This window comes from Scyliorhinus canicula, chromosome 15 (genome assembly GCF_902713615.1).
Source record: "Scyliorhinus canicula chromosome 15, sScyCan1.1, whole genome shotgun sequence".
Classification (NCBI taxonomy): domain Eukaryota; kingdom Metazoa; phylum Chordata; class Chondrichthyes; order Carcharhiniformes; family Scyliorhinidae; genus Scyliorhinus; species Scyliorhinus canicula.
Window position 1 is genome coordinate 143496270 of NC_052160.1, and position 144179 is coordinate 143640448.

General features: G+C 46.7%; 2 protein-coding genes across 2 annotated transcripts in view; one reads left to right on the top strand and one right to left on the bottom strand.

Moving 5' to 3' along the window:
- Positions 1-9039: 9039 nt before the first annotated feature.
- On the top strand, positions 9040-65558 carry LOC119978191 (chitinase-3-like protein 1). Its single transcript, XM_038819620.1, has 9 exons — positions 9040-9461; positions 17545-17601; positions 21008-21173; positions 28955-29079; positions 39823-39946; positions 40072-40254; positions 47592-47708; positions 51580-51719; positions 65281-65558. The coding sequence occupies exons 1-8, from the start codon at positions 9040-9042 to the stop codon at positions 51712-51714; spliced, it is 1329 nt and encodes a 442-aa protein (XP_038675548.1). The 3' UTR covers positions 51715-51719; positions 65281-65558.
- A 30371-nt stretch (positions 65559-95929) lies between these two features.
- Positions 95930-144179, bottom strand: part of LOC119978192 (chitotriosidase-1-like) — a 58712-nt gene continuing 10462 nt past the window's right edge. Inside the window, exons 3-8 of the mRNA XM_038819621.1 lie at positions 134012-134068; positions 128717-128882; positions 119093-119217; positions 102819-102942; positions 102497-102679; positions 95930-96052 (exon numbers count right to left, since the gene is read on the bottom strand). Coding sequence (XP_038675549.1) covers positions 95930-96052; positions 102497-102679; positions 102819-102942; positions 119093-119217; positions 128717-128882; positions 134012-134068 — 778 coding nt within the window. The remainder of the gene's footprint in view (positions 96053-102496; positions 102680-102818; positions 102943-119092; positions 119218-128716; positions 128883-134011; positions 134069-144179) is intronic.

Genomic DNA, 144179 nt, shown 5'->3' on the forward strand with positions numbered 1-144179 from the left:
TGGAAATCAGGAATAGTAAGGCGAAAAAGGTCACTGATAGGAGTAGTCTATCGGCCACCAAATAGTAACATTATAGTGGGGCAGGCAATAAACAAAGAAATAACTGATGCATGTAGAAATGGTACAGCAGTTATCATGGGGGATTTTAATCTACATGTCGATTGGTTTAACCAGGTCGGTCAAGGTCACCTTGAGGAAGAGTTTATATAATGTATCCGCGATAGTTTCCTAGAACAGTATTTAATGGAACCTACGAGGGAACAAGCGGTCCTAGATCTAGTCCTGTGTAATGAGACAGGATTGATTAATCATCTCATAGTTAGGGATCCTCTCGGAAAGAGCGATTACAATATGGTGGAATTTAAAATACAGATGGAGGGTGAGAAGGTAAAATGAATCACCAGTGTTTTGTGCTTAAACAAAGGAGATCACAATGGGATGAGAGAAGAACTAGCTAAGGTAGACTGGGAGCAAAGACTTTATGGTGAAACAGTTGAGGAACAGTGGAGAACCTTCCAAGCAATTTTTCACAGTGCTCAGCAAAGGAGAGGGACAAGATGGATGTTGAGGCTAGGGATGGATGTTTAAATACTCTCGGTCAAGTTTTCATACGGAAGGGGGAGGTTTTGGGTATTCTGAAAGACATTAAGATGGACAAGTCCCCAGGACCGGATGGGACCTATCCCAGGTTACTGAGGGAAATGAGGGTCGAAATAGCTGGGGCCTTAACAGATATCTTTGCAGCATCCTTGAGCACGGGTGAGGTCCCGGAGGACTGGAGAATTGCTAATGTTGTCCCTTTGTTTAAGAAGGGTAGCAGGGATAATCCAGGGAATTATAGACCTGTGAGCTTGACGTCAGTGGGAGGCAAACTGTTGGAGAAGATACTGAGGGATAGGATCTATTCACATCTGGAAGAAAATAGACTTATCAGTGATAGGCAGCATGGTTTTGTGCAGGGAAGGTCATGTCTTACAAACCTAATAGAATTCTTTGAGGAAGTGACAAAGTTAATTGATGAGGGAAGGGCTGTAGATGTCGTATACATGGACTTTAGTAAGGCGTTTGATAAGGTTTCCCATGGCAGGTTGATGGAAAAAGTGAAGTCGTATGGGGTTCAGGGTGTACTAGCTAGATGGATAAAGAACTGGCTGGGCAACAGGAGTCAGAGAGTAGTGGTGGAAGGGAGTGTCTCAAAATGGAGAAGGGTGACTAGTGGTGTTCCACAGGGATCCGTGCTCGGACCACTGATGTTTGTGATCTACATAAATGACCTGGAGGAAGGTATAGGTGGTCTGATTAGCAAGTTTGCAGATGATACTAAGATTGGTGGAGTTGCAGATAGCGAGGAGGACTGTCAGAGAATACAAAAAAATATAGATAGATTGGAAAGTTGGGCAAAGAAATGGCAGATGGAGTTCAATCCAGGCAAATGCGAGGTGATGCATTTTGGAAGGTCAAATTCAAGAGCGGACTATATGGTCAATGGAAGGGTTTTGGGGAAAATTGATGTGCAGTGAGATCTGGGAGTTCAGGTCCATTGTACCCTGAAGGTGGCAACGCAGGTTGATAGAGTGGTCAAGAAGGCATACAGCATGCTTGCCTTCATCGGACGGGGTAATGAGTACAAGAGTTGGCAGGTCATGTTACAGTTGTATAGGACTTTGGTTCGGCCACAGTTGGAATACTGCGTGCAGTTCTGGTCGCCACATTACCAAAAGGATGTGGATGCTTTAGAGAGGGTGCAGAGGAGGTTCACCAGGATATTGCCTGGTATGGAGGGTGCTAGCTATGAAGAAAGGTTGAGTAGATTGTTTTCGTTGGAAAGACGGAGGGTGAGGGGGGACCTGATTGAAGTCTATAAAATTCTGAGAGGTATGGACAGGGTGGATAGCAACAAGCTTTTCCCAAGAGTGGGTGTGTCAGTTACAAGGGGTCACGATTTCAAGGTGAGAGGGGGAAAGTTTAAGGGAGATGTGCGTGGAAAGTTTTTTACGCAGAGGGTGGTGGGTGCCTGGAACGCTTTACCAGCGGAGGTGGTAGAGGCGGGCACGATAGCATCATTTAAAAAGCATCTAGACAGGTATATGAATGGGCGGGAACAGAGGAAAGTAGACCTTGGAAAATAGGAGACAGGTTTAGATAAAGGATCTGGATCGGCGCAGGCTGGGAGGGCCGAAGGGCCTGTTCCTGTGCTGTAATTTTCTTTGTTCTTTGTTCTTTGTTTATACCAACAAATAGGAAGGATGGTAGAAAGAGGGAAAATCGACCGTGGATATCTAAGGAAATAAGGGAGAGTATCAAATTGAAGGAAAATGTGGGAAAGATCAGTGGGAGACTAGAGGACTGGGAAATCTTTAGGGGGCACCAGAAAGCTACTAAAAAAGCTCGAAAGAAGAGAAAGATAGATTATGAGAGTAAACTTGCTCAGAATATATAAACAGATAGTAAAAGTTTCTACAAATATATAAAACAAAAAAGAGCGGCTGAGGTAAATATTGGTATTTAGAGGATGAAAAGGGAGATTTAATAATGGGAGATGAGGAAATGGCTGAGGAACTGAACAGGTTTTTTGGGTCGGTCTTCACAGTGGAAGACACAAATAACATGTCAGTTACTGATGGAAATGAGGCTATGACAGATGAGGACCTTGAGATGATTGTTATCACTAAGGAGGTAGTAATGGGCAAACTAATGGGGCTAATGGTAGACAAGTCTCCTGGCCCTGATGGAATGCATCCCAGAGTGCTAAAAGGGATGGCTAGGAAAATTGCAAATACGCTGGTGATAATTTACCAAGATTCACGAGACTCTGGAGTTGTCCTGGCGGATTGAAAATGAGGAAACGTGACACCACTGTTTAAAAAATGAGGAGGGCAGAGCAGGTAATTATAGGCCAGTGAGCTTAACTTCGGTAGTAGGGAAAATGCTGGAATCTATCATCAAGGAAGAAGTAACGAGGCATCTGGATAGAAATTGACACATTGGGCAGCCGCAGAATGGGTTCATAAAGGGCAGGTCGTGCCTAACAAATTTAGTGGAATTTTTTGAGGACATTACCAGTGTGGTAGATAACGGGGAGTCAATGGATGTGGTATTTCTGGATTTCCAGAAAGCCTTTGACAAGGTGCCACACAAAAGGTTGCTGCATAAGATAAAGATGCATGACATTAAGGGATGGATAGAGGATTGGTTAATTAATAGAAAGCAAAGAGTGGGGATTAATGGGTGTTTCTCTGGTTGGCAATCAGTAGCTAGTGTGTCCCTCAGGGATCAGTGTTGGGCCCACAATTGTTCACAATTTATATAGATGATTTGGAGTTGGGGACCAAGGGCAATGTGTCCAAGTTTGAAGATGACACTAAGATGTGTGGTAAAGTGAAAAGTGCAGAGGATACTGGACGTCTGCAGAGGGATTTGGATAGGTTAAGTGAATGGGCTAGGGTCTGGCAGATGGAATACAATGTTGACAAATGAGAGGTTCTCCATTTTGGTAGGAATAACAGCAAAGGGGTTATTATTTAAATGGCAAAATATTAAAACATGCTGCTGAGCAGAGACCTGGGTGTGCTCGTGCATGAGTCGCAGAAAGTTGGTTGATAGGTGCACAAGGTGATTAAGAAGGCAAATGGAATTTTGTCCTTCATTGCTCGAGGGATGGAGTTTAAGACTCGGGAGATTATGTTGCAATTGTATAAGGTGTTAGTGAGGCTACACCTGGAGTATTGTGTTCAATTTTGCTCTCCTTACCTGAGAAAGGACGTACTGGCGCTGGAGGGTGTGCAGAGGAGATTCACTAAATTAACCCCAGAGTTGAAGGGGTTGGATTACGAGGAGAGGTTGAGTAGACTGGGACTGTACTCATTGGAATTTAGAAGGATGAGGGGGGATTTTATTGAAACATATAAAATTATGAAGGGAATAGATAGGATAGATGTGGGCAGGTTGTTTCCACTGGCGGGTGACAGCAGAACTAGGGGACATAGCCTCAAAATAAGGGGAAGTAGATTTAGGACTGAGTTTAGGAGGAACTTCTTCACCCAAAGGGTTGTGAATCTATGGAATTCCTTGCCCAGTGAAGCAGTTGAGGCTCCTCCATTAAATGTTTTTAAGATAAAGGTAGATAGTTTTTTGAAGAATAAAGGGATTAAGGGTTATGGTGTTCGGGCCAGAAAGTGGAGCTGAGTCCACAAAAGATCAGCCATGATCTCATTGAATGGCGGAGCAGACTCGAGGGGCCATATGGCCTACTCCTGCTCCTAATTCTTATGTTCTTAAATCTTTCTCTTTGGTGAATACTGATGCAAAATACTCATTCAGTGCCTCTCCCATTTCCTTTGGTTCCACACATAGATTCCCCCCCTGCCCTTGAGGGCCAACCCTTTCCCTGAATACCCTCTTACACTTTATATACGCGTAAAAAGCCTTGGGATTTTTCTTCATCCTGTTTGTCAATGACTTTTCGTGACCCCATTTTGCTGATGATTGCACAATGTTCAGCACCATTCATAACTCCTCAGACACTGAAGCAGCCATGTGCTCATGCAGCAAGATCTGGACAATATCCAGGTTTGATATGACAAGTGGCAAGTTATATTGGCACCACACATGTGTCAGACAGTGACTATCTTCAATAATAATAATAATATTAATGTCTTTATTGTCACAAGTAGGCTGACATTAACACAGCAATGAAATTACTGTGAAAAGCCCCTAGTCGCCACATTCCGATGCCTGTTCGAGTACCCAGAGGAAGAAGTCAGATTGTCCAATTCACCCAACAGCACACGTCTTTCACGACTTGTGGTAGGAAACCGGAGCACCTGGAGGAAGCTCATGGAGACACGGAGAATGTGCAGACTCCGCACAGACAGTGACCCAAGCCGGGAATGGAACCTGGGACCCTGGCGCTGTGAAGCAACTGTGCTATCCACCCTTGACAATCAATGATGTGGAGATGGCAGTGATGGACTGGGGTGAGCACAGTAAGAAGTCTCACAACACCAGGTTAAAGCCCAACAGGTTTCTTTGAAATCACATGCTTTCAGATGAAGCAGCAGCGCTCCGAAGGCTTGTGATTTTAAATAAACCTGTTGGACTTTAACATGGTTTTCACATTCAGTGGTATCACCATCACTGAATACCCCACTATCAACATCCGAGGTTATCATTGATTAGAAAGCGAACTGGACTAACCATTTTAAAACTGCGGTACAAGAGCGGATCAGAGGCTCAGAATGTAGCACCATCCAAACCCACGACCATCACCGTCTAGAAGGACAAGGGCAGCAGGTAGCTGAGAATGCCAGCACCTGGAAGTTCCCCTCTAGTCCTGACTTGGAAATGAAATGAAAAAATGAAATGAAATTAAATGAAAATGAAAAATGAAAATCGCTTATTGTCACGAGTAGGCTTCAATGAAGTTACTGTGAAAAGCCCCTAGTCGCCACATTCCGGCGCCTGTCCGGGGAGGCTGGTATGGGAATCGAACCGTGCTGCTGGCCTGCTCGGTCTGCTTTAAAAGCCAGTGATTTAGCCCAGTGAGCTAAACCAGCCCATTCCTTCACTGTCACCGGGTCAAAATTCTGTAACTCTCTCCCTCGCCATACTGTGGGTGCACCGATACAACACGGACTGCAGTGGTTCAAGAAGGCAGCTCACCACGACCTTCTCAACTGCACTTAGAGATGGCAGCAAATGCTGGCCTAGCCAGTGAAGCCCACATCCTGTAAAAATAAATAAATTGTTTACATCCAGATTGACTGGTGTTATGGACCAGTTAGAGAACACCAACATGTACCATGGAGTTCACCATTCACCTGACGCGGTGCTATGTCTTTTCGTCCGACGTCATTTCGTCCAACGACACTTCGTCCACGTCTTTTGGTCCAACGTCTTTTTGTCCGCTCGTCTTTTGGTCCAACGTCATTTTGTCCGGTGATTTTTTTCGTCAAAGAATTTTTGTGACTTTTTACGTGTTTTTGCCGGATGATTTTCTTGGTCAAAGAATTTTTGTGACTTTTTGAGTGTTTTTGTCGAATGATTTTTTTTGTCAAAGAATTTTTGTGACTTTTTACGTGTTTTTGTCGGATGATTTTTTTTGTCAAAGACTTTTTTAGTAGCATAGTAATTTAGCATGACCAAACTTGCTTAGTAGCACTCCACTCCACTTTAACTTTTGTAAATAGAAATCTTCTCAAATGCACATAATATACAATAAAGGATCTTTATTACCAGCCTCTTTCCTTTAACGAGCCTCGTTAAAGGATAGTTATTATCGTTCTCTCCCCTTTAACGAGCCTCGTTAAAGGATAGATATTATCGGTCTCTTTCCTAATCCCGAATTCGCCCATCCAGAAATGGCAAAGTTCAAGGAAGGGCTAATAATAGGCAAAAAGGCTCAAATTCTTCGGGGAGATCAGTCGACGTCATGTACGCGATACAAGAAAATAACTGAACGCCTCAAAAGATTGGTCGTTGACTATGTTCCTACAGCGAAAATTGATTTCTTGAGGAATGTTGCTCACAATTTACATCAATTTTAAGTAATTTCGGGAATTCATCCTTAGTAAACTTTTAGATCTTTTTAAATGCATTTTTAGATTTTTTAACTTTTTAACTGCATTTTTCAGCTTGCATTTTACTTGCATTTCATAAATTAGTTGAAGGGCCAAATGGCCTCCTACTGTGCCTTAACGACCCTATAACTACAAAATTGTTTTAATTTTGCGGGTAAGCTCCTAGTGAGAAGAGTTTCTCTCGCTGATTGGCACAATGAACTACTTTTGAATTACAGCGAATTATTTTAAAGGTAAATGCGGTAGCCATTTTTCATGCAGAAATATTCCATGAGCAGGTCACTGTTCTTCAAACACTGTAATTTGGTTAATTTTGGTTAATTGGACGAAGTGACGTTGGACCAAAAGACGGGCGGACAAAAAGACGTTGGACCAAAAGACGTGGACGAAGTGTCGTTGGACGAAATGACGTCGGACGAAAAGACGCGACACGACCTGACGCACAACTTTTAATAGATTTTGGTTATGGGGAGCACAAGGGCCCACTTTCCAAGTGTGATGCAACAGAGAACCAAAAGTGTTTTTAAACAAAAACAATTTAATCTATGAATCCAGTTAACATTTTATGAACACACAGTAAACAGATTATCAAATACCCACCTTGACAACTAACCCAAAAGATACAGTACTCTATAGATCACCCTTAATAACTTCCCAAACAACATCCATAAGTTTTTTTAAAATTTAGAGTACCCAATTCATTTTTTCCAATTGAGAGGCAATTTAGTGTGGCCAATCCACCTGGCTTGCACATTTTTGGGTTGTTGGGGCGAAGTCCACACAAACACAGGGAGAATGCGCAAACTCCACATGGACAGTGACCCAGAGCCGGGATCGAATCTGGGACCTCAGCGCCGTGAGGGCCAGTGCTAAACCACTGCCCCACCGTGCTGCCCTCCAAGATCCATAAGTTAAACCCATTTAAATAAAGACAGCAGGTTTAAATTCTCTACAGAAACAGGTAAAACTTTGAAATCATCAAGTGATTTGGAGACATTCTTTAGATTGCAGAGAGAGAGATCATAACATCTTCTTGCTGTGACTGCAGCTCTCCACTCTGAAAAGGAACTAAACACACTGCAGCTGCCAGCTCAAAACTAAAGTAAAAGGCAGACTGACAGCCCAGCTCCGCCCACACACTGACATCACTGCAGCTATTTGATAAACACCCATTTCTTAAAGGTACATCCACCTGACACTGAATTTTCACAGACTGTTAACCTACTTCATGTGTTCACTCCCTGGGCTTGATTTATCTGAAAATGAAATCATCATCAAAGACATAGAAGATTAAACAGAACAGAAATTAATTTACAACATTGATGTTAGAATATCCTTTACACCGAGAATAATCAAATTAAAATATTAATTTAGTTAAGTTTGTAATGGATCCTGTAAAATGCAAGTTTGCCAAATGTGATATGAAATGAAAATGTGTATTTATTTTTATTTTAGTGAGTTTGGTCTTCTTAAAGTACGTATCATTGGGTAAGTTTTTGTATGTTTCTATTTTATGTAAATTGGTCAGTTTCATTGTTCCTGGGAAAGGTAATGTCGGGTGGAATTTAATAGCCCCATCCGGCAGCAGGTTTGGAGGTGGGAGGGGTTTAATTGGGTGGAGAGTGTGGAGTGGGGATCCCGCTTCCTTCGCTCCTCTGCCCCATTGAGTCCAGAATTGGTTAGGATTATGGACGGAATCCCTATCCTGATGTTAACTGAGGCCATAAGTCCCAAAAGATGTGCTTGGTAGGTGAATAGGACATTCTGAATTCTCCCTCAGTGAACCCGAACAGGCTCCAGAATGTAGAGACCAGGGGATCTTCACAGTAATTTCATTGCAGTGTTAATGTGAGCCGACTTGTGACACTAATAAAGATTATTTTATTAAGTGGGCAAACACTTTTTTAAAACATTTCCAATTAAGGACAATTTAGCATGGCCAATCTACCTGTCATGCACATCTTTGGGTTGTGAGGGAGGGAGATCTACTCAGACAAGGGGTGAATATGCAAACTCCACATGGACAGTGACCCAGGGTCGGGATCGAACCCACGTCCTCAGTGCCGCGAGGCAGCGTGCTAACCACTGCACCAACGTGCTGTGTCAAAGTGGGCAATTACTGACCATTGAAGGCTCACCTTCCACCATAATTAAGTGTGTGCAGTGGGAGAGGTGATTGAGTGATACGGTGAGAAGGTTTGAAGATCAGGTTGACTACTATAAAAGTGTCAGGTTTATACAGCCAGGAGACTTTTCCACTTCCTAAACGTGATTGTTTTCCTCACCGTCAGCTCCTGGGATTTCCACCTCCCATCCTGCAAGATGTTCGCAGCTTCTCCTGTTTCTGTCTGTTAGTCAGGCTCCTCGAAACATGGTTTGGGTTAAATATCTGCCTCCAGTGCAAATTAAACCGTGCAAATTAATATAAATTGCTCAAATTTGTGAGGGACGTGAATCCAAAATGCGCACAGCTCTCCGGCAGGACACTGGAGACAAATTATTTACTTTGAAGAAAAATGCAAACGTTTCCCTGGGAACAAAAGTCAAAGTTCCCTCAGAACCTCAGCAAATGTTTATTCCCGTCAGGCCCAAGGATTCAGAAAAGTCTGTCACGTGTTTCTTTTTTCAGTTTTTTCACCTTATTGTCTTTAATGTTTCAAATAACTACAATCTTTTCTTCATCACTTTAGTCCCGTCCTACGTACTGCTCTGTTACTACGTTAAAACATCTAAAAGAATATTACCAAACATTGACTTCATCCCAGAAAAGATTGACCCTTCCCTCTGCACACACCTGGTTTATGCGAATTTCAGAAATTCTCCCAACCTGACTGAGTGGAATGATGATGATATGTACAAGAGATTTAATAATCTGAAAAAGAAGTAAGTGATATCATTTTCTCTGAATTGTATTAGTTAGAAATTTCAAATCCATTTTACAGTTATTTTTGTTTTTGCACATTAACTTGCGAAAAGAATTCTGTAACCAGGTCCGGAATCTACTGCTCCCGAATGCAGTACGGAAGCCTGGATGGTGCGGAACCTAATTTGGTGGGAAGCAAAATAATCAATTTCCTGACGGCAGAATTAACTTTTGCAGATAGGGTTTGGAGTTTATAAAGGCGAGCGAGCTTCCCATCGTTGTCGGAAATCTCTATTTCATGCATTTCCATGACGCGCATGCTCATTGACAGGTCAGCTTGCCACCATTTGCTGACCCTCCAAATTATTTTCTCAGCCAATCAGAAATTAGAACGTTTATATTTCTGATGACCCATAACTGTCATCCATATGTCGAGTTTGACTTCTTCCTGGACTTTAAAGTGAGTAGCGAGGAGACAAAGCAGTGCAAAGTCTAGACAGGGGGCAGAGGAGAAGCGTGGAGAGGAGACTAGACAGGACAGGGAGTGTGAGAAAGAGTTAATGTTCCTGAGTACTGAAGTATGAATTGGAGTTTAGAATGTTGAATAGACGGCACCAGTATATAAAGGGAATACAGGTGGCATTGTTTGGTTGTGGAGAAGTGATACTGAACCAAAAGAAATTTGGAGTAGAAGAAATCAAGACTTGCTTCCTAGTTCTTGTCATAGATTTACCATTGGAGCTTAACAATAGTAAGAGAGGATGGTTTCTCCCTGTCAGAAAAAAGAACGCAAACTAAGGTGTTTTCAGACGATAGACGATCTTCTCAATTCTAAAGTGAAGAGTGATTTAGAGCAACTTGAAAAAAGACTGTCCTTTCCTGTTCAGGGCAGCACGGTAGCACTGTGGTTAGCACAATTGCATCACAGCTCCAGGGTCCCAGGTTCGATTCCCGGCTTGGGGCACTGTCTGTGTGGAGTCTGCACGTTCTCTCCGTGTGTGCGTGGGTTTCCTCCGAGTGCTCCGGTTTCCTCCCACAGTCCAAAGATGTGCAGGTTAGGTGGATTGGCCATGATAAATTGCCCTTAGTGTCCAATATTGCCTTTAGATTTGGGTGGGGTTAGTGTGTTATGGGGATAGGGTGGAGGAGTGGGGTTGGGTGGCGTGCTCTTTCCAAGAGCCGGTGCAGACTCGATGGGCAAAATGGCCTCCTTCTGCACTGTAAATTCTATGAAATCTATGAATGGCTGTCGGATGCCAGGGTATGACCGTTGTTTTCTGAGCATCAACCCGATGGAGGAATGAAATTGACATGTGGGTTACATCCTTACCCAAGAAAAATCCGGGCATGGCCTGATCACTTTCATTCTCGTACAAAAGAAAAATAAGGAGCAAGCTATTTTTGAAATTGGCATTTTGGACTTAGATAAAGGTTTGCATACATTATAAACTTTCAGAGATCAGGGGCGGGATTCTCCCCTACCCGGCAGGACAGGGGGTCCCGGTGTAGCGGAGGGGCGCCAACCACTCCGGCGTCAGGCCTCCCCAAAGGTGCAGAATTCGCCGCACCTTTGGGGGCTAGGCCCGCGCCACCCCGACTGGCGCCAAAACCGGCGCCAACTGCCTTTGACTTCCGCCGGCCGGCGTCAGGGCTGGCCGAAAGGCCTTCGCCGGTTCGCGCATGCGCCGGTGCGTCAGCTTCCGCTGACATCACCACCGGCGCATGCACGGTAGGGGGGGTTCTCTTCTGCCTCCGCCATGGTGGAGGCCGTGGCGGCGGCGGAAGAAAAAGAGTGCCCCCATGTCACTGGCCCACCCGCCGATCAGTGGGCCCCGATCGCGGGCCTGGCCACCGTGGGGGCACCCCCCAGGGTCCGATCGCTCCGCGCCTCCCCCCGCCCAGGACCCCGGGAAGCAGGGAAGCTTTAGTGGATCCCACTATCTCGAATGGCAGGGTAGCCTTTAATGAACGGTGCGACACTACAAGCTGGCAAGAGCCACTGGCAGCAATGGCATTGCCATTATTGTCCAAAAGCTGGCAGGTGGATGGCAGGATGGTAGGCTTAACATGGAGGCTTTCGAGGTCAGACCGCGCAATGAGGTTGGCTGAAGCGCCGGTGTCTAGCCGAAATCGGATTCGGGATCGGTTGACCGTGAGGGTGGCACACCGCTCGTCATCCAGATCAATGCTGAGTACTGGGAGAGACTTGGCTTTTGTCTTCTGGAGCACCTTCTGTTTGGTGATGATGCCCACCCGGAATGGTTCTTTGGGATCCTCGGTGTCAAGGTCCGGAATCATGTCGGAGTCGGAATTGGTGACCGGTGGCTGGATGGTTCATCCATCCCTGCATGGCTGGTGGGAGCGATGAGAGGTAGTAGATTGAGCAGACCTGCATAGGGCTGCATAGTGGCCAAGCTTGCCACACTGGAGACAGCGTCGGGATTTTGCAGGACATTGCCGCTTTAAGTGGGCGGAGCCACGGTTGTTGCACGTTGTGATGTCAGCACGTTCGGTGCACCACCGTGCATGCGTGGTGCGGTCGTACGTAGTGCACGCCTGCACAGTGCGGTCTTCAGCCTCACCGTCCCCTCGGTCTGTGCGCGCATGCGTGGGAGCCCGTGAAAAGCACGCAAAATAGCTGCCCTCATCCAGGCTGAGGCCCTGGAGCTGTTTAATGACTGCACCCGCTCTGCCTCATGGGGGCCTTGCCGCGCCGTTTCAGCCGCTTGAATGTGCGAGTATCGGTCAGTGGCGTGCTCGTGCAGAACGCAGGTCTCAATGGCTATAGCGAGGGTGAGCTGTTTAACCTCGAGGAGGGGTACGTGCTGGCGTAGAGGGTCCGACTGGACACCGAAAACAATCTGGTCACGGATCATCGAATTGGAGGTGGAGCCGTAATTGAAGGACTGCACGAGGATGCAAAGGTGGGTGAAGAAAGATTGAAAAGGTTCATCCTTACCCTGCAGACGCTGTGAAAGACGTAGCGCTCAAAACTTTCATTTACCTCGATGTCACAGTGACTGTCGAATTTGAGCAGGACTGTCTTGAACTTGGACTTCTCTTCACCTTCAGCAAATGTGAGGGAGTTGAAGATGTGGATGGCGTGGCACTCGGCCGTGGAGAGGAAGAGAGAAATCTTCCTGGTGTCTGAAGCAGCTTCCAGGTCTGTAGCTTCGAGGTACAGCTGAAATCTTTGTTTAAAGATTTTCCAGTTGGCACCGAGGTTGCCGGTGATGCGGAGCGGCGGGGGAGGGCGGACGCTGTCCATACTACCGGATGGCTGATTGCTGGTCAAAGCCAGATCACTTGAAGGTAGGTCTATTAAACTCTAACATCACATCCTGGTACCATGATGTGTTGGGTACTCTGGATCTGTGGAGACTGCGTTTACCTTAGCAGTAACATAGACAGGCTACCAACACTTGCAATAGTACAACACTATTTTATTTAACTAAGAGCTGTTCAACATAGTTGCATTGTGGGTCAACACTATGTTAGATTAACTGAAGACCTATGTCTAACCTGACCAGCCTATACTGCTAGCACATGGTAGATGTTTGTGCTACTGACTGCGGGCTCTGTCTGCCTCAGAGGCTGCATCCCGAATGAGCGGGAAAACTAGTGCCCTCTGGCTTTATAGTGAGCGTGCCCTATCTGGTGATTGGCTGCTGTGTTGTGTGTGTTGATTGGTCTTGCAGTGTGTCAGTCAGTGTGTGTCTGCACCATCATATACTGATGTGTATATTATGACAGCGTCAGAACTTGGCCGTGGGATCGGTGAATCCCAGCACTTGCCTCTGACAATGGTCCTTGCTTCCCCAGCTGGGAGTGGACACAAGTTGCAGAAAGTTATAATTTTAACCATATAACACCGTGCTCATTGTGCCCCAAACCCAATGAAAAAGCTGAGAAAAACGTAGGAATAGTTAAGAAGCTATTCAGCAAAGCACTGGATGACAACAAAGATTTATCTTTGGCACTGTTGACATACAGGGTTACTCCATTGTCATCAGGTTTGTTGTCTGTCCAGATGTTGATGGGAAGAAAAATCTGTACCACGTTACCAGAAATCACGATTCAGAATATGGATGAACAAGAACTACATAACCGACTGAGGTTACAAAAAAATACAAAAAGATTACTACAACAGGCACACAAAACCTTTAACGCCGTTACAAGAAGACTATGACAATACAAAATCCTGATGTTGCTAGGGCATAGGGCAGCATGGTAGCACACGTGGCTCGCACTGTGGCTTCACAGCTCCAGGGTCCCAGGTTTGATTCCCCCTGGGTCACTATCTGTTCGGAGTCTGCACGTTCTCCCCGTGTCTGCGTGGGTTTCCTCCGGGTGCTCCGGTTTCCTTCCACAGTCCAAAGACGTGCAGGTGAGGTGGATTGGCCATGCTAAATTGCCCTTAGTGTCCAAACGGTTGGGAGGGGTTATGGGGATAGGATACATGTGAGGGCTTAAGTGGATCGGTGCCGACTCATTAGGCCGAATGGCCTCCTTCTGCACGGTATGTTCTATGTATGTATTATGACAAATAGCACCAAGGTCATATTTGGTACAAACTGAAAAAGGCACAGTATTTAGAAGAAATAGAAGAGCATTACTGAAGATAAAGAACTATGTTCCACTTCAAACTCTGAATATTATCGTTCAGGATGCCATTGACTTTCCAAGTCCTTCCTTATTGACAACAAATCAAGACAACTTGGAAGACAACTTGAATATTTCGACAAGAACACTGAGAAGATCAACGAAAACGAGAAAACCACCGAATAGACTGAATTTGGAATGACATATTAATAACCATATATCTGTAATCATGACTGTGATATGACATTTATTTTGCAACTGAACCTAAAACAAGATAATGATGCATGCTCGCTAATGTAATATTCAAAAAAAGTTACAGTTTATAACCATTTTTTCCAAAGAAAGGGATGTGACATTATGATAAATATACAGAACTGTAAGGGTTGATGTTATGTCCAAATCAACCATGAGAGGGAGCTAGATGCAGAACTATATAAAGCATCAATGATAAGCCTTCTGAGAGTGTGTTGAGGGGAAGGCTAGAAGACAGACTGTAGGAAAGCTAGTGTGAGTGAGAGCAGATCATAGTTATTGTGTTGATGTCGAGATTAATAGCAGATAAGTGTAGACTGCATGTTTATTATCAACTGTTTATTATTGTAGGAGTAAGTGTTGAATCCAATTAAGTAGTGTAAATAAATCTTTAGCTTTGTTTTATATAAAAGCTAGTTGTGGTCTTTGTGAACACTTTGCCAACAATCCTAAGATCAGAACTACAAATATGATCACAAGTGTGAGAGTGAGAGAGTTAGCGTGAGAGTGAGTGTCAGTGTGAGAGAGAGTATGGTGTGTGAGTGAGAGAGAGTATGTGTGAGAGTGCGAGAGTGTGAGAGAGTGTCAGTGTGAGAGTGAGAGAGAGAGTGAGTCTGTGTCACAGAGTGTCATTGTGAGAGTGAGAGAGAGTCAGTGTGAGAGTGAGAGTGAAAGAGAATTTCAGTGTGAGAGTGAGAAAGTGTCAGTGTGAGATCGAGAGAGAGAGATGGAAACAGATTGTTAGTGTGTTTTCTCAGACTTTTGTATCTCCTGCCCGATGGTAGATGTTGGAAGAGTGAGTAAGCTGGATGGGAGGGGTCTTTGATTATGCTGCCCACTTTCCCCAGGCAGCGGGAGATGTACACAGAGACAATGGATGGGAGGCGGATTTGTGTGATGGACTGGGCTGTGTTCACAACTCGTTATAGTTTCTTGCGGTCCTGGGCCGAGCAGTTGCCATACCAGGCTGTGATGCAGCCAGATAGGATGCTTTCTATGGTGCATCTGTAAAGGTTGGTAAGAGTCAAAGTGGACATGCAAAATCTCCTTAGTTTTCTGAGGAAGTATAGACGCTGTTGTAGAACATAGAACATAGAACGGTACAGCACAGAACAGGCCCTTCGGCCCTCAATGTTGTGCCGAGCCATGATCACCCTACTCAAACCCACGTATCCACCCTATACCCGTAACCGAACAACCCCACCCCCCCTTAACCTTACTTTTATTAGGACACTATGGGCAATTTAGCATGGCCAATCCACCTAACCCACACATCTTTGGACTGTGGGAGGAAACCGGAGCACCCGGAGGAAACCCACGCACACACGGGGAGGACGTGCAGACTCCGCACAGACAGTGACCCAAGCCGGGAATCGAACCTGGGACCCTGGAGCGGTGAAGCATTTATGCTAACCACCATGCTACCCTGCTGCCCCAATGTGGGTGAACAAGGACAGACTTTTGGTGATGTGCACACCTAGGAATTTGAAGCTGTCAACCATCTCCACCTCGGCACCATTGATGCAAACAGGGGTGTGTACAGTACTTTGCTTCCTGAAGACAATGATCAGTCCTTTAGTTTTGCTGACATTGAGGGAGAGATTGTTGTAATTACACCACTCCACTAGGTTCTCTATCTCCCTCTTGTATTCTGACTCATCGTTGTTCGAGATCCGACCCACTATGGTTGTGTCGCTAGCAAACCTGGAGATAGAATTGGAGCCAAATATTGCCACGCAGTTGTGTGTGTATAGAGTACAGTAGGGGGTTATGTATGCAGCCTTGCAGGGCCCTGGTATTGAGGACTATTATGGAGGAGATGGTGTTGTTTATCTTTACTGATTGTGGTGTGCAGTCAGAAAATCAAAGATCCAGTTGCAGAGTGAGTAGCCAAGTCCTAGGATTTGGAGCTTTGATATGAACTTGGCTGGGATTATGGTGTTCAAGGCAAAGCTGTAGTCAATAAATAGGAATCTGATGTAGGAGTCCTTGTTGTTGAGATGCTCCATGGATGGGTGTAGGGCCAGGAAGAAACCTTCTGCTGTGGACCATTTATGGAAGTATGCAAATTGCAGTGAATCTAGGCATCCTGGGAATTTGGAGTCTGGGTTTGGGATATACTGCTTGATGTTGAATTCTGCACAGCTGCCAGACAGATGTTCCTGGTGTGCACAAGGTGAATGTCCATCGTGGGGGCCTTTAAACATGGTGCCAGGGCCTTCAACCCCATGAGGGAATGGCAGGGGCAATGACTTACTGCTCACTTAGCTGTCAGTTTCACTGGCCGGTATTCTCCCAGCCCCGAGCCGGGCCGGAGAATCGCCGCAACCGTGCCACGCCACCCCGACGCCGGCGCGTGATTCTCTGAGGTGTGGAGAATCAGCGCCATTTGCACCAGCGCGTTTGGCGCGGCGCCGGTTGAGGGCCGCTGTACGCAGCGGGGCCGCCAATTCTCTGGCCCGTATGGGCCGAGCGGCCGCGCGGAAAATGCAGAGTCCCGCCGGCGGGAACTCTGCACGAAGGGTCAGAGGGCAGCCTGTGATGTGGGGGAGGAAGGCTCTATCCCCGGGGGCGGCCTCCGATGGGATCTGGCCCGCAATGGGGCTCACCGATCGGCGGGCTGGCCTCTCCCCCCCAGGCTTACTTTGTTCCGCTTCTGGTCCCAGAACCCCCCACACCATGTTGCGTCGGGTCGGAGCGTTCTGTGAGTCCACCACGCATGTGTGGGTTGGCGCTTCACCACTGTGCATGCGTGGGTTGGCACGCCCCCAGTCCATGCCAGGATGTAAGGCTGGAGAGGCGTGAACCGCTCCAGCGCCATGCTGGCCCTCTATGGGGGCCAGAATCGCTACTGCTCATGCCCGTTTCGCGCCATCGTGAAATGCGATGGCGTTCACGACGGCGTAGACACTTAGTCTCGCAATTGGTGAATCGCGCCCACTGTGTTTCCTGCACATACATTTGTAATGAGCTGAACAGCGAGGGATTGCTCAGGAACTGCCATCCCACTCACCCCACAGCAGCCCACAACCCAATGGAAATCATTCCAACATCCACTCCCAACACCAACCTATCAATGCAGAATGGAAGATATCGCCCCCCCCCCCCCCCCCCCCCCACCCCAGGTATCATTGAGAGAATCGGTGTGTATCATTTATATGGGTGGAGAAATGAAATGTTGCTGTTGTAGTCTCCAACCTTATTCACTGTTATACTGACGCTTGTGGTTTCTGTCATTTTTCTGATCAGAAATAAGAAGCTGAAAACGCTTTTAGGATTTGGAGGTTGGAATTCTAGACCCTACAGGTAAAATTTATAATTTCCCAAAATTATTTAACTCCAAAGTTCAGTGAGCCAATTGTAAATAACATTGTCAGCATTTTGTGATTCTTTTGGGAAAATTAAATTGGTAATTTTCAATGATGCAAAAGAACAATGGCAGCAGACACTGGGCTTAGACAGTTCCAGGTTTCTTGTTAGATTTCCCATTAGATGCTCAGAAGTGTAGATTATCCTGGCAGACAGACAATAGCAGCCTTCTGGAGAGAGATGGCAACAGCTTTCTGGAGAGAAGTACCTTTTATGTATGTGCTACCGAAATCAAAACTAAAACCTTCAGGTTCCTGAGAAGCATTTCAGGAGGAAAGATCCAATCACCTCCTGTTACCGAGCCAAGTACAATCCTTTGGGCCAATTCATTGGCCAACTACCAAATCAACAAAGCGAGTCCCAGCCCATCTCTGGGCATTGTACTTTGTCATTTATAACCATCTAAGATAGCCACCTGCAAAGGACCATGGGAATTATGGCCAACCCAGGACTCAGGCAGATACAGAGCCTACGTGTATATGAAACATAGGTGACCAGACCTGATCGAAACCCCTGCTCGTTTGCATTTTAATGGCCCATTTTCCCAGGACAATAGAACTCCAATCAAGCAACCGGTACAGCCAGACAATGATCGGTGCCAGACTGATCAGAAAGCCCAACTGCCAAGGTCAATGACCGCTAAGGACCCGCCCAGCCACCAAGGTACCTGGCCCTTTATTGACCAAAATTGATGACAGTGACCAGAGCCCTGCTGAACTATTGGGTCCACGCTTAAGGAACACCGCAAAGAGCGCGAAATCCCAGAGGTATAAAAGAGAGCACTCTTTTGGATCCGGCCTGTGCCAACCCAATTGTAGCAGGAACAGCCAACCAAGTTCAAGACCAACGATCGCTACCTGACGGATGAGCCCAGCAGAGACAGAGCCACATTCTTTGAACCAGCCAAGTGAAATGCAGATAAAGGCCTTATCCATTTGCACAGTGCCGGTCACCCTGAAGATAAGGAAAGGTTATTTTAGCTGATAGGTGTAGTTTAACTCGTAGTAGATATTGGGCGCGATTCTCCGCTCCTCAGGCCAGGTGGGAGAATCGCGGGAGGGCTGCTCTGGTGCCCCCCGTGATTCTCCCACCCCCCCAAAATGGCCCGTTGCTTTTTGCGACACGCCGCTCGGAGAATCGCGGGTCGCTGTGAAAAACGGCGACTCGCGATTCTCCGGCCGGGATGGACCGAGCGGCCTGCTTTTCCCGACCTGTTCACACCGGCGGCAACCACACCTGGTCGCCGCCGGCATGAACATAGCGCGAAAGGTGAGTTTGGGGCCTGTGGGGGGCGGAGAGGGGATCGAGCACCACGGCCGTGCTCAGGAGGGGGCTGGCCCGCGATCGGTGCCCACCGATCGTCGGGCCGGCGTCTCCAAGAGACGCACTCTTTCCCATCCCGCAAGGTCAAGCCGCCACGTCTTGCGGGGCAGCGGAGGGGAAGACGGCAACCGCGGATGCGCGGGTTGGCGCCGGCCAACCTGCGCATGCGTGACTGACGTCACGTAGGCGTCGCCGGCCGGGTCATTATCGGCGCATCGCCTTGACGCCAGCATCAAGGCCAGGCGGCCGAGTTACACAAAACGCCGCTCCTTGCCCCCCCCCCGGGGGGCAGGGTGAGGGGGGGGGTGTGGAGCGGCCTCCGACGCCGTCGTGAAACACTCCGGCGCATTGTTGACAGCCAGTCTAGAACTCCAGTTTAAACCAGTACAGATGAACAAAGTGATGCCTCTCACTGCTGAATTCTTCTCCATGAATTAAAGATACAGGGTGTCTTAAACACACGTCCAATAATCATCCATGGATCAAAAATGCATAGATATTAAGGGGGAAATCAGGAAAATATGGCGCACAGCCAAGGATTAGGAGTGTTCTCCTCGGGCAGTGTGCCATTGCTACCTTTATAAGGGGGTGATAGTTGCTTATCTAGTTAGGCAATAGTCCAGCCACACCATGTGGAAGCCATCAATTTTCAATGTTCATGCACCAAAGGTGAAATGGCGAGCAGCAATCTGTGGCACTCTGACACATAAGTGCTGCTTGAGTGGGCAAAATTTCTCAACAAGTTTGACTCCAAACATGTCAATTGAGCTCAATCTGAGCAGTCACAGCTGGAACAGCACATGATCATTGAAATATTTTCCATTAGCCTGTCCTTTCTCAACACCTTGCCTCATCCCCCTGCCGTTCCTTGTGATTGCCTGCCCGTGCCCCCGGCTTCTCTTCCCTTCACTCTAGGCAGCTCTTCCAAGAAGCCGGGAGCCTGGCACAACATATACTTGAAAACTGCATTCTTCAGACTTGCCTGTGAGCCCCCTGACCCACCCCACATTCAGTCCCTCCACCCCCCCATCTCCACTGACTCACCCCCTACACGACCATCCCACCCAACTCAACCCTTTTGAAAATAGTCATACATCATGCCGTTCTGACACCACACCATCGTGGATGCTTCATTTGAGGTGGAAATATGATTCTGGCACATGGGCCCGATGTTGATATGCTAATATTGTATAATAAGGTTCCTGACATTGAACAGTGGGAATTGCGGTCCAGCACGATGGAGAGGGGACAATCATATCCTGTGTTTACATTGATAGGAAATGCAACTGAAGGCTTACGAGCAATATTTCCTGTTCTTGCCGCTAAGCCTGCTCATCGTGAACAACAGCGGTAAATCACGGTCAACATGTCAGAATGAAGGGGCGTTGTTGCTTTGTGAACAATTAACACACACAATACTCTGTGCTCATTATTTTTCAATATATATGCAGGTATTAAAATATTAGAGTGGCATTTAGAATGTTTTTAAAATAAAATTAGAGGACCCAATTATTTTTTTCCAATTAAGGGGCAATTTAGCATGGCCAATCCACCTACCCTGCACATCTTTGGGTTGTGGGGATGAAACCCACGCAGAAACGGGAAGAATGTGCAAACTCCACACGGACAGTGACCCAGAGCCGCGATCGAACCTGGGACCTCAGCCCCGTAAGGCAGTTATGCTAACCACTGCGCCACCATGCTGCCCTCGAATGTTTTATTTTACATAAATTTAGAGCACCCAATTCTTATTTTTTCCAATTGGGGGCAATTTAATGTGGCCAATTCACCTAGGCCCCACATCCTTTTGTGTTGTGGGAGTGAGACCCATGCAAACACGGGGCGAATGTGCAAACTCCACTCGGACAGTGACCTGGGGCCATGATTGAACCCTGGTCCTCGGTGTCGTGAGTACAATGAGCATGTTAAGTGTTCAAAGAAACAATACTGGCAGGAAAAAATGGCCTGATTCTGAAAAATCTATTTTTAACACTTTCTGTTTCAATCTTCCCACCATCAGATATGTCATTGTTTCCGCCACACGGAAGAGGCGAACAGCTTTCATCAACACTGCAATCCACTTCCTGCGGAGACACAAATTCGACGGTTTAGACCTGGACTGGAGGTTTCCGCACAGAGAAAGAAAGCACGCCAAATATAAACAATATTTTACACTCTTGGTCAAGGTGAAAGATCTAAGGTTATAATCTTCAATGTGACATCTTGTAAAGACATTTAGATATGATATAAATCCAATATTGCATCCCCAATATCAGTGGAGGCCACACGTTCATAAAAACGACTGCTGGAGGAGCAGTAAAAAGGAACAAGCATGTTTGGTTTCATCAGTATCACGGTATCAGCTGACAGGTTTGGAGGTTCCAGTGCCTTATTTAAATACTAGTCCAACACACTCGTACCATTCTCTCCAACTCAACTGTCTTCACCAGAATGTGCAAGATTTCAGAAACCCATACGGTAAAGGTTAACAGCCTCAGGATGTCTGTCCCTCAGTTCAATCACCCTCCCACCAAGTCCATGCCCCACTTTGACCTCCCTCCACCACATCTGGAGTCTTCATCCATTCCATTCCAGTAAATGATGTGACATCACTTTGACCCTTTTGTTTGTGAGCTTTTCGTGCGGCCTTTTCAGCGTCCGGCTTCCCTCCCCTCAGTCTTCCCTCTGCCTCCCACTTGTCCTCATCAGGCCACTGATCCCTACCCTCTTCCCTACCCCCAGCCTCACATCGAACTCCACCCCTTGTCGTACCTCGGACCTTTGCTGGGTTGGCTCCAGGATCCCCCCAGCAAAGAGCTATTTAGACAGACTCTGGTCTGTGATACCAGGGTGAAGAAGACCCCTGTACTCCCCAACCCAAAGCGCAGTACTGATCTGACTTGGGGACACAGGAAGGTCCATGGGTCCAGGAGCACGGTGCTCACCATGAGGACCAGCTCAGCATGGAGCTGAAGGACATGAACCTGGCAGAGCGTGAACAGCGCATCAGGAACAGTGCAGCTTTATGGCAGAAAGGTTGTTGAACTCATGTCAAAGTCTCTTATCAGCTGAGGACTGCCTTGTGCACGTCATTCTTTATCAATCGGGTTTTAGTCCAAAATAATTTAATGATACAATTTTATTGTCACAAGTGTGAAGTTACTGTGAAAAGCCCCTAGTCGCCACATTCCAGCACCTGTTCGTGTAAGCTGGTACGGGAATTGCACCCACGCTGCTGGCTTTGTTCTGCATCACAAACCAGCTGTGTAGCCCACTGAGCTAAACCAGCCAATAAGCTGAATGTTAAAGTCTGAGCCAGCCAAGAGTCGAACCTGGAATCTCCTGATTCGTAGTCAGGCGCGTTATCAATTGTGCCACTGACCGTAACACAAGATTGGAAGGCTGACAGAATGTCAGTGGGCAGCTGCTTTACATAGAAATTAGAAGCAGAAGGAGGTCACTCGGCCCTTCGGGCCTGCGCCACAATTCATTATGGTCAAGTTCAAAACTCTGATCCTGCCTTTGCTCCCATATCCCATCATCCCTTAAGGCTCAAGAGCGATTTCTGATTCCTTCTTGAAATTACACATTTTAGCCTCAACTTTTAAAAAATATAATCTTTTATTGTCACAAGTAGGCTTACATTGCAATGAAGTTACTTTGAAAAGCCCCTAGTCAAGACATTCCGGCGTCTGTTCGGGTACACAGAGGGAGAATTCAGAATGTCCAAATGACCTAACAGCACGTCTTTCGGGACTTGTGGGAGGAAACCGGAGCACCCGGAGGAAACCCACGCAGACACGGGGAGAACGTGCAGACTCCGCACAGACAGTGACCCAGAGGGGAATCGAACCTGGGTCTCTGGCGCTGTGAAGCCACGGTGCTAACCACTGTGCTACCGTGCTGCCCTGTTTTCTCTGGCAGTGAATTCCACAGATTCACCACTCTTTGGGTGAAGAAATTTCTCCTCACATCAGTCCTGAAAGGTTTACCCCTTATCCTCAAACTATGGAATCTCCCACCATCAGGAACATTCTTTCTGAATCTACTTGTCTAATCCTGTTAGAATTTTAGAAGCTTCGATGAGATCCCCCGATCCCCCCCCCCCCCCCCCCCCCCCCCCCCCACCCGCCCGCCCGCACTGTTCATTTTTTAGTTTTTAGAGTCCCAATTCTTTTTTCCAATGAAGGGGCAATTTAGTGCGGCTAATTCACCTGCTTTGCACGACTTTTTGGGTTGTGGGGGTGAGACCCATACAGACACGGGGAGACTGTGCAAACTCCACACAGAAGGTGACTCTGGGCTGGGATCAAACCCGGGTCCTCGGCACTGTGAGGTAGCGTCACTGTCCTGCCTTCTTCACTCTTCTAAATTCCAATGAATATAATCCTAAACATCTTAGCCTCTCCTCATTCGCCAGTCCCGCCATCCCAGGAATCGTTCACTCCCTCCAGAGCAAGAACATCCTTCCTCAGATAAGGACACCAAAACTGCACACAGCATTCCAGGTGTGGCCTCACCAATGTCCGATACAATTGCAGCAAAACATCCCGATTCCTATACTCAAATCCTCTCACTGTGAAGGCCAACATGCCATTTGCCTTCTTTACTGGCTGCTGTACCTGTGCGCTTACTTTCAACGACTGGTATAGAGGACACCAAGGTCTCGCTGAGTATTCACCTCTCTCATTTTACACACCAATAATAATCTGCCTTCCTATTTTTGCTGCTGAAGCGGGCAACCCCACATTTCTCCGCATTATACTGCATCTGCCATGCATATACTCACTCACTCTGCCTGTCAAAATTCCACTGAAGCATCTACCTGAAGCATCTCTGCATCCTCCTTGCTGCTCACCCTCCTACACAACTCTATATTATCTGCAAATTTGGAGATAATGGAGTACTGCATGCAGTTCTGGTCACCACATTATAAGAAGGATGTGGAAGCTTTGGAAAGGGTTCAGAGGGGATTTACTAGGATGTTGCCTGGTATGGAGGGAAGGTCTTACGAGGAAAGGCTCAGGGACTTGAGGTTGTTTTCGTTAGAGAGGAGAAGGCTGAGAGGTGACTTAATAGAGACATATAAGATAGTCAGAGGGTTAGATAGGGTGGACAGTGAGAGTCTCTTTCCTCGGATGGTGATGACCAACACGAGGGGTCATAGCTTTAAATTGAGGGGTAGTAGATGTAAGACAGATGTCAGAGGCAGTTTCTTTACTCAGAGAGTAGTAGGGGTGTGGAACGTCCTGCCTGCAACAGTAGTAGACTCGCCAACTTTAAGGGCATTTAAGTGGTCACTGGATAGACATATGGATGAAAATGGAATAGCGTAGGTCAGATAGGCTTCAGATGGTTTCACAGGTCGGCGCAACATCGAGGGCCGAAGGGCCCGTACTGCGCTGTAATGTTCTATGTTCTGTAATACATTTAGTTCCCTCGTCCAAATCATTAATATATAGTGTGAACAGTTGGGATCCTAGCACCGATCCCTGTGGTACCCCACTAGGCACTGCCTGCCAATCAAAAGAAGACCCATTTATTCCAACTTTTTGATTCCCGTCTACCAACCAGATTTCTATCCATCTCAAAACACTACCCACAATCCCATGTGCATTAACTTTACGTAGGTCTCTACTATGTGAGACCATGTCGAAAGACTTCTGAAAGTCTAAATAAACCACATTGTCCCTAGTCAACTCTACTAGTTACATCTTCAAAGAATTCTAGAAGATTTTTCAAGCATGATTTCCCTTTCGTAATTCCATGCTGACTTTTGTTTGATTGTACCACTGCTTTCCAAATGCTGTGCTATGAAATCCTTGATAATTGACTCCAGCAACTTCCTTGCTATCAACTATTACTATTAGTCTCACTGGTCTATAGTTCCCTGTTTCTCTCTAACCTCCCTTATTGAATAGCAGGATTAACCTGGTGTTGTAAGACTTCTTACTTAATAAAGATCACTATGATGGTGTGAGGCGTGAGCTGGCAATGACAGACTGGGGAACATTACTGAAAGGAAGGACAGTGGGCAGGCAATGGCAGTATTGAAGGAATAAACAACATTCCAGGTGTGGCCTCACCAATGTCCGATACAATTGCAGCAAAACATCCCTATTCCTATACTCAAATCCTCTCGCTATGAAGGCCAACATACCATTTGCCTTCTTTACTGGTTGCTGTACCTGTGCGCTAACCTCCAACCTGCAGGAACCATTCCAGAATCCAGAATCCAAAGAATTTTGGAAAAAATCCACCAACGGACTCAACTCTTTCTCGGGCCACTTCCTTAAGTACTCAGGAATGAAGATTATCAGGTCCTGGGATTATCCACCTTCAATCCCATTAATTTCCCCAAAGCCATTTCTTTACTTTCTAGTAATTCCCTTCAGCTCCTCACTAAAACCTGTGTTTCTCAGAACGTTCGGTACATTATTCATGTCTTCCTTTGTGAAGACAGAAACAAAGTACGAATTTAGTTCCTCAGCCATTTTTTTGTTCCCTGTTATGAATTCCCCCGTTTCTGATTGTAAGGAGTTTACATTCGTTTTTATCAATCTTTTTCTTTTTACATACCGATAGAAGTCTTTACAGTCAGTTTGCATGTTCCCTCCGAGTTTACTTTCAAATTATACTTTCCTCTTCTTAATCAATCCCTTGGTCTGCCTTTGCTGAATTTTAAACTTTTCCCAATTCTCAGGTCAATTGCTCTTTCTTGCAAATTTATCTGCCCCTTTTTCTAACCTAATACTAGCTGTAATTTCCCTTGTAAACCATGGTTTGGCCGCAGTTCCCTTTCTACTCTTGTGCCAAAAAGGAATAAACAACTTTTGGAGTTCACCTGTTCATTCCTTCAATGCTGCCATTGCCTGTCCATTGTCCTTCCTTTCAGTAATGTTCCCCAGTCTGTCATTGCCAGCTCACGCCTCACACCATCATAGTGATCTTTATTAAGTAAGAAGTCTTACAACACCAGGTTAAAGTCCAACAGGTTTGTTTCAAACACTAGCTTTCGGAGCACTGCTCCTTCCTCAGGTGAATGAAGAGGTGGGTTCCAGAAACATTTATACAGACAAAATCAAAGATGCACGATGATACTTTGAATGCGAGCATTTGCAGATAATTAAGTCTTTACAGATCCAGAGATAGGGGTAACCCCAGGTTAAAGAGGTGTGAATTGTCTCAAGCCAGGACAGTTGGTAGGATTTCGCAAGCCCAGGCCAGATGGTGGGGGGTGAATGTAATGCGACATGAATCCCAGGTCCTGGTTGAGTCCGCACTCATGTGTGCGGAACTTGACGATAGGTTTCTGCTCAGCGATACTACGTTGTCGTGCATCCTGAAGGCCACCTTGGAGAACGCTTACCCGGAGATCAGAGGCTGAATTCCCTCGACTGCTGAAGTGTTTCGCGACTGGAAGAGAACATTTCTGCCTGGTGATTGCAATGCGATGTCCCTTCATCCATTGTCGCAGTGTCTGCATGGTCTCACCAATGTACCACGCTTCGGGACATCCTTTCCTGCAGCGTATGAGGTAGACAACGCTGGCCGAGTTGTACAAGAATGTATCGCGTACCTGGTGGGTGCTGTTGAACCAACCATGCAGATGCTGTGACAACGGATGAACAGACATTGCGCTACAATCGCCAGGCAGGAATGTTCCCTTCCAGTCGGGGAACACTTCAGCAGTTGAGAGCATTCAGCCTCTGATCTCTGAGTAAGCGTTCTCCAAGGCGGCCTTCAGGACGCGCGACAACGCAGAATCGCAGAGCAGAAACTTATAGCCAAGTTCCGCACACATGAGTACGGCCTCAACCGGGACCTTGGATTCATGTCGCATTACATTCACCCCCCACCACCTGGCCTGGGCTTGTGAAATCCGACCAACTGTCCTGGCTTGAGACAATTCACATCTCTTTAACCTGGGGTTACCCCTATCTCTGGATCTGTAAAGACTTAATTACCTGCAAATGCTCGTATTCAAAGTATCGTCTTTCATCTTTGACTTTGTCTATATAAATATTTATGGAAGCTACCTCTCCATTCACCTGAGGAAGGAGCAGTGCTCCGAAAGCTAGTGCTTGAAACAAACATGTTGGACATTAAACTGGTGTTGTAAAACTTCTTACTGTGCTCACCCCAGTCCAACACCGGCATCTCCACATCATGACCTTTATTAAGGTTCAGGACTCTGGTCTCAGAATCAACTATCACATTATTCACCTTGATAAAGAATTCTACCATATTATGGTCACTAATCCCCAAGGGTTCTTTCACAACTAGATTGCCAACTAATCGTTTCTCATTGCACAACACCCAGTCCAAGATGGCCTGTTCCCTTGTTGGTTCCTCAGAATATTGGTCCAGAAAACCATCCCTTACACACCAGAAATTCCTCCTCTATTTTACTGTGACTAACTTTAGTCACCCAATCTATATGCAGATTAAGGCCACCCATAATCATAGATAGAACATAGAACATAGAACATTACAGCGCAGTACAGGCCCTTCGGCCCACGATCTTGCACCGTCCTGTGAAACCCTTCTAAAGTCCCTCTACACTATTCCCTTATCGTCCATTTGTCTATCCAATGACCATTTGAATGTGTTTAGTGTTGGCGAGTCCAATACTGTTCCAGGTAGGGCATTCCACGCCCTTACTACTCTCTGAGTAAAGAACCTACCTCTGGCATCTGTCCTATATCTATCTCCCCTCAATTTAAAGCTATGTCCCCTCGAGCTGGACATCACCATCCAAGGAAAAAGGCTCTCGATGTCCACCCTATCTAATCCTCTGATCATCTTTATGCCTCAATTAAGTTCCCTCTTAACCTTCTTCTCTCTAATGAAAACAGCCTCAAGTCCCTCAGCCTTTCCTCATAAGATCTTCCCTCCATACCAGGCAACATTCTTGTAAATCTCCTCTGTACCCTTTCCAATGCTTCCACATCCTTCCTATAATGCGGCGACCAGAACTGCACACAATACTCCAAATGCGGCCGCACTACAGTTTTGTACAACTGCAACATGACCTCATGGCTCCGAAACTCAATTCCTCTACCAATAAAAGCTAACACACCGTACGCCTTCTTAACAACCCTCTCAACCTGGGTGGCAACTTTCAGGGATCTATGGACATGGACACACTGAGAATGATGTTCCATTATCACACGCATCTCTGATTTCCTGCCTAATGCTCTTCCCGACATTACCACTGCAGTTTGGTGGTCTGCGTGCCGTCCCTATGAATGATTTTGCCTCTTCGTGTTTTGATGAGCATTCATGAGATGAATGCCAATGGCACACCAGCAGCCAATTCATTGATTCAACATTAACTTGCCATTGGGGGAATTTCAATGTGGTTTCAGACTGTCATAATATCCACTTATGTATATTATGAGATGCAGCCAGGCAGTGATTGACACACAGGATGACCAATGAACACACAACACAGAACAACCAATCACCAGACAGGACAGCACCACTATAAAGCCCACAGGGCATTAAGACTCTCCCTCTCTCAGGACCCAGCTACTGAGACAGTCAGAGTGCACAAGTTAGTGAGCACTATCACCGTGCGGTAGCTAGTAAGTCTGGTCAAGCCAGTAAGAGGGCATCAGTTAGATTAGTAGAGTGTCAACCCACAGCTGAACATGTGCAGCAGTCCACTAGTTAAATAAAAGTGTTGGATCATCTCCTGTGTCAAACGTTTGTTTCTAGCTTCCCTGCATCCAGTTGCAGTCAACATCGAACCAGCCTGTCTAACACATCACAGACAGGCGGCTTTCTGACTTTTGGACAACCCTCTCACACACCACCGTGCCGCAGCCACACTGAGAGAATTCAATTAGTCCAATAACAGTTCTTTAAGAGAGACAGAATGCCCATGAGGGGAGACGATCAACTGGAACTGTAACTGCATAAATTATGTTTATCATTATTAACATTTGCTCATTCTTTGTAGGAATTTATGAGGGCCTTTACGACAGAGGCATTGTGTTCTGGGAAGGACAGACTCCTGCTGACAACTGCAGTGACTGCTAATAACGTTCTTGCAAATTTAAGATACGAGATATCTGAGGTTTCCCAGTGAGTACAGGAAGATTGAATTGTATAACTTTAGAAAAAAACTCTCGGGATTCGCTGTCAGGAATTCTCCATTCGCCGGCAGCGCACCCACACCTGGGAATTTCCCCAGGAAACCCCATTGGCTGGCTGGTGGGACAGGGACTCCCGCCCCTCATTTTGCTTCATTTGCTGGAACTCACCTGCTATTCTCTAAAACAGCTCCATTGGAGGTCAGGCAGGGCTTTGATGAAGAGTTTATCTAAATGATGAGTCCCTGACAATGCAGCACTCCCTCAGTAATGCAGTGAGGAGTCTTGTGTAGCTCTCAAACCCAACACCTTCCGACCAAGAGGAAACTCCTGTTCTCTGAGGAATTGGGAAGGTTTCTGTAATCCGGGTAATTATAGTCAACACTCAATTATCACCATTTCAACTTTGCTTCAATGATCCTGCACAAATGTGGTAAAATTCAGCACATCACCAGCATATCATCCTCTTCCATCTGCAACATTCACAATCAGCAAACTAATGGCTACAAATGGAGGTTACAAAACACAAGTGAATGATTTTTATTCTGCAAAACCTCTGAATGTTTTGAATATTGTTCACTTTGAATGAGTACACCCAATCATGTTCCAAGCAGCCATTTCAAATCTTAATTCTTCCTCGCCCAATGTTCCTCACTGTGCGGGGTGGCACAGTAGCGCAGTGGTTAGCACTGCTACCTCATGGCGCCGAGGACCTGGGTTCAATCCCGGCTCTGGGTCACTGTCCGTGTGGAGTTTGCACATTCTCCCCGTGCCTGCGTGTGTTTCGCCCCCACAACCCAAAGATGAGCAGGGTAGGTGGATTGGCCACGCTAAATTGCCCCTTAATTGGGGAAAAAATAATTGGGTACTCTAAATTTATAAATAACAAAAAAATGTTCCTCACCGAGCACCATTAAACTATCGCGGGTTCAGGCCTGGGGCCTGTTTTAATGACACTTCCTCCTGTACTGTTTAGCTGGCAACAAACACCACCAGGGAAACGTCTCTGAATGAAAATTCACACAAATAAGCCATTTTGTCCATGTCGCAGAATGATGTTTGTTATTTTTATTCTGGTTCAGTTTTAGTCTTTCTGCTCAGCTTCCTGGACCTCCAGCTTCCAGCTTTAGTTGGAACTGCTGCTGGGACTGGGGGTGGGGGGGGGCTGGCATTGACCCTGGAGGATGAGGCCTCTCGACATTTCCCAATATCTGGGATATGATTCTCCAATCCAGTCAACACTGCCACCTGGTGGCCTCACTGAGAAATAAAGAAACTCTGCCTCGCGACACTCGGAAACGCGAATCGTGATCGGGCGGAGAATCGGGCATCCGGCAAAAATCGAGGTTTACACCCGGGGCCGACTAAGGCACCGTGTTCCAGTCCCTCCCAGGCGGCGGAAACGAGGTTTGCGTCCCGTGCCGATGGGCGCATGCAAAACAGGCATTTCCATTTATTTAAATGTACTTGGCGCATTAGACCCAGTGTGATCGGCGCTTCCGTGATGCCCCACTCCTCTCAGGCTGAAGTCCAGAGGGAGCTGTTTACTACAGGTATTTACAAACCTGGATTTGGCACCGTGGCTGCTGAGGGGGCGAGGGAAGGTAAGTAAAGTTTGAAAAAAGTGTTTATAATTGTTCCGCTTGCTGGGGGGTTGCTGTCAGGGCTGGGGGAGTAGCAGGGAGCAATTTGCTGACAGCTCCGTGGATCCGGGGTGACCCCCTCGGGATCCGGGGTGGCCTGGCTCGGACCGCCATTGCTGCAGGATTTATTTTAAACTCACCCATTCGGTACAAGTTCCAGGCCCCTGGCTGCTCACTCTGCTGACTGCTTACTGTGTCCTGTAAATGTTCACAGAGCCTCTGGTCCTTTGGGAGCCCACCCAGGCCAACCCTCTGGAATCCCTCAGACCCCAGCTGACCCATCACCGGGATGGCCGTGGCCACTCCTCAGTTCACTCATCAGAAGCTCAGCCCCACTGCAGGGGAAGCAGGGGAATAGCAGGGCCCACCCCAAACACAGGACACATGGCCGTATCCTTGGCACTTTACCTGGCACAGAGACCTCACCAGTGACACTCTCAGCTAGCCCACCCCTCAGGACCATCATCAACCTCCAAGCCCTGCCGGCCCACAATGCTTCTGATCCCATTCATTCTGTCACCGGTCAGGTTATCACAGCCTGTGTGCCACACCCAGTACCCACATCACACTGCAGCTAAGTACCCAGCAGACACACACTTCCCTCGCTCACCTCCATCTGTCGCACCTGTCTACACACCAGCCTCTCAGCATGAAGGCGATTGGTAGCACGCCGTGATCCTCTCCATCGCACACACAGGTGCCACCCTGCTGGCAAGATCACACACGACCCACCCAGTGAGGGAATCCAGATTAGAACCCACTGGGGAAACAGGACAGGAGCTGACATGGCCACTGGTACCCCTATTTACAGGGACGGGTGGTGAGGATAGACACTCCCCACTTCACAGGCCCAGTGACACTCACTGCGAGAGATTGGGGGACACTGTAGAAGGTAACATAGTGATGGGTGGTGTTGAACTCAGGGCCACCATGTAGCCTGTTGGATTTGGATGGGTAACGGAATATTCATCTTGCTGACATGTCTTCATTTTTCCCCCCCTGTAGAGAATTAATTTCGGAGTACAGCCAGGAATGCTCACTATCTACCTGGTTGCAGCTTCCATTGAGGATGCATGGCAGCGGGAGGCACAGTACCTGCTCCGGAGGGATCTGCACAAGAGGAGCCTGCCCCAGAAGCCCAGGAGACAGTTGGTGAGACTCGAGTGCCGGCCATCCAACAGGCTGAGGAAGTGATGTAAAGGACAGGCCACATGTATACCATCGGCGCCTGTTGTACAAGGAGATGCAGGACTGCGTATGCCAGTGCAGACATTGGCTAACCAGGGAGATTGTGTGCCACCTGTGCCAGATTATGTTGCACTAGGCACCACAGAAATGAACCTTTATGTCTGTGGGTATTTCCAGGAGCTAAGCGGGGACCTGTCTGGGATTCTCTCTGGTATCCAAATACAGGTGCACCCATGGTGACAGATGCTCTAAATGCCCGGGCAGTGGACTATATAAGTTTGACCAGTTTGGACCATACACACCAGGCTGCCTGGGCAGCAGGATTTGCCGCCATCACTGGCCGAGGTCCTGGAGGTGTTCGATGGCATGTATGTCCTCCTAACTGCTCACCAGAAGGTGTCCTTCATCAAACGAAAGGACTTCCACTGCCTCAATGTGCAGTTGGTGCGTGACCAACAGATGCACATCATACACGTTTGTGCCCGATATACAGCATGAATGATGCATACGTGCTGGTGTACACATCAGTTCCCAGCACCTTCAAGGCTTCTGATGTCTGGGCCGGTCTGGTGGAGCACTCCAATATAGCCCTCGGAGGGTCTCTAACATCGTGCTGACCTTCTGCATCCAGCAGAATGTTGTGTAGCAGAGGGGAACATGCTGGAGGGGGAGGAAAAACACCAGGCTTCATCTGATGAGGAGGGAGAGAGCCCGGAGCCCGGACTGACAAGGCAGGCCACCCAACGTGTGCTCCAGGGCCACCGCACATGGGACAACCTCATCGCCACCCAATTTGCCAACTAGCTATTGACAGCTCCATTACTCTGTTCTACCTCCCCATACTGCCCCCAACCCCTTCCCTATTCTGCTCACTGCCCATGAGATGATCAAGTGTCAGGTGGGGGAGATTCAGAAGCGATAGGATGTCCCAGCACCTCCCCAGTCGGAGGCACCAGCATGGAGCTCCTCACGTCCTCTTACCTCGTGTTGCTTTATGTCTCCCGAGATACTCTGTGGCATTGAGGTGAGACAGAAGTGAGCTCCGGAGGCTCCACCAGCTGCTTCCAGACCTGGAGGCCCACACTCATCTGAACCAGGGTTCCAATGCCCTCAACCGTGAAGCACTGAGATTGGGCCACGCCCTCAGTGAGTGAGTCATGTCCCTCACTACCTCGGTCATGTCAATCTGGGACTCTGGTCACGTCCCTCAGTGACTGACCCAGGTCAACCAGAGCCAGGCCAATACTCAGCCATTGACCGCATGGTGTGTTCCAAGCCATGGACATCTTGTCGCCACTCGTTCAGTGTTGGCCTTATTGGCTTCCTCTCCTGACTCCCAGGAGACCACCTCGGAGGAGAGCTCCGAGGATGCCACCATAATAGTCGCTGCACAGCTGTCATTTCTGCCTCCTCCAATGCAGACACACGCGTCTCGGTGGGACATGTTAGTGGTCAGGCTCCTGGGGCACAATCTGGTGAGCACCACACTGTTGCTGATGTACATTAGGTGAGGACAGGGACCCCCAGACGAGACAGCAGTCAGAGGGCTGCTGGATCCCAGGACCCAGCTGGATCCCAGCCTGATGCTGAGCCTCCGGAACAGGGCTACCCGGAGCTGATGGAGACGATAGGGAGCGACCGGGACATTTGCTAGAGTGACACTGACATCGACCAGGGAGATGGTCCATAGCCACTTGGAGGAGTCCCAGAGGCTATGGATGCAGTAGATGGTGCTGCCAATGAGTGGCACTGAGGCCAACACTGTTAGGGTGGCGACGGCAGTGGAGAGCATGGTATATGACGTTGGCACCATGAGTGAAGGTGTCAAAAAGGTCACCCGGTCGGTGACAGCCATGATTGAGGGTCTCAGCAGAAAGTCTGCCTCGTTGCGGATGTGACCCAGAATCAGGCTGAACTCGATGAGGTTCTGTGGGACATATCCCGCTCTCAGATGGGCATGGCGGAGGCATTGCGGAACTTGTCACTGTCACAGGTGGGCATTGCTGAGGCGCTGCAGAGCATGGCTCAGTCACTGAGGAGCATCTCTGAAGGCATCGACACGATAGTGCAGACCATGGGGGGCCGCCAGGGCTGGCACAGCCAGACAAAGCAGAGGCAGCCGGGGATCAAACCAGCTGCCTCTCCATCCCAAGGTTAACCCCAGGGCCCTATGGGCACCGACCGGGAGGAGGGGTGGCTGAGTGGCGACACGGACCCATCCAATGGAATGGCAGCGGTGGTCACCAGCATTCCCAACTTCAAAAATGGTTTCATTTTTCATCTTTTCACTTGCCCATTCCTAACCCTTGCCAATTAACGTACATTTTAGAACATTAAAATAGGCAAACATTTCCAATTATACGATCCATTTTAGTTCTTTGTCTTCCACCATTGAATCTGTTTCTCTACATCACATTGGTGATAAAGCATCGGCTGTCACGTTTTCTCATCCTGCCACATGTCTAAGTTTTAAATTAAATGGCTACAATAATAAACAACATCGAAACAGTCGGGCATTTTTATTCTTGAATTTCTCCAAAAACATCAATGGATTATGATCAGTATATATAATTGTTTCAGACGAATTGCTGATGACAGAAATGTTAAAGTGTTGCAAAGCCAGCACCAAGTTCAAAATCTCCTTTTCAATTGTTGAATGCTTCCTCTGGTTATAGAATAGAGCACATAGAACAGTACAGCACAGAACAGGCCCTTCGGCCCTCGATGTTGTGCCGAGCAATGATCACCCTACTCAAACCCACGTATCCACCCTATATCCGTAACCCAACAACCCCCCCCTTAACCTTACTTTTTAGGACACTACGTGCAATTTAGCATGGCCAATCGACCTAACCCGCACATCTTTGGACTGTGGGAGGAAACCGGAGCACCCGGAGGAAACCCACGCACACACGGGGAGGACGTGCAGACTCCGCACAGACAGTGACCCAGCCGGGAATCGAACCTGGGACCCTGGAGCTGTGAAGCATTTATGCTAACCACCATGCTACCGTGCTGCCCCCTATTTTAGCAACGTATTTATCATTTAAATTTTTGGAAAAATATCTAATCGGCTGCTCTATTCCTGCGTCGTCTTCTTGCAAGTGCACAGCACCAACGCCCATATCACTCGCATCCATAGTCATCTTAACTGTTTTTGTGTAATTTGGCGTGGCCAACACAGGAGCAGTGGTTAACACAGCCTACAAGCTGTCAAATGCCTGTCAATTTCCTCTGTCCATTGGAATTTGCTACGCTTCTTCAGCAAGTCCATCAGGGGAGCAGCCACGTTGCTAAAATCCGGCACAAATTTACGGTAAAAAATACTCATGCCAAGAAATCACATTATTTCCCTTTGTGTCGAGGGTATTGGAAACTCCCCAATAATTTTTGTTTTTCTATCCCTTGAGACCATTTGTCCCTGTCCAATTGTATAGCCAAGGAATCTGACTTCAGCTTTCCCAAACTCACTTTTGGCGAGGCTTACCACCAAACCGTCTCCTGAAGTCAATCGAATAACTCCATCAGATGCTTCAAATGTTCTTTCCATGTCTGACAAAAAAAATCACCAGATTGTCTATATACGCTGCACAATTGGGTAATCCTGAAATTACTTTGTCAGTAAACGTTGAAATGTGGCTGGGGCATTTTTCATGCCAAATGGCATAACATTGAATTGGTACATACCATTTGGAATCACAAAAGCTGAAATCTCCTTTGCCCTTTCGGATAAAGGTAACTGCCAGTAACTTTTAAGTAAATCCAGTTTGGAGATAAAAGCTGATTGTCCCACCTGCTCAATTCAGTCCTCCAAGCGTGGGATAGGATAAGAGTCCGTTCTTGTAACTGCATTAACCTTTCTATACTCTACACACAATCATTGGGTACCGTCCGGTTTCAGTACCAAAGGGTCATCTGGACTCGAAACGTTAGCTCTCTTCTCTCCCTACAGATGTTGCCAGACCTGCTGAGGTTTTCCAGCATTTTCTCTTTGGTTTCCAATCTCATGATCTAGTCGCAACACCTCCTTTCTGTACCCTACTGGCAATACCACTTGATGAACTTCTGCCTACTTTTCATCCGCCTGCATATGTAAAGGTCTCCATTTTCTCATTAAAAAATCATTTTTAAGGTAATAACATTCCATTATACACTCAGATTCTTCTTCTGTGCATGCTTTCTAATACATCCATTTTAGCATTCTTTTGTAACTCCGCCAATTTTCCAGAACTAAAAATATCCGCCTCATTCTCCACCTGTTCTTGTTCTTTTCCAACCATCTGATCAAAAATCGTTTCTGATAATTGAACTTCAACTTTATCTTCACTCTTTTAGTTATCCTCTTGTCTTAACCCCTGACCTTGTTACTACACAATCAGGAAAAATCCCAGGATATTGGTCATTCAACTATTCAGTTGTTTGATTATCCATTGGCTTATCAACCACAGTAGGCATCACTCCCACATGCGATCCAGCTATATCTTTACCCAAGATAAACTGTATTCTTGGACAAGATAGTTTTTCTATTACTCCTACTACCACTTCACCACCCTTAATCTTATATAATGGAACACTATTCTTCTCACTCTGAATTCCACATATTACCATTTTTTCTGGCAATATTCCTCCCAAACTACATAACTCGTCATCTCTTACCATCAAGGATTGAGTAGCTCCCGTATCTCTTAAAATTTTGACTTATTTACCTACTTCTCCTGATACACATGAGTAAACTTTATCCACACAAGTAAATTCTTTAAAGAGATCTGGCACCTTCTTATCAATCACCTCTTGATCAAGGCTGTACAATCTGTTGCACCTCCTTTGCTTCCCTTGGGCTTTCCTTTACCACTTTAACAAATCCCACTGGCTTATCCTGTTTTACCACATCAGCCTTCCCAGTGCCTTTCTTCAACCCCCAACACTGTGACATTACATGGCCTCATTTATTACAGTAAAAACATCTTAAACTTTAAATTCTCTTCCACCCTCCCAGATTTCTTTTTTAATCTGAGGTACACTATCCTTATTATCTCCCATCAGATCCTCTTTCCCTTTACCACTTGAGTATTTCTCTTTTCCAATGGTTCTATCCCTCACAAACTGAAACTGATGTCAGAAACCAAACTGATTTATGAACTAATTGATAATCACCTGCCATTTCTGCTGCTAATCTCGCAGTTTTAACCCTCTGCTCTTCCACAAGAGTTCTCACTACATCAGGAATTGAATTTTCAAACTTCTCCAAAAGTATAATTTCTCAAAGAGCTTAATACGTTTGGTCTATTTTCAAAGCCCTTATCCAGCTATCAAAGTTACTCTGTTTGACCCTTTCAAACTCCATGTACGTTTGACCAAGTTCTTTCCTTAAATTTCTAAACCTTGTCTCTAGGCTTCGGGCATATGCACCCAAGGTGGATTTTTTCATCTCCTCCCAGATTCCTCCTCTGATAGTGATACAAACACTTGGCTCGCTCTACCTACCTACTTTGTTTGAATCGGTAAAACCAACATGCCCTGTGGCCATTTCATTTGTTTCGCCACCATCTCAAATGAAATGAAAAAGGTTTCAACATCCTTCTCATCAAACCTTGGCAATGCTTGGACATATTTAAATAGATCCCCACCAAGCATTCGACTATGATGCTCTTGCGCTTTCTCAAAATCCTCATTACTATCCTCAGACCTTATGTTTCTCTTTATCTCCGGCAATTTTAACTGACGTTCATGTTTCATGACCAGTTTCTGAAGTTCAAAGTCTCTCTTTTTTTCTTTTTCCTCTCTCTCTTTTTCTTTTTCCCTGATCTGTACCTCCCTTTCTCTCGCATTTTGTTCTATAAAGGCTATTCATTCTTTTCTCCCTTCCTCTCTCTCCTTTTCTTTTTCCATGATCTACACCTCCCTTTTTCTCACTTTTTGTTCTGCTTGGATCCCTTTCTTTTTCCTTCATTTCAAATTCAAGCTGCTTTAATTCATTTTCATTTTCAAGCTGCTTGATCTGTAATTGAATTCTTGCCACTTCCAATAATTCCGACTGTGTCTCTGACAATTTTAAATGTTCAGCTACTGCCGAATTACCTCTTCATTTCATATTTTATCAGGCAATGTTAACTGCAACGTTTTTGCCAAATCTAAAAGCCTTTTTTCAGTCTCCGTTTGTAAGGTACTGACCTTCTCCATCCCCAAAAATGTCTGAGCCTCTGAAAGAGCCATTGTCCACAGCACACTCCCTATTTAAACTTGAATACAACACCTGAAAAGCAAAAACAAATATTCTCACCCCTCACTGTCGAAAAGTTCACTAAGCCAACCCAACCACGAAAGACAGACGTTTATCCAACGAGCCCCCAATTTTGTTATGTGCCAGGGTTTAAAATCTCCAGAGTGTATTATGGAGTTCACCCGACATATAACGTTTTGTTGAATTTGGCTAGGATGAGCACAAGAGCCTTCACTTGACATGTAATTCAATTGTCTTCCTAGACACTTTAATCGAAATAAGCTTTATTCTCAGAACTTGTTAACATTTGCATAAGCAAACAGCAAGAATATTTATCAATTATAGAACATAGAACATAGAACAGTACAGCACAGAACAGGCCCTTCGGCCCTCGATGTTGTGCCGAGCAATGATCACCCTACTCAAACCCACGTATCCACCCTATACCCGTAACCCAACAACACCCCCTTTAACCTTACTTTTTAGGACACTATGGGCAATTTAGCATGGCCAATCCTCCTAACCCGCACATCTTTGGACTGTGGGAGGAAACCGGAGCACCCGGAGGAAACCCACGCAGACACGGGGAGGACGTGCAGACTCCGCACAGACAGTGACCCAGCCGGGAATCGAACCTGGGACCCTGGAGCTGTGAAGCATTTATGCTAACCACCATGCTACCGTGCTGCCCCAAAGAGCCTATAAACATGAAGATACCCCACAGCTACAGTAATCTATGTACAACACTTAATGAATCCCACCTTAGCTGTTCCAATTTAAAACCAAAATCTCAAAAAACCGTTTTCAAGGCGGTGGCCCAGCACTCTGCATTCTCACTTGAATAGGACTGGCTTTCCTGAGATTCTGACCCCATATTTCCAGCTGGTTTAACTCCTTCCAGAAAGCAAACCATATCTTTTGAGTTGCTAAAGCAGGTAGCTAAATCGATGTATTTTTTTTCCTGGAACATCTCTTTGAAAATGAAAACATGGAAAGAGAGGAACAAGGGTTGCCCCCTCGCTCCTATGGAGGCCCACCCCTGTGGAGTGTCCCCCCCCCCGCCCCCGCTGCCCCCCGCCCCCCGCACCCCCCCTCCCCCGCCCTTCTGAGGATGGTGCAGCAAGCCCAGCACCCCTGTGCTCTTTGCCTGTGAGCAAAGCTGACTACCTATCTCCTCGGCTTCCCACGGAAAGCCTTCTGCCTGGTTCACGTCGGTTCACTAATGGGCGCCGGCGTGACCACTTGCTGGGGAAGCTGATTAATGACGAAAGGCTGTTGGATATGGAGCCGCTCTCGTTAATTGTGTGGAAATTAGGATTAAGTGGTGAGGGTTGGTTTCTGGCCATGCTATGGCTAGATCCTGATTTGTCCTACGGGAGTGGGCCAGTTTCATCGCAAACTGTTTGGTGCCCAGCGCAAATCTTGTTTTTTTCCCTCTCTTGCTATTCCCCGGCCTCGTTACGCTTGAGCTCACGTGTAACAAGGCCGGAAGATCACGCCCATGGTCTCCTAAATGGAGAATCCTGCCCTCCGTCTTCAAGCATTGTTCTGGCTCCAAACGTCAAAGATAGGATGCAAAGTTGGAACTCTGACTGGGAATCAGCAAACCATTCACAATTAGATATAATTGACTATTAGAAATATCTTTGGATTGCAATGCTTCATTTTGTGTTTCCTTAAACAGATATGTGGACTTTATCTCTGTGTTGTCATTTAATCTTCGAGGTGTGTGGGATGGTTTCACTGGGCACCATAGTCCCCTGTATGCTGACTCCAAGGAACATCTCCCATACATGCATTTTAATATTGTAAGTATGTATGCTCAAAGTATTATTTATATTTTCGCTTTAATTTTTTTTACCAATATAATACAGAAAATAGTTTTTAGCTATGTAAAACCTCAAGAAAGGTACCAAGCTATATTAATTTGCAGAATTTCCTTTTGAAATACTGGAGGGCCCAAAGTGCATCAACAGAAAAACTACTTGTTGGATTTCCAACATTTGGAGTGAGCTTCACCCTTCAAACTTCCAACACAGGTCTCACTGCTCCAATTGCTGGAAGAGGTTACCCTGGTCCAAACATGCAGAGATCTGGAATCTTGGCGTATTATGAGGTAATTATGTTGAAAATGTTATTCGGTTTCATATGATAACGTTTCTCAGATCGATTTCTATAAGAACATAAGAACTAGGAGCAGGAGTAGGCCATCTGACCCCTCGAGCCTGCTCCACCATTCAATGAGATCATGGCTGATCTTTTGTGGACTCAGCTCCACTTTCCAGCCCGAACACCATAACCCTTAATCCCTTTTTTCTTTAAAAAAACTATCTATCTTTACCTTAAAACCATTTAATGAAGGAGCCTCAACTGCTTCACTGGGCAAGGAATTCCATAGATTCACAACCCTTTGGGTGAAGAAGTTCCTCCTAAACTCAGTCCCAAATCTACTTCCCCTTATTTTGAGGCTATACCCCCTAGTTCTGCTGTCACCCACCAGTGGAAACAACCTGCCAGCATCTATCCTATCTATTCCCTTCATAATTTTAAATGTTTCTATAAGATCCCCCCTCATCCTTCTAAATTCCAACGAGTACAGTCCCAGTCTACTCAACGTCTCCTCGTAATCCAACCCCTTCAGCTCTGGGTTTTTCATGTGGAAAGTGGTCGGGAGGAAATTGTTTCACGGCATTGTGGTGTCGTTTCCTTGCTGGTTCTGTTAAAAATTATAATTATGCTTTGTTTCTGCAAAAACATTTGTATGTACTGATAAATATTTATACATGTGTCTAGAATCAGATTGAAATAGGGAAAGGAACAGGCCAGTGGTGTGAGTGTAACGTTCCTGGAAACTCTGTAAGGTTTTGGTTCTCCAGAAACAAATCAGTGAAATTATTATTTTTGGTCGTTGACAGCTTCATCCCCGGGTCAGAGAAGAACTCTGCAGTATCATAGAATATACAGTGGAGGGAGGCCGTTCGGTCCATCGAGTCTGTATCGGCTCTTGGAAAAAGCACCCACTTAAGCCCACGCCTCCACCCTATTCCCGTAACCCAGTAACGCCACTTAACTTTTTTGGGCACGAAAAGTAGTGGGCAAACAACTGGTGGTTACTGACGCCAAACATCATATGAAGCTGAATTGGACTTTTTATTTAACCTTGCTTAATTAGTATGTGAATGGAGAATGGAAGGTACCTGAGTGAAGAACACCCATTAGTTTGATAAACTATTAGAAACTTTTAGACTGGATGACTTCAACCCAACTTTAAGCCAAAGAGCTCAACATTTGATGAGGTACAGGGAGTCCTTACTGAAAGTGTTGGTAGTGGTGGTTGCGTTCCTGAAAATTGCTACTTCCAGTGAAACACCATTCAGTGAAGCATGGGCCAGAACTCTCCAGTCATTGCAATTCAATTTTCCTGCCGGGCGTACAGCCCCACCTGTGGGTTTCGGGGCGGTGTGCGATGGTTGCAATAGAAAATCCCTCTGACAATCAGCAGGAAGATGGAATCCCACCGCCAGTGAAGGGCGGGCAGCTGGAAAACAGACGGCTGAAGGACTGGAGAATCCCTTCCACGGTTTCCTATTGGTATAAATGTTAAAACCAGAGTTAGGCTTCTGAGAATGTTTGCCCAGAAAAATCAATGTAAAAATTGAAACACTCTAACATTACAGTCTGAAATACTCCACAATACAGGAAGTGACTCTAAAATTGCTGCTGTGCTTGGAGGCTTCATTCTGTAACAGGTTCTTCAAACACACATTGTGTACAGTAAAGTGCAGAGCTGTACCTTTGTACAGCAAAGAACTCTTTTAGTCAGGTATGTGCTGCACCAGCAGCAAAGCAATTTGAAAAACAAAGTTTGTGGAACCGTGCTGTACCTGTCGGATACAGCACAGTGGAGAATTATTTCAAAAACAAGTCCAGAGTTCCTCAACTCGCTCTGGGTGCAGCAAAAAACGTTTGAAAATAAAGCTTAGTTTAGTACGGGGGGGGGGGACTTAAATGTCCAGCGAAACAAAAGCTCTCGAATGCATAGAAAGAACCAAATGGTCAGAACCCAGGATGCACACAGGGATCACTGGGCTCAGTCGCACTCTGGTGACACCGTGTCGAGATTGATCACATTTCTCACACACCCTAAAACAGGGAACGTTGCAATTTAGTTGGAACTGGACATAAAAATAAAGCCCTTTAAATGAAGCCATTTTAATAGGGTGACACTTAAAATGGGGATTTACTGTTTCTAAAATCGAGTAAATCTTTATATGTTGATTGGCACCAGCTGACTCTTTTGCCGTACAACCTGTGAGTTATATTCTGTCTCAGACACCGATTAAACTCAACATAGCCACCATTTCAGTTGCATTGATGCTGATTAATCAGATCATCATCAAATCACTATGGTTCCCTGAACTCTCATTGCAACTTCAAAAGAAACTCGCACTGAAATTACACATTAAACATTTCTACAGTTTTTTTACAATCTTTATTGTCTCAGGTAGGCTTGCATTAACACTGCAATGAGGTTACTGTGAAAAGCCCCTGGTCGCCATACTCCGGCGCCTGTTCGGGTACACAGAGGGGAAATTTAGAATGTCTAAATTACCTAACAGCACGTCTTTCGGGACTTTTGGGAGGAAACCGGAGCACCCGGACGAAACCCACGCAGACACGGGGAGAAAGTGCAGACTCCACACAGACAGTGACCCAAGCCGGGAATCGAACCTGGGACCCTGGAGCTGTGAAACAACCACTGTGCGACCATGCCGTCCATAGTTCCTCCAGTAATCTTGTAAATCATCCACTAATGCTATGAGTGGAGATGAGGGACACCTTCAGGGAAATTCCAGGTTTTGATCTCACTTTATAACAGGTCACAGAGACATCACAATGTGCTTCAAATACAGTGAAGAATCCCAGAAATACCAATGACATGAATATCCATGTAATCAATTCCAATGATGTTGTTCACAGGAATGTTGAGATGAACTTAATGTTCTGAAAATGCAGATAAGGATTTATTTTCACATCTCATTTGAGGGTAGGACTGCTAACAACATGGCGGCCTCTCAGTAAATCAAGAGTTTCAGCCTTCATCAGGTGCTGCATTTGACATGGAACCCACAGCCTCTGGCCTCAGAGTGTTGCTAACGGAGCCAAACCTGACGGGTTATAAATGTCATGAAAAGAAATGCATAAAATAATGTAAAATTCCTCAATGACACAATGGGCTGTGTAGTAATCCACGGGAGGCAGGAGTTCCGTCACCACACCAATATTTATTTGCAATAACGATATTACGTTACAGGAGCAGCTACAAACAGTGCTGCTAGCAGTCCAGTCAACTAAAGACTGGATCACAAAGCCTACACAGGTGATTATATGGGCCCCCTCAATGAGCTATCATTGAGGGAGCTCATACTCCAATTGGCCAACCAATAAAGCCAATTGGAGTTCATTACAGGCTGCTTTTCCTAAGTGAATTGATGGACCATCATTGGGAGCAGGGTCACTATTCTTCAATCTCCTCATGGAGTTCACCAGGTGTGTGGAAGCAGAAAATGTGTCAAATTATCACCATGCATTCAGATAAATAGCAAATGCGACATTTCAGTGCTTCCCATATCGTCCCACTGTGCTATCATAATCTCCAGCACAGGTGATAAAGTAATATTGTAAAGTTGTGATCCCGATCCAGATTCCAACAGTTGCGAGGTTACTGGACAGATACCCAAATATTTAATTTAATTTACAGGACTGTGAGCACTCCAGTAGTAATTTCACACACATATAGGGATAGGGTTGATTAAAACAAACTTTATTACTAACATGGTATTACTAACTTTAACATCATAAAGACAAATAGCTTTCATTTGCCAGTTAACCAAGGCTTAACAGTACAGTGAAACAATACCCTTAACCACTATCTTTAACTCCACTCGAACAACACCCATCTCAGGTCAAAATCCACTTGGGAGGGAAAGAGATTGGAGGCATTTATGGGTGGCTACTGGGAACTAATACGGCGCCGATGGAAGAAATAAGGAAGAAATGGCAGGAAGAGTTGGGAATCCACTTGGAGGGGAGGGATCTGGAGTGAGATCATGCACCGAATTAACTCAACTTCATCCTGTGCGAGGATAATCCTCATCCAGTTCAAGGTAGCACACAGGACTCACATGAAGATGGCCTGGATGAGCAGATTTTTCCCGGAGGTAGAAGCTGAGTGTGAAAAGTGTGAGCAGATCAGAAAACCATTGGCATCTGTTCTGCTGTGTCTGCATCTCCAACAGTGATGGCACTATTCCTTCCAGGAGGGTGAGACCAATCTGGAATGCAGCCAGTCCCTAATGTCGGACTGTCCTCCAGCTGTCGCTCCCCCAGGAGTTACTCCACACGAGGTACCGTAGCATGTGCCCACAAGATGGTGACCCATTTTGAATGGGGAGCCTTTGGGGGTGGGTTGAGGATTAAGGGATGGGGGTGATGCAAAGGGCAGGGAGGTTATGACTTATCACAGCTGCCCGAAGGACGTCGTTCATCAACGTTTGATATTGCAGGTCGGTTCTCACCGTGGGGCTCACGGTGCTCACCACCCGTGCCACCTTTGCCCAGGCCTGGTTCACTTCCGCTGGCGGTAGCCTCCTGCCCATCCTGGGGAATAGGCTATCCCGCCTTTCCTCCACAGCGTCTAGCATTGTCTCCAGCATTGCATCAGTAAATATTGGGGCCGCTGTCCTTGGTGCCATCTTCCTGTCTACATTGAGTGTGTGTGGGGAATGGTGTGTGTCTGCAGTTCCAACTTGTCAAGCTCTCCAGTGCCATTTCTGGCCCCAGTAAATCCCATGTTGGTGCCATTTGGAATTGCTCTAGTTTCACTTGGGTGTAGTGCTGGTCCATTAACATGCCCTGAATGGCTCCGGGACCAGCATTCCCAATGGGGAACACTCCCAGTTCCATCCTGGCATCGACACTTATCTCTGTTTCTCAGCAGGGTGCCGTCACTGGCAGTGGAATTTTCCGTTCTGCCTCTGACCAATGGGATTTCCCATTGTCACAACCCCGCGCTGCCAGGTCAACTGCCGGAAGAACGGAGAATCCTGCCGGCGGAGAATTCACCCCTTAATGTCCGAAACGGATAATCTTGCCCTATGTTCTCCCACCGGGGATGAATCAACTGTGATTTGCACTTACGCTGGGAAAGGGAACCCACACGTAATTCACCATCACTTTGCATGCAAGTTTATGCAGAGCGGGGTTTACGTTGAGTGGACTGCCTGACGGCCCAAAGGCTGGCAACCTCCCACACCGCAACACAACACCGACCCCCAAATCCCACCGCCTCATGCCCTCCCTCCTCCCCCCATCCCCCCCCCCCCACCAACCCACCAACAGTGACCCCCATTGCAGCCGCCCCCAGCAGAAACCATCCTTATAAGAGAGACCCCCACCAGTCGGGAGGGGGGCATCGGGATAGCGCCAATCTAGTTTATTGCGCTACATCGGGTATTCCGCTACTGACAGTGAGTGGCAGAGAATCCAGCCCTATATCTGTGTGTGCATATATATATATCTGCATGATATCTATTACAGAAAGTGAAAAAATTATTTTCATACTATACGGAGCTGAGCTCATTCATAAAGCCCAATTCATCGGCCTCGTTACACTCTCGCTCAAGAGAAATGAGGCCAGTGAATAGCGGGAGAAGGCAAAAACAAGGACTGCGCCAGGCGCCAAATAGTTTGTGAGGCAAATGGCCTGCTCCCTTCAGGCAAAATCGGGATCTCTACGTCGTGACGCAATAAACCAATTAGCACCACTTAAGCCCAATTTCCGTACAATTTACAGGAGCCACCCCATATCCAAAGCTCCTGTCATTTGCAGCTTCCCCGGCGAGTGCTCACGGTGGCGCCGATTATTACTCCTTTTGAAAAAAGTGAATCTGGCAGAAGGGCTGCTATGGGGAGCCGAGGAGGTGAGTAGCCGTCTTTGCTCACAGGCAAAGAGCCGGAGGGTGCTGCGATTGCCACCTTAACTGCTCGGTGGGGGCTGAGGAACCCTCGGATCGGGGTGAGGGGAGATTCCGCAGGGGTGGGCTGTCATAGGAGAGTTGGGGGGGGGTGCAGGGGAAGCAACGGCTCGCGGTGCCACCATGCCAGCCTTGGATCATTTACCCATTCCGAGGGCATCCCTTGACCCTGCCCATCTGCCTCACCAACCACCTATAAAACAACTGGCGCGTCCTCTGGCTGTGTGGCTGAAGGCTATTGCCGACAGGGACTTGGCAATCGTGGTTAAGTGAGCACTTCACATAATCCAAGTGGATTCCCATGGGTAGGTGCACCATTGCCCAGCATCCCAATCACACCTAGATGCCTGGACACTCTGCCTAAACACTGTGGGAGGCAACACCAAACAAACAACAACCAATATCCGAACACACAGGGGATGGGACATGGCTGGAGGGTGTGTGACTGCACGAGGAGGGGGAGATGCCTGGAGAGATGGGCCAAGGATTCGGAGGTCAGCCCACATTGCAGAAGAAAGTGACAGGCATCATACTCATTGTGCAAAGAGGTGGTTAATGTGTTTCACAATTTCCCACTTTCCGAACAGTGCCAAACCCCTCCACCCTCTCCCTCCCCTCTCCCGGGGCCCTCAGTAATCCTACGGGCTTTGCTGCCCCTGCCGGGGATCGTTTGGGGGCTCTGAGGCCAGAGGTGCCCAACACATTTGTCGGCAGCACATCTCGGAACTTTCCTAGGCCAGCGTCTCCGAATATTTGGGTTGGTCTCGTCGGCACCATTATTGCGAGCTGGCTGGGGTTGGCTGAGCAAGTGCAGCTGAAGTGCTGCTCGACCTTGTTAGCGGGGGCCTGACGAGCACGGTGCCGGTGAATCAGCTGGCGAGCCTTCATTTTCGGCAAGAAGCCCATTGGGTTCTCATTAAGAGAACCAATTAGCGTTGAATTGCGTTGTTGGCCTCAGTGAGCCGAGCGGCGGGAAGCTCGTGGCAATTCTCGCTCACTACCACATCTGGAAATATTTCCAGAGATGTGCGCCCATAAAGTCTACAGTTTGTGCCTTTGGAAAGGAATTGCTGGGAGGATAACTGTTCCCTTCCTTTGTGATTAATAGGAAGATGGGAACATAGGAATTCGGAGCAGAAGTTGACAATTCAGCCCCTCCTGTCTGCTCCGTCATCCAATCAGATCATGCCTGATCTCTTCCTGATCCTCACTGTCAACGTAGAAAAGATAATTCCACACACATTTCAGACTCAGTAGCAATTTGGCGCAGGCTATCATTTGACAATTTGACATTCTTCTCCTTCTATGATTAGAAATTGTATTTTGTTTTTTATGGATAGAATTGGATTAAAATATCAAAGTGATTGAACCTATGGGAGAACTGCATTAATTTGTACTTATTGGTTTTGATTGACAGGTCTGTCCATTTTTGAAAAATGCCACCATTAAATACATTGTGGATCAGAAGGTTCGTTATGCATCCAAGGGTAATCAATGGGTCGGATTTGATGATCGTGAGAGCTACAAAACCAAAGTATGATTTTTGAATTTATCTCTATAATTTCACACATATTCTCTAAGTATCCAGTTCACAGTTCATTAATAGCATCAGAGATGTGTAGGGGCATAGTGGTATTGTCACGGGAATAGTAATACAGAGACCCAGGGACATGTTCAAATCCCACCAGGGCAGATGGTAAAATTTGATTTCAATAAAACTCTGAAATCAAAAAGTCCAATGATAACTATGAAACCATTGGTGATTGTCGGAAAAATTCATCTGGCTCACTCATGTCTTTTAGGGACATAAATCCGTTGTCCTTACCAGGTCTGGCCGACATGTAACTCAATCCACACCAATGTCCTTGGGGATGGGCAATACATGTTAGCCCTGCGTGAATGAATAAAAAATTGTCACAGTTCAATAATTTCAATGGAGTTTTTATCAATCATCAGCTTAGAGTGGTTCTGTTCACTGCCAAGAAAACACTGATCGTGATGTATCATTTTGGTACAAAGTAAAGAACAAGGCTAATTTTTCCCAGCTGCAGCAGAGGCTGAAGAAAATCATTTTTTTCTGGTGAAAGGGATTGTCCCGTGATGATTCTCTCATTTCTGAATGTGACATCAATATTACAACAAAGGGACATCCAGCAGTTGGTCACTCTTGTCGTTCTCCACATTCATTTCATGTTGTATGACCCATTCCACACTCCATGTGATGTGATAGACCAGTTCCATATTTCATTGTCTGCAATGACCACATTTGTATTTTGCTTTGGATACAAAAATAAACTTTGCAGATTGTTATTGTAATAAGCTGTGGGCAACGGCAGCACAGGGTTAGCACAGTTGCTTCACGGCACCAGGTTCGATTCCCGGCTTGGGTCACTGTCTGTGCGGAGTCTGCACGTTCTCCCCGTGTCTGCGTTGGTTTCCTCCCGGTGCTCTGGAGCCCTGCGGACCCTGAAGGCAAATTGATGAGTCTCCATCCTCCCGTTTGCACGGGGCACGAACCTTGATGCCACCACCAACGGGCGACTGGGACATCGGAAACAATCTGTTTCCTCCCCGACACTGGATTCTCCACCATATCGAGAACTTTGCTACTGGTGGCGGGTGATGGGCGGTGGAGTTTCTGGCCCGTGGTTTTCGCTTTCTATGAAGTTACCACTGTCTCTGCCTGAGGCATCAGCTGCAAGGGACAGGTGAACTTTGAAGGAGTGATTTTAGAGATCATAGGACCATATGATGTGTTCAGTTGCTTCTTAATCATAAAGGTGCACATAGAACACAAAGATATGATTGCTACAAGGATTTATTCTTGTTGGTAACCATGCATTTCTGCGTACAAATAAATCCATCTACGTCACTGTGAACTCTTGGAAGGAGATGCTTGTCCTCTTGTTCGTCCTACCACCAAGTGGCCGCCTCTTCCTGCTAGTCATAACTCTCCCCACATGGATTGGTCAGTGGCTGTTATTATATACAAACATATACATTGGTATAACTATGATCAATTATACTCAGATATGCCTATCCGCATATCACAACACCATAGAATTCCGACAGTGTAGAAGAACGCCCTACAGCCCATTGAGTCCGCACTGACCCTCTGAAAGAGCAGTCCATCCAGGTCTACTGCCCCACTACCCCACCAAAACCTTTGCCCATGAAGGAGCAATTGATCATGACCTATCCACCTAACTTGCTGATCGGGAAGATCGGAGGAAACCCAGAACATGCAAACTCCACACAGACAGTCACCCAAGGCCAGAATCGAACCCATATCCTTGGAGCTGTGAGGCAGCAGTGCTAAGCACTTTGCCACTGTGCCGGGAGAACATATGCCAGAATTCTCTGGTTAGTGCAATTCATTGTCCCCACCGGCATCGCACTCGCTTCTGTGGGTTTCCGGGTGGAGTGGGATGGTCACAATGGGAAATCCCATTGATAACCAGTGTGCAGAGTGTTTCCCGCTGGTGGTAAATGGTGCGCGGCAAAGAAACACACGGCTTTGCCCATAATCCCCAAACGGAGAATTCTGCTCAATACAATTTCTGATCGAATTCATCTCTCGATGTTAGAGCTCGAGCTGAAGATGGAACCTCCCGATGTTGAACTCAGGAGCTGCAGGTTCCAACCTGGAGAGATGCCACCTGCAGTTCCTGCTCCAACATCGCGAGACTCCGCCAGCAGCTCCAGGTGTCCGTGCCAGTAAATCCTGATTTAATCTGGAACAGAGTGCAATCCTATTGGTGCCAGATTGACTAGAAATTCAAAATGACTCTCTGACATTCTCTGGGCCGATGCTGACCCACCATTATCCAGCAGGATGGTCGGGAAGGCAGGTTTCCCAGGTCCCCTCAACACAAACCCAGTTATTCAATGATATCTCACCGCTGCGGTGTTTAGAACCAGGGGACACAGACTCAGAGAAAGTGGCAGGTCATTTAGCACTGGGATGAGGATGAATTTCTTCACTCAGAGAGTAATTAATCTTTGGTGTCCTCTCCTCCAGCTTTCTCTCCTCCAATTTACTCTCCTGCAGTGTTCTCTCCTCCTGTGGGCTCTCCTCCAGTGTAACATGCTGAGGGGGAGGACAAGACATCCATGGCTGATGAGGGATGGCAAGGAGAGTATAATGGCTAAGTAAAAAAACATACAAAATGGCAAAGATTAGCGGGAAACCAAAGGATTGGGAAGCCTTTAAAAGCGAGGGGGCTGCAGAAGGACGTGAACAAGCGAGGAGAGTGGGCAATGAAGTGGCATTACTTTGGAAGGAGGAATGGAGGCATAGATTAATTTCTAAATGGGGAAATGCTTCGGAAAGCAGAAGCACAAAGGGATTTGGGAGTCCTTGTTCACAATTCTCTTCAGGTTAACGTGCAGGTTCAGTCTGCAGTTAAGAGGCAAATGCAATGCTTGCATTCATGTCGAGAGGGCTAGAATACAAGACCTGGGATGTACTTCTGAGGCTGTGGAAGGCTCTGGTCAGACCCCATTTTGAGTATTGTGAGCAGTTTTGGGCCCCATATCTAAGGAAGGATGTGCTGGCCTTGGAAAGGGTCCAGAGGAGGTTCACAAGAATGATCCCTGGAATTAAGAACTTGTCGTATGAGGAACGTTTGAGCACTGTACTCGTTGGAGTTTAGAAGAATGAGAAGGGATCTTATTGAAACATACAAGATACCGTGAGGCCTGGATAGAGTGGACATGCAGAGGATTCTTCCACTTGTAGGAAAAATTAGAACCAGAGGACACCATCTCAGATCAAAGGGACGATCTTTTAAAACAGATGAGGGTTTTTTCAGCCAGAGGGTGGTGAATCTGTGGAACTCTTCGCCGCAGAAGGCATTGGAGGCCAATTCACTGAGCGTCTTTAAGACAGAGATAGATATGTTCTTGATTAATAAGGGGATCAGGGGTTATGGGGAGAAGATAGGAGAATGGGGATGTGAAAATATCAGCCATGTTTGAATGGCGGAGCAGACTCGATGGGCCAAGTGGCCTAAATCTCCTTCTATGTCTTATGGTCTTATGGTTCTCCTCCAGTGAACTCTCCTCAAGTGGGCACTCCTCCAGTGGACTCTCCTCCCCTGGGCACTCCTCCAGTGGGCTGTGCAGGCTCAGTTGTTGAGCAAGTTCAAGAGTGAGATCAGTCGATTCCTACACATTGAAAACATCAACAGATACAGGAATAGTGCAAGAAAATGGTGTTGAAGTGGAAGATCAGCCATGATCTCCTCAATATTCTGGAGAGGACTCGAGGGGCAATTTCTGCCCCCAGTTCTTATGTTTATTTATATCACCCATTTTACCTTTTGAAGGAAAAGGACTAAATCTTCAAGAAAAAACTTTGTTTGACACTTTCTGGTTATACTTTTATGTCTATCTATCTGTAGGCTGAGTGGGTGAAGAAGAACAGATTTGGAGGTGCCATGTTGTGGGCCTTGGATCTGGATGATTACAATGGAACTTACTGTAATGAAGGATTGTTTCCTTTGGCCAATACATTGAAGACTGTTCTTGGCATCTGATTCTGGTAAATTATTACATGTTCCCAAACTGAACATGAACTGATTTCTATTGCTGTAGTGTATAATATTTTAACAAAACGTTGGCGCGATTTAATGGCCTTGTCGCGCCTGACTTAGTGATGTGACAAGGCCATTGAATCTCGCGAGATTCACAATGCTCAAAACGCCCTCGTGAGACTTAACTGAATCTCACGAGACATCATGATTTGTATCTTGCCCTCACTGGGCAAGATCCAGATTAACATATTTAAGTGAACCATGAGGCTCACATAATGTCTGAGCCGTATTCCCTTGACGCCTGGGAACTGATTTCCGCAAGCGTGTACCAGGCATAATGGCACCTGGGGGGAGGATGGCTCTCCCAGGCCATTGGAGACCATTGGGTGGTCAGGCTCTTGGTAGGGTGGTACCTCAAACACCCCTGTTGACAACCGGGTACCGGAGTGACCCTGGCGGAACCCAAACTGAGTGTCTGTGAGCAGGTTATTGCTGAGTAAGTGCTGCTTGATTGAACTGTTGATGCCTCCTTCCATCACTTTGCTGATGATGGAGAGTAGACTGATCGGGCGGTAATTGGCTGGGTTAGAATGTTCTGTTTCTTGTGCACTGGGTACACCTGGGCAATTGTCCACATTGCCGAGTAAATGCCAGTGTTACAGCTGTATCGGAACAGCTTGGTTAGTGGTGTGGCAAGTTCTGGAGCTCAAGTCTTCAGTACTATTGCCGGAATATTGTCATGTTCTGCCTTTGCAGTATCCACTGCCTTGAGCCGCTTCTTGTTATATACTTTTTAATTAATTTACAGGATGTGTGTGTCGCTGGTTAGGCCAGCTCATACTGCCCACACCCAGAAGGTGGTGGTAATTTGCCTTCTTGAACCACTTCAGTCATTGAGCTGTAGGTACACACACTGTGCTGATTGGGAGGGATTTCAGGATGTTGCCCCAGCGACCGTGAAGGAACAGCAATATATTTCCAAGTCAGGATTGTCATGTGAGAGTACCTTTAAGAAATGGGTGTTTATAAATGGGTATGTATATAAATATCTGGAGTGAGAGTACCTTTAAGAAATGGGTGTTTACTACTGCAGTGATGTCAGAGAGTGGGTGGAGCTGGGCTGTCTGTCAGCTTTTTACTTTCATTTTTGAATGGGCTGCAGGGTGTGTTTTAGTTTCGTTTTCAGTGTTGGAGTTGAAGCCAGACAAAGCAGGTGTACTGCTGTTCTCTCTGCCATCAAAAGACCATCTCTTGATCATTTGGTGAATTCAGAATTAGAAAATGTTTTCAGTAGTGACTTTAACCTGATGTGCTTCTGATAAAGGTTATGTTTTTAACTCGTATGGATGTTAAAAAGTAAAGCTTAAAGGTTTAATTAGTGTTGTAGTCTTTGGGGGTTGTATTTGAATGTTGCCAAGATGTTCACTGTATGTTTTAAAAAGGTTACATTGACTTCATAGAATAAACATTGTTTTGCTTTCAAAAATACTTTTCCATTTCTGCTGTACCACACCGGTAGAGTGGGCCGTGTGCTCCCCATACCACAATCTATTAAACGTTGTGGGTCAGGTGAACTCCATGATACACTTTGGGGTTCTCTAAACCCTGGCCTATAACAGGGTTGTGAATGACTTGGAGGGGAAACTCCAGGTGGTGGGGTTCCCAAGCATCTGCTGCTCATGTCCTGCTAGATGGTAGTGGTTGTGGGTTTGGAAGGTGCTGTCGAAAGGACCTTTGTGAGTTACTGCAGTGCAACTTGCAGATGATACATATGGCTGCCAGTGTTCGGCGTTGGTAGGAATTTGAACGATTGTGGAAGGGGAAGCAATCAAGCAAGCTGCTTTGTCCTAGATGGTGATGAACTTCTTGACTGTTCTTGAAATCAGACAGAGTGAATTGTATTGGCTGAAGACTGACATCTGTGCTGCTGAGGACCTCTGGAAAAGACTGAGATGGATCATCCACTAGACTCCTGACTGAAGATTGTTGTAAATGGCTCAGCCCTGTCTTTTGAAAAAACTATTTATTACTTGCTGCTCATGCTGTTTGGCACACACGTAATCCTGTGTTGTAGCTTCACCAGGTTGACACCACATTTTCAGGTATGCCTGGTGTTGCTCCTGGCATGCTCTCCTGCTCTCTTCATTGAACCAGGGTTGGTCCCCAGGCTGGGTGGGAATGGTAGAGTGGGGGATATGCCGGGCCATGATGTAACAAAAATATGGTTGGTACAATTCTGCTGCTACAGATGGCCCACAGTGCCTCATGGATGCCTCGTCTTGAGTTGCGAGATCTGTTCAAAGTCTATCCCATTTAGCACGGTGGCAGTGCCACACAGCACGATGGAGGGTATCCTCAATGTGAAGACTTAATGTTGAGGACTCACAAGGTAACTCGCTCCTGACTGTATACCATTGTGCCGCCACCTCTGTTGGGTCTGTCCTGCTGGTGAGACAGGACATACCCAGGAATGAGGATAGTGGGGTCTGGGACATTGTCTGTAAGGAATGATTCTGTGAGCATGACTATGTCAGGCTGTTGCTTGACTAGTCTGTGAAACAGCTCTCCCAACTTTGGCACAAGTCCCCAGGTATTAGTGAGGAGGACTTTGCAGGGTAGACAGGGCTGGGTTTCCTATTGTCGTTGCCTGGTTCGAAGTTGGGTGGTGGGGGTGGTCCATCCGGCTTAATTTCTTCTTCGTATTTTTGTAGCAGTGGAATACAACTGCATGGCTTGTTAGCCCACAGCAGAGGGCATTTGAGAGCCTAACACATTGCTGTGGGTCTGGAGTCACATGTAGATCAGACCAGATAAGGACGGCAGATCTCCTTCCCTAAAAGACATTAGTGAACCAGATGGGTTTCTGAGATAATTTCTAATAGTTTCATCATCATCATTAGACTTTAAATTACAGATACTTTATTGAGTTTAAAATCCACCACCTGCCATGCCTCCGCCTCCCCCGAATTACCCATCTCAATAACCCAGTTCCTGCCTAAATGTGTGGGGTGCGATTTGCCAGCCTCATCGCGCCCAAAGCAGTGTCGCAACAAGGCCGATGATTCTGGCTGACGCCTCTCACAGGATTCAACCAAACCTCACGAGACGTCAGGATCTGGATGTCGCCTGCATTGGGTGAGATCCAGCTCAGCACATTTAAATGAAGCATGGCATTCTCCCGCTGCCTGGGAGCTAACTGCCCTCCCTGCACAGCCTTGAGTTGGCACTGATTAGCCAAGTGCAACAGCACCCGAGGGGTTTCCCAGGCCAGTGGAGACTCCTGGATGGTCAGGGACAGGGCAGGGTGGCACCCTAACTCTCCCTCTGGCACCTGGGCAACTTGGCCCTGCCACCTTGGCACTTCCAGGCTGGTGGATGGAATTTGTCTGGCAAGGACACAGTCAGGGTGGCGGTGGCAGGTTGCCTGTATGCCAGGGTGGTACTGCTGGGGTTGGGGCCTGAGGGCGCCATGCCCATGAAAGTGGGGGTGAGCGGAGGTATGGAGGGCAGAAATTCCATGGCTGAATCATGCCTTGGTATGTGCCAAGCCATGGGAGGGTGAGTTTTCTGGAAAGCTACTGATCCTAGGTGGCTGGTCAGCTCCTTCCACACTCCCCTATAGCTCTTCATCTAAGTGAGGCATTTAACTCACTGACTCATCACCTGCTTGGGAATCTCCCAAATATCCATTTAAATTTCTAAAGAAGGTGTCTCATGACCAGATTCCTGGTTCACTTCTTTCATCTTATTTCAAGACTTCAACCTCTGCAGTGGGAAATGATAACCTCTGAAAACCTCTGATAACACTACTGGCCCGGTGTCAGTGCTTTAACTTCATTGGATTCGAGCCTCGTTCTGGCCTCTGACAGTTAAACTGGACCTTCCTTGGCCACCTCAACCCTCACACGTTGTATGGCCCACTGCAGGGTTTCTAAACCATTAGCTTTCTGTCCCCTGCAGAATCCAGCACGTTTTCTGCAATATTTACAGCAACTTTGGACGGTCCTTGAGTCTTGAGGGCTCCGAACCTGAAAGCTGCAGATAGCTAAATGTCTGCTCCTTTGCAAGGATAAGTTTGGGATCACACCAGATGTTATCAGTCTTGGAGCAAACTCACTTTGCAAATAAATTCGAACCAGTGGCACCTCCACGCTCCCTCTAATGATTCTCTTGTTTAATACTCTAATTCACTGTATTTCTGCTCTCAGGTGGCATTTCTTTAATGTCCCGCTCTTGTAATGTTTGCTCCAATTCTTGTTATTAAATTGGAACAGTTAAAGGGGGAATTCATTAAGGGTTATACATAAATTACTGGAGGTGAGTCATAGAATTTACAGTGCTGAAGGAGGCCATTCGGCCCATCGAGTCTGCACCAGCCCTTACAAGAGCACCCTACTCAAGCCCACGTACCTATCCTATTCCCGTAACGCAGTAACCCACACTTAACTTTTTTGGACACTAAGGGCAATTTAGCATGGCTAATCCACCTAACTCGCACATCTTTGGACTGTGGGAGGAAACCGGAGCACCCGGAGGAAACCCACGCAGACACGGGGAGAACATGCAGACTCCACACAGACAGTGACCCAAGCTGGGAATCGAACCTGGGACCCTGGAGCTATGAAGCAACTGTACTAACCACTGTGCTGCCCTGTGTGGGGTCTTTATGATTGTAGTTGATAAAAATGCTTACTGTGTGAGTGTATACAAATGTTAACTAAATTCGTCGAATAAAGTTTGATTTTTTGATTAAAAGCGCCGAAGACCTCTTTTGAATAACATCTGAGAGGTAGGCTCTTGTGCTCACCGTAACCAAAATCAATAAACAGTTGCAGAACAGGAAAACTCTATGATATACTTTGGAGTTTTCTAAACCCTGGCCCATAACAAATTGGGGGCTCGTCCGGGAGAAAAGTCTATCTTTCGCGATTGGGTGGCTTAGTGAATTTAAAGACAGTGAGGGGTGAGCATATTTGTGTTTGATTTTCAGGTGTTGTTTTCAAGTTTAAATAGGGAGGGAGTTGTGGACAATGGCTCTTTCAGAGGCTCAGAAGTTTTTGGGGGCGGATAAGGTCACACACAGTGCCTTATAAACAGAGAATAAAAAAAGGCTCAGATTTGGCAAAAACATTGCAGTTAACAGTGCCTGATAAAATATGAAAAGAAGAGGTAATTGAGGCGGTATCTAAGCATTTAAAATTGCCTGAGACACAGTCAGAATCATTGGAAATGGCAAGAATTCAATCACAGATTAAGCGGCTTGAACATGAAAAAGTATTAAAGCAGCTTGAATATGAAATGAGGGAAAAAGAAAGAAGAACCCTCACAGAACAAAAAGAGAGAGAAAGAGAGGTACAGATCAGGGAAAAAGAAAAAGAGAGAGACTTTGAACTTCAGAAACTGGCCATGAAATGTAAAAGCCAGTTAACATCGGCAAAGGTAACGAGAAATATACAGTCTGAGGAAAGTGATGAGGATAGTGAGCAAGACGTCATTGTCAGAGGCTTGGGGGGATCTATGTAAATATTTCCAAGCATTTCCAAGGTTTCATGAGAAGGATGTAGAAGCCTTTTTCATTTAATTTGAGAAGGTAGCTAAACAAATAAAATGACCACAGGAGATGTGGGTATTTCTGATTCAAACAAAGTTGGTAGGTAGAGCTAATAAAGTGCATCACTATCAGAGGAGGTATCCGGGGCGTATGAGGAGGTGAAAAAAATCATCTTCGGTTTAAATGAACTAGTGCCTGAAACCTACAGACAAAGGTTTAGAAATTTAAGTAAAGAATCTGGTCAAACGTACATAGAGTTTGAAAGGATCAAACAGAGTAATTTTGATAGGTGGATAAGCGCTTTGAAAATAGACCCGAAAATATGAAGCTCTTAAAGAAATGATTATTTTGGAAGAGTTTAAAAATTCAATTCTTGATGTTGTGAGAACTCATGTGGAAGAGCAAAGGGTTAAAACTACGAGATTAGCAGCAGAAATGGCAGATGATTAGAATTAGTTCATAAATCAAAATTTGGTTTCCGACATCAGTTTCAGTCTGTGAGGGATAGAAACTGGGGAAAAGAGAAATACTCAGCTGTTAAAGGTAAAGTGGATATGATGGGAGATAATAAGGATAGTGTACCTCAGATTAAAAAAGAAATCTGGGAGGGTGGAAGAGAAATGAAAAGTTTCAAATGTTTTTACTGTAATAAATGAGGCCATGTAATGTCACAGTGTTGCAATAAGGTTGCAAAGTCACAGGTTAAGACAGGAGGAGAAATCAAAAAGTTCAAGTTGAATGATCAGAAACGATTTTTGATCAGGTGGTTGGAAAAGAACAAGAACAGATTGAGGATGAGGCGGATATTTTTAGTTCAGGAAAATTGGCGGAGTTACAACAGAAAGATAAAGAAATAAAACGGATCTATCAGAAAGCATACACGAAGAGGATTCTGAGTGTATACCAGAATGTTATTACCTTAAAAATTATGTCTTATGAGAAAATGGAGATCTTTACATATGCTGGCGGATCAAAAGTGGGCAGAAGTTCATCAAGTAGTATTGCTGGTAGGGTATAGAAAGGAGGTGTTGCAAGTAGCACATGAGGTACCACTGGGAGGTCATTTGGGAGTAAGGAAAACTCAAACTAGTGTAGAAAAACATTTTTATTGGCCTGGACTACATAAAGATGTAGTTAAATGTTGTCGATCATGTCACACATGTCAAGTGATAGGGAAATCTCAAAGGTGATAAAACCCATTAATACCCATTCCAGCAATTGAGGAAACCTTTTACAAGGGTCTTAGTTGATTGCTTGGGGCCGCTTCCTAAAACGAAAAGTGGGGATCAATATCTTTTCACTATAATGGATGTGTCTACGAGGTTTCCAGAGGCCATTCCAGTACGCAATATTTCAGCTAAAAAGATTGTGGAGGAGTGACCTCAAATTTTTACTAGATATGGACTGCCCACAGAAATACAATAGGATTAAGGATCAAATTTTACCTCGAGGTTGTACATGGAGTTGATGGATAGTTTAGGAGTAAAACAATTTAAATCAACTGCGTACCATCCAAAATCACAGGGAGCGTTAGAATGGTGGCATCAGACGTTAAAGCAATGTTGAGGGCTTATTGTCAAGATTATCCAGATGATTGGGAGAAAGGAATTCCATTCGTACTGTTTGCAATTAGGGATGCACCTAATGAGTCAACCAAATTCAGTCCTTTTGAACTAATGTTTGGTCATGAGGTAAGAGGTAAGAGGACCACTTAAATCGATTAAAGAGAAATTGGTGTGAGCAGACTGAAATGACATTATTGGATCACATGTGAATTTTTAGGGAACAATTAAATAGAGCAAGTGAATTCGCGAGACAACATTAAAAAGTTGCACAGCATGTGATGAAACAGATAGCGGACAAGAAAACAAACATTCATAGCTTTGCCAGTGGACATAAAGTTTTAGTATTGTTACCAGTGGTAGGTGAACTTTTGAAGAAAGGTTTTGTGGGACTTTATCAGATTGAAAGGAAATTGAGCAAGGTGAATTATTTGGTAAGAACGCCAGATAGAAGGAAAACTCATCAAGTGTGTCATGTGAATATGCTTAAAAGGTACATTGAAAGGGAAGGAGAGCAAAAGGGAGAATTTTTGTGATTCTAACTCAAAGTGAAGAACCAAATTCAGAGGACTGTGAATTTGACATTCCTCAATCTAAATTGGATAACGAGGATGTTCTTAAAAATTGGGATAAATTATTGAGTTACCTTCCAGAGGAAAAACAAACTGACCCTAAAGACTTATTAATAGCACATGGGCAAGTTTGTGGAAATAAGTTGGGAAGTACTAATGTGGCTAAAAATGATGTGAATGTGGGAAATGCTGTTCCAATTAAACAACATCCACATAGACTTAGCCTTCTAAAATTGGCACAAGTTCAAAAAGAAATTGAAAGTATGCTTAAAAATAGCATAATTGAAGTGGGTTGCAGCCAATGGAGTTCGCCCCTAGTGATGGTACCGAAACCGGACGGTACCCAAGGATTGTGTGTGGACTACATACATGTTAATGCAGCTACAAGAACGGATTCTTATCCTATCCCACGCTTGGAGGGCTGCATTGAGAAGGTGGGGCAATCAGCTTTTATCTCCAAACTGGATTTACTTAAAGGTTACTGGCAGGAACCTTTCAAAGTTGTGCCATTTGGCATAAAAAATGCTCCAGTCACATTTCAACGGTTAACTACCAAAGTCATTTCAGTATTACCCAATTGTGCGGTATACATGGATGATCTAGTAATTTTTAGTCAGACATGGAAAGATCATTTGAAATGAAGTTATTCGATCGACTTCAGGAGGCGGGTTTGGTGGTAAACCTTGCCAATAGTGAATTTGGAAAAGCTCAAGTCACTTTCCTTGGCCATACAATTGGACAGGGACAAATGGTCCCACGGAATGTGAAACCAAAGTTATTGGGGAGTTTCCAATACCCTGGACACAAAGGGAATAATGTGATTTCTTGGCATGAGTGAAGGCTGTGTTAACCACTGGTCCTGTGATGGCCACCCCAAATCACACAAAACCATTCAACGTTGCTGTCGATGCGAGTGATGTGGGCGTAGTTGGTGTGCTCTCGCAAGAATACAACAAACGCATAGAGCGGCCTTTTGGAAATGTTTCTAAGAAATTGAATGATCACCAGAGGAAGTATTCAACAATTGAAAAGGAGACTTTGAGCTTGGTGCTGGCTTTGCAACACTTTAACATTTATGTTACCAGCAATTCGCCTGAAACTATTAAATATACTGATCAAAATCCATTGCCGGTTTTGGTGGATCCAGGAATACAGATGCCAGAGTGTTTGCAGTTAATTGTTACAGCCATTTCATTTAAGAATTCTGCATGCGGCAGGACGTGAACATGTGATCGACGATGCTTTGTACGAATGTGATGAAGAGAAGCAGATTCGATGGTGGATGAAGAAGAACTAAAATGGTCTGTATTATTATCAATGTTGCCTGTTTTGTTTTCGTCTGGAAAATGTATATTTATTGTCAATTGTTATTAATGGGCAAGTGAAAAGTTGAAAAATGAAACCATCTTTGAAGTTGATGGTTTATTTTTTTTCTTGGGGTGTGATCTCATGGGAGTGTCCCTTTAAGAAATGTTTTTGTCTTATCGCATGGCTTCAGTGATGTGCGGAAAGAATGATTTGCCCCAGGAGTGATTGCATGAAAAAATAGGGCGCGCGATTCTCAGCCCCCCACGCCGGGTGGGAGAATAGCGGGAGGGCCTCCCGACATTTTTCATGCCCTCCTGCTATTCTCCCCCCCACACCCGAACCACGCCACGAATCGCCGCTCGCCGTTTTTTACGTGTTGTACACACTCTGACATAAATTCTATCTGAGTAATCCTGGGATAATCAAGCAGACACGTGGTCTCTGTGATAGCTTCCAGAAAGTTTTCGAAAAATTCTTGAAGTCAAGTTTTCACATTCAGGACAAGATCTTCAGCCTCTGGATCCAGTATTCTTCCACTGAAGATGCTCTCTGTGAAACAGTGAGACAGCTTCATTCCTTCACTTGTTCCCCCTGGCCAGATTACATATCATCACCTCCTGTGTCACTACCATGACAGGAATCTGTCTGTTGTTGGAGCTCCACAGTTCCTGCATTTTCTTTCATTGCAATCTGATGTCCTGTGATTAATTCCCTCTCTTGGTGAAGTTGTCGTCATTCCACTTCTAGCTCATGCAGATAACTGCTGGTGTGCTGGAGTTCCTGTGCAATGTGTCGCTGGAATCCCAGTTTTCTCCTGAATTTGCCTGTCCAAGCTAGCATTCACTACTGCATAACCAACGCTGATACCTTCTGCTTGATGAGGCTCCAATGCCAGCTCTTCAGCTCTTCATTAACTCTGTCAAGGAGTACAGTTTGGCATTAATGGAATCCGGCTATCTCCGTTTGTACCTGTGCTAATTTTTGTGATGTGGAGATGCCGGCGTTGGACTGTGGTGAGCACAGTAAGAATTCATACAACACCAGGTTAACTTTATTCCCACATACAGCTCTGTGACTGTAATAACTCTTTGAGGTCATTTTGACTCTCCTCAAGAAGGTAAATATTTTACATCTCATTCTTTGGATAAAATTTTAGTTCCATGAAAAGCATTAAAAACTGTGGAGCAACAAAGCATAGCTTGCGTAGGGTGAAGTCGAGACAACCAGAGTGGGGATTGGAACTTGGTAATTTGGTGCAGTGAGGTAACCAAGAAAGGGAATCAAGAAAGGGAAGACTTCAATCTATTTGTCCTGTTTTTCAGTTGAAAGTTCAGTGTGTAGCTCAGTGTCTGATTGGCCGAAGCTGCCCCCACCCCTAATTGCTGAGTGGCAGTTATCTCAGTCATCTGAAGCCAGATCAGTGGCTAAAGGTGTAAATTGTATTGAATTGCATTCTTCTGTTTGAAGTTAAGTAGTAGTGTGACTCATCTTCAGTTAGCTCAGTTCTGTATAAAAGGCAAACACAAAGCACACTCAGTAAGCTTACGCAGGATTAAGTTGACACACCCTGAGGTGCTTTTTCCCTATTGTTTTGTCTTCTTTCTTTTGACTTGTAACTGTGAATCTGCAGGGAGAGATCCAGAGAGCATCCCGGGAAGGTAAATTAATTTACTACCTTTTCAAATTGTATGGGGGGGTAAACTGTTACATCACAGTAAAACTTTGACAAAGAGCCTTCGGACTCGAAACATTAGCTCTTTTCTCTCCCCACAGATGCTGCCAGACTTGCTGAGATTTTCCAGCATTGTCCCTTTCGTTACAGTAAAGCTGTGACCTGGTTGGCTGGTTGGGAACCTGTTAAATTTGAAAAAAACAAATAATATTGCAAAACAAATCTAATTGATTAACTAGATAGTGGAGTAACTAAACCTGAGGGCAGAAATCGGTATTTAGCATTTAATTTGGGAGTAAAAATCTAGCATCAGGGCCATATAGTTTATTGTAACTCAATCCAACAATAAATCAAGTGGTGATTTCAAATAAATTAACTAGTGCTTAAATGTCACTCAGCGGGGTGCAGTGTCCCAACTATGAGATGTGGCAGATTTGTGACGCTTCCAGCATCCCGGTCGCCTACATCTGCAGCAAGTGTAACCGATGGCAGCTCCTCACAGACTGGTTTGGTTGGAGCAGCAATTGAATGCACTTAGGAGCATGCAGGTGGCGGAAAATGTAATAGGTAGGAGTTATAGAGATGTTGTCACACCCAAGGTGCAGGCAGAAAGATCGGTGACCACCAGAAGGGACAGGCTGTCAGTGCAAGAATCCCCTGTGGTTGTCCCCCTCTTGAACAGGTATACCCCTTTGGATACTGTTGGGGGCAAAAGCCGATTGGGGAAACCAGCAGCAGCCAGAGCAGTGGCACCACGGATGGCTCTGATGTTCAGCAGGGAGGGTCAAAGCGCAGAAGAGCAATAGTCGTAGGGGAGTCTATAGTCAGGGGCACAGATGGGGGCTTCTGTGGAAGTGAAAGGGACTCCAGGATGGTATGTTGCCTCCCTGGTGCCAGGGTCCAGGATGTCTCAGAATGGGTAATGGGCATCCTGAAGGGGGAGGGCAAATAGGCAGAGGTCGTGGTACATATTGGTACTAATGACATAGGCAGGAAGGTGATGAGGCCCTGCAGCAGGAGTTCAGGGATCTAGGCAGAAAGTTAAAAGACAGGAACTCTAGGGCTGTAATCTCGGGATTACTCCCTGTGCCACGCGCCAGTGAGGCTAGAAATAGGAAGATAGAGCTGCTTAATACGTGGCTAAACAGCTGGTGCAGGAGGGATGTTTTCAGTTATCTGGACCACTGGGAGTTCTTCCGGGGCAGGTATGACCTGTAAAAGAAGGATGGGTTTGTCGAAACGGGAGAGGCACAAATATCCTGGCCGCGAGGTTTGCTAGTGTCACATGCGTGGGTTTAAACTAGTATGGCAGGGGGGTGGATACCAGAGCAATAGGTCAGAAGGTGAAAGCATTGAGGGAGAACTAGGGAATAGGGCCAGTGTGGCTCTGAGGAAGAGCAGACAGGGAGATGTTGCTGAAAACAACGGGTCTGGTGGCCTGAAGTGCATATATTTTAATGCAAGAAGTATAACAGGTAAGGCAGATGAAGTTAAGAGTTTGGATTAGTACTTGGAACTACGATATTGTTGCCATTACAGAGACCTGGTTAAGGGAAGGACAGGACTGGCAGCTAAACGTTCCAGGGTTTAGATGTTTCAGGCGGGATAGAGGGGGATGTAAAAGGGGCGGAGGATTTGCTCTACTGGCTAGGCAGAATATCACAGCTGTACTGCGGGAGGACATCTCAGAGGGCAGCGAGGCCATATAGGTAGAGATCAGGAATAAAAAAGGTGCAGTCACAATGTTGGGGGTTTACTACAGGCCACCCAACAGCCAGCGGGAGATAGAGGAGCAGATAGGTAGACAGATTTTGGAAAGGAGTAAAAGCAACAGGGTTGTTATGTGAGGAAAAACCTTTCACCATGAGGGTGGTTGAAGTCTGGAACTTGCTGCCTGAAAGGGTGAGAGAGAGAGCGAGAAATACAGCACAGAACAGGCCCTTCGGCCCACGATGTTGTGCCGAACTTCTATCCTAGGTTAATCATATAATTTAGGGCACTAAGGGCAATTTATCATGGCCAATCCACCCAACCTGTACATCTTTGGACTGTTATGATGGGAGACTTTAACTTCCCCAATATTGACTGTGACTCACTTAGTGCTGGGGGCTTAGACGGGGCAGAGTTTGGAAGGAGCATCCAGGAGGGCTTTTTAAAACCATCTTTTGATAGTCCATCTGGGGAAGGGGCTGTACTGGATCTGGTATTGGGGAATCTATGGAATTCTATGGAATTCCTTGCCCAGTGAAGCAGTTGAGGCTCCATTATAAAATATTTTAAAGATAAAGATAGATAGTTTATTGAAGAATAAAGGGATTAAGGGTTATGGTGTTTGGGCCGGAAAGTGGAGCTGAGTCCACAAAAGATCAGCCCTGATCTCATTGAATGGCGGAGCAGGCTCGAGGGGCCAGATGGCCTACTCCTGCTCCTAGTTCTTATGTTCTTATGTTCTTATGAATGAGCCCGGCCAGTTGGTAGAACTTTTAGTAGGGGAGCATTTCGGGAACAGTGACCAAAATTGGTGGGCAGCACGGTAGCACAAGTGGCCAACACTGTGGTTTCACAGCGCCAGGGTCCCAGGTTCGATTCCCCACTGGGTCACTGACTGTGCAGAGTCTGCACGTTCGCCCCGTGTCTGCATTGGTTTATATGTTTTCTTTTTGTTTTGTGCATGTTTTGTGTGTGGCTCTGTGTGCGAGATGAGTGTGTGTGTGTAGGGGCAGTTGGTTGGTGTGTGCATGTTTTTATTTGTTGGACGTGGGTGAGTGTGTGCCAGTGTGGGTGTGTGTGTGTGGGTAGATTGGGGGGGAGGGCATGGCAATTGAATCTGACAAGAGAATGAAAATCTCCATCAAAGTGATAAAGCCAAAGTTATTCAAATACTATCCCCATTTTGTTTTCCAGGATGCAGCACTTGATCGGATCCAGGATCACATCACAACCATTATTCTCAACACCCTCAAATCACAGCTATTGGATCTGACACCAATATAATTGAAGGGTGGTGTGGCAAGTCTAATGGGTTTCATGTTGAACCAAGTGATCGGCAGAAACATCACCTTTGTGATGAAGGCCATCCCTTCTACATGATTTGTCCTGATAATTTGATCTTTGATGAAAATTGTTGTTGATGCAGTTGGCCTTAATTAATGTAACAGTAATGAACAGATTTGATTGTGACTTGTTGCATCAAAATGTGAATGTAAATTAAAGCACAGAAAATGAAAATGAGTTTGATAATGTGTTTGTCTGTCAAGCATCAAGGCAAGATTGTGTCAAAATAACCACAGCTGTATCTTCATGTCAGTGAACTGATTGCTATGACATATATCTGTTCAGAAGAAAGATGTTTTATTTGTAAAAATAGATAGTAGAGAATCATGCAGAAACAGAAAAGTGTGACTGTTTGTCAATGGCAACAGAAACAATGGTGTTGGAATTGAATGAATTTGAAAACAACTTCTGGACACTGTAAACGATGATCCTGCTCGATCTTTTCAAATTGCCTTATTGTCCCTGAATTCTTTTGATCCCTAATTTATTTTTTGTTACCTTTTCAGCACAGTAACAAATTGCATTTTAATATTCCATACAATTTACAGGAGGGTGTTTGTACAAAACTTGACACTGTGCCATATGAGGAGATATTTGGCCAGACGATTGTCATGTTCGGTTCTGCTGGGAGGTTACAGACTTGAAACTGAGCAGAAATCTCCCATCTCGGCCGCGGTGGGATTCGAGGTGGGTGACAGCAGAGAATCTGGCAGCCAGCCAAAACTGGAAATCCACCGACATAAACATCGGGCAATTCTCCCAATGGTGGGTAATGGCAACTCGCTGTTCCTGCTGTCTGGTGGCATGAACACCGTTTACATCTCATGAATTTAAACAGTTGCTTGTCCCAATCTCCTCATGCCTTTCAATCTTACGTCAATCTCAAAACTGTTTGAAAATAAATGAGGAGCAGACGTCAGACAGACCTCAGTTCAGTGCTAATTCAAGGTGAGTGTAACATATTTAGCCGACCTGACATAGCGCTGCGCTATTCTTGTTGCAGTAACACTACATTGCTGGGTCTGAGCCTGGTGCCCTCCTGCTCTATGCCAATGTTATCTGTGAGGACAGCACTGTGCTGTGGGACTTGTATACCCTCCACTTCAGACGGTTGCCAGTACTACGCCTGCAGTAGGGGAGTGAACAGGGGTCTTTTGCCCCTGTTGTCTTGACACCCTCGTCCACAAGGAAAGCTCTGTGCTGAGGGACTCATTCAGCACCCCACACCGGCAACTTTTACCGGGGGTGGGGTGCAAGGTGAAGGTGGGGCTGATGAAGACAACAAGGGAAATGAGGAAGAGCTGTGTGGTGGTGGAGGGGTAGGGACCGAAGAGCAAACTCAAGGGAGGAAATGGGGAAGGAAGGCTGTGTGAGGGGGAGGGCCAGGGGCACGTGGAAGGCAGAGAGGCAAAGAGGAAGAGGAGGATGAGCAATAATGGAAGACTGAGGTGTGGGAAGGTGTTAGAGCCCAACACGGGTGTAGTGCACAATGACAAACAAGGGACGTCACATTGTGTCCTGGAAGGGAATGCACTCAGATTCCGGAATGGGAAGGAATGGCGTTGTTGCTGTGGCGCATTAGTTATGGTATGCACAAAGACTCAGAGTTTTGGGGGATATGGTCTGGGAGCGACACTTGTCCTTCGTCCTTATTGCAGTAGATAACTATGTGATAACATTTAATATTGTTCAGGGGATGGCAGACAGGAATCACAGAGTGCAGATGTTGTGCAGTGGAAAGGAGTCACCAACGAAAGGTAGACCAGGGGTTCTGTGGGCCTCAGTGTGAAGTCCAGGGCAGAGACAGTGCAGGAGTGAAGTGGGCATGCACCAGGAGCAAGGATCATAAGAATGGTGTACCCCAGTGCAGGGAGGGACAAAGCTGTGCTCCCCAGGGAAGAAACAGAGCACTGTGTACAGGCCTGTCTCACAGCCAGTGTCTGTGGACTTGGCAGACTCTGTACCAGGCTCCAGAGAGAATTACGATAGTGACTGGGGACCTGTAGATAGGGAGGACATAATACAATGGCCAGGGGGTGGGGGCATGTGTAGCTCTCATGAGGGGGAACAGGTTGTGGGGGGTCATCACTGGAGGTAACTATGCACGCAGCCTCCAGCTGAGGTTGTAGAGGTCAACATGAAACATGGGCTATCCCAGGTAATGGACTTGGGGCCAGAATGTCTACCAGAATAACAACGAGTTGAACAATTATTACTGGGCGAGGCTGGAGAATCACAGGATAATATCTGAGGTTCGAGGTAAATCAGAGGTTTAAGAACAGTGAGGGAGGCAGCGTCAAACATGTTTCTGAAGTAAAAGAATAGCAGTACCTTTATGAGAAGTTGAAGTAAATTAGTATTCGTTGTCATGGGCCAGGGTTTAGGAACTCAAAAGTATATTATCGAGTTCACCTGACCTGTAACTTTTTCCTGAATTTGGCTGGGATGAGCACAAGAGCCTTCACTTGAGATGCGATTCATCAGTCTTCCCAGACACTTCAATCAAAATCAGCTTTATTCTAAGAACTTATTTAACATTTATATCTAGAAGAACATACAGTACAGGTCCTTCAGCCACGATGTTGTGCCAACCATTTATCCCAATCTAAGATCAACCTAACCTACACTTCAATTTACTGCTGTCCATGTGCCTGTCTAAAAGTCGCTTAAATGTCCCCAATGACTCTGACTCCACCACCTCTGCTGGCAGTGCATTCCACACACCCACCACTTTCTGTGTAAAGAACCTTCCTTTGACATCTTCCCTATACCTTCCTCCAATCACCTTTAAATTATGTCCCCTCATGACAGCCATTTCTGCCCTGGGGAAAAGTCTCTGGCTATCCACTTTATCCATGCCTCTCATCACCTTGTACACCTCTATCAAGTCACCTCTCTGCCTTCTTCGCTCCAGTGAGAAAAGCCCTAACTCTCTCAACCTTTCTTCAAAAGACATGCCCTCCAGTCCAGGCAGCATCCTGGTAAATCTCCTCTGTACCCTCTCCAAAGCATCCACATCCTTACTATAATGAGGCGACTAGAACAGGACACAATATTCCAAGTGTGGTCTAACTAGAGTTTTATAAAGCTGCAGCAAAACCTCGCAGCTCTTAAACCAAATCCCCCTGTTAATGAAAGCCAACACACCATATGCCTTCTTAACAACCCTATCAACCTGGGTGGCGACTTTGAGGGATCTATGTATGTGGATCCCTCAATCCCTCTGTCCCTCCACACTTCCAAGAATCCTGCCTTTAACTCTGTATTCAGCATTAAAATTTCACCTTCCAAAATTAATCACTTCACATTTATCAAGGTTGAACTCCATCTGCCACTTCTCAGCCCAGCTCTGCATCCTGTCAATGTCCTGTTGTAACCTGCAACAGCCCTCAACACCATCTACAGCTCCCCCAACCTTTGTGTCATCGGCAAACTTACTAACCCACCCTTCTACTTCCTCATTGAAGTCATTTATAAAAAACACAAAGAGCAGAGTTCCCAGAGCAGATTGTTGCGGGACATTGTTAGATGTGTTAGATGCTGTGGTATGAAGAGGCAAGAGTTCAGGTCCTTTTTCACCAACCCACCTTTAATGGTTCAAACTCACTCTGCACAGAACTCTACAGATCATCACAAGCTCCAGAGTCCACCTGAAGCCCCTTTACATATCAGTGTCAATCATTGAACACTTAACATAAATGAGACAATCATTGAACACTTAACATAAATGAGACAACTAATTGCAATGTCTGTTAACCCATTACTTAACAGACATGACTGGTCACCGACCTCCGGGCGGAATACTTTCCATCCACCACCACTCGCTGACTTTCAACTAGCCAATTCTGTATCCAGACAGCCAAATTTCCCTGTATCCCATGCCCCCTAACTTTCTGAATGAGCCTACCATGGGGAACCTTATCAAATGCCTTACTGAAATCCGTATACACCACATCCACTGCCCGACCTTCATCAATGTGTCTCGTCACATCCTCAAAGAATTCAATGAGGCTTGTGAGGCATGACCTGCCCCTCACAAAACCATGCTGACTATCTTTAATCAAACTATGTTTTTCGAAATAATCATAAATCCTATCTCTCAGAATCCTTTCCAATATTTTGCTCACCACAGACGTAAGACTGATGGGTCTGTAATTCCCAGGGATTTCCCTATTCCCTTTCTTGAATAGGGGAACAACATTCACCTCCCTCCAATCATCCGGTACTACTCCATTGGAGAGTGAAGATGCAAGGCCCAGGGGACTTATCTATCCTGATGCTTTTCAAAATTTCCAGCACATCCTTCTTCTTAATATCAACCTGTTCGAGTCTATTAACCTGGTTCACACTAATCTCATGAGAAACAAGGTCCCTCTCTCTCGTGAATACTGAAGCAAAGTATTCCTTTGGGGCCTCCCCCATCGCCTCAGACTCTGGGAACAAATTCCCTCCACTATCCTTGATCGACCCGACTCTCACTCTGATCATCCTCTTATTTCTCACATAAGTGTAGAACGCCTTGGGGTTTTCCCTAATCCTTCCTGCCAGGGCTTTTTCATGCCCCCTTCTAGCTCTTCTCAGTCTATTTTTTAGTTCCTTCCAGGCTACCTTGTAACCCTCTAGAGCCGAGTCAGATCATTGCTTCCTCAACCTCACGTAAGTTTCCTTCTTCCTCTTGTCTAGGAGCTCCACTTCTCTTGTCACCCAAGGCTCCTTCACCTTACCATTCCTTCCTCGTCTCAGTGGGACAAAACAATTCAGCACTTGCAGCAAGTGCTTTCTCAAAGTGAAACTAAAAAGCAGAGCCAGAGCTCACTGCAGTAACATGAGCAGGCGAACACCTCTTAAAGTGACCCACTACAGTTATTCTATAAAGACACACATTACTTAAAAGGTACTCTCACATGACAACTTCAACAAACCCCACTGGCTTATCCTGTTTTACCGCGTCAGCCTTTTCTTGAACCCTCAACACTGTGACTTTACATGGCCTAGTTTATTACAGTAAAAACATCTGAAACTTTTCATTTCTCTTCCACCCTCCAGGATTTATTTCTTAATCTGCATTACACTATCCTTATTAGATCACATCAGGTCCCCTTTACCACTTGAGTATTGCTCTTTTTCCTAGTTTCTATCCCTCAGAGGCTGGAACTGATGTCGGAAACCAAACTTTAATTTATGAACTAATTCAGGCACTAGTTCATATGCACCTAAGCTGGAATTTTCAGCTCCTCATCCATCCCAAATACCTCCTCTGAAAGTGATGCAACCACTTCACTAGCTTTACCGACCAACTTTGTTTGACTCAGTAATACCCACATGTCCTGCGACTATTTCATTTGTTTAGCTACTTTCTCAAATGAAATGAAAAGGCTTATACATCCTTCTCATCAAACCTTGGCAATGCTTGGACATATTTAATTAGATCCTCAACAGGTTTTTGACTATGATGCTCTTGCTCTTCCTCACTATCTGTCCATTTCTCTTTACCTTCGCCAATTTTAACTGATGTTCATGTTTCATGGCCAGTTCCTGAAGTTCAAAGTCTCTTTCTTTTTCCTCTCTCTTTTTCTTTTTCCCTGATCTGTACCTCCCTTTCTCTTGCATTTTTTTCTGTGGAAGCTGGGGCAGCAGGGTAGCATGGTGGTTAGCATCAATGCTTCACAGCTCCAGGGTCCCAGGTTCGATTCCCAGCTGGGTCACTGTCTGTGTGGAGTCTGCACGTCCTCCCCCTGTGTGCGTGGGTTTCCTCCGGGTGCTCCGGTTTCCTCCCACAGTCCAAAGATGTGCGGGTTAGGTGGATTGGCCATGGTAAATTGCCCGTAGTGTCCTAATAAAAGTAAGGTTGTTGGGTTACGGGTATAGGGTGGATACGTGGGTTTGAGTAGGGTGATCATGGCTCGGCACAACATTGAGGGCCGAAGGGCCTGTTCTGTGCTGTACTGTTCTATGTTCTATGTTTTCCTTTTTCTCTCTCTCATTTTCTTTTTCCCTGATCTCTACCTCCCTTTCTCTCGCTTTTTGTTCTGCTGGGGCTATTCTTCCTTCTTCCCTCACTTGTGTTTTATAAAATTGTGAAACCAACTTGGCTGCTGCTGAGGGAGAGAGAGGGGGTACAGAAGGTGTCTAACATCACCATGGTTTGCTGACAGCTGTGCCACTGGCTGGCGGGCCTCTGCCAGGGTGGGGGGAGTAATGGGGGGTGGCCAGGAGGTGGGTTTGGTGTCATTGTGGACGGGCATGGAATATCATTGCCGCATCTGGCAAGGCAGCCATGCAGATGTGCACACTCCTAACATCCCATTTTGAACTTAGGGTCATGGGTCGTATAGGTGTTCCCCCAGGGCACCACCCTGGGTACTCTCTGGCCAACCCATCAGCTGAATGGGCGCAGTCCAGCGCAACCAGTGCCATCTTGTTGGCTGGGAAAGGTCTTGCAGGGAGTGTAGTGCGTATGTGCGGCTACAGCTTTTCAGCTTCCTGAGTCTTGATCACGGACCTTGCGAATCCCACATCATTTTTCATTGGAATCAATTATGTCCCACGCGGCATCTAGGCTAGACCCCTCAACGGTAGCAGAATTGGTCCAGGTAAGGAGAGAAACGGAGGATCCCGCTCCAGATCTTTTGTGCATGTTTGGACCATGACTTTAATGAGGGCTGAAGTTTTGTGGCCCTGGTGAAACTGAGTGTCAGTGAGCAGGTTATTGACTCTTACGAGCTGCTTAATAGCTCTGTCAATCACTCTTTGCATCACTTTGTTGATCATCGAGAGTATAAAGATGAGGTGTCATTGACTCAGTTGGATTTATCCCTATTTTCAACATAGCGTACCTGAAAAAATGAAAATGGCTTATTGTCACAAGTAGGCTTCAAATGAAGTTACTGTGAAAAGCCCCTAGTCGCCACATTCTGGCACCTGTTCGGGGAGGCTGGTACGGGAATTGAACTGTGCTGCTGGCCTGCTTTAAAAGCCAGCGATTTAGCCCAGTGTGCTAAACCAGCCCCTGGACAACCTGGACAATTTTGCACATTGCTGGGTAGATTCCTGTGTTCTACATGTGCTGGAACAGCTTGGCTTGGGGCAAGGCTTGTTCTGTCACACAAGCCTTCAGCACTATAGCTGGAATGCCGTCAGAGCCCTCAGCCTTTGATGTATCCAGTGCCTTCAGCTATTTCCTGATATCATGCAGAGTGGTTTGAACTGGCTGAAGACAGGAATCTGTGATGCTGCAGAACTCTGGAGGAGACTGAGATGGATTATTCACTCATCACTTTGCTGCAAAGGCTTGTCTTCTCTTTTATACTGGTGTGCAGGTTTCCCTCATCATTGAGGGCGGAATTATTTGTGGAACCTCCTGATTCTGTTACTTGTTTTGTTTACCAGCATCATTCACGACCTTATGTGACCGAAATGCAGAACTTAAATCTGTTCTGTTGGTTGTGACATCGCTTAGCTGTCTATCTCAGGCTATCTCCGCGTTTTGACATGCAAGCTACAACAGGACTCTGTGCTGTAGATCCACCAGGTGCTGCTTGGCATGTTCACCTGTCTTCTTTAGTGACGTCAGGTTGAAGCCTGAACTTTGTGGAAAATGGCTCGACACGAGATTACAGATTAAAGTTGAATATAATTCTTCTGTCGCTAATAGACGACCGCAACTCATGGATGCCCAGTTTGAGTTGTTAATCTATTTAAAATCTGTCCAATTTAGCAAGGTTGTAGTGCCATACAGCACGATGGAGGTTTTCATCTGTCAGTTCGCTCGGTATTGGTGCCGCTGAGCTACTCCTGGTGATCGACAGTGACGTCCCTCCCTCACCCAGGGTACATTCTGTGTCTCTGTCACCTCAGTCCTTTCTCCAAATTTTGTACAACATGGAAGAATACTGATTAATCAGCTGATGGGATCTGGTAGGCGGTAAGCTGATGGTTTACTTGTCCATGTTCAAGCTGGTGCCATAATACCTTACGGGGATCAGACTCAATGCTGAGGGCATCTTCCTCTCAACTGGTGGCTGGTTTTTTTTGATGGGTCAGGATATACCCAGAGGTGGTGATGGTGATGTCTGGGACATCATCTGCCAGTTAGGATTCTGTAAATGTGACGATGTCAGGTTGTTGTTTGACCAGTCTGGGACAGCTTTTTTGATTTTGGCACAAGCTCCCAGATGTTCTCAAGAGGACGTTGCAGGGTCAACAGGGCTGGTTTTTCCATTGATGTTTGTGGTGCCAAGTTCAATGTGGGTGGTCTGTCCAGTTCAACTAGTCTTGTCCATTCAAAACTGCTGACAGTCATTGCATATTTTTGCATAGTTTTAATGCAGCTTCATTTAAGCTACAAATTTACACTAACTTGTGAACAAGTTGTTATCCCATGTTTAAAAAAAGAGAAATTAAAGGTCACAAAATATTCATATCAGCTGCTGTTTACATGTTTGTTGTGTTTCAGTGATGGAGCCTCGGAGAGATTTATAGATTCAATAGTTAGTACTGCCACGTTGACAGGAACCTGTAACTAAGTTAAAACTAATTACATTTCACCAACTAATCACAGACAAATTGAACTGATTAATTAAGACCTGTTTTAAAAAATGCACAAAAATACATTAAAAATAGCTGCTACAAGTCACCTAATGTACTATAGGATCAGCTACTTCTTTGGAAAGTGCCATATGGATTGTACTACAGACCTATTTCACAACTGGGGGCTGTCAAGGTCCACTTTTACAGGGCTCTCTCAAAAGGAAGGCATTGACAATGCAAAGTGCTGGACATTGATCAACTTTCACTCTTTCAAAACAATGAGAATTGATAACAAGCCAGATACCGATGAGATATTTACAAACCCCTGTGATTCCTATCTTAAAACGTGTCAAATGTTTCAGAGATGAAAAGATTAAAAAAGGGATGACTTGGTCTTCCACAGTAGCAGAAAGATATGCTAGGCATCCATCAAATTCCATTCTGTGAATATAGGCATCTGTTTTATAAAGTGGTTTGAGGATACACGTGATTTGAATGTTGAGCAGTTGCTTTTTCAAGAGCTCTGGCTCTGTTCATCCTGTCATCCCTTATTTTATCCAGGTGCAGATTTAATATTTTCTTTTCTTGGGATGCATGGCCTGCACTTTGTTCATGGAGGACCCTGATTGGTGTTTGGTGAAGAGGAGTCGAGATAAATCGCACAGATCACTGTATGACCATGGCAGTCGGAGTGGGCCGGTGTAAAGGGGGGGGGGGGGCAGCCCGCCGTGGCGCTGTTGCTGATGATTGGACTGTCACTCCGGCAATCTGTATCCATCTGGATGATGGCTGCCATTGAAAGTGTTGTTCTGGATGAGGATCTTGGCTCCAGGTGCAGGTCTTTAGATCTCACATTAGATCCACAGGAGAACAATGGAGGTGCATGAGAAAGGTCTTGCATTTGAAAGAGCACTTACCCTGGTAAGGGCCATCTTTGACTTATCGAGATCCTGCCGCATTGTGTGTCGGATATCATGATGGGCTTGAGAGGTAGGGGCCGAGCACGCCCCCCCCCCCCCCCCCCCCCCCGCCTCCACTCCCAATCACTGGTCCTATATTCCTCTATTCCCAATGATGTCCATGAGAGGTTGGAGATGGCTGAGCTGGTTGAGATGGAGCCTCGCCCATGGCTCGCCTGGGCGTCGTGTAAATGACGGTGCTTCATTCATTGGAATTCTTGAGAGATCCTGAGGAGCATTCACTGATCCTGTCTTGCCCGTTAGCCTTCTCAGGCAACATAGATGGTGTTATTATTTGTTTGTTTGTTGTATACAGCTCCCAAAAGTGCTATCCAACTAGTCCCATTCCCCAGCCCTATCTCCCTCTAAATGCATCACTTTCAAATATATATCCAGCTCACTTTTTAAACCTCCTATGGAATCCACCTCCACCACTCTCCCAGGCAACACATTCCAAACCTCAACAATTCTCTGAGTAAAGACTTTTCTCCTCATCTCACTAAAAGCTCTCTTGCTGACCATCTTGAAATTGTGACCCCCGTCACTGACATACCAACTAGTGGAAACAGAATATCCTTCTTCACCCTGTCAAAATTGTTCAGAATTTTGAACACCTCATCTCCAAGGAGAACATAAGAACAAGCCCAATTTCTCCAATCTCTCCTTATATCTAAAATTCCTCATTCCTGGTGTCATGCTAGTAAATCTCCTCTGCACTCTCTCCAGGGCTTTAACACTCTTCATCAAATAAGGTGCACAGAACTGAACACAATATTCCAAATGTGGCCTGACCAACTGATTTGTGGAGGTGTGGCATCACTTCCTTACTTTCATGCTCTATGCCTCACTATATAAACCCAAGGATGCTATAAGCCTTCTGAACAACTGTTTCAACTTGCCTGGCCACTTTCAGAGAATTAAGCACTCGAATCCTGAGGTCCCTCTGCTCCTGTACTCCCCTCAAAGTTGTACCATTGAGCCTATATTGTCTCCCCATGTTTCTTCAACCAAAATGCATTACCTCATATTCTGCTGCAGGATAGAAAAAGATGCTAAAAAGGGTGGCAGCACTTTAGGTAGAGAAGTCACCAGGCCCATATGGGATGCATTCTAGATTGCTGAGAGGGCTGAGGGAGCATATTGTGGAACCGTTAACAGAAATTTTCCAGGCCTCTCTTAACACGGGATTAGTCCCAGGGGACTTGTCCCTTATGGGCCCCACTCTATCCTTCATCTACCAGGTGTCTGCCCATTTGGCCAACTTGTTAATGTCTGCCTGAAGACGTTCAGCATCATCTTCAAAATTCACTATTCCCCTTAGCATAGTATCATCTGCAAATTGAGAGATTTTTCCGTCCACACCCACTTCTAAATCATTCATATAAATCAGAAAAAGCATGGGCCCCAACACTGAGCCCTGGGAAGCACCACTTTCAACTTGTCTCCAGGCTGCGAAATGTCCATCTGTACCTACCCTCTGTTTCCTATCTTTTAGCCAACTTCTAATCGATATTGCCAAGCACCCAGCAATCCCAAACATTTTTAATTTGCTAACCAACCTGCCATGTGGCATTGTAACAAATGCTTTCTGCAAGTCCAAACTTACAACATCTACATCAATACCTTCATCCACTGTCTGTGTCACCTCGCCAAATAACTCATTTAAATTTGTCAGACATGACCTGCCCTTGACAATGCCATGATGCTGGCTGTCTAGTATTAACTTATTTTTCTCTAAGTGTACATTTATCTCATTGATCATTATGGCCTCAATCAGTTTTCCCACTATCGATGTCAAGCTGACAGCTCTGCAGCTACCTGGGTTATCCTTTGCCCTTTTCTGAAACAACTGCAATTGGGAATACTCCAGTCCCCTGGGACTAATCCCGTGTTAAGAGTGGCCTGGAAAATTTCTGTTAACGGTTCCACAATATGCTCCCTCAGCCCTCTCAGCAATCTAGAATGCATCCCATATGGGCCTGGTGACTTCTCTACCTAAAGTGCTGCCAGCCTTTTTAGCATCTTTTCTTTACCTATCACTGTACTATTCAGTTGCTCAACACCCACATTTTCAACTGCGCCATTATCACCATCTTTTAATTTGGTAAAGACAGAAGCAAAGTACTCTTTTAGTAGCACTGCCCTACCCTTCGCTTCAGTGAGCAGTTTACCCTACTTGCCCCTTATGGGCCCCACTCTATCCTTCACTAATCTTTTACCATCAACCCGCTTGATTGCTCCTCCTTCCACAAATATTCAAACCCTCCACCACCGATGAACAGTGGCAGCCATGTGTACCATCTACAATATGCACTGCCGTAACTCACCAAGGTTCCTGAGACAACACCTTCCAAACCCACGACCACTACCATCTAGAAGGACTCAAAAAGCAGACACTGGGAACCCCATCACCTGGAAGTTCCCCTCCAAATGACTCACCACCCTGACTTGGAAATATATCGTCGCTCCTTCAGTGTCACTGGGGCAAAATCCTGGAACTCCCTCCCTAACAGCACAGTGGGTGTACCTACAGCTCGGGGACTACAGTGGTTCAAGAAGACAACTACCTTCTGAAGGGGACTGGTACAGGCTTGGAGGGCCGAAGGGCCTGTTCCTGTGCTGTTCTTTGTTCTTTTGTTCTTTGTCTATTGTAAGTATCAAACAAGGTCACCCCTCCCTTCCAGTTTCTCACCTCCAGCTGTATAGATTTAAATTCAGGAACTGCATCTCATTCAAGAGCTATAATACTATCTTTGACCAAGACGGCTCCACCTCCTGCCTTTTTACCCATCCTGTTCCAACTAAAAACCCTGTAACCCGGGATGTTAAGTATCCAGTCCTGTTCTGGCTCAAACCATATCCTAACAATGCTACTGTGTCATATTCCCTTTGAGAAATTTCTGTTTCCAATTCCTCAGTTTTGTTCACTGTACTCCGTGCATTTACATAGGTACAATTTAATCCTGCTCTTATCTCTTTCTTGTTGTTTAGGAGACGGCCATTTCCTTGTTCACTGTCAACACTCAAGCCTTCTCTCACTTCCTTTTCCCTATTCCCTATCTTCGCTTAGTCAACCTCCGCGCCTTCCTTCCTCATCCTGCAATTCTTCTATAATCCTGGACGTTACCCCCTGTGATTATTTTGTTGATTATTTATTGATGTGAGATGTGAGCCCAAGACGAACATTATCTGTTATCCTGTTCCAGCAAAAATCATATTGAGCTTTACTCCTTCTTGACGTATGTGTTAGAATTTTGTGGTTACGGGAGGGCAGTGCTTTCTTTGTCGCCCCTTACACGTTTATAATGAAGTTAAGTGATGCCAGGGCAGGAGTAGGGTGGATGTTTAGAATGGAGTTGGACAGTAGGATTCGTTCAGTCCTCACTGAGATGGAGGTTCCTGAGACAACACCTTCCAAACCCATGACCACTACCATCTAGAAGGACTCAAAAAGCAGACACCTGGGAACCCCATCACCTGGAGGTTCCCCTCCAAGTCACTCACCACCCTGACTTGGAAGTATATCGTCGCTCCTTCAGTGTCACTGGGGCAAAATCCTGGATCACCCTCCCTAACAGCACAGTGGGTGTAGGCCCCACAGTTAGAGCTAATCTGTAAGGGTTTTTGATTTGATTTTTTTTGTTAATTTGAATGTAAGAATCTGTGTCTTTCCAACAAGGGGCTGGTATAGCACAGTGGGCTAAACAGCTGGCTTGTAATGCAGAACAAGGCCAGCAGCGTGGCTTCAATTCCTGTACCATCCTCCCCAAACAGGTGGCGGAATGTGGTGACTCGGGGCTTTTCGCAATAACTTCATTGGAGCCTACTTGTGATAATAAGCGATTATTATTATTCTCCTTTGATGGCCCCGGGCCAGATTGTTTGTCCTGAAGAGGACTTGGTTTTCTGATTATAGCTTGAGGTTTTAGTTTTCCCATTGGGCCTCTTTTTTCTCTTTAAATCTACTAGACCGAGGATTGAGTGATGACGCCGCTCAGGGGATGTTGGGTAATTTGTAGTTTGTCTGGTGTTCTCGGTATCCTTTCTGTAATGGCGAGTGGCGTGGGTCGTTGGTTAATGTATTTGGATCAGTTTGGGCATCCCTACATTGCGCTTTCTTTTTCTTCTTCTTTTCATCCAGCGAGCAGTATGCGATTTCTAACCCCGATCCGGTCTTTACTTGTGTTTAAGAATTGTTGAACAGATAATTGTAATGGTCTGTTCTTGAATGTTATTCTCTTTTAGGTCATTCTTTCCCATTTATATTGAATCATCTTTATATTTAAATTATCTTTTATAGTGGGAAAGTTACTGATTATGACAATTGGTTTATTAGATTAGAAAAATACAGCAGTGTTTACTTATGCAGCAATTATACATTACTGTACTGAATTCTGGCAATGCAGTGTCAAACTAGCTCATTGTTAAATTAAGTTCCGTTTTTGAATGTTTTTATTTTTCATTTATTTTGATGCAATAAATTGTAATCTAATTTATTGATCATCATTGCACAAATTAAATGTTGCAACAGTCACAATTATCATCGTAGTTCAATCCATCAAGACAAATCATAATGTGTGCTTTTCCACAGGATCAAACCAAAATTTTACGAGGTTCAGATGGGAAATTCCACTCCTCACACCTCAGTCTAATTTACACTTCCTGTGATGATGTTATAAATGGCAATGTCTCGCGTTCTGCAAAAGAAAACAGTGTTTGAATGATTTGGGGTTTTATTAAAGATCTTCATTCTCTTTTCAAACACAGTTGTCTCCACAACTAATTGCAATGTCAGAACATCTTGCAAGGGTGTGCTATACAGAATATGAATTTATAATTTTCTAAGATGGGCAGAGGTATATACATGTCGGAGAACTTTTTCAAAAACGCCCTGGACATTTTTGCTAAATGATGAACATTGACTTGAAGTAGCTGCTAATTTCCATCAGGAAGTCAGATTCCATGGAGATACAAAAGGAGGGATTTTTCACCTGCTGCATGCTGTTCTCTACACCACAGTGCCCCCCCCTCCCCCACCCTGCCACTGTGGGCGTGTTTTGCTGCAGCGGATGCGACCCGCCAGTAACAGGAGGAAATATTTTACAGCACAGCTGATGTCAATGGCTATTTCCATGGCTCCTACCTGTGGTGATATGCCTGTAGATAATATCACATGTATTCAGCAGTGTGACCTCCAACCAGCAGGTGGCATAAGACATCAGTCAGGTGACATCCGGCTACCGGCAGAAGGTTGTAAGGCATACACAAGGATAGTTGCACATAAGGTAATTCCAGGTGTCTAATGTAACTGCGTAATAACGTGGTCGATATAAGATTTCAATAGTTACCATTCCATGTGTTCTTTAAAAAATCATTGTTCTGGCTAAGTCACCATCAGTTCTGCAGAATCATTGCTGGACAAAAACATGGAACACAACATGGTACCATGGGTGCTGAAGATTTGAGGGTAATGTCAGAACAGAAAGACAAAGTTAAATTGGCTGAAGAACCGATTTGGTGAACGAGACAATTGGTGACTTAATGCATTAAAAGACACTGAATTTCGGGATGGAAGGTTTAAAGGCACCCCACCAGCTTCAAGTATTGGGTAACGTAGACGAGAACTGGCGTGTCTTCATACAGCAGTTTAAACACTATGTATCGGCCCCCAGCCTGCAGGCACAGCCTGAAGAAAGGCTAATTACGTTGCTGCTCACATTGTCGGGTCTACCAGCAATTGAAATATATCATACTTTTGCTTTTACATAAGAACTAGGAGCAGGAGTAGGCCATCTGGCCCCTCGAGCCTGCTCCGCCATTCAATTAGATCATGGCTGATCTTTTGTGGACTCAGCTCCACTTTCTGGCCCGAACACCATAACCCTTAATCCCTTTATTCTTCAAAAAATCTATCTTTATCTTAAAAATATTTAACAGATTCACAACCCTTTGGGTGAAGAGGTTCCTCCTAAATTCAGTGCTAAATCTACTTCCCCATATTTTGCGACTATGCCCCCTAGTTCTGCTTTCACCCGTCAGTGGAAACAATCTGCCTGCATCTATTCTATCTATTCCAGGGGTGGGCAAACTACGGCCCGCGGGCCGCATGCGGCCCGCCAAAGGTATTTCTGCGGCCCACCAAGTCATAAAAAAAAAAAAAAAAAATTTAAAAAAAAAAAATTTTTTTTTTTAAATTTTTTTTTAAGGTTAATGGGGGGGGGGGCTGTTGGGTTACTTACTGGTATAGGGTGGATACGTTGACTTGAGTAGGGTGATCATTGCTCGGCACAACATCGAGGGCCGAAGGGCCTGTTCTGTGCTGTACTATTCTATGTTCTATATGAGGCGCCCAGAATCATAACCGGGTGAAGTAATTATTTTACTTAATATACTATGCGGCCCTTTGTGAATTTTGAATTTCTGAATGTGGCCCTTGCACGGAAAAGTTTGCCCACCCCTGATCTATTCCCTTCATAATTTTATATGTTTCAATAAGATCCCCCCTCATCATTCTACATTCCAACAAATACAGTCCCAGCCTACTCAACCTCTCCTCATAATCCAACCCCTTCAGCTCTGGGATTAACCTAGTGAATCTCCTCTGCACACCCTCCAGCGCAAGTACATCCTTTCTCAGGTAAGGAGACTAAAACTGAACACAATACTCCAGGTGTGGCCTCACTAACACCTTATACAATTACAGCATAACCTCCCTAGTCTTAAACTCCATCCTCTAACAATGAAGGACAAAATTCAATTTGCCTTCTTAATCACCTGTTGCACCTGTAAACCAACATTTTGCGACTAATGCACTAGCATACCCAGGTCTCTCTGCACAGCAACATGTTTTAATATTTTATTATTTAAATAATAATCCCTTTTGCTGTTATTCCTACCAAAATGGATAACCTCACATTTACCAACATTGCATTCCATCTGCCAGACCCTAGCCCATACACTTAACCTATCCAAATCCCTCTGCAGACTTCCGATATCCTCTGCACTTTTTGATTTACCACTCATCTTAGTGTCGTCTCCAAACTTGGACACATTGCCTTTGGTCCCCAGCTCCAAATCATCTATGGAAATTGTGAAAAATTGTGGGCCCAACACTGATCCCTGAGGGACACCACTAGCTATTGATTGCCAACTCGAGAAACACCCATTAACCCCGCCTCTTTGCTTTCTATTAATTAACCAATCCTCTATCTATGCTACTACTTTACCCTGAATGCCATGCATCTTTATCTTATGCAGCAACCTTTTGTGTGGCACCTTGTCAAAGGCTTTCTGGAAATCCAGATACACCACATCCATTGGCTCCCCGTTATCTACCGCACTGGTAATGTCCTCAAAAAATTCCACTAAATTAGTGAGGCACGACCTACCCTTTCTGAATCCATGCTGCATCTGTCCAATGGGACAATTTCCATCCAGATGCCTCGCCATTTATTCCATGATGATAGATTCCAGCATCTTCCCTACTATCGAAGTTAAGCTAACTGGCATATAATTACCCACTTTCTGCCTACCTCCTTTTTTAAACAGTGGTGTCAGGTTTGCTAATTTCCAATCCACCGGGACCACCCCAGAGTCTAGTGAATTTTGGTAAATTATCACTAGTGCATTTGCAATTTCCCTAGCCTTCTCTTTTAGCACTCTGAGATGCATTCCATCAGGGCCAGGAGACTTGTCTACCTTTAGCCCCCATTAGCTTGCCCATCACTACCTCCTTAGTGATAACAATCATCTCAAGGTCCTCACCTGTCATAGCCTCATTTCTATCAGTCACTGGCATGTTATTTGTGTCTTCCACTGTGAAGACCGACCCAAAAAACCTGTTCAGATCCTCAGCCATTTCCTCAGCTCCCATTATTAAATCTCCCTTCTCATCCTCTAAAGGGCCAATATTTACCTTAGCCACTCTTTTTGGTTTTATATATTTGTGGAAACTTTTGCAATCTATTTTTATATTCTGCGCACGTTTGCTCTCATAATCTATCTTTCTCATCTTTATAGCTTTTTTAGTCGCTTTCTGTTGCCCCCTAAAGAAATGAAAATGAAATGAAAATCGCTTATTGTCACAAGTAGGCTTCAATGAAGTTACTGTGAAAAGCCCCTAGTCGCCACATTCCGGCATCTGTCTGGGGAGGCTGGTACGGGAATTGAACCGTGCTGCTGGCCTACTTGGTCTGCTTTAAAAGCCAGAGATTTAGCCCAGTGAGCTAAACCAGATTTCCCAGTCCTCTAGTCTCCCACTAATCTTTGCCACTTTGTATGCTTTTTCCTTCAATTTGATACTCCCTTATTTCCTTAGATATCCATGGTTGATATTCCCTCATTCTACCGTCCTTCCTTTTTGTTGGTATGAACCTTTGCTGAGCACTGTGAAAAATCGCTTGGAAGGTTCTCCACTGTTCCTCAGCTGTTCCACCATAAAGTATTTGCTCCCAGTCCACCTACCTTCTCTCATCCCATTGTAATTTCCTTTGGATTTGATTGGATTTGTTTATTGTCACGTGTACCGAGGTACAGTGAAAAGTATTTTTCTGCAAGCAGCTCAACAGATCATTCAGTACATGGAAGAAAACGGTATTAAACAATTCAAGAAAATACATGAGAATACATAATAGGGAAACACAAGATATACAATGTAACTACATAAGCATTGGCATCGGTTGAAGCATACAGGGTGTAGTGTTAATGAGGTCAGTCCATAAGAGGGTCATTTAGGAGTCTGGTGACAGTGGGGAAGAAGCTGTTTTTGAGTCTGTTTGTGCGTGTTCTCAGACTTCTGAATCTCCTGCCCGATGGAAGAAGTTGGAAAAGTGAGTAAGCCGGGTGGGAGGGATCCTTGATTATGCTGCCCGCTTTCCCCCGGCAGCACAGGTGTAGATGGAATCAATGGATGGGAGGCAGGTTCGTGTGATGGACCGGGCGGTATTCACGACTCTCTGAAGTTCCTTGCGGTCCTGGGCCGAGCAGTTGCCATACCAGGCTGTGATGCAGCCCGATAGGATGCTTTCTATAATGCATCTGTAAATGTTGGTAAGGGTTAATGTGGACATGGCGAATTTCCTTAGTTTCCTGAGGAAGTACAGGCGCTGTTGTGCTTTCTTGGTGATAGCATCGACGTGAGTGGACCAGGATAGATTTTGGTGATGTGCACCCCTAGGAATTTGAAACTGCTCACCATCTCCACCTCGGCTCCGTTGATGCTGACAGGGGTGTGTACAGTACTTTGCTTCCTGAAGTCGATGACCAGCTCTTTAGTTTTGCTGGCATTGAGGGAGAGATTGTTGTCGTTACACCACTCCACTAGGTTCTCTATCTCCCTCCTGTATTCGGACTCGTCGTTATTCGAGATCCGGCCCACTATGGTAGTATTGTCAGCAAACTTGTAGATGGAGTTGGAACCAAGTTTTGCCATGCAGTCGTGTGTGTACAGGGAGTAGAGTAGGGGGCTAAGTACGCAGCCTTGCGGGGCACCGGTATTGAGGACTATTGTGGAGGAGGTGTTGGTGTTCATTCGTACTGATTGTGGTCTGTTGGTCAGAAAGTCAAGGATCCAGTTGCAGAGTGGAGAGCCAAGTCCTAGGTTTTGGAGCTTTGATGTGAACTTGGCTGGGATTATGGTGTTGAAGGCGGAGCTGTAGTCAATAAATAGGAGTCTGATGTAGGAGTCCTTGTTTTCGAGATGCTCTAGGGATGAGTGTAGGGCCGGGCAAATGGCGTCTGATGTGAACTGGTTGCGACGGTATGCGAATTGAAGTGGGTCAAGGCGTTCCGGGAGTATGGAGGTGATGCGCTTCATGATCAGCCTCTCGAAGCACTTCATTACAACTGACGTCAGGGCCACCGGGCGGTAGTCATTGAGGCATGTTGCCTGGTTCTTCTTTGGTACCGGTATGATGGTGGTCTTCTTGAAGCAGGTGGGGGCCTCGGAGTGGAGTAGGGATAGGTTAAAGATGTCTGTGAATACCTCTGCCAGCTGGTATGCGCAGGCTCTGAGTGCACAACCAGGGATCCCGTCCGGGCCCATCGCCTTCCGTGGGTTCACTTTCAGGAAGGCCGATCTGACTTCGGAAACTGTGATGGTGGGTATGGGTGAATTATGGGCTGCTGGGGCACTCGACAGCGGATTGTTGGTTACCTTCTCGAACCGAGCATAGAATGCATTAAGTTCATCAGGGAGGGGTGCGCTGCTGCCAGAGATACTGCTCGGCTTCGCTTTGTAGCCCGTTATGTTGTTTAGTCCTTGCCACAATCGCTGAGAGTCTGTCTGTGACTCTAGCTTAGTTTGATATTCTCTCTTGGCATCTCGGATGGCTTTGCGGAGGTCGTACCTGGATTTCTTGTATCGGACAGGGTCGTCTGCCTTGAACGCCTCAGATCTGTCCTTGAGTAGGGAGTCAATCTCCCGGTTGAGCCATGGTTTCCGGTTGGGGAACGTACATACTGCTTTCTTTGGCACGTAGTCGTCCACACATTTGCTGATGAAGTCTGTGACGGTGGTGGCATACTCATTTAAGTTAGTCGCTGAGTTCTTAAATATAGACCAATCCACTGTCTCTGAGCAGTCACGTAAGAGCTCTTCTGTCTCCTCAGACCAGCACTGCACAACCTTCTTAGCTGGATTCTCCCGCTTGAGTTTCTGCTTGTAAGCCGGGAAAAGGAGCACAGTCTTATGGTCTGATTTCCCAAAGTGCGGTCGGGGGATGGAACGGTAGGCGCCCTTGATTTTTGAGTAGCAGTGGTCAAGAGTGTTGTCTTTGTTTAAGCACATGTTGTCTTTGTTTAAGCACAAAACACTAGTGTTTGATTTTACCTTCTCACCCTTCATCTGTATTTTAAATTCCACCATATTGTGATCGCTCCTTCCGAGAGGATCCCTAACTATGAGATCATTAATCAATCCTGTCTCATTACACAGGACCAGATCTAGGATCGCTTGTTCCCTTGTAGGTTCCATTACATACTGTTCGAGTAAACTATCGCGGATACATTCTATAAACTTCTCCTCAAGGCTGCCTTGACCGACCTGGTTAAATCAATCGACATGTAGATTAAAATCCCCCATGATAACTGCTGTACCATTTCTACATGCATCCGTTATTTCTTTGTTTATTCCCTGCCCCACCATAACGTTACTATTTGGTGGCCTATAGACTACTCTTATCACTGACTTTTTCACCTTACTATTCCTGATTTCCACCCAAATCGATTCAACCTCATCCTCCATCGCACCAACGTCATCCCTTACTATTGCCCGGATGTCATCATTAAATAACAGAGCTACACCACCTCCCTTACCATCCGCTCTGTCCTTCCGAATAGTTTGATACCCTCGGATATTTAACTCCCAGTCGTGACGATCCTTTAACCATGTTTCAGTAATGGCCACTAAACCATAGTCATTCACGATGATTCGCGTCATCAACTCATTTACCTTATTCCAAATACTACGAGCATTCAGGTAACGTACACTTATGTTGGCTTTTATACCTCTGTTTTGAATCTTAACACCTCAATCAGTAAACTCTCCTAAGTTATATTCCCTCTTAACTTTTCTCCTAATTTTCCTTGTCGTTGAACCCATATCTTCAGGTAACAACCTGCCGCGTCGCTTACCATTTAAATGTTTTTACTTTCCGTTTCATTCCTTTTAGTATTACTGGGCCTATTCACGGAGCTTCCCTCCGTCACTGCACCTTGTACTGTCGCCCTTTTCGATTTTTGACTATGGCTTCTCTGCCTTACACTTTCCCCCTTACTGCCTTTTGTTTCTGTCCCTGTTTTACTACCTTCCAACTTCCTGCATCGGTTCCCATCCCCCTGCCACATTAGTTTAAACATTCCCCAACAGTTCTGGCAAATAGCCCCCGAGTACATCAGTTCCAAGACTTTTGATAATGAAGACGAGAGCAAGAGATACGATGAAATCATTGAGTACTTTGCTCGGCATTGCTCCCCCAAAAAGAATGAAACATTTGATATAAACATTTTTCAAACGCGTACCCATAAACTAGGCAAATTGTTCGACAGGGCGCAGGTGTCAAAGACGGTCCACACCACCAGCAACACCATCTGGACTGAACAGTAGAATTGGAGGAAACTTCATGACCTCCTCAACGCGGCCAGGGTGAGTGTGCAGCACTGTGCCCCTGACACTAACCCCGCATCCCACACTTGTAACCCTACACCCCTCCCAACGCGCAGGGCGGCCAAATCCCCACCCTGCCCCACATGCCGGCACACATGTGGGCACCATGGCCAGGTGCCCTGGGTACTGAGGCTGCCAGCTGCCCACCCCCTGGGCTGCAAGTGTTGGACTGTCCAACATAGTCATTTTCTGTTAACCCCTGCCCCTTGGAGAAGGCCGCGCACAACTGCAGGGAGCAGGAGAAGACAGGAGGGGGACTGCCGGACCACCCCCCCGCATCCCCTCACCCGGCCCACGGTCTAAACCATGTATCCTGAATCGTGTCTTACAGGACCTGCCAGTGATGGGGCGGGTCCATTAGCCCCAGTCAGTGCCACAACTGGAGCCTCCCCATAAGCTGAGCAGTGACGAGGAGAGCAGCCCCTACACCAGCCCTCTGCCCGAGACTCGGAAACCGCGAAGCTGGGGTGGGAGGATGACAGATTTTCCATCACAGCCGTCTCCAACACCCTCCACCATCCTAGAGACACACATCTCAGTTGGGCAGTTTAGCGAAGAGGCTCATGGGACACTATGTGGTGCTCACCATACTGTTGCTTCGGTACAGCAGGTGGAGGTATGAACACCCAACAGGGCAGACGGTCGGAGGGCAGCCGACACAAGGAGCTCTCTGCTGTCCAGACGGGTCTCGAACTTCTGGAACAGACAGTCCCATTGATTGTAGAAATGCAGTCGCAAAGCCAGGGTTTGTCGGTGAGCATCCAGCACCTGCAGGTGCATCAGATGCAGTTGGAGGAGTCCAACCACGTGCAGGAGCAGGCGGTTGTGCCGACCATTCGTGCCACCCAGGCCAACACCGCACAGGTGGTGTCCATGGTGGAGGCATTGGGGCGATGGTTGTGGCTATGGATCGGCATGTCCAATGCCTGAGGCATTTTGTGCAGGTTCTGGCCAAGGTCCATGACAGGTTGCCGCCTCACGGGCAACCATGTCCCAAGTCACCTGGAAATTGCAGGGGTGCTCCTGAGCTTGGCCAAGCCACAGAAGATCACGGCTGGGAACGTCGGCGGCATTCCCCAGGCACTTGGCAGCGTGACACAGACACAGAGGGTGGTGGCCTAGTTCCAGAGGGAAATGGCACAGTCACTGGCTGATGTGACAAACCCAGGAGCTGGTGGCACAGTCGCAGCATGATGTGGCTATGTCCCAAACAGAGATGATCCACTCCCTATGGCAGAGACCAGAGCATTCCCCTTGGGCTGGCAGTGGTGGATGGTGGGGGGAGCTTCAGGGGTTGGCACCCCTCACACCTCAGAGCCATGGACTAGCCAGGACGCCATCAGGCACCCCGAGGAGGAGGAGGTGGATGGGGCCCATAATGGTGACTTCCACAGGGGAGGTGCTAGAACACGGCAGCATCTCGAAGTTCTCTCCCCCCTACCCCAACCCCTCTTGTCCCTGGTGCATCAGGTGGGTAGCGGACAGAATAGTGCAGCATCACGCCACCCAGGACATCTGAGCAGCAACCTGGCCGATCCAGACTCGGTCGCCCCAGAAAACACTCGCCAACAGGGACCCAGGTCACAGGCCGGGGATCACAGCAAGGGGCCTCCACTCCTGCTATCCCATTGGCACCGGAAACAGCAATAGGAAACCCAGCCCTGTCGACCCTGCAAATTCCTCCTTACTAGCATCTGAGGGCTTGTGCGAAGTTGGGAGAGATGTCTCACAGACTAGTCAAGCAACAGTCTGACATAGTCATACTCAGAGAATTATACCGTGCTGACAATGTACCAGACACCACTATCATCATTCTGAGGTTTGTCCTGTCTCAGCAGTGACACTACCCCAGCAGAGGCGGTGGCACAGTGTTATACAGTCGGGAGGGAGTTGCCCTGGGAGTCCTCAACATTGACCCATAGGGCAGCACGGTGGCGCAGTGGGTTAGTCCTGCTGCCTCACGGTGCCGAGGTCCCAGGTTCGATCCCGGCTCTGGGTCACTGTCCGTGTGGAGTTTGCACATTCTCCCTGTGTTTGCGTGGGTTTCGCCCCCACAACCCAAAGATGTGCAGGCGAGGTGGATTGGCCACGCTAAATTACCCCTTAATTGGAAAAAATGAATTGGGTACTCTAAATTTATCGGGAAAAAAAACATTGACCCATTAATTCAGGTTAAACATGGACAAGGAAACCTCCCACTGATTATCATGTACCATCTACCATCAACTGATGAATCAGTACTCCTCCATGTTTTTAAGTTTTAAAAACAAAATCCAATTAATAGGCAATTTAGCAACACCAGGCATGGCGGAACATGAGGTGCCAACCTGGTGAAGCTACAACACAGGACTACTGGTGTGCCAAACAGCATAAGCACCAAGTAATAGCCAGAGCTAAGCGATTCCACAACCAATGCATCAGTCCTGCTCCATCTAGCCGTGAATGGTAGTGGGCAATTAAACAACTCACTGGAGGATGAGGTTCCACAAAATCCTCAATGATGGAGGAGCCCAGCACATCAGACAAGGCTGAGGCATTCGCAACAATTTTCAGCCAGAAGTATCTAATGGATGATCCATCTCGGTCTCCTCCGGAGGTCCCCAGCATCACAGATGTCAGTCTTCAGCCAATATGCTTTACTCCATCTGATTTCAAGAACACTCAAGACGTTCAACACCATCCAGGACAAAGCAACGAGCTTAATTGCTCCCCCTTCCACAAATGTTCAAACCCCCTACCACCGATGAACACAGTGGCAACTGTGTGTTACAAGAGGCACTGGAGTAACTCACCAAGGTTCTTTCGACAGCACCTTTCAAACCCACAGCCACCACCACCTAGAAGGACAAGAGCAGCAGATACCTGGGAACTCCACCACTTGGAAACGACCCTGATTTGGAAATATATTGCCGTCCCTTCACGGTTACTGGGGCAGCATCTTCAAATCCCTCCTCAACAGCAGAGTGGGTGCACCTGCACCTCAATGTCTGCAGCTGTTCAAGAAGGCAGCTCACCACCACCTTCTGAAGGGCAACTGGGTGTGGGCAATAAGAGTTGGCCTAACCAGCAACACACACATCCCGTAAATTAATTAAAAAATATATATCAAGCAACGGCTCAAGGCAGTGGATACTGCAAAGGCTATGGAACATGACAATATTCCAGCTGAAGATTTGTGCTCCAGAACTTGCCACACCACTAACCAAGCTGTTCCGATACAGCTGTAACACTGGCATCTACTCGGCAATGTGGACAATTGCCCAGGTGTGCCCAGTGCTCAAGAAACAGAACATTCTAACCCAGCCAATTCCCGCCCGATCAGTCTACTCTCCATCATCAGCAAAGTGATGGAAGGAGGCATCAATAGTTCCATCAAGCAGCACTTACTCAGCAATAACCTGCTCACAGACACTCAGTTTGGATTCCGCCCAGGGTCAATCCGGTACCCGGTTGTCAACAGGGGTGTTTGAGGTACCACCCTACCAAGAGCCTGACCACCCAATGGTTACCAATGGCCTGGGAGAGCCACCCTCACCCCAGGTACCATTATGCCTGGTTCACGCTTGTGGAAATCAGTGCAAAACGGAACCATGGCGAGGCCATTAGTTCCCAGGCGTCAAGGGAATACGGCGCAGACATTATGTGAGCCTAATGGTTCACTTAAATATGTTAATCTGGATCTTGCCCAGTGAGGGCAAGATCCAAATCATGACGTGTCACGAGATTCTGTTAAGTCTCGCAAGGGCGTTTCGAACTTTGCAAATCGCGCGAGATTTAACGGCCTTGTCACATCACTAAGTTGGCCGCAACAAGGCCATTAAATTGGACCAATGTTTTGTTAAAATATTATACACTACAGCAATAGAAATCAGTTCATGTTTGGTAACATGACTCGATGGGCTGAATGGCCTCCTTCTGTACTGTATGTTCTATGTAATAATTTACCAGAATCAGATGCCAAGAACAGTCTTCAATGTATTGGCCAAAGGAAACAATCCTTCATTGCAGTAAGTTCCATTGTAATCATCCAGATCCAAGGCCCACAACATGGCACCTCCAAATCTGTTCTTCTTCACCCACTCAGCCTACAGATAAATAGACATAAAAGTATAACCAGAAAGTGTCAAACAAAGTTTTTTCTTGAAGATTTAGTCCTTTTCCTTCAAAAGATAAATGGTTGATATAAACAAACATAAGAACTGGGGGAAGAAGTGGCCCCTCGAGTCCTCTCCAGAATATTGAGGAGATCATGGCTGATCTTCCACTTCAACACCATTTTCTTGCACTATTCCCGTATTCCCGTTGATGTTTTCAATGTTTAGAAATCGACTGATCTCCCTCTTGAACTTGCTCAACAACTGAGCCTGCACAGCCCACTGGAGAATAGAATACTAGAGGAGAGCCTAGTGGAGGAGAGAACACTGGAGGAGAGAACACTGGAGGAGAGCCCAGTGGAGGAGAGAACACTGGAGGAGAGAACACTAGAGGAGAGCCTAGTGGAGGAGAGAACACTGGAGGAGAGAACACTGGAGGAGAGCCCAGTGGAGGAGAGCCTAGTGGAGGAGAGAACACTGGAGGAGTGCCCCCAGGAGGAGAGAACATTGGAAGAAAGAACACTGGAGGTGAGCTCACTGGAGAACACTGGAGGTAAGCCTACTGGAGCAAAGGACACTGGAGAAGAACCCACTGGAGGAGAGAACACTGGAGGAGAGCTGATAGGAGGAGAGCCAACTGGAGGAGAGAAAATTGGAGGAAAGAACACTGGAAGATCGCCCAGTGGAGGAGAGCCCACTGGAGGAGAGCCCACTGGAGGAGAGCCCACTGGAAGAGAGAACACTGGAGGAGAGAACACTGGAAGATAGCCCACTGGCGGAGTGCCCACTGGAGGAGAGAACATTGGAGGAAGGAACACTGGAGGAGGGAACACTGGAGGATAGAATATTAGAGGAGAGCCCACAGGAGGAGAGCCCACAGGAGGAGAGCCCACTGGAAGAGCATGCACTGGAGGAGATCTCAATGGAGGAGAGAGCACTGGAGAACCCAATGGAAGTGTGCACTGGAAGAGAGTGCCGTGGAGGAGAGAACACTGGAAGAGGGATCATTGGAGGACTGAACACTGGAAGAGAGCCCACTGGATGAGAGCCCACTGGGGGAGAACCCACTGGAGGAGAGCCAACTGGAGGAGGGCCCACTGGAGGAGAGAACACGGGAGGAGAGAAATCACTGGTGGAGCAAGCCGATTCGGAAGAAAACCTACTGGAGGAGAGAACACTGGAGGAGAGAACACCAAAGATTAATTACTCTCTGAGTGAAGAAATTCATCCTCATCCCAGTGCTAAATGACCTGCCACTTTCTCTGAGTCTGTGTCCCCTGGTTCTAAACACCGCAGCGGTGAGATATCATTGAATAACTGGGTTTGTGTTGAGGGGACCTGGGAAACCTGCCTTCCCGACCATCCTGCTGGATAATGGTGGGTCAGCATCGGCCCAGAGAATGTCAGAGAGTCATTTTGAATTTCTAGTCAATCTGGCACCAATAGGATTGCACTCTGTTCCAGATTAAATCAGGACTTACTGGCACGGACACCTGGAGCTGCTGGCGGAGTCTCGCGATGTTGGAGCAGGAACTGCAGGTGGCTTCTCTCCAGGTTGGAACCTGCAGCTCCTGAGTTCAACATCGGGAGGTTCCATCTTCAGCTCGAGCTCCAACATCGAGAGATGAATTCGATCAGAAATCGTTTTGAGCAGAATTCTCCGTTTGGGGATTATGGGCAAAGCCGTGTGTTTCTTTGCCGCGCACCATTTACCACCAGCGGGAAACACTCTGCCCACTGGTTATCAATGGGATTTCCCATTGTGACCATCCCACTCCACCCGGAAACCCACAGAAGCGAGTGCGATGCCGGTGGGGACAATGAATTGCACTAACCGGAGAATTCTGGCAGCTGTTCTCCCGGCACAGTGGCAAAGTGCTTAGCGCCACTGCCTCACAGATCCAGGGACCTGAGTTCAATTCCGGTCTTGGTGACTGTGTGGAGTTTGCTTTTTCTCCCCGTGTCTGCGTGGGTTTCCTCCGCTTGCTCAGGTTTCCTCCCACAGTCCAAAGATGTGCAGGTTAGGTGGATTAGTCATAATCAATTGCCCCTTAATAGCCAAAAGTTGAGATGCGGTTGTGGAGCAGTGGACCAGCGGACTGTTCTTTCAGAGGGTTGGTGCAGACTCGATGGGCCGAACGGCCTTCTTCTGCACTGTCGGAATTCTATGGTTCTTTGTTCTACTGTCAGAGCTGTTTTGCCCTGGCATTGGGAGGGTGTCCAGAAGCGATTCAGTCTCCTTTGACATGTAAATTTATGCATGGTGGAGATTGCAAGGGATTCTGTTACAAACTGCTACTGGGCCAACATTCGGAGCAGGCGGCCTATTAGGTCCGTGGCGGTCCCCACTTCACCTCGCAGTGCAGATCCTGCCACCCCCTGATATCTTTCCCTCACTCCACCATGGGAAATTCTGGGTCACCCCCCCCCCCCCCCACTACAGAACGCACGTATGAGAGTGACCCAAACTCCTCATGACCCCTCACAGAGACCCCCTCACAAAGACAAGAGATTCCCCATCAGAGACCCCACCAGAGCTGCTCACCCAGCCTCGCACATCAGAGACCCTCATCAGAGACCCCCATAGCAGGGAACCCCACATAGCAAGGTGCACGCCCCCCCCCCCATAGCAGGGAACCCCACATAGCAAGGTGCACACCCCCCCCCCCCCCATAGCAGGGAACCACCAATATTAGAGAACCACAATCTCAGCAATCCCCATCAAAAATATACTTCATAACAGAGACCAGCCATAACTGAAACCCCCCCCCCCCCCCCCCCCCCCCCACCAAAACAGAGATCAGCTATACCCATTAGTCACCCCTGGAAGAGCAATACAGACAGAAACAGTGTAAATAAACACTGCTTATAGACTCACCTCTCCCTTGCTCGAGACATATATCTCACAACAGGGACCTCCAATAACAGAGATTGCCCCCCATATCAAAGAACCCCCCCCCCCGTGATATTACTCCTGTCTGGAAGCTAAAGAGTAGTCCAGACACAGTGGGAACAAAAAAAATCACTCCTTCAAAACTAACCTGTCCCTTGCAGCTGATGCCTCAGGCAGAGACAGTGGTAACTTCATAGAAAGCGAAAACCACGGGCCAGAAACTCCACCGCCCATCACCCACCACCAGTAGCGAAGGTCTCGATATGGCAGAGAATCCAGTGTCGGCGAAGAAACAGGATTGGTTCCAATGTTCCAGTCTACTGTTGGTGGTGGCATCAAGGTTCGTGCCCCGCGCAAACGGGAGGATGCAGACTCATTATTTTGACTCATTTGCATCCTGCTGCTGGCGCAGGGGTGCGGACCTCGATGCCACTGCCAGCAGGGGAACGGAGCATTGGTAATGGGCACCAATCCTGTTTTTACCTGACGCTGGATTTGCCGCCACATCAGGAATTCTACGACAGGCATGGCAACAGAGTCCAGTCCATCATAGCTTACAATAATGATTGATTCTCTTGCTGATCAGGAATACTTATTGTTGCTTGAGTAAATCATGGTGGAGGGCATTCTTCTGTTCAACACAAATACATTTTGCTGAATCTCAGTTCCGCAGTCACACAAGTTCTCGAGATCCGACACTCTCAGCGCTTCCATCTATTACCCCATATTATATCCTGTTCATAGATCTTAGAATTTAAAGTGCAGAAGGAGGCCATTCGGCCCATCAACTCTGCACCAGCCCTTGGATAAAACACCCGACTTAAGCCCACACCTCCACCCTATCCCCGTAACCCAGTAACCCCATCTAACCTTTTTGGACATTCAGGGAAATTCAGCATGACCAATCCACCTAACCTGCACATCGTTGGACTGTGGGAGGAAACTGAAGCACCCGGAGGAACCCACTGACACTGGGAGAACGTGTAGAGTTCACACAGACAGTGACCCAAGCCGGGAATCGAACCTGGGACCCTGGTGCCGTGAAGCAACTGTGCTAACCCTGTGTTACCGTTGCCCACAGCTTATTACAATAACGATCTGCAAAGTCTATTTTTGTATCCAATCCAAAATACAAATGTGGTCATCGCAGACAGTGAAATATGGAACTGGTCTATCACATCACATGGAGTGTGGAATGGGTCATACAACATGAAATGAATGTGGAGAACAACAAGAGTGACCAACTGCTGGATGTCCCTTTGTTGTAATATTGATGTCACATTCAGAAATGAGAGAGTCATCACTGGACAATCCATTTCACCAGAAAAAAATGATTTTCTTCAGCCTCTGCTGCAGCTGGGAAAAATTAGCCTTGTTCTTTACTTTGTACCAAAATGATACACCACAATCAGTGTTTTCTTGGCAGTGAACAGAACCACTCTAAGTTGATGATTGATAAAAACTCCATTGAAATTATTGAACTGTGACAATTTTTTATTCATTCACGCAGGGCTAACATGTATTGCCCATCCCCAAGGACATTGGTGTGGATTGAGTTACATGTCGGCCAGACCTGGTAAGGACAACGGATTTATGTCCCTAAAAGACATGAGTGAGCCAGATGAATTTTTCCGACAATCACCAATGGTTTCATAGTTATCATTGGACTTTTTGATTCCACAGTTTTATTGAATTCAAATTTTACCATCTGCCCTGGTGGGATTTGAACATGTCCCTGGGTCTCTGTATTACTATTCCCGTGACAATACCACTCTGCCCCTACACATCTCTGATGCTATTAATGAACTGTAAACTGGATACTTAGAGAATATGTGTGAAATTATAGAGATAAATTCAAAACTCATACTTTGGTTTTGAAGCTCTCACGATCATCAAATCCGACCCATTGATTACCCTTGAATGCATAACGAACCTTCTGATCCACAATGTATTTAATGGTGGCATTTTTCAAAAATGGACAGACCTGTCAATCAAAACCAACAAGTACAAATTAATGTAGTTCTCACATAGGTTCAATCACTTTGATATTTTAATCCAATTCTATCCATAATAAACAAATACAATTTCTAATCATAGAAGGAGAAGAATGTCAAATTGTCAAATGAAAGCCTGCAACAAATTGCTACTGAGTCTGAAATGTGTGTGGAATTATCTTTTCTACGTTGACAGTGAGGATCAGGAAGAGATCAGGCATGATCTGATTGGATGACGGAGCAGACAGGAGGGGCTGAATTGTCAACTTCTGCTCCGAATTCCTATGTTCCCATCTTCCTATTAATCACAAAGGAAGGGAACAGTTATCCTCCCGGCAATTCCTTTCCAAAGGCACAAACTGTAGACTTTATGGGCGAGCATCACTGGAAATATTTCCAGATGTGGTAGTGAGCGAGAATTGCCACGAGCTTCCCGCCGCTCGGCTCAGTGAGGCCAACAACGCAATTCAACGCTAATTGGTTCTCTTAATGAGAACCCAATGGGCTTCTTGCCGAAAATGAAGGCTCGCCAGCTGATTCACCGGCACCGTGCTCGTCAGGCCCCCGCTAACAAGGTCGAGCAGCACTTCAGCTGCACTTGCTCAGCCAACCCCAGCCAGCTCGCAATAATGGTGCCGAGGAGACCAACCCAAATATTCGGAGACGCTGGCCTAGGGAAGTTCCGAGATGTGCTGCCGACAAATGTGTTGGGCACCTCTGACCTCAGAGCCCCCAAACGATCCACGGCAGGGGCAGTAAAGCCCGTAGGATTACTGAGGGCCCCGGGAGAGGGGAGGGAGAGGGTGGAGGGGTTTGGCACTGTTCGGAAAGTGGGAAATTGTGAAACACATTAACCACCTCTTTGCACAATGAGTATGGTGCCTGTCACTTTCTTCTGCAATGTGGGCTGACCTCCGAATCCTTGGCCCATCTCTCCAGGCATCTCCCCCTCCTCGTGCAGTCACACACCCTCCAGCCATGTCCCATCCCCCGTGTGTTCGGATATGGTTGTTGTTTGTTTGGTGTTGCCTCCCACAGTGTTTAGGCAGAGTGTCCAGGCATCTAGGTGTGATTGGGATGCTGGGCAATGGTGCACCTACCCATGGGAATCCACTTGGATTATGTGAAGTGCTCACTTAACCACGATTGCCAAGTCCCTGTCGGCAATAGCCTTCAGCCACACAGCCAGAGGCCTCGCCAGTTGTTTTATAGGTGGTTGGTGAGGCAGATGGGCAGGGTCAAGGGATGCCCTCGGAATGGGTAAATGATCCAAGGGCTGGCATGGTGGCACCGCGAGCCGTTGCTTCCCCTGCACCCCCCCCCCAACTCTCCTATGACAGCCCACCCCTGCGGTATCTCCCCTCACCCCGATCCGAGGGTTCCTCAGCCCCCACCGAGCAGTTAAGGTGGCAATCGCAGCACCCTCCGGCTCTTTGCCTGTGAGCAAAGACGGCTACTCACCTCCTCGGCTCCCCATAGCAGCCCTTCTGCCAGATTCACTTTTTTCAAAAGGAGTAATAATCGGCGCCACCGTGAGCACTCGCCGGGGAAGCTGCAAATGACAGGAGCTTTGGATGTGGGGTGGCTCCTGTAAATTGTACGGAAATTGGGCTGAAGTGGTGCTAATTGGTTTATTGCGTCACGACGTTGAGATCCCGATTTTGCCTGAAGGGAGCAGGCCATTTGCCTCACAAACTGTTTGGCGCCCGGCGCAGTCCTTGTTTTTGCCTTCTCCCGCTATTCACTGGCCTCATTTCTCTTGAGCGAGAGTGTAACGAGGCCAATGAATTGGGCTTTATGAATGAGCTCAGCTCCGTATAGTATGAAAATATTTTTTTCACTTTCTGTAATAGATATCATGCAGATATATATATATGCACACACAGATATAGGGCTGGATTCTCTGCCACTCACTGTCAGTAGCGGAGTACCCGATGTAGCGCAATAAACTAGATTGGCGCTATCCCGATGCCCCCCTCCCGACTGGTGGGGGTCTCTCTTATAAGGATGGTTTCTGCTGGGGGCGGCTGCAATGGGGGTCACTGTTGGTGGGTTGGTGGGGGGGGGGGGGGAGGAGGGCGTGAGGCGGTGGGATTTGGGTGTCGGTGTTGTGTTGCGGTGTGGGAGGTTGCCAGCCTCTTTGGGCCTTGCTATCAGGCCGTCCACTCAACATAAACCCCGCCCTCCTGGAAGGAATAGTGCCATCACTGTTGGAGATGCAGACACAGCAGAACAGATGCCAATGGCTTTCTGATCTGCTCACACTTTTCACACTCAGCTTCTACCTCCGGGAAAAATCTGCTCATCCAGGCCATCTTCATGTGAGTCCTGTGTGCTACCTTGAACTGGATGAGGATTATCCTCGCACAGGATGAAGTTGAGTTAATTCGGTGCATGATCTCACTCCAGATCCCTCCCCTCCAAGTGGATTCCCAACTCTTCCTGCCATTTCTTCCTTATTTCTTCCATCGGCGCCGTATTAGTTCCCAGTAGCCACCCATAAATGCCTCCAATCTCTTTCCCTCCCAAGTGGATTTTGACCTGAGATGGGTGTTGTTCGAGTGGAGTTAAAGATAGTGGTTAAGGGTATTGTTTCACTGTACTGTTAAGCCTTGGTTAACTGGCAATTGAAAGCTATTTGTCTTTATGATGTTAAAGTTAGTAATATCATGTGAGTAATAAAGTTTGTTTTAATCAACCCTATCCCTATATGTGTGTGAAATTACTACTGGAGCGCTCACAGTCCTGTAAACTGAATAAAATATTTGGGTATCTGTCCAGTAGCCTAGCAACTGTTGGAATCTGGATCGGGATCACAACTTTACAATATTACTTTATCACCTGTGCTGGAGATTATGATAGCACAGTGGGACGATATGGGAAGCACTGAAATGTAGCATTTGCTGTTTATCTGAATGCATGGTGATAATTTGACACACATTCTGCTTCCACACACCTGGCGAACTCCACGAGCAGATTGAAGAATAGTGACCCTGCTCCCAATGATGGTCCATCAATTCATTTAGGAAAATCAGACCATTGTGTCGTCGAGGAATTTTACATTATTTTATGCATTTCTTTTCATGACATTTATAACCTGTCAGGTTTGGCTCCGTTAGCAACACTCTGAGGCCAGAGGCTGTGGGTTCCATGTCAAATGCAGCACCTGATGAAGGCTGAAACTCTTGATTTACTGAGAGGCCGCCATGTTGTTAGCAGCCCTACCCTCAAATGAGATGTGAAAATAAATCCTTATCTGCATTTTCAGAACATTAAGTTCATCTCAACATTCCTGTGAACAACATCATTGGAACTGATTACATGGATATTCATGTCATTGGTATTTCTGGGATTCTTCACTGTATTTGAAGCACATTGTGATGTCTCTGTGACCTGTTATAAAGTGAGATCAAAACCTAGAATTTCCCTGAAGGTGTCCCTCATCTCCACTCATAGCATTAGTGGATGATTTACAAGATTACTGGAGGAACTATGGACGGCATGGTCGCACAGTGGTTGTTTCACAGCTCCAGGGTCCCAGGTTCGATTCCCGGCTTGGGTCACTGTCTGTGTGGAGTCTGCACTTTCTCCCCGTGTCTGCGTGGGTTTCGTCCGGGTGCTCCGGTTTCATCCCACATGTCCTGAAAGAAGTGCTGTTAGGTAATTTAGACATTCTAAATTTCCCCTCTGTGTACCCGAACAGGCGCCGGAGTATGGCGACCAGGGGCTTTTCACAGTAACCTCATTGCAGTGTTCATGTAAGCCTACCTGTGACAATAAAGATTGTAAAAAAACTGTGGAAATGTTTAATGTGTAATTTCAATGCGAGTTTCTTTTGAAGTTGCAATGAGAGTTCAGGGAACCATAGTGATTTGATGATGATCTGATTAATCAGCATCAATGCAACTGAAATGGTGGCTATGTTGAGTTTATTCGGTGTCTGAGACAGAATATAACTCACAGGTTGTACGGTAAAAGAGTCAGCTGGTGCCAATCAACATATAAAGATTTACTCGATTTTAGAAACAGTAAATCCCCATTTTAAGTGTCACCCTATAAAAATGGCTTCATTTAAAGTGCTTTATTTTTATGTCCAGTTCCAACTAAATTGCAACGTTCCCAGTTTTAGGGTGTGTGAGAAATGTGATCAATCTCGACACGGTGTCACCAGAGTGCGACTGAGCCCAGTGATCCCTGTGTGCATCCTGGGTTCTGACCATTTGGTTCTTTCTGTGCATTCGAGAGCTTTTGTTTCGCTGGACTTTCAGGTTCTCCCCCCCGCCCCCCTCCCCCCCGGCGTACTAAACTAAGCTTCATTTTCAAACTTTTTTTGCTGCACCCAGTGCGAATTGAGGAACTCTGGACTTGTTTTTGAAATAATTCTCCACTGTGCTGTATCCGACAGGTATAGCACGGTTCCACAAACTTTGTTTTTCAAATTGCTTTGCTGCTGGTGCAGCACATACCTGACTAAAAGAGTTCTTTGCTGTACAAAGGTACAGCTCTGCACTTTACTGTACACCAGTGCTTCTCAAAGTGTGGTACGCGTACCGGCACCGGTACGCGAGCCATCGTCTGCCGGTGCTTGGAGTGTTTCCAGAAAAGAAAGAGACAGTAATCCTGGATTGGCTTGTTTCGCTCACCGGTCCCTGGCACATTGAAAAAAAAAAACTGCCGGTCCTCCACATCAGATAGTTTGAGATGCACTGCTGTACACAACGTGTATTTGAAGAACCTGTTGCAGAATGAAGCCTCCAAGCATGCCAGTAATTTTAAAGTCACTTACTGTATTGTGGAGTATTTCAGACTGTAATGTTATATTATTATGGGCCAGGGTTTAGAGACCACCAAAGTATATCATGGAGTTCACCTGATCCACAACTTTTAATAGATTTTGGTTATGGGGGGGCACAAAGGCCTACTTTACAGGGTTGATGCAATAGAGATCTAAAGTATGTTTGAACAAAAACAATGTTTATTCTATAAATCCAGTTAACATTTTATGAACCCACATTAACATCTTACCAACTACCAACACTGATGACCCCCCAAAAAGATACAGTACTCTATAGATACCCCTTAATAACTTTCCAATCAACTACCATAAGTCAAAAAACTCTTTCCTTAAACAGGTATTACTTTGAAATCATCAAGTGATCTGGAGACATTCTTTTGTTTGCAGAGAGAGAGATCAATACACATCTGCTTAGTTTCAGTACAGCTCTCCAACTGAAAGTGAAACTAAACACAGAGCCAAAAAGAGATTCCAGCTCCACCCACACAATGACATCAGTGCAACCATTTAATAAAGCACACTTTTCTTAAAGGAATATTCACATGACAATAGTGTTTCAATTTTTACATTGATTTTTCTGGGCAAACATCCTCAGAAGCCTAACTCTGGTTTTAACATTTATTCCAATAGGAAACCGTGGAAGGGATTCTCCAGTCCTCTAGCCGTCTGTTTCTCAGCTGCCCGACCTTCACTGGTGGTGGGATTCTATCTTCCTGCTGATTGTCAGAGGGATTTCCTATTGCAACCATCGCACACCGCCCCGAAACCCACGGGTGGGGCTGTACTCCCGGCAGGAAAATTGAATTGCAACGACTGGAGAGTTCTGGCCCATGCTTCACTGAATGGTGTTTCACTGGAAGTGGCAATTTTCAGGAACGCAACCAACACTACCAACACTTTCAGTAAGGACTCCCTGTAACTCATCAAATGTTGAGCTATTTGGCTTAAAGTTGGGTTGAAGTCATCCAGTCTAAAAGTTTCTAATAGTTTATCAAACTAATGGGTGTTCTTCACTCAGGTACCTTCCATTCTCCATTCACATACTAATTAAGCAAGGTTAAATAAAAAGTCCAATTCAACTTCATACGATGTTTGGCGTCAGTATCTAGCAGTTGTTCTCCCACTACTTTCCGTGTCCAAAAGGTTAGGTGAGGTTATTGGGTTACGGGGAGAGGTTGGAGGCGTGGGCTTAAATGGGTGCTCTTTCCAAGGGCTGGTACAGACTCGATGGGTTGATTGGCCTCCCTCTGCATTGTACATTCTATGATGCTGCAGAGTTCTTGTCTGTCCCGGGGCCCCTTGTCGGGCTGGATGAAGCTGTCAACGACCAAAAATAACCATTTCACTGATTTGTTTATGGAGAAACAAAACCTGACAGAGTTTCCAGGAAAATTAAACTAACGCCACTGGCCTGTTCCTTTCCCTCTTTCAATCTGGTTCTAGACACATGTATAAATATATATATCCGTATATACACATGTTTTTGCAGAAACAAAGCGTAATTCCAGTTTTTAACAGAACCAGGAAGGAAACTCCACCACAATCTCGTGAAACAATTACTTCCTGATCACTTTCCACGTGAAAACAATTTGAGAGAATTTATCATGTGAAAACCAAGTAACAGTTTCAGCATAATTACCTCGTGATAAGACAAGATTCCAGAATTCTGCATGGTTGCACCAGGATCACCTCCTCCAGCAATTGGAGCAAAGAGATTTGTGTTGGAAGTTTGAAGGGTGAAGCTAATTGCAAATGTTGGGAATCCAACAAGTAGTTTTAATTTTGGTGCACCTTCGACCATCCAGTATTTCAAAGCGATATTCTGCAAAATAATATAGCTTGGTGCCTTTACTGAAGTTTTGCAGAGCAAAAAAACATTTTCTGTATTATGTTGGGAAAATAATTAAAGTGATAATATAAATAATGCCGTATAGATATCAATGTTGAGCCGACATACTTACAATATTAAAGAGCTTTTCTGGGAGAACTTCCTTGGATTCAGCAAACAGGGGACTGTGGTGCGCAGTGATACCATCCCACACACCCCGAAGATTAAATGACAACAGAGAGATAAAGTCCACATGTCTGTTCAAGGAAACACAAAATGAAGCATTGCCATCCAATTATTTCTAATAGTCAATTATATCTAATTGTGAATGGTTTACTGATTCCCAGTCAGAGTTCCAACTTTGCATCCTATCTTTGACGTTTGGAGCCAGAACAATGCTTGAAGAGAGAGGGCAGGATTCTCCGTTTAGGAGATCATGGGTATGATCTTCCGGCCTCGTTACACTTGCACTCAAATCTAACAAGGCCGGTGAGTAGCAGGAAAGGCCAAAAACGAGATTCGCAGCAGGCCCCAAACTGTGCAATGCAACCGGCCCACTCCCGTAGGTGAAATCGGGATCTGGCCGTAGCTTGCCGAGAAACCAATCCTCACCACTTCAGCCCCAAGTCTATACAATTAATGACAGCCACCCCATATCCAACGGCCTCCCATCATTCTGCGGCCTCCCCAGCAAGTGGTCACGCTGGCGCCGATTAGGACTCACTTTGAAAACGTGAACCTGGCGAAAGGGCTTCCGTGGGGAGCTGAGGAGGCAAAGAGCCTGGGTGTGCTGGGCCTGGCGGGGGTGGGGCAGGGAGGGCGGGGTTGGTGATGGTGGGGTAACTGGGAGGGCAATCGCCTGCGGCACCACCATGCCAAACTCTGGCTCCCAACTCCGTTTGGGTGGCAACCCGTGCCCCTGCCCATTTGCCCTGACGGTCACCCATAACCCCACCCATAACCCCCATGCTGAGGACTCTGGCAGCGCGCCTGAAGCATATCGCTAATAGGGTGAGGGGGGGGGGGGGGGGGATTGACTGGAGGGATGGGCAAAGGGTTTCGAGACCGCATTGCAGAATAACGTGACAGAGGCATCTAGCCCCACCCCCTACCCTGGTGACCTCAGTGATCCTCAACATGCCTGGCCCTCCTAGCTCTCCAACGACAACTAGGTGTTTCCCCAGGATGCATATCTGAGGTGGAGACTGCCAGCTGCTTACCTCATCCCCTGGCCCTCGATGCACCTGGTGGGCATCCCCTGGGGGCTGTGGGACTGGAGTTCCTGGCTCACTTGTCGATGGCACACACCCATCCGTGTCGCCCTGTTCCGTGATTTTGAGACGCGGCCTCATCAGATGGGTGGAACTCAGGGGAGTGGAAGGTCACTGTCGCCACTCCATGGGACTAGTCTGGGTCGGCACTCAGAGGCCCCTCCTCCGGGTCGGTGCCCATAGGGCCCTGGGGTTCACCTTGGGATGGAGGGCAAGATGGTTCAGCCCTTGGCTGCCCCTGAATCGTCTGGCTCTGCCCACTTGGTGGGCTCGACATGGTCCGCAACATTCTGTCGACACCCTCAGCGATCTCCTTAGTGACTGGGCCATCTTCTGCAGGGCCTCAACGAGGCCCACCTGCGACTGGGACAAGCTCTGTAGTGCCTCCGCCATGCCCATCTGAGAGTGGGACATGTCCCACAGAACCTCATCAAGGTTAGCCTGGTACTGGGTCACATCCCCAAGCGAGTCAGACATTCTGCCGAGACCCTCAGCCATGGCCATCGCCGAGTGTGCTATGCCTTGGACACCTTCACTCATGGTGCCAACATCGTGCATTAGGCTTTCCACTGCGGTCCCTATCCTGGCAGTGTTAGCCTTGGTGCCACTCATTGCCAGAGCCATCATCTGCTCCCGTAGCCTCTGGGACATTTCCAAGCGGCTGTGGATCTGCTGGAGTGACACTGATATTTCACTCTGAATGTCCCGGCCGCTCCTTATCATCTCCATCAGCTCCAGGTAACCCACTTTCAGAGGCTCAGCATCAGGCTGTCTCACCTGGGGGTCTCTGCCTCCAGCTGATGTACATCAGCAACAGTGTGGTGCTCACCAGATTGTGCCCCAGGAGCCTGACCACTAACATGTCCCACCGAGATGTGTGTATCTATGCTGGTGGGGGGGTGGGGTTGGATTTGACAGCTGAACTGCGACTATTATGTTGGCATCGTCGGAGCTTCCCCCTGTGGTGTTCTCGGAGTCTGGAGAGGAAGCCAGCCAGGATCAAGTCCGGCAACCTCCGGCAGTCTGGGCCCTCTCCCGCTGAGCAAGCATCGGCAGTCTGGGCCCTCTCCCGTTGAGCAACCACCAGCAGTCTGGGCCCTCTCCCGCTGAGCAACCACCAGCAGTCTGGGCCCTCTCCCGCTGAGCAAGCATCGGCAGCCTGGGCCCTCTCCCGCCGAGCAACCTGCATGGTCAATGGAAGCTGCAGCCAGGTCGATAGTGCGCATTCCTGACTGTCGTCCGAAATTAATTCTCCACAGGGGGGGATAAATGAAGACATGTCAGCAAGGTGAATATTCCCTTACCCATCCAAATCCAACAGGCTACATGGTGACCCTGAGTTCAACACCACCCATCACTATGTTACCTTCTGCAGTGCACCCCAGTCTCCAGCAGTGAGTGTCACTGGGCCTGTGAAGTGGGCAGCGTCTATCCTCATCACCCGCCCCTGTCAACGGGGGTACCAATGGCTACCGCAACCCGTGTCAGTGACAGGTCCTGTGGCCCCTGTCCTGTTACCCCAGTGGGGTTACTGTGGGTCTCCGGATTGGGTGGACCATGTATTATCTCGCCAGCAGGTGGCACCTCGGTAGAGAGAGACACCATGAGCCACCAATCACCTTCATGCTTAGGGGCTTGTGTGTGGACAGGTCCCGCAGATGGGGGAGATTGAAGGAAGTGTGCATCGACTGGGTGATTATCTGCAGTGTGATGAAGGTCCTGGATGTGACACACAGGCTGTGACAACCTGACCAGGGGCAGGATGGATGTGAGCAGGGGCGCGGTGGACAGGCAGGAAGACAGCTGGTGATCCTGAGGGATGGGCTAGATGAGAGTATCACTGGTGAAGTCTCTGCCCTGTGAAGGGCAATGTGCCAGGGAGGGTGCCCAATGCCATGGTGCAGGTGTCCTGTTTTTCAGTTAAAAGTTCAGTGTCGAGTTTAGTGTCAAATTGGCTGGAGCTGCCCCCACCCCTAATTGTTGAGTGGCAGTTATCTGTCAATCACCTGAAGCCTGATATGCAGCAAAAAGGTGTAAATCGCATTGAAGCCTAACTACTGTGAGCCATCTCAGTTTAGCTGGGTTCTATATAAGATAGAGTCATAAAGTGCACACTCAGTAAGCTTTGCGCACATGAAGTCGAGACAGCTTGAGTGATTGAGGCAGCCAGAGTGAGGTTTGAAGCTTGGTAATTTGGAGCAGTGTGGTAATTCGGAGCAGTGTGGGAGGAGGTGCTTTTTCCCTGCTGATTTGTTTCCTTTCTTCTGGCTTTGTAACTGTTAAGCTGCAGAGAGAGATCCAGAGAATATCATGGGAAGGTAAGTGATACAAATATATTTTCAAATTGTGGGGGGGGAAATCTGAACTGACATCACAGTAAAGCTGTGATCTGATTGGCTGGTAGTGAATCTGTTAAACTTGAAAAAAAAATAACGTTGATAATCTAATTAAATCTAATTGATTAACTGTTAAGGCGCGCAACCAAACCTGAGAGAAGAAATTAGTATTTAGCATTTAATTCTACAGTAAACATCTAGCGCCAGGGCCACATAGTTAATTGTAACTGAATCGAAGAACAATTGAAGTGTTTATTTTGAATTAATTAACGAGTACATAAATGTCACTCGTTGGGGTGCAGTGCTCTAACTGTGAGACGTGGGAGATCCGTGCTGATTCCAGCGTTCGGGTCGACTACATTTTCAGGATGTGTTGCCAATTGCAGCTCCTCACAGACCACGTGGTTCAGTTGGAGCAGCAGGTGGATGCACTTAGGAGCATGCAGGTGGCGGAAAGCATCAGAGATAGGAGTTATCGAGACGTGGTCACACCCCCAAAGTTCAGACAGATGGGTGACCACTAGAAAGGGCAGGCAGTCAGTGCAGGAATCCCCTGTGGCTGTCCCCCTCTCTAACAGGTATACCGTTTTGGATACTGTGGGGGGGGGGGGGGGGGGAGAGCCTATCAGGTGAAAACAACAGCAGCCAGAACAGTGGCATCACAACTGGCTCTGTTGCTCAGCAGGGGAGGGCAAAGTGCAGGAGAGAGATAATTATTGGGGACTCCATCGTGAGGGGCACAGATAGGGGCTTCTGTGGACGTGAAAGAGACTTCAGGATGGCATGTTGCCTCCCTGGTACCAGGGTCAAGGATGTCTCTGAACGAACATCCTGAAGGGGGAGGGTGAACAGCCAGTAGTCGTAGTACACACAGGCACTAACGACATAGGCAGGATGAGTGATGAGGTCCTGCAGAAGGAGTTCAAGGAGTTGGGCAATAAGCTCAGAAGCAGGACCTCTGGGGTTGTAATCTCAGGATTACTCCCTGTGCCATGTGCCAGTGAGGCTAGAAATAGGAGGATAGAGCAGCTAAACATGTGGCTAAACTGGTGGTGTAGGAGAGAGGGTTTCAGATTTCTGGGCCATTGGGATCTCTTCCAGGGCAGGTAGGACCTGTACAAGAAGGACGGGTTGCATCTAAACTTAAGGGGCACCAATATCCTGGCTGGAGGTTTGCCAGTGTCACTCGGGAGGGTTTAACCTTGTATGGTAGGGGGGTGGGAACCAGAGCATTAGCTTGGGAGATCTAATAACTGAAGGGGAAATACAGAACAAAAATAAGAGAACAACATCACCCTCAAGCAGAGCAAAAAAGGTGACAAGTGTGAGAAGGGAGGTGGTCAATGCAGGACTGAGGGAAAAATACCTTAATGTACCTTAATGTGCACAGTATACAGAACAAGGTAAATGAGCTTGTAGCGCACATTGAAACCGGCCAGTATGATGTTGTGGAAATCACAGAGACGTGGCCGCCAGAGGATTAGGACTGGGATCTAAATATCCAAGGATATATGTCCTATCGAAAGGACAGGCAGATGGGCAAAGGGGGCGGGGTTGCATTGTTAGTAAGGAAAGAAGTTAAATCGATAACAAGGAGCGATATAAGATCAGAAGGCATAAAACCTTTGTGGGTAGAGTTGAGGAATCGTAAAGGTAAAAAGACCCTGATGGGAGTTATGTACAGGCCCCCTAGTACTAGTCAGGATGTGGGGGGAGAAAATAAATCAGGAGATAGAAAAGGCATGTAAAAAAGGCAATATTACAATAATCATGGGGACTTCGATATGCAGGTTGACTGGGAAAATCATGTTGGCAGTGGTTCTCAAGAAAAGGAATTTGTGGAATATCTAAGAGATGGTTTTTTTGGAGCAGCTTGTGGTAGAGCCTACGAGGGAACAGGCAATTCTGGAATTAGTGATGTGTAATGAGGCAGACATGATTCGGGATCTTAGAATCATAGAATTTACAGCGCAGAAGGAGGCCATTCGGCCCATCGAGTCTGCACCGGCTCTTTGAAAGAGCACCCCACCCAAGCCCACACCTCCACCCTATCCCCATAACCCAGTAACCCCACTCAACACTAAGGGCAATATGGCATGGCCAATCCACATAACCTGCACATCTTTGGACTGTGGGAGGAAATCGGAGCACCCGGAGGAAACCCACGCAGATACGGGAGAACGTGCAGACTCCACACAGACAGTGACCCAAGGCCGGGAATCGAACCTGGGACATTGGAGCTGTGAAGCAATTGTGCTAACCACTGTGCTACCGTGCTGCCCAAATCTTAAGGTGAAGGAACCCTTCGGGAGCTTGGACCACAATATGATAGAATTTATTCTTCAGTTTGAGAGGGAGAAGCTGGAATCAGATAGAACGTAGAACATAGAACGATACAGCGCAGTACAGGCCCTTCAGCCCTCGATGTTGCACCGACATGGAAAAAAAAACTAAAGGCCATCTAACCTACACTATGCCCTTATCATCCATATGCTTATCCAATAAACTTTTAAATGTCCTCAATGTTGGCGAGTTCACTACTGTTGCAGGTAGGGCATTCCACGGCCTCACCACTCTTTGCGTAAAAACCCACCTCTGACCTCTGTCCTATATCTATTACCCCTCAATTTAAGGCTATGTCCCCTCGTGCTAGCCACCCCCATCCGCGGGAGAAGGCTCTCGCTGTCCACCCTATCTAACCCTCTGATCATTTTGTATGCCTCTATTAAGTCACCTCTTAACCTTCTTCTCTCCAACGAAAACAACCTCAAGTCCATCAGCCTTTCCTCATAAGATTTTTCCTCCATACCAGGCAACATCCTGGTAAATCTCCTCTGCACCCGTTCCAAAGCTTCCACGTCCTTCCTATAATGAGGCGACCAGAACTGTACGCAATACTCCAAATGCGGCCGTACTAGAGTTTTGTACAACTGCAACATGACCTCATGGCTCCGGAACTCAATCCCTCTACCAATAAAGGCCAACACACCATAGGCCTTCTTCACAACCCTATCAACCTGGGTGGCAACTTTCAGGGATCTATGTACATGGACACCGAGATCCCTCTGCTCATCCACACTACCAAGAATTTTACCATTAGCCAAATATTCCGCATTCCTGTTATTCTTTCCAAAGTGAATCACCTCACACTTCTCCACATTAAACTCCATTTGCCACCTCTCAGCCCAGCTCTGCAGCTTATCTATGTCCCTCTGTAACCTGCAACATCCTTCCGCACTGTCTACAACTCCACCGACTTTAGTGTCGTCTGCAAATTTACTCACCCATCCTTCTGTGCCCTCCTCTAGGTCATTTATAAAAATGACAAACAGCAACGGCCCCAGAACAGATCCTTGTGGTACGCCACTCGTAACTGAACTCCATTCTGAACATTTCCCATCAACTACCACTCTCTGTCTTCTTTCAACTAGCCAATTTCTGATCCACATCTCTAAATCACCCTCAATCCCCAGCCTCCGTATTTTCTGCAATAGCCGACCGTGGGGAACCTTATCAAATGCTTTACTGAAATCCATATACACCACATCAACTGCTCTACCCTCGTCTACCTGTTCAGTCACCCTCTCAAAGAACTCGATAAGGTTTGTGAGGCATGACCTACCCTTCACAAAACCATGCTGACTATCCCTAATCATATTATTCCTATCTAGATGATTATAAATCGTATATTTTATAATCCTCCCCAAGACCTTACCCACCACAGACGTTAGGCTCACCGGCCTATAGTTACCGGGGTTATCTCTACTCCCCTTCTTGAACAAAGGGACCACATTTGCTATCCTCCAGTCCTCTGGCACTATTCCTGTAGCCAATGATGACCTAAAAATCAAAGCCAAAGGCTCAGCAATCTCTTCCCTGGCTTCCCAGAGAATCCTAGGATAAATCCCATCCGGCCCCGGGGACTTATCTATTTTCACCTTGTCCAGAATTGCCAACACTTCTTCCCTACGCACCTCAATGCCATCTATTCTAATAGCCTGGGTCTCAGCATTCTCCTCCACAATATTATCTTTTTCTTGAGTGAATACTGACGAAAAGTATTCATTTAGTATCTCGCTTATCTCCTCAGCCTCCACACACAACTTCCCACCACTGTCCTTGACTGGCCCTACTCTTACCCTAGTCATTCTTTTATTCCTGACATACCTATAGAAAGCTTTTGGGTTTTCCTTGATCCTACCTGCCAAAGACTTCTCATGTCCCCTCCTTGCTCGTCTCAGCTCTCTCTTTAGATCCTTCCTCGCTTCCTTGTAACTATCAAGCGCCCCAACTGAAGCTTCATGCCTCATCTTCACATAGGCCTCCTTCTTCCTCTTAACAAGAGATTCCACTTCTTTGGTAAACCACGGTTCCCTCGCTCGACCCCTTCCTCCCTGCCTGACTGGTACGTACTTATCAAGAACATGCAATAGCTGTTCCTTGAACAAGCTCCACATATCCAGTGTGCCCAACCCTTGCAGCCTACTTCTCCAACCAACACATCCTAAGTCATGTCTAATGGCATCATAATTGCCCTTCCCCCAGCTATAACTCTTGCCCTGCGGGGTATACTTATCCCTTTCCATCACTAACGTAAAGGTCACCGAATTGTGGTCACTGTTTCCGAAGTGCTCACCTACCTCCAGATCTAACACCTGGCCTGGTTCATTACCCAAAACCAAATCCAATGTGGCCTCGCCTCTTGTTGGCCTGTCAACATATTGTGTCAGGAAACCCTCCTGCACACATTGTACAAAGAACGACCCATCTAATGTACTCGAACTATATCTTTTCCAGTCAATATTTGGAAAGTTAAAGTCTCCCATAACAACTACCCTGTTACTTTCGCTCTTTTCCAGAATCATCTTCGCCATCCTTTCCTCTACATCCCTAGAACTATTAGGTGGCCTATAGAAAACTCCCAACAGGGTGACCTCTCCTTTCCTGTTTCTAACCTCAGCCCATACTACCTCAGAAGAAGAGTCCCCATCTAGCATCCTTTCCGCCACCGTAATACTGTCCTTGACTAGCAGCGCCACACCTCCCCCTCTTTTGCCCCCTTCTCTGAGCTTACTAAAACACCTAAACCCCGGAACCTGCAACAACCATTCCTGTCCCTGCTCTATCCATGTCTCTGAAATGGCCACATCGAAGTCCCAGGTACCAACCCATGCTGCCAGTTCCCCTACCTTATTTCGTACACTCCTGGCATTGAAGTAGACACACTTCAAACCACCTACCTGAACACTGGCACCCTCCTGCGAAGTCAAATCTGTGCTCCTGACCTCTATACTCTCAATCTCCCGTACCCCAAAACTACAATCCAGGTTCCCATGCCCCTGTAACTGTATTACAATTAAATAGGGTAACTACAAAGACATGAGGGAGGAACTGGCAAGAATTGATTGGAAAAGGAGCCAAGCAGGGAAGACAGTGGAACAGCAATGGCAGGAATTTTGGGGGTTATTCAGGAGGCACAAAAGAAATTCACCTCAAGGTAGGAGGGAATATGCTAAGGGCAGGGAAAGGCATCCATGGTTAACCAGTGAAGTCAAGGACAGCATAAAGCGAAAGAAAAAGTAGACAAAGTGGTGGGGATTAGTGGGAAGCTAGAGGATTGGGAGTCCTTTAAAAGTGAGTAGGGGACAACTAAAAATGCAATAAAGGGAGAGAGGATGAAAAATGTAATGAAATTTAATTTTTGACCCTCCTGAAACTGAAGATGAATTTTGAGTGCAACATTGCTAGTAATATAAAAGAAGATAGGAAGAGGTTTTGACAAAATATAAAAGGTAAAAGAGAGGCAAAAATAGACATTGGTCCCCTGGAAAACGTGGCTGTGAAGTAATAATATTAAACAAAGAAATGGCAGATGAACTGAATAGTTACTTTGCATCAGTCTTCAAGAAGACACCAAAGGGATGCCAGAACTCCAGGAGAATCAGGGGACAGAGGTAAGTACAGTAACCATCACAAAGGAGAAGGTTCTGGGGAAACTGAAAGGTCTGAAGGTGGATAAGTCACCTGTTCCGGATGGACTGCACCCCAGGGTTCTAAAAGAGATAGCTGAGGAGATTGTGGAGGCATTGGTGGTGATCTTTAAGGAATCACTGGAAACAGGAAGGGTTCCAGAGGACTGGAAAGTGGCTAATGTAACACCACTGTTTAAGAAGGGAGGGAGGCAGAAGACAGGAAATTATAGGCCGGTTAGCCTGACTTCGGTCATTGGTAAGATTTTAGAGTCCATTATTAAAGATGACTCATGGAGTATTTGGAAGTGTATGATAAAATAGGACTGAGTCAGCAAGGCTTTGTCAAAGGGAGGTCATGTTTGACAACTCTGTTCAAGTTCTTTGAGGAGGTAACAAGCAAGTTAGACAAAGGAGAACCAATGGATATGATTTATTTAGATTTCCAGAAGGCCTTTGACAAGGTGTCGCATTGGAGATTGTTAAATAAGTTAAGAGCCCATGTTGTCGTGTTAAGCACACTGAGATAACACGGGCTACAACTGGATGCAGCTATAACTGAAATAGACTACAGGCCTTTGAAGTTAGTTCAATTTGACTTATTGAACCTGTCACACAGTTAGCACTGCTCTCTGTGAGTTCGACTCTCTGCTAACCTAAGTGTCATCTCTCTGGCTGACTGAACCAGACTAGCTCTTAGCCACGTTCTGTATGTGTTACGTGATATATACACTGAACTCACTCGGTAGATGTCCCTAATGGAAAGAGGCGGAGTGTGAGTGCCTCGTGCCTTTTATAGTGGGAAACCACCCCCAAGTGTTCTGCTTGCTGATTGGTTGTGTCCTGTTCTCTGTGTTCATGAGCTGCCTGTCTGGATCTCATTAAGTGCATGTCTGCATATCATGACAATGGTGTTCAGGGTAAGATCCTGGCATAGATAGACAATTGGCTGACTGACAGAAGGCAGAGAGTGGGGATAAAAGTGTAGTTTTCAGGATGGCAACTGGTAAACAGTGGTGTGCCTCAGGGGTCTGTGCTGGGACCACAACTTTTCACAATATACATGAATGTTCTGGAGGAAGGAACTGAAGGCACTGTTGCTAAGTTTGCAGATGATACAAAGGGGACAGGTAGTATTGAGGAAGCAAGGGGGCTGCAGAAGGATTTGGACAGGCTAGGAGAGTGGGCAAATAAGTGGAAGCTGAAATATAATTTGGAAAAGTGTGAGTTATGCACTTTGGAAGGAGGAATTTAGCCATAGACTATTTTCTAAATGGGGAAACGCTTCGGAAAGCAGAAGCTCAAAGGGACTTGGGAGCCCTTGTTCACGATTATCTTAAGGTTAACTTCCACGTTCAGTCGGCAGTTAGGAAGGCAAATGCAATGTTAGCATTCATGTCAAGAGGGCCGGGGATGTACTTCTGAGGCTGTATAACGCTCTGGTCAGACCACATTTGGAGTATGGTGAGCAGTTTTAGGACCCATATCTAAGGAAGGATGTGCTGGCCTTGAAAAGGGTCCAGAGGAGGTTCGCAAGAATGATCTCTGGAATGAACATCTTTTCGTATGAGGAACAGTTGAGGACTCTGGGTCTGTACTCATTAGAGTTCAGAAGGATGAGGGGGGATCTTATTGAAACTTACAAGATATTGTGTGGCCTGGATAGAGTGGACGTGGAGAGGATGTTTCCATTTGTAGGAGAAACTAGAACCAGAGGACACCATCTCAGACTAAACAGAGATGAGGAGGAATTTCATCAGCCAGAGGGTTGTGAATCTGTGGAACTCTTTGCTGCAGAAGGCTGTGGAGGCCAAATCACTGAGTGTCATTAAGACAGAGATAGATAGGTTCTTGATTAATAAGGGGATCAGGGGTTATGGGGAGAAGGCAGGAGAATGGGGATGAGAAACATATCAGCCATGATTGAATGGCGGAGCAGATTCGATGGGCCGAGTGGCCTAATTCTGCTTCTATGTCATTTGGTCTTACGGTCTTATGGTCCTGTGTTTGGGGTGGGCCCTGCTATTCCCCTGCTTCCCCTGCAGTGGGGCTGAGCTTCTGATGAGTGAACTGAGGGGTGGCAGCACCTGGTGGGCCACTGATTGAGCTTGGCCAGGCCCATCCTGGTGATGGGTCAGCTGGGGTCTGAGGGATTCCAGAGGGTTGGCCTGGGTGGACTCCCAGCTACTCCCCCGGCCCTGGCAGCAACCCCCCAGCAAGCGGAACAATTATAAACACTTTTTTCAAACTTTACTTACCTTCCCTCGCCCCCTCAACAGCCACGGTGCCAAATCCAGGTTTGTAAATACCTGTAGTAAACAGCTCCCACTGGACTTCAGCCTGAGAGGAGTGGGGCATCACGGAAGCGCCGATCACACTGGGTCTAATGCGCTAAGTACATTTAAATAAATGGAATTCCCTGTTTTGCATGCGCCCATCGGCACGGGACGCAAACCTCGTTTCCACCGCCTGGGAGGGACTGGAACACTGAACCAGCTTGCAAGGAACTAGATCATGAAGTCAGTGTGACTCAGGGGAAGAGTAGGCAAGGAGCAGATGATGAACGCAAAGGGACTGGTGGTCTGAGGTGCATTTGTTTTAATGCAAGAAGTGTAGTAGGTAAGGCAGATGAACTTAGTGCTCGGATTAGTACCTGGGAGTATGATGTTATTGCTATTACTGAGACTTGGTTGAGGGAAGGGCATGATTGGCAACTACATATCCCAGGATATCGATGCTTCAGGCGAGACAGGGGGAGGTAAAAGGGGTGGAGGAGTTGCATTACTGGTCAGAGAGGATATCACAGCTGTGCTGAGGAGGGCACTATGGAGGACTCGAGCAGTGAGGCGATATGAGCAGAGCTCAGAAATAGGAAGCGTGCAGTAACAATGTTGGGGCTGCAGTACAGACCTCCCAACAGCGACAGGGTAGTGATGATAGGAGATTTTAGTTTTCCCAACATTGACTGGGATACAATTAGAGTCAGAGGTCTAGATGGAGCAGAGTTTGTAAGGAGCATCCAGGAGGGTTTTCTAGAGCAGTATGTAAATAGTCCAACTCGGGAAGGGGCCATACTGGACCTGGTGTTGGGGAATGAGCCCAGCCAGGTGGTTGAAGTTTCAGTCGGGGATTACTTTGGGAATAGTGATCACAATTCCGTAAGTTCTAGAATACTCATGGACAAAGACGAGAGTGGTCCTAAAGGAAGAGTGCTAAATTGGGGGAAGGCCAACTATACCAAAATTCGGCAGGAGCTGGGGACTGTGGATTGGGAGCAGCTGTTTGAAGGCAAATCCACATTTGATATGTGGGAGTCTTTTAAAGAGAGGTTGATTAGAGTGTAGGACAGACATGTCCCTGTGAAAATGAGGGATAGAAATGGCAAGATTAGGGAATCATGGATGACAGGTGAAATTGTGAGACGAGCTAAGAGGAAAAAGGAAGCATACATAAAGCCTAGGCGACTGAAGACAGACAAAGCTTTGGAAGAATATCGGGAATGTAGGACCAATCTGAAACAAGGAATCAAGAGGGTTAAAAGGGTCATGAAATATCTTTAGCAAACAGGGTTAAGGAAAATCCCAAAGCCTTTTATTCATATATAAGGAGCAAGAGGGTAACTAGAGAAAGGGTTGGCCCACTCAAGGACAAAGGAGGAAAGTTATGCGTGGAGTCAGAGAAAATGGGTGAGATTCTTAACGAGTACTTTGCATCGGCATTCACCGAGGAGAGGGACATGACGGATGTTGAGGTTAGGGATAGATGTTTGATTACTCTAGGTCAAGTCGGCATAAGGAGGGAGGATGTGTTGGGTATTCTAAAGGGCTTTAAGGTGGACAAGTCCCCAGGTCCAGATGGGATCTATCCCCGGTCACTGAAGGAAGTGAGAGAGGAAATAGCTGGTGCCTGAACAGATATCTTTGCAGCATCCTTGAACATGGGTGAGGTACCGGAACTCTGGAGAATTGCTAACGTTGTCCCCTTGTTGAAGAAGGGTAGCAGGGATAATCCAGGGAATTATAGACCTGTGAGCCTGACATCAGTGGTAGGGAAGCTGTTGGAGAAGATACTGAGGGATCAGATCTATTCCCATTTGGAAGAAAATGGGCTTATCAGTGAGAGGCAACATGGTTTTGTGCAGGGAAGGACATGTCTTACCAACTTAATAGAATTCTTTGAGGAAGTGACAAAGTTGATTGATGAGGGAAGGGCTGTAGATGTCATATAAATGGACTTCAGAAAAGCATTTGATAAGGTTCCCCATGGTAGGCTGGTGGAGAAAGTGAAGTCTCATGGGGTCCAGCGTGTACAAGCTAGATGGATAAAGAACTGGCTGGGCAACAGGAGACAGAGAGTAGTAGTGGTAGGGAGTTTCTCAAGGTGGAGAACTGTGACCAGTGGTGTTCCACAGGGATCCGTGCTGGGACCACTGTTGTTTGTGATATACATAAATGATCTGGAGGAAGGTATAGGTGGTCTGGTTAGCAAGTTTGCAGATGACACTAAGATTGGTGGAATAGCAGATAGTGAAGGGGACTGTCAGAGAATTCAGCAGAATATAGATAGATTGGAGAGTTGTGTGGAGAAATGGCAGACGGAGTTCAATCCGGGCAAATGCGAGGTAATGCATTTTGGAAGATCCAATTCAAGAGCGAACTATACGGTAAATGAAAAAAGCCCTGGGGAAAATTGATGTACAGAGAGATCTGGGAGTTCAGGTCCATTGTACCCTGAAGGTGGCTGCGCAGGTCGATAGAGTGGTCAAGAAGGCATACGGCATGCTTTCCTTCATCGGACGGGGTATTGAGTACAAGAGTTGGCAGGTCATGTTACAGTTGTATAAGACTTTGGTTCGACCACATTTGGAATACTGTGTACAGTTCCGGTCGCCACATTACCAGAAGGATGTGGATACTTTGGAGAAGGTGCAGAGGAGGTTCACCAGGATGTTGCCTGGTATGGAGGGCGCCCGCTATGAAGAGAGGTTGAGTAGATCAGGATTATTTTCATTAGAAAGGTGGAGGTTGAGGTGGGACCTCATTGAGATCTATGAAATCATGAGAGGTGTAGACAGGGCGGATAGCAAGAAGCTTTTTCCTAGGGTAGGGGACTCAATTACTGGGGGTCACGATTTCAAGGTGAGAGGGGAAAAGTTTAAGGGAGATAGGCGTGGAAAGTTCTTTACGCAGAGGGTGGTGGGTGCCTGGGACGCATTTCCGGCGGAGGTGGTTGATGCGGGCATGCTAGTGTCATTTAAGATGTATCTAGACAGATACATGAATGGGCAGGGAGCAGAGGGATACAGATCCTTCGAAAATAGGTGGCAGTTTAAGGAAGAGGATCTGGGTCGGCGCAGGCTTGGAGGGCCGAAAGGCCTGTTCCTGTGCTGTAATTTTTCTTTGTTCTTTGTTCAGAATAAAAATAACAAACATCGTTCTGTGACATGGACAAAATAGTGTATTTGCGTGAATCTTCATTCAAAGACGTTTCCCTTGTGCTGTTTGTGCCAGCTAAACAGTACAAGAGGAAGTATCATTAAAACAGGCCCCTTGCCTGAACCCTCTATTATTATAGAATTTACAGTGCAGAAGGAGGCCATTCAGCCCATCACGCCTGCACCTGCCTTTGGAAAGAGCATCCCACTTCAGCCCATGCCTCCACGCTATCCCTGTAACCCCACTTAACCTTTTTGGACATGAAGAGCAATTTATCATGGCCAATCTACCTAACCTGCATGTCTTTGGTCTGTGGGAGGAAACCGGACAATCTGGAGGAAACCCACACAGACACGGGGAGAACATGCAGACTCTGCACAGACTGTGACTCAAGCTGGGAATTGAACCTGGGACCCTGGAGCTGTGAAGCAACTGTGCTATCCACTGTGCTACCGTGCCGCCCTCAATAGTTTAATGGTGCTCAGTGAGGAACATTTTTTTTTTGTTTATAAATTTAAAGTGCTCAATTCCTTTTTTCCAATTAAGGGGCAATTTAGTGTGGCCAATGAACCTACCCTGCACATCTTTGGGTTGTGGGGCTGAGACCCACGCAGACACGGGGAGGATGTCCAAACTCCACACGGATAGTGACCCGGGGCTGGGATAGAACCCGGGTGCTCAGTGCCATGAGGTAGCAGTGCTAATCACTGCACCACTGTGCCACCCCGCAGAGTGAGGAACATTGGGCGAGGAAGAATTAAGATTTAAAATGGCTGCTTGGAATATGATTGGGTGTACTGATTCAAAATGAACAATATTCAAAACATTCAGAGATTTTGCAGAATAAAAATCATTCACTTGTGTTTTGTAACCTCTATTTGTAGCCATTAGTTTGCTGATTGTGAATGTTGCAGATGGAAGAGGGTGAAATGCTGGTGATGTGCTGAACTTTACCACATTTGTGCAGGATCATTGAAGCAAAGTTGAAATGGTGATAATTGAGCGTTGACTATAATTACCCGGATTACAGAAACCATCCCAATTCCTCAGAGAACAGGAGTTTCCTCTTGGTCGGAAGGTGTTGGGTTTGAGAGCTACACAAGACTCCTCACTGCATTACTGAGGGAGTGCTGCATTGTCAGGGACTCATCATTTAGATAAACTCTTCATCAAAGCCCTGCCTGACCTCCAATGGAGCTGTTTTAGAGAATAGCAGGTGAGTTCCAGCAAATGAAGCAAAATGAGGGGCGGGAGTCCCTGTCCCACCAGCCAGCCAATGGGGTTTCCTGGGGAAATTCCCAGGTGTGGGTGCGCTGCCGGCGCAACGGAGAATTCCCGACAGCGAATCCCGAGTGCTTTTTCTGAAGGTTATACAATTCAATCTTCCTGTACTCACTGGGAAACCTCAGATATCTCGTATCTTAAATTTGCAAGTATGATATTAGCAGTCACTGCAGTTGTCAGCAGGAGTCTGTCCTTCCCAGAACACAATGCCTCTGTCGTAAAGGCCCTCATAAATTCCTACAAAGAACGAGCAAATGTTAATAATGATAAACATAATTTATGCAGTCACAGTTCCAGTTGATAGTCTCCCCTCATGGGCATTCTGTCTCTCTTAAAGAACTGTTATTGGACTAATTGAATTCTCTCAGTGTGCCTGTGGCACGTTTGGTGGCGGGTGAGAGGGTTGTCCAAAAGTCAGAAAGCCGCCTGTCTGAAACCATGTTGAAATTCCCCCAATGGCAGGGTAATATTGAGTCAATTTCCCACCAAGATGCTTGTGATAATGGAACATCTATGATTATGGGTGATCTTAATCTGCATATAGATTGGGTGACTCAAATTAGTCACAGTAGAAAAGAGGAGGAATTTCTGGAGTGTGTACGGGATGGTTTTCTGGACCAATATTCTGAGGAACTAACAAGAGAACAGGCCATCTTGGACTTGGGTATTGTGCAATGAGAAATGATGAGTTGGTAATCTGGTTGTGAAAGATCCATTGGGGATAAGTGACCATAATCTGGTAGAATCCTTTATCAAGGTGGATAGTGAGGTAGTTGATTCTGAGTCCAGGTCCTGAACGTCAATAAAGGTAACTATGGTGGTGTGAGGCATGAGCTGGCTATGATGGACTGGGGAACATTACTGAAAGGAAGGACAATGGACAGGCAATGGCAGCATCGAAGGAATGAATAGGTCAACTCCAAATGCTGTTTATTCCTATTTGGCACAAGAGTAGAAAGGGAACTGTAGCCAAACCATGGTTTACAAGGGAAATTACAGATAGTATTAGGTTCAAAAAAGGGGCATATAAATTCTCAAGAAAAAGCAATAGACCTGAGGATTGGGAACAGTTTAAAATTCAGCAAAGGCAGACCAAGGGATTGATTAAAAAGGAGAAAATACAATTTGAAAGTGAACCAGTGGGGATCATAACAATTGGCTGTAAAAGTTTCTGTCGGTATGTAAAGAAAAAAAAATTATAAAAACTAATGTAAACTCCTTACAATCAGAAACAGGGAAATTCATAACAGGAAACAAAGAAATGGCTGAGGAACTAAATTTGTACCTTTTTTCTGTCTTCACAAAGGAAGACATGAATAATGTACCAGAAGTTCTGAGAAACACAAGTTTTAGTGAGGAGCTGAAGGAAATTAGTATTACTAAAGAAATGGTTGTGGCGAAATTAATGAGATTAAACATAGAACATAGAAATGTACCGCACAGAACATGCCCTTCGGCCCACGATGTTGTGCCGAATCTTTGTCCGAGATTAATCATAGATTATCATAGAATTTACAGTGCAGAGGAGGCCATTCAGCCCATCGGAAAGAGCACCCTACCCAAGGTCAACACCTCCACCCTATCCCCATAACCCAGTAACCCCACCCAACACTAAGCACAATTTTGGACACTAAGGGCAATTTATCATGGCCAATCCACCCAACCTGCACATCTTTGGACTGTGGGAGGAAACCGGAGCACCCGGAGGAAACCCACGCACACACGGAGAGGATGTGCAGACTCCGCACAGACAGTGACACAAGCAAGAATCGAACCTGGGACCCTGGAGCTGTGAAGCATTGTGCTATCCACAATGCTACCGTGCTGCCCTTAAGAACAAATTAATCTACACTCCATCATGCTACCATAATCCATGTACCTATCCAATAGCCATTTGATGTTTCCGACTCAACTACTTCCACAGGCAGTGCATTCCATGCCCCACTACTCTCTGGGTAAAGAACCTACCTCTGACGTCTCCCCTATATCTTCCACCATTCACCTTAAATTTATGTCCCCTTGTAATGGTTTGTTCCACCCGGGGAAAAAGTCTCTGACTGTCTACTCTATCTATTCCCCTGATCATCTTATAAACCTCAATCAAGTCGCCCTCATCCTTCTCCGTTCTAATGAGAAAGGTCATAGCACCCTCAACCCTCAAGGAGAACAAATTTCCAGGGTCCGATAATCATCATTCCAGAGTACTTAAGCAAGTGGCCCTAGATATAGTAGATCCATTGGTGGACATTTTCCAAAATTCTTTGGACTCTATAATGGTTCCTACAGATTGGAGGGGAGCTAATATAACCCCGCTATTTTTCAAGGGAGGACGAGAGAAATAGGGATCTATAGACCTGTGAGCCTAATGTTGATTGTAGGAAAGTTGCTGGACTCAATTATCAAGGATTTCACAGCACAGCATTTGGAAAGCAGTGGTATAATCAAAAAAAGTCAACATGAAATTACGAAAGGGAAATCATGCTTGACAGATTTTCTAGAATTCTTTGAAGATGTAACTAGTAGAGTTGACCAGGAAGAATGTGGTTTATTTAGACTTTCAGACGACTTTCAACAAGTTCTCACATAACAATGACCTATGTAAAGTTAATGCACATGGGATTGTGGGTCGTGCCCTGAGATGGATAGAAAGCTGGTTAGCAGACAGGAAGCAAAAAGTTGAAATAAATGGGTCTTCTTTTGATTGGCAGGCAGTGACTAGTGGGGTACAACAGGGATCGGTGCGAGGACCCCAGCTGTTCACATTGTATATTAATGATTTGGACAAGGGAACTAAATGTATTATCTCAAAATTTGCAGATAGCATAGAGTTGTGTAGGAGGGTGAGCTGTGAGGAGGATGCAGAGATGCTTTTGTTGGATTTGGACAGGCTGAGTGAGTGGGCATATGCATGGCAGATACAGTATAATGTGGATAAATGTGAGATTATCCACTTGGGTAGCAAAAATAAGAAGCCAGATTGTTATTTGAATGGGTGGAAATTGAGAGAGGTGGATATTCAGTGAGACCTTGGTGTCCTCGTGCACCGGTTACTGAAAGTAAGCGCACAGGTACAGCAGCCAGTAAGGAAGGCAAATGGTATGTTGCCCTTCATAGCAAGATGTGGAGATGCTGGCGTTGGACTGGGGTGAGCACAGTAAGAAGTCTTACAACACCAGGTTAAAGTCCAACAGGTTTGTTTCAAACACGAGCTTTCGGAGCACAGCTCCGAAAGCTCGTGTTTGAAACAAACCTGTTGGACTTTAACCTGGTGTTGTAAGACTTCTTACTGTTCATAGCAAGACAAATTGAGTATAGGAATAGAGATGTTTTACTGCAATTGTATAGGACATTGGTGAGGCCACACCTGGAGTAGTGTGTGCAGTTCTGGTGTCCTTATCTGAGGAAGGATGTTCTTGCTATGGAGGGAGTGCAGAGAAGGTTTACCAGACTTATTCCTGAGGAGGCAGGGCTGTCATATGAGGAGAGACTAAGTCGGTTAGAATTATATTCATTGGAGTTTAGAAGAGTCAGACGGGATTTCATAGAAACTTATTAAATTCTGACAGGGTTAGACAGGGTAGATTCAGAAAGAATGTTCCTGATGGTTGAGTAATAAAGAACTCGGGGTCATAGTTTGAGGATAAGGTATAAGCTTTTGAGAACTGAGGTGAGGAGAAAAGTCTTCACCCAGACAGTGGTGAATCTGTGGAATTCACTGCCATAGAATACAGTTGAGGACAAAATGTGGAATTTCAAAAAGGAATTTGATATAGCTCTTGAGGCTAAAGGGATCAAGGGATTTAGGGCAGCACGGTAGCATAGTGGTTAGCACAATTGCTTCACAGCTCCAGGCCCCAGGTTCGATTCCCGGCTGGGTCACTATCTGTGCACGTTCTCCCCATGTCTGCGTGGGTTTCCTCCGGGTGCTCCGGTTTCCTCCCACAGTCCAATGATGTGCAGGTTAGATGGATTGCCCATGTTAAATTGCCCTTCGTGTCCAAAATTGCCCTTAGTGTTCGTTGAGTGGGGTTATTGGGTGGTGTGGGCTTGGGTCAGGTGCTCTTTCCAAGAACTGGTGCAGACTCGATGGGCCAAATGGCCTCCCTCTGCACTGTAAATTCTATGATGTGCGGGCAAAGGCGGGATCAGGGTATTGAACTTGATGATCACCCATGACCATAATGAATGGCGGAGCAGGTTCAAAAGGCTGAGTGGCCTCCTCCTGCTTCTATTTTCTACGTATGTTTCTGATTAGAACAGCTGCTCACTGGCAATGCAGTTAGCCTTTCAGTCTTATGTTACACCAATGTGAAATTACATTGGACTAAAACCTGATTAGCAAAGAATGACGTGCACAAGTCTGTCCTCAGCTCACAAGACACTTTAATGTGATTGCAACAACCTTTCTGCCATGATGTTGCACTGCTCCTGATGGGCTGTGTTCTTGAAAATACAGAAAAATGTGTCATTTGAAACATGGAAGTCTGGCAATATCTGGTTTGAGAGGATACAGGGAAAGATCCCACAAAAGTTTCATAGCAGCTTCAAAGAGCAGGGTTGTAAAATGCAGATTCTTGCTCACAAGCAGGTTTAGCAAACACACAGGTTTCATGTGGTAAGCTAAAACAATGGCTCACACCTTCATGGAATGTAACTATCTCAGGAAGCATCTGAAAAAGCATGGATGAGAGTTTCAATTGCATTAAGTGACGAATGTTTAAAACAGGCAAGTCTTTCAAGTCATAACCAAGTTAAATTTTAGCATACAGCTAAAAGCAAAGTTTCACACCTTAATTGAAATAAACTCTCTTAGTAAACAGCTGGAAAGGATCGATGATGCTCAGTCGAATTTGGTGTCAATTCTAAAGTGTAAAATTCTATGAACATCAAGTCAATTAAAAGAAAATTGGAGACGACCTGTCTACGAGAAACATAATTTAAGTCAAAATCAAAGGCAAAGTTATGAGCTGGGGACAATTGGAAAATTAAACGATTTGAAATCACAGAAATAAAAGTAACACCTATTGAAACCAAAGCATTTTGTAATCAGATCTGAGAGGTGACTTTATGCCCAAAATGAATAATTAGTTGTAGTAAAATGTTTACATCAAAGATACTTTTAAACTATCAAAGTGAAACAAGCTCATTTACAATAAAGTCGTTAAAACTTAATAACTCTCAGAAAGAGAATATAAACCCAGGGAGCAGAAGCAGAACAGCAACAGCAACAGCAACAGGAGAGAAGGGGAGGAGAACTCAGAGAGAGAGAGAGAGAGAGAGAGAGAGAGCTCGGTCATGGGAAAGACAAGGCAAGCAGCCGAGTTTAAACAGTTATACATCTAAGGAAGACTAGAATTTAAACAAGAGCAGAGCCAGAGCCAGCTCTCACAGCTCAGTACATGGGAAGGACAGGACACAGCAACCGAGTTCACCAGCGAATACAACGCAAGAAGACCAGATTTTAAGAAGATCGATTGCCAAGGTGGGCCTGAAGGTTTCTACAACCAACCAGCAGCATCCAGAAGCAAGATCTTTTTACCTTTCTGTAAAGAAAGTGTTTGCAGCTTTTAAAAGAAAGAATATAATAATAAAATAACTTAACTTAACCTGAAAAAGTGGTTAGTAGCTTACTTCACTTCCTTAATAACGCAGGACCCAGGACATCGATGCTATTAAGGGGTAAGTAGGTAAAATTCTTCGGTGAAGGTATGGGTTATACCGGGGGATAACTTGAAAAGATAGTTTGACTTGAATAGCACCCACAGAAGCCTGCATCGGAGTCAGGGAGTGAGAATCCCTGTTCACCATTTAGAATATCAACCTTTTTTTGGTAAAGGGGGAATTCTAGGAATAATGGTGAGTTTTAACTTCAGCTCTTCACACTTGGCCAGGTTCATGTCCTTCGGCTCCATGCTGAGCTGGTCCTCATGGTCAGCACCGTGCTCCTGGACCCATGGACCTTCCTGTGTCCCCAAGTCAGATCAGTACTGCGCTTTGGGTGATCAGAACTGCGCTTTGTGCAGTGGCCTGATGAGGACAAGTGGGACAATGTCAAAAGAGGGCTCTGCAAGGAGTGGGGGAAAGGGAAGGACTCACAATGACAGGCAAAGAGGCAAGGAGGTGGATGAAGAAGATGAAAAATGGAAGACAGAGGGAAGACTGAGCGGAGGGAAGCCGGACACTGAAAAGGCCGCACGAAAAGCTCACAAACAAAACGGTCAAAGGGATGTCACATCATTTACTGGAATGGAATGGATGAAAACTCCAGATGTGGTGGAGAGAGGTCAAAGTGGGGCATGGACTTGGCGGGAGGGTGATTGAACTGAGGGACAGACATCCTGAGGCTGTTAACCTTTTCCGTATAGGATTCTGAAATCTTGCACATTCTGGTGAAGACAGTTGAGTTGGAGAGAATGGTACGAGTGTGTTGGACTAGTATTTAAATAAGTATTTCAGATTCCTGGATAATTGGGGCTCGTTCTGGGGTAGGTGGGACCTCTACAAACGGGATGGTCTACACCTGGACCAGAGGGGTACGAATATCCTGGGGGGGAAATTTGTTAATGCTCTTCGGGAGGGTTTAATCTAGTTCAGCAGGGGATTGGGAACCTGAATTGTAGCTTCAGTATACAGGAGGTTGAGAGTAGTGAGGTCATGAGTAAGTTTCAAAGGTGCAGGAGTGTACCGGCAGGAAGGAAGGTGGTTTAAAGTGTGTCTACTTCAATGCCAGGAGCATCCGGAATAAGGTGGATGAACTTGCGGCATGGATTGGTATCTGGGACTTCGATGTTGTGGCCATTTCGGAGACATGGATAGAGCAGGGACAGGAATGGTTGTTGCATGTGCCGGGGTTTAGATATTTCAGTAAGCTCAGGGAAGATGGTAAGAGAGGGGGAGGGGTGGCATTGTTAGTCAAGGACAGTATTACGGTGGCTGAGAGGACATTTGGTGAGGACTCGTCTGCTGAGGTAGTATGGGCTGAGGTTAGAAACAGGAAAGGAGAGGTCACCCTGTTAGGGCTTTTCTACAGGCTTCCGAAAAGTTCTAGAGATTAAGAGGAAAGGTTTGCAAAGATGGTTCTGGATAGGAGCGAAAGTAACAGGGCAGTTGTTATGGGGGACTTTAACTTTCCAAATATTGACTGGAAACACTATAGTTCGAGTACTTTAGATGGGTCTGTTTTTGTCCAATGTGTGCAGGAGGGTTCCTCCAACGGGAGGCGAGGCCGTATTGGATTTGGTACTGGGTAATGAACCAGGACAGGTGTTAGATTTGGAGGTAGGTGAGCACTTTGGTGATAGTGACCACAATTCGATTATGTTTACTTTAGTGATGGAAAGGGATACGTATATACCGCAGGGCAAGAGTTATATCTGGGGGAAAGGCAATTATGATGCGATGAGGCAAGACGTAGGATGCATCGGATGGAGAGGAAAACTGCAGGGGATGGGCACAATGGAAATGTGGAGCATGTTCAAGGAACAGCTACTGTGTGTCCTTGATAAGTATGTACCTGTCAGGCAGGGAGGAAGTGGTCGAGCAAGGGAACCGTGGTTTACTAAAGCAGTTGAAACACTTGTCAAGAGGAAGAAGGAGGCTTATGTAAAGATGAGACGTGAAGGTTCAGTTAGGGCACTCGAGAGTTACAAGTTAGCTAGGAAGGATCTAAAGAGAGATCTAAGAAGAGCCAGGAGGGGACATGAGAAGTCTTTGGCAGGTAGGATCAAGGATAACCCTAAAGCTTTCTATAGATATGTCAGGAATAAAAGAATGACTCGGGTAAGAGTAGGGCCAGTCAAGGACAGTAGTGAGAAGTTGTGCGTGGAGTCCGAGGAGATAGGAGAGGTGCTAAATGAGTATTTTTCGTCAGTATTCACACAGGAAAAAGACAATGTTGTCGAAGAGAATACTGAGATACAGGATATTAGACTAGAAGGGCTTGAGGTTCATAAGGAGGAGGTGTTAGCGATTCTGGAAAGTGTTAAAATAGATAAGTCCGCTGGGCTGGATAGGATTTATCCTAGGATTCTCTGGGAAGCTAGGGAGGAGATTGCTGAGCCTTTGGTTTTGATCTTCAAGTCATCTTTGTCTACAGGAATAGTGCCAGAAGACTGGAGGATAGCAAATGTTGTCCCCTTGTTCAAGAAGGAGAGTAGAGACAACCCCGGTAACTATAAACCAGTGAGCCTTACTTCTGTTGTGGGCAAAGTCTTGGAAAGGTTTATAAGTGATAGGATGAATAATCATCTGGAAAGGAATAATTTGATTAGAGATAGTCAACACGGTTTTGTGAAGGGTAGGTCGTGCCTCAAAAAACTTATTGAGTTCTTTGAGAAGGTGACCAAACAGGTGGATGAGAATAAAGCAGTTGATGTGGTGTATATGGATTTCAGTAAAGCATTTGGTAAGGTTCCCCATGGTAGGCTATTGCAGAAAATACGGAGGCATGGGATTCAGGGTGATTTAGCAGTTTGGATCAGAAATTGGCTAACCGGAAGAAGACAAAGGGTGGTGGTTGATGGGAAATGTTCAGACTGGAGTCCAGTTACTGGTGGTGTACCACAAGGATCTGTTTTGGGGCCACTGCTGTTTGTCATTTTTATAAATGACTTGGAGGAGGGCGTCGAAGCATGGGTGAGTAAATTTGCAGATGACACTAAAGACGGTGGAGTTGTGGACAGTGCAGAAGGATGTTACAAGTTACAGAGGGACATAGATAAGCTGCAGAGCTGGGCTGACAGGTGGCAAATGGAGTTTAATGCAGAAAAGTGGGAGGTGATTCATTTTGGAAGGAATAACAGGAAGACAGAGTACTGGGCTAATGGTAAGATTCTTGGTAGTGTGGATGAGCAGAGAGAGCACGATGTCCATGTACATAGATCCCTGAAAGTTGCCACCCAGGTTGAGAGGGTTGTTAAGGAGGCGTACGGTGTGTTAGCTTTTATTGGTAGAGGAATTGAGTTTCGGAGCAATGAGGTCATGTTGCAGTTGTACAAAACTCTGATGCGGCCGCATTTGGAGTATTGCGTTCAGTTCTGGTCGCCGCATTATAGGAAGGATGTGGAAGCATTGGAAAGGGTGCAGAGGAGATTTACCAGGATGTTGCCTGGTATGGAGGGAAGATCTTATGAGGAAAGGCTGAGGGACTTAAGGCTGTTTTCGTTAGAGAGAAGAAGGTTCAGAGGTGACTGAATTGAGACATACAAGATGGTCAGAGGATTAGATAGGGTAGACAGTGAGAGCCTTTTTCCTCGGATGGTGATGGCTAGCACGAGGGGACATAGCTTTAAATTGAGGGGAGATAGATATAGGACAGATGCCAGAGGTAGGTTCTTAACTCAGAGAGTAGTAAGGGCGTGGAATGCCCTGCTTGCAACAGTAGTGGACTCGCCAACACTAAGAGCATTCAAATGGTCATTGGATAAACATATGGATGATAAGGGAATAGTGTAGATGGGCTTAAGAGGGGTTTCACAGGTCGGTGCAACATCAAGGACCGAAGGGCCTGTACTGCATTGTAATGTTCTATGTAAGGCACTGGAACCTCCAAACCTGTCAGTTGATACCGTGATACTGATGAAACTAAACATGCTTGTTCCTTTTTACTGCTCCTCCAGCAGTCATTTTCATGAACGTGTGGCCTCCACTGATATTGGGGATGCAATATTGGATTTATCTCATATCGAAATGTCTTTACAAGATGTCATATTGAAGATTATAACCTTAGATCTTTCACCTTGACCAAGAGTGTAAAATATTGTTTATATTTGGCGGGATTGCTTTCTCTGCGCGGAAACCTCCAGTCCAGGTTTAAACCGTCGAATCTGTGTCTTCGCAGGAATTCGATTGCAGTATTGATGAAAGCTGTTCGCCTTTCCAGTGTGTTGGAAATGTTTAAATATCTAATGGTGGGAAGATTGAAACAGAAAGCGTTAAAAATTGATTTTTCAGAATCAGGCCATTTTTTCCTGCCAGTATTGTTTCTTTGAACACTTAACATGCTCATTGTACTCACAGCACCGAGGACCAGGGTTCAATCGTGGCCCCAGGTCACTGTCCAAGTGGAGTTTGCACATTCGCCCCGTGTTTGCATGGGTCTCACTCCCACAACCCAAAAGGATGTACAGGATAGGTGACTTGGTCACACTAAGTTTCCCCTCAATTGGAAAAAGACAAAGGGTGAAATTCTCCGACCCCACGCAGGGTCGGAGAATCGGCCGGCGGCGGCGTTATTCCCGCTCCCGCCATGTTTTTAATTTTCCGAGCCGCCATTAAACGGCGTAGTTCATATCCCGCCAGCAGCCTCCGAGAACAGCTGGCGCCGGCGGGATGTCATTTAATTTTTACGTTGATTAATTCTCCGGCCCGGATGGGCCGAAGTCCCGCCGACGTAGCCACGGGTCACGGCGGCGAAAATCACAGTAGGTTCATAACGGCGTCAACCATTGATGAGGGTTGACGGCGTTCAGTTACCTACATCGAGTGCGGGGGGGGGGGGGGGGGGGGGGGGGGGGGGATGGGGGGAGGAGGGGAGTACCGGCGTTTGTGGGGGGGGGGAGGGAGGAGGAGAGTACCGGCGTTTGTGGGGGGGGGGGGAGGAGAGTACCGGCGTTTGTGGGGGGGGGGGAGGAGAGTACCGGCGTTTGTGGGGGGGGGGAGGAGAGTACCGGCGTTTGTGGGGGGGGGGGGAGGAGAGTACCGGCGTTTGTGGGGGGGGGGGGAGGAGAGTACCGGCGTGTGGGGGGGGGGGGGGAAGGAGAGAGAGGAGAGTACGGCGTTTGTGGGGGGGGGGGAGGAGAGTACCGGCGTTTTGTGGGGGGGGGGAGGAGGAGAGTACCGTGCGTTTGTGGGGGGGGGGAGGACGGGGGGATTACCGGCGTTTGTGGGGGGGGGAGGAAGGATACCGGCGTTTGTGGGGGGGGAGGAGAGTACCGGCATTTGTCTTGGGGGCCGCGGCGTGGGGAGAGTAAATGCCATTTGTGTGGGGGGCGGGCGTTAGGAGAGTACACGGCGTTTGTGTAGGGGGCGGGGTGGAAGCGTAATGCATTGTGTGGGGGGGGGGGGAAGGAGAGTACCGGCGTTTGTGGGGGGGGGATAGGAGAGTACCGGCGCCTTGTGGGGGAGATAGTAGGGTTTGTGGGGGGGGAGCGTACCGGACCGGGCTTTGTGGGGGGGGGGAGGAGAGTACGGCGTTTTGTGGGGGGGGGGAGGAGCATACCGGCTGTTTGTGGGGGGGGGGGGAGAGAGTACCGGGCATTTGTGGGGGGGGGAGGAGAGTACCGGCGTTTGTGGGCGGGGGGGAGGAGATACCGGCGTTTTGTGGGTGGGGGGGTTGGAGAGTACAGGCGTTTGTGGGGGGGGGGGAGGAGAGTACCGGCGTTTGTGTGGGGGCGGGGTGGGAGAGTAACGGCGTTTGTGGGGGGGGGGAGGAGAGTACCGGCGTTTGTGGGGGGGGAGAAGTAACGGCGTTTGTGGGGTGGGTTGGGGTCGGGGTGGGGGGGATTAGGGGTGGGGATGGGTAGGGGTGGGGGTAGGGGTGGGGTGTAAGGGTGGGGGTGGGGGGGGTAGGGTAGGTGGGGGTAGGGGTGGGGGGGGTAGTGGTGGGGTGGGGGGGCGGGTAGGGGTGGGGGGTTGGGGGGGTGGGCGTAGGGTGGGGGGGGGGGGGGTAGGGGTGGGTGGGGTAGGGGGGTGGGTGGGGTAGGGGGGGTGGGGGTGGGGGGTAGGGGTGGGGGGTGGTGGGTAGGGGTAGGAGTAGAGGTAGGGGGGTAGGGGTAGGGGGTTGGGAAAGAGAGGGAGATTGTGGGGACAGACAGAGAGAGAGAGACAGTGAGAGGGAGTCCCGTCCGTCCTCTGGCTGAGAGCAGGGCTTTGGTGAGTATATTGCAATCTGCCTAAAGCCAGGAATATTGCCTGGTTAGAATGCAGAGGGAAATGCTGGGATCCCGGGGTGGGAGATGTGTCTGGATTTGTCTATTTCAGCTTCAGCCTCTGCGATTTCAGGTCAGTTTCACAACAACAGGAAAAACGCGCGGAGAGAGAGGGAAAAACTTTTGGCAAAGTTTCTGGGTTCTGCCTTTATAATTCACAGCGTAGAAAGGGTTCTGCGCTGTGAATTATCAAGGCACCTTTTCTAATCCTGGGGAGAAACAACCTTTTGAAGAGTCTGAGGAAATAAGCAGGAATTTGGATTAATTCTGCCTCCCCACCCCCTGGGCCTCTTTCTCCTCCCTCCCCCTTTCTCCTCCCTCCCCCTTTCTCCTCCCTCCCCCTTTTTCCTCTCTCCCTCTCACATTCTCTTCATCCTGCCCTTTGTTCCAGAGCTATTTGATCCCCCTGGACTCCCTCTCTCTGTCTCTCTCTCTCTGTCTGTCCCCACAATCTCCCCTCTCTCTCTCTCTCTCTCTCTCTCAAACAAAGACAAGGCAGCTGGGAGGAAGGGGAGCCTTGAGGAAGATCTGCTGATGCCCCCATCCAATGGATGCCCCGGGGCCAACGCACCGTCGCCCCCCCCCCTCTGCACGCCGCTGTCCCCTACCCCAACCCCCTACCCCTACCCCCTTCCTCTACCCCTACCCCCCCCCCCCCACTCCTACACCCCCTCCCCACCCCTCTCCAATGCCGCTACCCCCCCCCACAAACGCCGCTACCCCCCCCCCACAAATGCCGCAACCCCCCCCCTACAAACGCCGGTACTTCCCCCCCTCACAAACGCCGCTACCCCCCCCCCCCCCCCACAAACGCCGGTACTCCCCCCCCCTCCCAAACACCGCTACCCCCCCCCAAACGCCGGTACTCTCCCCCCCCAAACGCCGGTACTCCCCCCCTCCCAAACGCCGCTACCCCCCCCAAACGCCGGTACTCTCCCCCCCCAAACGCCGGTACTCCCCCCCTTCCCAAATGCCGCTACCCCCCCCCAAACGCCGGTACTCTCCCCCCCCAAACGCCGGTACCCCCCCCCCCCCCCCCCCAAACGCCGGTACTTCAGAGAATTTCGCCCAAGAATTGTGTCCATCTCCATTTCTCTTTCATTGTACTTTTCCTTATGCTTCCTCTCCATTTCTCTTTCCTACATCTCCCTTTGTTCCATTTGGAACTAGATTTGGCGAATTCTGATTGGTGCCCTGATCCAGGCTGTGCTTTTGGCATTTAAAAATGTTTTTAATGCTGAATAATCGCTTCAATTATCTCCACCTTCCTTGTTCGACCTGGTGCCTCTATTTCTAATTCACCCACCACTTCAACTATCTTTTATTTGCGAATCTCTTTTAAATTAATCAGAGGTAAGTCATCCACCTTAAGAATTTTCTCAACAGCTTCCCGACCCATCCTTCCATATCCCGACCATCCTGGTGCTACTTTTTAATTTATGCTGCAACTCAAACGACGTCCTCTACCGTTCCAATGACCCCTGACCCAAGACCCCATATTATGTTATGGCATCTTGGGCAAGCACATGGTCAATTCCAGCTCATTCGGCCTGCAGACACAACACAAGTGATTTCTTATTAAAACAACCCAAAGTCTTTGGCCCTTGGCTGCCCAATAATTACACTCACCAGTTTTGGAAGTAGAAACAAGAACTATAATGAAAGGTACAGCAGATGCAGTTGGTTAACTGTTAACAACTGTTAACAATCCAAGCTCCCACTTTAACTTGTTCCCTACCCTCTACACATAAGAACATAAGAACATAAGAACTAGGAGCAGGAGTAGGCCATCTGGCCCCTCGAGCCTGCTCCGCCATTCAATTAGATCATGGCTGATCTTTTGTGGACTCAGCTCCACTTTCCGGCCCGAACACCATAACCCTTAATCCCTTTATTCTTCAAAAAACTATCTATCTTTACCTTAAAAACATGTAATGAAGGAGCCTCAACTGCTTCACTGGGCAAGGAATTCCATAGATTCACAACCCTTTGGGTGAAGAAGTTCCTCCTAAACTCAGTCCTAAATCTACTTCCCCTTATTTTGAGGCTATGCATGAATCAGATACACACAGAGGTGTGGAAAGGAGTAATATATAACTCAAGTGACAGAGAAAGGAGTCTTTGTTTTGTAGCCTGTAATGATCTTTTCTGCAATATTTAATTACCGTACACACAACTCTCCTGGAGAGGCTGAATGTTTCTCATCAAACCTTTCTTTCAGATCACGGTTTGTCTTCAGATCTCTGCAGTCCCAAGAGGTGGTGGCCTAGTGGTATTGTCACTAGACTAATAAACCAGAGAAAAACCCAGTGTAATGCTCTGGCGATCCAGGTTCAAATCCCGCCACTGCAGATGGTGAAATTTGAATTCAATAAAACTCTGGAATTAAATTCTAATTATGACCGTGAAACCATTGTTGCTTGTCGTCAAAAACCCATCTTACATCCTTTGCAAAGGAAATCTGTCGTCCTTACCTGGTCTGACCTACATGTGACACCAGACCCACAGCAATGTGCTTGACTCTTAACAGCCCCCTCAAAGGCAATTAGGGAAGAGCTATAAATTCTGGCCCAGCCAGCGATGCCCATATCCCAAGAACAATTTTTTTAAAATCCAACATCTACAGGCTTTCTGGAGAGAGAGAAGAGCTCCCACAGCAGCCTTCTGGAGAGAGTTAGCAACAGCTTTCTGCAGAGAGTTAGCAACAGCTTTCTGGCGAGGATTACCTACACCTTTTACCTCTGTGATGCCGAGATCAAAACTAAAACCTCCAAGTCCCTGAGAAGTATTTCAGGAGGAAAGATCCAATCACCTCCTGTTACCGAGCAAAGTACAACCCTTTGGACCAATTCATTGGCCAACTACCAAATCAATCAAAGCGAGTCCCAGCCCATCTCTGCCATTGGTGCTGGACTGTCTACAATTCCAGTTTAAACCAGCACAGAACAGTATAAACTCAGTGTCTGCTGCCATCCTTCTTTTGCATTATTGAAAATGACCAATTTAATTTCACCAAAATAATCACAGAAATGCTGACATTGATATTTACAATTAGCTCACTGAACTTTGAGACTTATATAATTTTGGGAAGTTATAAATTTTACCTGCTGGTTCGTGTATTCCAACCTCCAAATCCTAAAAGCGTTTTCAGCTTCTTATTTCTGATCAGAAAAATGACAGAAGCGTCAGTATAACAGTGAATAAGGTTGGAGAATACAACAGCAACATTTCATTTCTCAACGCATATAAACGATACACACCGATTCTCTCAATGATACCTGGGGGGGGGGGGGGCGATATCTTCCATTCTGCATTGATAGGTTGGTGTTGGGAGTGGATGTTGGAATGATTTCCATTGGGTTGTGGGCTGCTGTGGGGTGAGTGGGATGGCAGTTCCTGAGCAATCCCTCGCTGTTCAGCTCATTACAAATGTATGTGCAGGAAACACAGTGAAGCTGACAGCTAAGTGAGCAGTAAGTCACCGCCCCTGCCATTCCCTCATGGGGTTGAAGGCCCTGGCACCATGTTTAAAGACCCCCACGATGGACATTCACCTTGTGCACACCAGGAACATCTGTCTGGCAGCTGTGCAGAATTCAACATCAAGCAACATATCCCAGACCCAGACCACGCATGGCCCCACGGTTCAGCAGCGCCTCCCTGCACGTTCCCCTCCAGGCTGTCCAGGAAATGTGGAAGGTGCCGTTTCCCAAGGTTGGGAGCAGGAGCACCTCCTGTTTGACCACAGGAGGATGGAAGGTGCAGCAGAGGTTAGCTCCAGTGGGGCCCACAGGAGAGCTGTCCAACAGTGTCTGGACGATTAAAATGGACGAATGATCTGCTCTGCTCCGCAGGGTAAGTGGCACTATCTGTTGTGAGAAACTTTTAAGGAATAGCACCATGACATCACGAGAAGGGAGCCGTCTGTTATGTTATCCAGTCTTTGTTTCACTTTTGTTCTTGAGCAGAATTTTCTATCTGTGTTGAAAAGTTCCCATGTTCCCAATCTAAATAAATGAACCCACAACTTATTTACACCATCCCTCATGAATGATTGGTGCATTTATATCATAAAACATTACAATGTTGTGCTCAGCATTGGGATGACGATTAAGCACAGTTACGACATGGTGAACAGCCTGAGAGTGTTCATCATGATGTGAGGCGACTCGAGTCTGCACCGAGCCTCGGAAAGTGCACCCTAGCTCGATCCACTCCCTGTTTTATCCCTGTAACCCCACCCAATCTGTACATTCCTGGGAACAAAGGAGCAGTTTTATGGACAGTGTGGGGCTGGCCCACAATAGGAAACCCCATTGACAGGTGGAGCATCCTGCCGGCGGGATGAAACAGAAATGTGGCGCGGCGGGGCGGAGAATCCAGCCCAAGGTGTAATCTACAACGTGACTTCATTGATAGTCTCTCTCTTTCCCTCGCATACACCCTGACTCTCTCCCTCAGACGGACCCCTGCTCGCTCTCTCTCTCTCTCATCTCGCGCACACCCTAACTCTCTCTCTCGCTCTCTCTCTCTCGCGCACACCCTAACTCTCTCTCTCTCTCGCGCACACCCTAACTCTCTCTCTCTCTCTCTCTCTCTCGCGCACACCCTAACTCTCTCTCTCTCTCTCTCGCACACATCCCGACTCTCTCTCTCTCTCTCTGTCTCTCTCACACACACCCCGACTCTCTCTCTCTCTCTCTGTCTCTCTCACACACACCCCGACTCTCTCTCTCTCTGTCTCTCTCACACACACCCCGACTCTCTCTCTCTCTCTCTCTCTCGCACACATCCCGACTCTCTCGCTCCCTCACACCCCGACTCTCTCTCTCTCTCTCTCTTGCTCCCTCACACCCTGACTCTCTCTCTCTTGCACACATCCCGACTCTCTCTCTTGCTCCTTCACGCCCCGACTCTCACACATACCCCGACTCTCTCTCTCTCGCACACACCCCAACTCTCTCTCTCTCTCTCTCGCTCCCTCACACCCCGACTCTCTCTCTCTCTGTCTCTCTCACACACCCCAACTCTTTCTCTCTCTCTCTCGCTCCCTCACACCCCGACTCTCTCTCTCTCTCTCTCTCTCACACACACACACCCCCCGAATCTCTCTCTCTCTTGCACAGAAAGAACAAAGAACAAAGAAAAGTGCAGCACAGGAAAAGGGCCTTCGGCCCTCCAAGCCCGTGCCCGTCTTAACTAAAATGTTCCACACTTCCGGGGTCCGTATCCCTCTATTCCCATCCTTTTCATGTATTTGTCAAGATCCCCCTTAAATGTCACTATCGTCACTGCTTCCACCACCTCCTCCGGCAGCGAGTTCCAGGCCCCACTACCCTCTGTGTAAAAAACTTGCCTCATACATCTCCTCTAAACCTTGCCCCTCGCACCTTAAACCTATGCCTCCCAGCAATTGACCGTTCTACACTGGGAAAATATCTCTGACTATCCACTCTGTCTGTGCCCCTCATAATTTTGTAGACCTCTATCTGGTCGCCCCTCAACCTCCGACGTTCCAGTGAGAACAAACCGAGTTTACTCAACCTCTCCTCATAGCTAATGCTCTCCATTCCGGGCAACATCCAGGTAAATCTCTTCTGCACCCTCGCTAAAGCCTCCACATCCTTCTGGTAGTGTGGCGACCAGAATTGAACACTATGCTCCAAGTGTGGCCTAACTAAGGTTCTACACAGCTGCAACGTGACTTGTCAATTTTTATACTCAATGTCCGGCCAATGAAGGCAAGCATGCCCTATGCCTTCTTGACTACCTTCTCCACCTGTGTTGCCCCTTTCAGTGACCTGTGGACCTGTACACCTAGATCTCTCTGACTGTCAATACTCTTTAGGGTTCTACCATTCACTGTATATTCCCTACCTGCATTAGACCTTCAAAATGCATTACCTCACATTTGCCCGGATTAAACTCTACCTACCATCTCTCCACCCAAGTTTTCAAACAATCCAAATGCTGTTGCATCCTCTGACAGTCCTCATCGCTATCCGCAATTCCACCTACCTTAGTGTCATCTGCAAACTTACCAATCAGGCCAGTTACATTTTCCTCCAAATCATTTATATATACTACAAACAGTATTCTTTTATTTAGTTAATTAACTTAAAAGTTGCTGTTTGGTCTATAAGAAGGTGAATTTTGAATCAGCTTTAAACAAGGTTCTACTTGGACTTACTTGCAGCTGGAGCTTGTTAATTAGTTAATTGCATTAGGCCAGTTTTCAGAGGCTAGAGTCACAGCATAAATAGGAGCTAGTTACAGTGCAGACTTTGTTTGCACTGAGTGCTGAGCTTGTGGCATTTGAGTGCTCCAGCGAGAGTTTGGTGACTGAGGGAGTGCTGAGCTTGTGGCATTTGAGTGCTACAGTGAGAGTTTGGTGACTGAGGGAGTGCTGAGCTTGTGGCATTTGAGTGCTACAGTGAGAATTTGGTGACTGAGGGAGTGCTGAGCTTGTGGCATTTGAGTGCTACAGTGAGAGTTTGGTGACTGAGGGAGTGCTGAGCTTGTGGCATTTGAGTGCTACAGTGAGAGTTTGGTGACTGAGGGAGTTAGGTGAGGAGGGAGTAAGGTGCTCCTGACATTTCATTTCCTATATTTATCAAAGAGCGTGAAGAGAGCCAGGAGTTTAGAGTACAGCTGACTGGAAGTAGAGTCAGAGGGCGGAGGTCCAGTTGGTCCAAGGGGCAGCTAATTCTGTAAGGTAAGAGGGGATGGAGGCTAGGGCAGTTGCATGCTCCTCCTGTAGGATGTGGGTGGTGAGGGATACCACTGGTGTCCCCGCTGACTATACCTGCGGGAAGTGCACCCAACTCCAGCTCCTCAGAGACCGTGTTAAGGTACTGGAGCTGGAGCTGGATGAACTTCGGATCATCCGGGAGGCAGAGGGGGTCAAAGAGAAGAGTTACAGGGAGGTAGCCACACCAAAGGTACTGGACAAGAGTAGCTGGGTTACAGTCAGGGGAAAGAAAACTAACAGGCAGACAGTGCAGGGATCCCTCGTGGCCATTCCCCTTCAAAACAAGTATACCGTTTTGGATGCTGTTGGGGGGGATGACCTACCGGGGGAAGGCCCCAGCGGCCAGGTCTCTGGCACTGAGTCTGGCTCTGGGGATCAGAAGGGAAGGGGGGAGCATAGAAAAGCAATAGTAATAGGAGATTCAATGGTTAGGGGAATAGATAGGAGATTCTGTGGTCGCGAGCGAGACTCCCGAAAGGTATGTTGCCTCCCGGGTGCCAGGGCCAGGGATGTCTCTGATCGTGTCTTCAGGATCCTGAAGGGGGAGGGTGAGCAGCCAGAAGTCGTGGTGCACATTGGTACCAACGATGTAGGAAGGAAAAAGGGTGTGGAGGTAATAAACAAGTTTAGGGAGTTAGGCTGGAAGTTAAAGGCCAGGACAGACAGAGTTGTCATCTCTGGTTTGTTGCCGGTGCCACGTGATAGCGAGGCTAGGAATAGGGAGAGAGTGCAGTTGAACACGTGGCTGCAGGAATGGTGTAGGAGGGAGGGCTTCAGGTATTTGGATAATTGGAGCGCATTCTGGGGAAGGTGGGACCTGTACAAGCAGGACGGGTTGCATCTGAACCAGAGGGGCACCAATATCCTGGGAGGGAGGTTTTCTAGTACTCTTCGGGAGGGTTTAAACTAATTTGGCAGGGGAATGGGAACCGGATCTGTAGTCCAGCAACTAAGGTAGACGATAGTCAGGACGCCAAAGCACGTAGTGATGCAGTGGGGAAGGTAACAATGACAAAGGGGAGTACTTGCAGGCAAGGAGATGGGTTGAAGTGTGTATACTTTAATGCAAGAAGCATCAGGAATAAGGTGGGTGAACTTAAGGCATGGATCTGTACTTGGGACTACGATGTGGTGGCCATCACGGAAACTTGGATAGAAGAGGGGCAGAAATGGTTGTTGGAGGTCCCTGGTTATAGATGTTTCAACAAGATTAGGGAGGATGGTAAAAGAGGTGGGGGGGTGGCATTGTTAATTAGAGATAGTATAACAGCTGCCGAAAGGCAGTTCGAGGGGGATCTGCCTACTGAGGTAATATGGGTTGAAGTTAGAAATAGGAAAGGAGCAGTCACCTTGTTGGGAGTTTTCTATAGGCCCCCCAATAGCAGCAGAGATGTGGAGGAACAGATTGGGAAACAGATTTTGGAAAGGTGCAGAAGTCACAGGGTAGTAGTCATGGGCGACTTCAACTTCCCAAACATTGAGTGGAAACTCTTTAGATCAAATAGTTTGGATGGGGTAGTGTTTGTGCAGTGTGTCCAGGAAGCTTTTCTAACACAGTATGTAGATTGTCCGACCAGAGGGGAGGCCATATTGGATTTAGTACTTGGTAATGAACCAGGGCAGGTGATAGATTTGTTAGTGGGGGAGCATTTTGGAGGTAGTGACCACAATTCTGTGACTTTCACTTTAGTAATGGAGAGGGATAGCTGCGAGCAACAGGGCAAGGTTTATAATTGGGGGAAGGGTAAATACAATGCTGTCAGACAAGAATTGAAGTGCAGAAGTTGGGAACATAGGCTGTCAGGGAAGGACACAAGTGAAATGTGGAACTTGTTCAAGGAACAGGTACTGTGTGTCTTTGATATGTATGTCCCTGTCAGGCAGGGAAGAGATGGTCGAGTGAGGGAACCATGGTTGATGAGAGGTTGAATGTCTTGTTAAGAGGAAGCAGGATACTTATATAAGGCTGAAGAAACAACGTTCAGACAGGGCGCTGGAGAGATACAAGATAGCCAGGAGGGAACTGAAGAAAGGGATTAGGAGAGCTAAGAGAGGGCATGAAAAATCTTTGGCGGGTAGGATCAAGGAAAACCCCAAGGCCTTTTACACATATGTGAGAAATATGAGAATGACTAGAGCGAGGGTAGGTCCGATTAAGGACAGTAGCGGGAGATTGTGTATTGAGTCTGAAGAGATAGGAGAGGTCTTGAATAAGTATTTTTCTTCAGTATTTACAAACGAGAGGGGCCATATTGTTGGAGAGGACAGCATGAAGCAGACTGATAAGCTTGAGGAGATACTTGTCAGGAAGGAAGATGTGTTGCGCGTTTTGAAAAGCTTGAGGATAGACAAGTCCCCCGGGCCTGACGGGATATATCCAAGGATTCTATGGGAAGCAAGAAATGAAATTGCAGAGCCGTTGGCAATGATCTTTTCGTCCTCGCTGTCAACAGGGGTGGTACCAGAGGATTGGAGAGTGGCGAATGTCGTGCCCCTGTTCAAAAAAGGGAATAGGGATAACCCTGGGAATTACAGACCAGTTAGTCTTACTTCGGTGGTAGGCAAAGTAATGGAAAGGGTACTGAGGGATAGGATTTCTGAGCATCTGGAAAGGCATTGCTTGATTAGGGATAGTCAGCACGGATTTATGAGGGGTAGGTCTTGCCTTACAAGTCTTATTGAATTCTTTGAGGAGGTGACCAAGCATGTGGATGAAGGTAAAGCAGTGGATGTAGTGTACATGGATTTTAGTAAGGCATTTGATAAGGTTCCCCATGGTCGGCTTATGCAGAAAGTAAGGAGGCATGGGATAGTGGGAAATTTGGCCAGTTGGATAACAAACTGGCTAACCGATAGAAAACAGAGAGTGGTGGTGGATGGCAAATATTCAGCCTGGAGCCCAGGTATCAGTGGCGTACCGCAGGGATCAGTTCTGGGTCCTCTGCTGTTTGTGATTTTCATTAACGACTTGGATGAGGGAGTTGAAGGGTGGGTCAGTAAATTTGCAGATGATACGAAGATTGGTGGAGTTGTGGATAGTGAGGAGGTCTGTTGTCGGCTTCAAAGAGACATAGATAGAATGCAGAGCTGGGCTGAGAAGTGGCAGATGGAGTTTAACCCTGAAAAGTGTGAGGTTGTCCATTTTGGAAGGACAAATATGAATGTGGAATATAGGGTTAATGGTAGGGTTCTTGGCAATGTGGAGGAGCAGAGAGATCTTGGGGTCTATGTTCATAGTTCTTTGAAAGTTGCCACTCAAGTGGATAGAGCTGTGAAGAAGGCCTATGGTGTGCTAGCGTTCATTAGCAGAGGGATTGAATTTAAGAGCCATGAGGTGATGATGCAGCTATACAAAACCTTGGTCAGGCCACATTTGGAGTACTGTGTGCAGTTCTGGTCACCTCATTTTAGGAAGGATGTGGAAGCTTTGGAAAAGGTGCAAAGGAGATTTACCAGGATGTTGCCTGGAATGGAGAGTAGGTCATACGAGGAAAGGTTGAGGGTGCTAGGCCTTTTCTCATTAGAACGGAGAAGGATGAGGGGCGACTTGATAGAGGTTTATAAAATGATCAGGGGAATAGATAGAGTAGACAGTCAGAGACTTTTTCCCCGGGTGGAACACACCATTACAAGGGGACATAAATTTAAGATAAATGGTGGAAGATATAGAGGGGATGTCAGAGGTAGGTTCTTTACCCAGAGAGTAGTGGGGGCATGGAATGCACTGCCTGTGATAGTAGTTGAGTCGGAAAAGTTAGGGACCTTCAAGCGGCTATTGGATAGGTACTTGGATTAGGGTAGAATAATGGAGTGTAGGTTAACTTCTTAAGGGCAGCACGGTAGCATTGTGGATAGCACAATTGCTTCACAGCTCCAGGGTCCCAAGTTCGATTTCGACTTGGGTCACTGTCTGTGTGGAGTCTGCACATCCTCCCCGTGACTGCGTGGGTTTCCTCCGGGTGCTCCGGTTTCCTCCCACAGTCCAAAGATGTGCAGGTTAGGTGGATTGGCCATGAAAAATTGTCCAAAATTCTATGATTAACCTAGGACAAAAGTTCGGCGCAACATCGTGGGCCGAAGGGCCTGTTCTGTGCTGTATTTCTCTATCTCTATCTCAAACAGCAAAGGTCCCAGCACTTAACCCTGTGGAACACTACTAGTCACAGCCCTCCAATCAGAAAAGCACCCTTCCATTGCTACTCTCTGCCTTCTATGATCTAGCCAGTTCTGTATCGATCTTGTCAGCTTACCTCTGACCCCGTGTGACGTCACCTTTTGTACCAGTCTGCCGTGAGGGACCTTGTCTTACTGAAGTCCATATAGACAACATCCACTGCCCTACCTGCATCAAGCAGCTTTGTGACCTTCTCGAAAAGCTCTATCAAGTTAAAGAGACACGACCTCCCCTTCACAAAACTGTGCTGCCTCTCACTAATACGTCCACTTGCTTCCAAATGGGAGTAGATCCTATCTCGAAGAATTCTCTCTGGTAATTTCCCTACCACTGACTTAAGGCTCGCTGGCCTGCAGTTTTCTGGATTATCCTTGCTACCCTTTTTAAACAAAGGAACAACATTAGCTATTCTTCAGTCCTCCCGGACATCACCTGAAGACAGTGAGGATCAAAAGATTTGTCAAGGCCTCAACAATTTCCTCTCTTGCCTCCTTCAGTATTCTGGGGTAGATCCCATCAAGCCCTGGGGACTTATCTACCTTAATATTTTTCAAGTCGCCCAACACCTCGTCTTTCTGGATCTCAATGTGACCCAGGCTATCTACACACCCTTCGCCAGACTTGACATCCACCAATTCCTTCTCTGGTGAATACTGATGCAAAGTATTCATTTAGTACCTCGCCCACTTCCTCTGGCTCCACACATAGATTCCCTTGACTATCCTTCAGTGGGCCAACCCTTTTCCTGGCTACCCTCTTGCTTTTTATGTACTGTAAAAAGCCTTGGGATTTTCCTTAACCCTATTTGCCAATGACTTTTCGTGACCCCTTCTAGCCCTCCTGATTCTTGCTTAAGTTCCTTCCTACTTTCCTTATATTCCACAAAGGCTTCGTCTGTTCCCAGCCTTCTAGCCCTGACAAATGCCTCCTTTTTCTTTTTAGTTGAGGCCTACAATATCTCTCGTTATCCAAGATTCCCAAACTTTGCCGTATTTATCCTTCTTCCTCACAGTAACATGCCGGTCCTGAATTCCTTTCAACTGACATTTGAAAGCCTCCCACGTGTCAGATGTTGATTTACCCTCAAACATCCGCCCCCAATCTATGTTCTTCAGTTCCCGCCTAATATTGTTATAATTAGCCTTCCCCAATTTAGCACATTCACCTCAGGACCATTCTTATACTTGTCCACCAGCACTTTAAAACTTACTGAATTGTGGTCACTGTTCCCGAAATGCTCCCCTACTGAAACTTCTACCACCTGGCCGGGTTCATTCCAGGTCAACACCAAGTCCAGTACAGCCCCTTCCCTCGTTGGACTATCTACATATTGTTTTAAGAAGCCCTGCTGGATGCTCCTTACAAACTCTGCCCCGTCTAAGCCCCTAGCACTAAGTGAGTCCCAGTCAATATTGGGGAAGTTAAAGTCTCCCAACACAACAACCCTGTTGCTTTTACTCCTTTCCAAAATCTGTCTACCTATCTGTTCCTCTATCCGCTGCTGGCTTTTGGGAGGCCTGTAGTAAACCCGCAACATTGTGACCGCACCGTTCTTATTCCTGATCTCTACCCATATAGCCTCGCTGCCCTCTGAGGTATCCTCCCACAGTACAGCTGTGATATTCTCCCTAACCAGTAGCGCAACTCCACCACCCCTTTTACACCCCCCTCTTTCCCACCTGAAACATCTCAATCCTGGAATGTTTAGCTGTCAATCCTGTCCTTCCCTCAACCAGGTCTCTGTAATGGTAACAACATCATAGTTCCAAGTACTGATCCAAGCTCTAAGTTCATCTGCCTTACCTGTTATACTTCTTGCATTAAAACATATGCACTTAAGTCCCCCAGTCCTGCTATTTGCAGCAACATCTCCCTGTCTGCTCTTCCTCAGAGCCATAGTGGCCCTATTCCCTAGTTCTCCCTCAATTTTTTCACCTTCTGACCTATTGTTCCGGTACCCACCCCCCTGCCATACTAGTTTAAACCCTCTCGTGTGGCACGAGCAAACCTCGCGGCCGGGATATTTATGCCTCTCCAGTTTAGATGCAACCCGTCCTTCTTATACAGGTCACACCTGCCCCGGAAGAGCTCCCAGTGGTCCAGATAACGGAAACCCTCCCTCCTACACCAGCTGTTTAGCCACGTGTTTAGCTGCTCTACCTTCCTATTTCTTGCCTCACTAGCACGTGGCTGTTTAGCACACTGGGCTAAATCGCTGGCTTTGAAAGCAGCCCAAGCAGGCCAGCAGCACGGTTTGATTCCCGTAACAGCCTCCCCGAACAGGCGCCGGAATGTGGCAACTAGGGGCTTTTCACAGTAACTTCATTGAAGTCTACTCATGACAAAA

Coding starts and splice junctions, on each gene's coding strand:
- LOC119978191 (XM_038819620.1), top strand. CDS start 9,040: ATGCGCACAGCTCTCCGGCAGGACACTGGAGACAAATTATTTACTTTG. Junction 17,602..21,007: donor TGGAATTCTAGACCCTACAG/GTAAAATTTATA, acceptor TCCCACCATCAG/ATATGTCATTGTTTCCGCCA. Junction 21,174..28,954: donor ATTTTACACTCTTGGTCAAG/GTGAAAGATCTA, acceptor CATTCTTTGTAG/GAATTTATGAGGGCCTTTAC.